The sequence below is a fragment of the Panicum virgatum genome, chromosome 3K, assembly GCF_016808335.1.
Source record: "Panicum virgatum strain AP13 chromosome 3K, P.virgatum_v5, whole genome shotgun sequence".
In the NCBI taxonomy this organism is placed as follows: domain Eukaryota; kingdom Viridiplantae; phylum Streptophyta; class Magnoliopsida; order Poales; family Poaceae; genus Panicum; species Panicum virgatum.
Window position 1 is genome coordinate 11,030,024 of NC_053138.1, and position 136,062 is coordinate 11,166,085.

At 47.5% G+C, this 136,062-nt stretch overlaps 15 protein-coding genes, 4 long non-coding RNA genes and 2 pseudogenes across 30 annotated transcripts; 7 read left to right on the plus strand and 14 right to left on the minus strand.

Annotated features, from left to right (window-relative positions):
• Positions 1-4,340: 4,340 nt before the first annotated feature.
• Positions 4,341-5,178, minus strand: LOC120701217 (protein REVEILLE 8-like). Its single transcript, XM_039985353.1, has 3 exons — positions 4,873-5,178; positions 4,677-4,734; positions 4,341-4,563 (listed from the first exon to the last, which is right to left on the minus strand). Exons 1-3 carry the CDS (start codon positions 5,013-5,015, stop codon positions 4,453-4,455), a joined length of 312 nt encoding a protein of 103 aa, XP_039841287.1. The 5' UTR covers positions 5,016-5,178; the 3' UTR covers positions 4,341-4,452.
• Positions 5,179-7,010: 1,832 nt separating this feature from the next.
• On the plus strand, positions 7,011-13,439 carry LOC120697526 (arginine--tRNA ligase, cytoplasmic-like). 2 transcript variants are annotated; one of them, XM_039980789.1, is made up of 18 exons: positions 7,011-7,193; positions 7,738-7,850; positions 7,944-8,065; positions 8,185-8,260; positions 8,425-8,526; positions 8,617-8,832; positions 9,375-9,455; positions 10,226-10,309; positions 10,385-10,489; positions 10,821-10,999; positions 11,147-11,231; positions 11,307-11,508; positions 11,582-11,651; positions 11,759-11,828; positions 12,163-12,252; positions 12,344-12,412; positions 12,666-12,764; positions 12,868-13,217. In XM_039980789.1, the coding sequence occupies exons 1-18, from the start codon at positions 7,097-7,099 to the stop codon at positions 12,976-12,978; spliced, it is 1,971 nt and encodes a 656-aa protein (XP_039836723.1). In that variant the 5' UTR covers positions 7,011-7,096; the 3' UTR covers positions 12,979-13,217. The 2 variants fall into 2 exon arrangements, 1 of the variants encoding a protein (XP_039836723.1); XR_005684520.1 differs by adding an exon at positions 13,369-13,439 and having other exon boundaries at positions 7,036-7,193; positions 12,344-12,764; positions 12,868-13,338.
• A 204-nt stretch (positions 13,440-13,643) lies between these two features.
• Positions 13,644-17,943, minus strand: LOC120697529 (PHD finger protein ALFIN-LIKE 1-like). 2 transcript variants are annotated; one of them, XM_039980791.1, is made up of 5 exons: positions 17,719-17,943; positions 17,607-17,639; positions 17,280-17,502; positions 14,354-14,483; positions 13,644-14,284 (listed from the first exon to the last, which is right to left on the minus strand). In XM_039980791.1, the coding sequence occupies exons 1-5, from the start codon at positions 17,834-17,836 to the stop codon at positions 14,024-14,026; spliced, it is 765 nt and encodes a 254-aa protein (XP_039836725.1). In that variant the 5' UTR covers positions 17,837-17,943; the 3' UTR covers positions 13,644-14,023. The 2 variants fall into 2 exon arrangements, with proteins under 2 accessions (XP_039836725.1, XP_039836726.1); XM_039980792.1 differs by having other exon boundaries at positions 13,644-14,275; positions 17,719-17,935.
• Positions 17,944-18,673: 730 nt separating this feature from the next.
• Positions 18,674-19,858, minus strand: LOC120697527 (fasciclin-like arabinogalactan protein 11). Its single transcript, XM_039980790.1, has one exon. The coding sequence runs from the start codon at positions 19,706-19,708 to the stop codon at positions 18,929-18,931; it is 780 nt and encodes a 259-aa protein (XP_039836724.1). The 5' UTR covers positions 19,709-19,858; the 3' UTR covers positions 18,674-18,928.
• Positions 19,859-23,497: 3,639 nt separating this feature from the next.
• Positions 23,498-30,118, minus strand: LOC120697530 (annotated as a pseudogene). The gene is made up of 7 exons (XR_005684521.1): positions 28,444-30,118; positions 25,632-28,350; positions 24,852-25,550; positions 24,174-24,631; positions 23,987-24,085; positions 23,748-23,900; positions 23,498-23,642 (listed from the first exon to the last, which is right to left on the minus strand). The product of XR_005684521.1 is annotated as an E3 ubiquitin-protein ligase MBR1-like (transcript).
• A 2,683-nt stretch (positions 30,119-32,801) lies between these two features.
• On the plus strand, positions 32,802-34,857 carry LOC120700593 (serine/threonine-protein phosphatase 6 regulatory ankyrin repeat subunit C-like). Its single transcript, XM_039984843.1, has 3 exons — positions 32,802-32,979; positions 33,091-33,270; positions 34,685-34,857. The coding sequence occupies exons 1-3, from the start codon at positions 32,802-32,804 to the stop codon at positions 34,855-34,857; spliced, it is 531 nt and encodes a 176-aa protein (XP_039840777.1).
• A 279-nt stretch (positions 34,858-35,136) lies between these two features.
• On the plus strand, positions 35,137-39,187 carry LOC120697531. The gene is made up of 6 exons (XR_005684522.1): positions 35,137-35,713; positions 35,863-35,985; positions 38,014-38,148; positions 38,310-38,399; positions 38,554-38,727; positions 38,886-39,187. It is a non-coding gene; the product is annotated as an uncharacterized LOC120697531 (long non-coding RNA).
• Positions 39,188-40,482: 1,295 nt separating this feature from the next.
• Positions 40,483-41,326, minus strand: LOC120697533 (RING-H2 finger protein ATL39-like). Its single transcript, XM_039980796.1, has one exon. The coding sequence runs from the start codon at positions 41,197-41,199 to the stop codon at positions 40,645-40,647; it is 555 nt and encodes a 184-aa protein (XP_039836730.1). The 5' UTR covers positions 41,200-41,326; the 3' UTR covers positions 40,483-40,644.
• Positions 41,327-41,985: 659 nt separating this feature from the next.
• LOC120697532 (6-phosphofructo-2-kinase/fructose-2,6-bisphosphatase-like) lies at positions 41,986-50,237 on the minus strand. Of its 3 annotated transcripts, none has more exons than XM_039980794.1 (23): positions 49,810-50,211; positions 49,642-49,705; positions 48,953-49,251; positions 48,298-48,534; positions 47,714-47,920; positions 47,411-47,503; positions 46,761-46,859; positions 46,626-46,655; positions 45,889-45,942; positions 45,122-45,175; positions 44,959-45,036; positions 44,642-44,733; positions 44,371-44,428; positions 44,211-44,285; positions 43,865-43,912; positions 43,601-43,698; positions 43,304-43,397; positions 43,146-43,208; positions 42,971-43,062; positions 42,719-42,787; positions 42,558-42,621; positions 42,420-42,485; positions 42,043-42,310 (listed from the first exon to the last, which is right to left on the minus strand). In XM_039980794.1, exons 1-23 carry the CDS (start codon positions 50,041-50,043, stop codon positions 42,233-42,235), a joined length of 2,346 nt encoding a protein of 781 aa, XP_039836728.1. In that variant the 5' UTR covers positions 50,044-50,211; the 3' UTR covers positions 42,043-42,232. The 3 variants fall into 3 exon arrangements, 2 of the variants coding, with proteins under 2 accessions (XP_039836728.1, XP_039836729.1); XM_039980795.1 differs by having other exon boundaries at positions 43,304-43,379; positions 49,810-50,043; XR_005684523.1 differs by lacking the exons at positions 43,146-43,208; positions 43,304-43,397 and having other exon boundaries at positions 41,986-42,310; positions 49,810-50,237.
• A 4,318-nt stretch (positions 50,238-54,555) lies between these two features.
• Positions 54,556-56,080, minus strand: LOC120701218 (transcription factor bHLH51-like). The gene is made up of 2 exons (XM_039985354.1): positions 55,540-56,080; positions 54,556-55,150 (listed from the first exon to the last, which is right to left on the minus strand). Exons 1-2 carry the CDS (start codon positions 55,900-55,902, stop codon positions 54,650-54,652), a joined length of 864 nt encoding a protein of 287 aa, XP_039841288.1. The 5' UTR covers positions 55,903-56,080; the 3' UTR covers positions 54,556-54,649.
• Positions 56,081-56,181: 101 nt separating this feature from the next.
• LOC120700595 lies at positions 56,182-66,466 on the plus strand (annotated as a pseudogene).
• Positions 66,467-66,977: 511 nt separating this feature from the next.
• Positions 66,978-67,611, minus strand: LOC120700596 (uncharacterized mitochondrial protein AtMg00810-like). Its single transcript, XM_039984845.1, has 2 exons — positions 67,118-67,611; positions 66,978-67,020 (listed from the first exon to the last, which is right to left on the minus strand). The coding sequence occupies exons 1-2, from the start codon at positions 67,609-67,611 to the stop codon at positions 66,978-66,980; spliced, it is 537 nt and encodes a 178-aa protein (XP_039840779.1).
• A 7,132-nt stretch (positions 67,612-74,743) lies between these two features.
• LOC120700597 lies at positions 74,744-75,520 on the minus strand. Its single transcript, XM_039984846.1, has one exon. It carries the CDS (start codon positions 75,518-75,520, stop codon positions 74,744-74,746), a length of 777 nt encoding a protein of 258 aa, XP_039840780.1.
• Positions 75,405-78,262, minus strand: LOC120701219. The gene is made up of 10 exons (XM_039985355.1): positions 77,607-78,262; positions 77,172-77,426; positions 76,648-76,755; positions 76,515-76,556; positions 76,338-76,433; positions 76,173-76,265; positions 75,960-76,070; positions 75,831-75,863; positions 75,695-75,745; positions 75,405-75,617 (listed from the first exon to the last, which is right to left on the minus strand). The coding sequence occupies exons 1-10, from the start codon at positions 78,108-78,110 to the stop codon at positions 75,528-75,530; spliced, it is 1,383 nt and encodes a 460-aa protein (XP_039841289.1). The 5' UTR covers positions 78,111-78,262; the 3' UTR covers positions 75,405-75,527.
• Positions 78,263-81,212: 2,950 nt separating this feature from the next.
• On the minus strand, positions 81,213-84,225 carry LOC120697534. Of its 3 annotated transcripts, XR_005684526.1 has the most exons (4): positions 83,626-84,225; positions 82,892-83,007; positions 81,689-82,342; positions 81,213-81,440 (listed from the first exon to the last, which is right to left on the minus strand). It is a non-coding gene; the product is annotated as an uncharacterized LOC120697534 (long non-coding RNA). The 3 variants fall into 3 exon arrangements; XR_005684524.1 differs by lacking the exon at positions 82,892-83,007; XR_005684525.1 differs by having other exon boundaries at positions 82,892-84,225.
• Positions 84,226-85,385: 1,160 nt separating this feature from the next.
• Positions 85,386-89,389, plus strand: LOC120697535 (acyl-coenzyme A oxidase 4, peroxisomal-like). Of its 2 annotated transcripts, XM_039980797.1 has the most exons (13): positions 85,392-85,550; positions 85,670-85,771; positions 86,686-86,792; positions 86,977-87,054; positions 87,144-87,267; positions 87,356-87,429; positions 87,559-87,618; positions 87,729-87,838; positions 87,977-88,136; positions 88,229-88,305; positions 88,394-88,565; positions 88,686-88,778; positions 88,985-89,389. In XM_039980797.1, exons 1-13 carry the CDS (start codon positions 85,535-85,537, stop codon positions 89,111-89,113), a joined length of 1,302 nt encoding a protein of 433 aa, XP_039836731.1. In that variant the 5' UTR covers positions 85,392-85,534; the 3' UTR covers positions 89,114-89,389. The 2 variants fall into 2 exon arrangements, with proteins under 2 accessions (XP_039836732.1, XP_039836731.1); XM_039980798.1 differs by lacking the exon at positions 86,686-86,792 and having other exon boundaries at positions 85,386-85,550; positions 88,985-89,252.
• A 1,802-nt stretch (positions 89,390-91,191) lies between these two features.
• On the plus strand, positions 91,192-95,247 carry LOC120697536 (B3 domain-containing protein Os03g0620400-like). 2 transcript variants are annotated; one of them, XM_039980799.1, is made up of 7 exons: positions 91,192-91,328; positions 92,033-92,209; positions 92,783-93,110; positions 93,177-93,367; positions 93,471-93,972; positions 94,054-94,304; positions 94,688-95,247. In XM_039980799.1, exons 2-7 carry the CDS (start codon positions 92,033-92,035, stop codon positions 94,952-94,954), a joined length of 1,716 nt encoding a protein of 571 aa, XP_039836733.1. In that variant the 5' UTR covers positions 91,192-91,328; the 3' UTR covers positions 94,955-95,247. The 2 variants fall into 2 exon arrangements, with proteins under 2 accessions (XP_039836733.1, XP_039836734.1); XM_039980800.1 differs by having other exon boundaries at positions 91,198-91,328; positions 91,963-92,209.
• A 6,808-nt stretch (positions 95,248-102,055) lies between these two features.
• LOC120701220 lies at positions 102,056-102,518 on the plus strand. The gene is made up of 3 exons (XR_005686002.1): positions 102,056-102,250; positions 102,324-102,380; positions 102,466-102,518. It is a non-coding gene; the product is annotated as an uncharacterized LOC120701220 (long non-coding RNA).
• A 17,363-nt stretch (positions 102,519-119,881) lies between these two features.
• LOC120697537 lies at positions 119,882-121,487 on the minus strand. 3 transcript variants are annotated; one of them, XR_005684530.1, is made up of 5 exons: positions 121,439-121,487; positions 121,039-121,217; positions 120,781-120,870; positions 120,635-120,689; positions 119,882-120,377 (listed from the first exon to the last, which is right to left on the minus strand). It is a non-coding gene; the product is annotated as an uncharacterized LOC120697537 (long non-coding RNA). The 3 variants fall into 3 exon arrangements; XR_005684529.1 differs by having other exon boundaries at positions 121,353-121,442; XR_005684528.1 differs by lacking the exon at positions 121,439-121,487 and having other exon boundaries at positions 121,039-121,429.
• A 1,478-nt stretch (positions 121,488-122,965) lies between these two features.
• On the minus strand, positions 122,966-126,698 carry LOC120697538 (pentatricopeptide repeat-containing protein At5g16860-like). Its single transcript, XM_039980801.1, has 2 exons — positions 126,311-126,698; positions 122,966-125,912 (listed from the first exon to the last, which is right to left on the minus strand). Exon 2 carries the CDS (start codon positions 125,846-125,848, stop codon positions 123,188-123,190), a length of 2,661 nt encoding a protein of 886 aa, XP_039836735.1. The 5' UTR covers positions 125,849-125,912; positions 126,311-126,698; the 3' UTR covers positions 122,966-123,187.
• A 419-nt stretch (positions 126,699-127,117) lies between these two features.
• Positions 127,118-135,956, minus strand: LOC120697539 (zinc transporter 6-like). The gene is made up of 2 exons (XM_039980802.1): positions 134,914-135,956; positions 127,118-127,741 (listed from the first exon to the last, which is right to left on the minus strand). Exons 1-2 carry the CDS (start codon positions 135,823-135,825, stop codon positions 127,427-127,429), a joined length of 1,227 nt encoding a protein of 408 aa, XP_039836736.1. The 5' UTR covers positions 135,826-135,956; the 3' UTR covers positions 127,118-127,426.
• Positions 135,957-136,062: the final 106 nt, after the last annotated feature.

Here is a 136,062-nt window from a genome sequence, read left to right on the forward strand (position 1 = left end):
ACACAAGATATAAGCTACAAGTTACAACCGACCACTAATACAAATTCAAATAACACACGAAGCAACTATCAGAACGTGCACGCTCCCTTGTCCTTCTCTCTCAGCCACGACGTCTTCGCTCATGTACTCTTCCAACCATAACATCTCTCCCTCCCTCGGGAAACAGCTCGTCCTCGAGCTGGAAATCCGGAAGTGATGTACGGAAGTCGTTGACCGGTTTCCACGTTGATTCCGCATTCGAGAGTCCATTCCATTGGACGAGGATGTGCCAGAGCAAGCGATCTGTGGATGGGATGTCCCATCTTATAGAGTCAATTCCCTTCCAAAGGACACGCCTGCCTTGATGCCAAAAGGCCATGCACAAATCATCAAAGTCCCAAAGGATTGACCCCAATGTGCGAAGGAATGACACCCCTAGGACCATGTCATAGCAGTGTAAGGGTATTGTGTAGTAATCAACCGTGAAGTACTCCACTCCAATGCGTAACGCGACATCTTTTGCAAGGCCACGGCAAGGAACACGGTGACCATTGGCCACAGTAAGATAGGCGCCACGGCTGTCGTGGAAGCATAATCCAACATGTTGAGCTGCTGGCCTGCTGATAAAGTTGTGAGTGGACCCTGAGTCAAGCAAGGCAGTGAACTGATGATTGCCTATACCCACTTTGATTTGCATTGTATCTGTTGTGCGGATGCCAGTAATGGCATGAAGGGAGAGGAGTGGAGGAAGGTCATTAGCACTGTTGTCCTCTTTTTCATGTGACTGAACTGACTCATCAAAGTCTGACACTTCCACAGGCAATGATTCTGAGCTGATGGAATGAAGTCGACCAGTGGGTTTAATATCCCACCGCGTAGACCCAATGCCCTTCCAAAGAATTCGCTGGCCGTGATGCCAAAAGGCCATGCAGAGATCATCAAAGTCCCACAAGATGGAACCTAGAGTGCGCAAGAATGGTACTCCTAGGACCATATCGTAGCAGTCCAGTGGGATTGTGAAAGAATCCACCGTGAAGAATGATCCTGCAATGCAGAGTGCGACATCGCGCGCTAGGCCACGGCAGGCGACGCGATCACCATTGGCAATTACTACATTTTTACCTTTGCTATCAAGGATTGACAATCCGATATGTCGAGCTGCTTCCATACTGACAAAGTTATGAGTAGACCCTGAATCAACCAATGCTGTGAGCTCATGATTTCCAATATTGACACGAAATTGCATGGTGTCTTCTGTTCTTATTCCTGTGATAGCATGCAGAGATATCAATGGTGGTAGCTCTGAATTTTCTGGATCTTTCTCAGGGTTAAGTTCAGCTGATGCATCAAAGTCGGACACTTCCAAATAGAACAAGCGCTGACACTTGTGACCCTGAACATAAGGCTCATCACAGTTATAGCAAAGTCCTTGGCGGCAGCGTTCTGCCATCTCAGCGGATGAGAGACGACGCAACTGGCGAGGGGGTGCTGCAGGCATTGATGGTGTAGACGTGGGCGTTGCTGTTGCCGTCGGCGCCGATTGCTGTGGCAGTGGCGACTGATCCAAGAAGCGTTGCTGGTGGCCTTGTGCTGCTAGCGAGGCCGTCGCACGCCGTTCGTATGCTGTTGCCAAGGACATTGCACGCTGCAGATCAGCTGGCGCTTGGAGCTCGACATCTGTCCGAAGCGGATCAGGGAGGCCACCGGTGAACAACTGGACTTGTTGAGCGGGCGAAAGGTAGCCAGCATGCGCCATCCGAGCCTGGAGCATTTCTTGTTATTCTTGCACGGAGCCACGGAAAGGTAGGCGAGCCAGACCGGCTAGGTGGTTGGTGCCCAATGGTGGCCCGAAGCGCTGTTGGCAGAGTGAGCGGAACAAGGGCCACGAGATGGCGTTGATGTCGCCGGTGTCGCGCTCAAGCATGTAGAACCAATGTTGGGCCACACCAATCATGTGGAAGGAGGCAAGGCCGACTTTCTGGTGTTCGCGGGTGCGCTGGGCACGGAAGAAGTGCTCACAGTGGTTTAGCCAGCCCAATGGGTCCTCTTTTCCGTCGTAAGTCGGAAAAGAGAGTTTGTAGTAGTGTGGAACACCGAGATCATCATCGTGATCGTCGGTATGGTCATGGGGGTTGAATTGTGGAATGGGTGATGGCGAATGGGGAAAAGGGATGTGTGTGATTGGAACAGAGTGGGATGGTGTTGTGGCGGATGTAGTAGCCGGCGCAACAAATTGGCCATACAGGCCATGGAAATTGGGCATACCTGTGGGTGGTGCCGGCGGAGGAGGAAAGGAAGGTCCGGCGGGGATGAGTGTTGAGGACGGCGGCGCCCCATGGAGGAGCAGCAGGGGCGGAACGCCGAGCCCCAGGGTGGGGTACGTTGCGGCGGCAAGGGCTCCGGCGGCGGTCCCCAGGGTGGGGTACGGCGCGGCGGCAGGGGCTCCGGCGGCGGTCCCCAGGGTGGGGTACGACGCGGCGGCAGGTGCTCCGGCGGCGGTCCCCAGGGTGGGGTACGGTGCGGCGGCAGGTGCTCCAGCGGCGGTGACAACTACAGATGTCGGTGGCGGTGCCGGAGGTATGCCACCAAAGCCCGGCATCCCATATGGAAAGGCCTGCAGTTGTGGCGACGAGGGCCTGGCGGACGATGGTCCGGCGTGACCTGGCTAGGGAAGCGATGTCGTGGGCGCGGCGCCGATGGCCAGAGAGGGAATCGACGAGGAATGAGCGCCGCCCGTGGAGGGGGCCGCGCGAGCTTCGACATCGGCGAGCCGCGAGGAGAACTGGGTCATCTGGTGCTGCAGTCCATAGATCGCGGTGGTGAGAGTATCCAAGGCGGCGGTGGAAGAGGGGGGATGGGTGGGCGGTGGGAGCGTAGGCGTAGGCGGAGGAAGCGGCGGAGCGGTGTTGACGGTTGGAGCGGCGGCGGCAGTGGTGGTGGCGTTGGTCCCAGACATCGGAGATGTCTCTGATACCAGATTGTCAGGATTCAAGCACCTGAGAGCGTAATCGTGGTGGACGGGTGGCCGGGGACTCGGCTCCCGGTGACGGTGAGGTCGCGACGCCGTCCTGACGGCCGACATTGAGCTTGAGCAGAGCAGGAACGGAGGGGCTAGGACAAGTAGACGCAAGTGCCCAGAGATCTAAACTTATCTCTAAACGTAACTTCCATTAGATGTCCAGTACACAAGATATAAGCTACAAGTTACAACCGGCCACTAATACAAATTCAAATAACACACGAAGCAACTATCAGAACGTGCACGCTCCCTTGTCCTTCTCTCTCAGCCACGACGTCTTCGCTCATGTACTCTTCCGACCATAACACCATCTATATGCCATATTAAATTTGATGTTACGTTCAGTCATTTAAAAAAAACAAAATAGGAGAGCTGTCAATTATATTAAAAAGTAGACAACACTGGACACCAAAACAACCAACAACGACATCATCATCAGTCATGATTGCATAACTCCTTTCAAACTCGACTCAAACAAGAACGGAAGTTACATTTCATTATGTACTTCATAGGTTCGCATATTACATCACGTGCCACAGATCACTCCGTTTTGATTCGTCTCAACTCACAAGCCACCTATACACACCATCTCGATAACGTGTGGGTGTGGCACAAAAAATTTGAATTTGCACCAAGAGTTACATACCCTTCCACTAATTTTTTCAAGAAACCAACTCGATCTCCCGCCTTTGTTCTAAAATATAACAATTTTTTATTTTTTAAAATCAAATATTTTCATCTTTGACCAATAATATTTCAAAAAATAATTACTTTTAAATAGAAAAGAATACACTTTACGATAGTTGGATTCACTACAAATAAACTAATATCACTTTTATGTTGTCAGTCTTTATACTTTTTCTTACCATCTACGGTCAAAGATGAAAATGTTTGACTTTGAAAAATCAAAAGTTGTTATATTTTCGGATGGAGGTAGTACAAGCTGGGTTCAATAAACAAGCAAGAAATGCAGTTCAAGAATCCTCTGTACATCCACCGAATTAGCTTCGAATTCGACACCTGAACACGTGATTCACCCAACCGATGGCACAATGAGCGAATCACCTAATCGAATTAGCTCCTGTGGGTACATTCTCGAGGGAAAAAAATCCTGTGTATCTCGTACGGCCGCTGTGTTTAACATGTCAGCACATCACCTAATCTTATTAAGTCCTAAGCAAATAGGTTGTCCTCGAGGTTCCTTAGCACCAGCAAGATCTGCTCATCGGAAGAACACGGAGAACGTACGTGTGAGATTAAGTCGCTACAGAGGATTGCAGGCTGCATTGCTTGGCCAGTGACGCGCCCCAGCCGAGGCGCGCGCCCAGCCGGCGCCCTGAGGCGCGGCGCCGGATGAAGCCACGAAGTCCATGCGGCTCATCGATGGCGGACTGGCGGCCGCCGTCGGCCACCACATCTGCGCTGCCGCCGTGCCCGCCACGGTATTATTGTCATCAGGGTGAACGCGGCTGGGAGAGTGGGCAGCAAGGACGGCGCGGCGGCAGCGCCGCGCCCAGACCCAGCTTCTGGGCCTTGAGGTAGTGCTTCTGCGCGTGGCTGCGTACCTGAAACACGCGCGCGTATCGGTCGAATTTGAATTTGAACTCGGGATTTCAGATGAACAGCCGAGGATCAACCAAACTCGATGGATCGGTTAGTAGTTAATTAGTTATTATACCTGCGTGGCCGTCTTGGTGCCGACGAACTGCGCGACGGGCTTCCAGTCGCGGCCGAATCTGCAAAACCAACACGAGACACGGCTGCTCCGTCAGTGATCTCAGCTGAATTCTGGAAGATATTTGTGGAGCATGTCAGTCAGCTACGGTGAATTGGTGATCCAAAAAGCGGGGCCAAAGAAGGGGCGGTGTGCTCACAGCAGCAGGGCGTGGAGGAAGCGGCCGTGCTCGTCGGCGGCCCACTTCTCCGGAGGTCTTGTAATCTTATACGGCTTCCGGGGCTTCTTCCCCGCCGCCGCCGCCGTCCCGGCCGAGCTGTTGTTCCTCCTCGCCGCCGCCATCGCCAGCTTCTTCTTCGTCCTCTCGCTCCCGCACGCAGACTGTGAATCTGTGATAAGCTCCGCAAAGCAAGCACACACGGACACGGTGACGATCTCTATTCTCTTCTCTCTCGCGCAGCGGATCGATCGAGCACGCACAGTTCACGGATTCGCGGCCGTGCCTTGCGACTTCTTGCGAGAGTGTGTGGCGCAGCACTCCTATACACTTATATGTAGTGCCGGCGGCGGCGGCGGCGACGCGCGGCAGAACCGAGGTCGATCGAGCCATCGAGGCCGCGTTTGGCATGGAGAAGAAACACATGGTCCGCGTGGCGCGTGCTCAACGTTTGGGCGCGGGCACGAATTTGCGCGCGTGCGCCCGCGTTTGGTGATGTACGCGGCGGCCGGCGGCCTTGGAGCTGGGGATCTGGCTCACGTTGCTGCTGTCTCCTATCACTTCAGTGAAGTGCTGGAGCGCCAGCTCCTGCCTGCCCTGCCGCGCGAGGCGTGTTGCGTTTAGGCAGGGCCGATGGAGGAGGGAGGCTGGAAGCCGAGTTAGGCGCGGCATGGCCCATGGGCCGGAGGGGCGTAAAATGTCTGCAGTGACCTTGCTTACGTCGTGGGCTGGAAGAATTGCAGGTGTGTGAACCGCCAAACGAAATTAGCAAAAGGACAAATAATTGAGCAGGGCTAGGTCCTCTTGATCATCAAACACCAATAACCAGCAATCGAGAAATGGAACGATTTTGTTTCCAATCGGCGCTCCAGAGTCCAGAATCAATTCTGGGTCAAGCTTGTTTTTTCTTCCGATCGGTGACGTCATAAGCAAGGGAGTAATTCTGGTATACGGGAACGGTTTTAACTAATTAAGACACATGAAAAAAAAGTGTTCCTGAACTCTTTCCGGCAATTCCAAAATGATAAGATGCCTCATACGGGAACAATTGGCAACAAAAAAAAGATTAAACTTAAAAACCAGATTTAATTTTGGCACATACTCTTTCATGTGCAGAAGGCTGAAGTTTTGACAGCCACCCACTTGTAACTAATTTGTTGTAAAAAGTATTTCCGCAATATAGTAATTTACAAAATTTAATTAACATTTCACATAAAAATTCGTTGTCAAGATTACACAAGTATGTTAATGTCCAAAATGTCACACATTTGGTCCGGTCCAACAAATCCTATCTGGGCTTTAATTCCCACTCTTATGCCTTTTCTACTAATTATGTTAATGTGAAAGGACCTGTAGCCTTTTGGTTATAAGAGTCTCGGTAGCACCCCAGATGCTAGGTTCAATATCTCTTGGGAGTGAATTTTCTATAATTTAACGGCGTTATGTATTCAATAATAGGTGATATTCCCGCGACAGCGAGTCACCTATGGTCACTTTGCCAATATTGAGAATTTGCCGGCTTGGTTTTTGAAGATGTTCATAGTAATAGGGTTTGTGCTCGTGCGTTCATAAGAGTGAGTGTGCATACGTTGTGAGTTTTTGAGTGTACTATGTAATCTCAAAAGAATTAATAATAATATCTTTATAATTCATATAAACATGTACACATTGTACATGCAAATCATATCGAATATAATCGTAATAACTTCCAAAGTAATCGATACACATACCTTTCCAAGCTTAAGGAATTTCACCTGCGGTATTAGTTGTTGCTTCTATATTTGTTTAGAGATGTGCTTTACTTTTCTACCCAAACAAATTTAGTTCGGTTGCCATAAAGAACAGTAAAACATGATGCCAAATCCACACTGTTTTGTCTCCTAGTAGTATATTTTTCCGCCACCCTGAATTTCATTTGGCCGTGATGCCAACACTTCTTTTCTTGCCCGTGTTTGGCCTTGCCTGAATTTGTCGTTGCCAAAATTTGGTTTGGCGTGCGCGTGCTCAAACGATGCGGCTGGAATCGACGGTGGAGGCTGGAGCGCACTCTGGGCCCAACCCAAAACCCGCCGCGGCCCGATAAGGAAATGCGAAGGCAAAACCCTCGCGACGCGCTCGCCACGCTACCTGGCTGCTGCGGTCGCCTCCCACGCCACCTGACCAACGGTGAGGTGGGGGAGTATTTAACCGACGGGGCGAGGCGAGGATGCGAGCTCTCGCGGCAGCAGCAACTGCAGTGGCGGCGCCTACTCCCGCGCGCCTCCGTCTCCGCCTCCCGCTCGCGCCCCGCGCCCCGCGCTCCGGTGAGCCCGCCCTCCGTTTCCTCCCGCCTTCCCTCCCCGAATCCGCTGCTCCCACCGTGGCCGCGGTCGCTAGGCCCCGATTTCGCCGCGGAGAAACGGGGGGGATTTTAGGGTCGGTCTCGGCGGCGACGCGGCTTTGGGTTTAGGGTTTGGTGGTCCGCGCGGTGTTAGAATCTGGTAGGAGCAGTGGGTGGGTTAGTTCCCTGTGGATTTTCGAGTGAGGCTCGGGGTTTGAATGCTCGTAGACTTGCTCAGGTAAGCTGGGTCTCGCGCTCTGCAATCCGTTTCGCATCAGCTGCGCTTAGTGTGACGTGAGTGTTCACGTGCGATTTTCGGTGGAAAAGAAATAATGGTCGAGAGTTTATCGCCAATTTCGCTTCAAATTAACCAAGGGTCACACTAGGTTTGGATTGGCTTGTATCAGCGGATTGGGATACCCTGTCAGGAACATTGCACTTGTTACGCTTTCAATTTGCCTACTTATTATTATTTCATTGCTTAATGTGGACTTGTTTTGTCACTCTGATGTTGACTACCTGGCCAGGTCATTGTAGAGCAGCTTCTTCCTCCAGGCTTCTGCGGATCTCCTGCAGCGCCACCACCATGGGAGACGAGACCTCGACCTCCGTTCCTGCCCAGGAGCAGGGACCTGCTGTGGTGAGTGTTGATCTGCTGGCTCGTCAGAGTTCAGACGATTGAATACCTTACCTTTTATGCTTTCCCCTGCTTAATTTTGGTTTGACTGTGCAGGGTGCTGGGAGTGTCAAGCAACAGCTCTCCAAGCTGGTCATTTCATCCCTCCGGGCTACGGTGCCTGAAGTGGAGGTAGAACCGATGGTTGAAGTTTCAGCAAAGTTTGCTGACTACCAGTGGTATGTTGTTGGAGTATTGCTTTACCTGATGCATCAATAACACAAACAATCTTTGGTCATTTAGCTGTCAATGTTGCTTCAACATGCTTGTCAATTGATTCTTCCTAAACCATGTGCAGCAACAATGCTATGGGATTATGGTCAAAGATTAAAGGATCTGGAACCAGTTTCAAAAACCCTAATGCTATTGGACAGGTATGTGTATCTCTGTCCACCTTTTCTCTTTACAGATTTGGAGTAGGAGAGTTTTTCCATATGATCTGGAACAAATGTTTCCTTGCTCATCCACTTCACCTTTTCATTCACGCTCAATCTCTTTTACACTATTATAACATATTGTTCTCATCACATTTTCCCAGGCCATTGCAAAGAACTTGCCTTCCTCTGACATTATTGAGTCCACATCTGTCGCTGGACCTGGTTTTGTGAATATTACTTTATCGAACCGCTGGGTTGCTAAGGTTTGACCCATACTCTAAGATATAAAATATGCCTGTATTACAGGTGCTACTATTTATCCTGCAAAGTATCAATGATCTACATTATTGCAGAGAATACAAGATATGCTTGTCGACGGTATTAATACTTGGGCACCTATTCTGCCAGTAAAGAGGGCAGTGATTGATTTTTCGTCACCTAACATTGCAAAGGAAATGCATGTTGGACATTTAAGGTCTACCATAATTGGAGATACATTAGCACGCATGTTTGAGTTCTCAAATGTTGATGTTCTGAGGCGAAACCATGTGGGAGATTGGGGTACACAGGTAACAAGCCTTGTATTGTAATCTAAATATTTTATTATTTGCCTTGTGTGAAATAAAAAGAATTTACATACTACAGTTGAACTGCTTCAGTACTTGGTTTTGGTGAAAAAATACTCACTCTCTCCTGGTTCACCCTTTTTCTATGCCTACTTCTGTAGCCTATCATTCGTTTGAGGGATTCTGTAGCCTATTATTGCTTCATACATATGCAATTTTGTATGTCTTCATTGGCCAAAAGGTTCAGTTAGTGCTGTACTGCTGTTCTTTGTGCCACCAAATCGGCAGGTTCTGCCAGTGTTATTTTACACGAGTTATATGCCTACTACCTTGAACAACCTGCATAATCGTTTGCTGCTCTGCGCTTTCTGTTTTGTAGCCTGATACCTGGAATTTGTTTCCACCTATTTTTTGTGATCTGATTTTTTATGCACCTTTGTTTGCCTTAACCGTATGACTGTTTTTACATATGTGTAACTCTCTGTATCTAGGCTTTCCTGTCTAGAGCCACATACTAACTACCATGTTTCTGTTTGTTCATGCAGTTTGGGATGCTCATAGAATATCTGTTTGAAAAATTTCCAAATTGGCAGGAAATAGGTAGCCAGGCCATTGGTGACCTCCAGGTAAGGTGTTATTCAATGCAATGATGCAACTTTTTGTAACCTATTTACCTATCTCTCCTGCATTGGAAACATGCATGATTTGGTCAAGATGGTTGAATTTGGTCCTAGTTGTTCATGTAAAAGCTACATGATTGGAAGAATATTGAAGTACTTCCTCGAGTTAAGGAACAGAGAATTTTTGTGCTTTCCTAAGTCAACTATGATGCCAAATTGACCGCTACATTTTGTTATCATATATTAAAAATATTATTTTGGATAATAGCGATAATTTCTATGAAATATTAACTCGAACCATATATTCGAACACCACACAATGTCTTTGGTCAATAACTCGATATAAATATGGTTTGACTGTATTCAAATGATCGTGCCACTAATTCAGTGTCTTAAATTTATGCACAATATTATTGCTGCAGTGGTCTATGCCTTGTCCCTAAATAGTGAAGCATGTGATGGCGTTGTGGCGTTGTGCTGAATTCTACTACAATGCCTCTTATATTTGCCCTCAATGCATGTCTCATTGTTTGTGAAGGGGCCAGTTCAATGATTTTACTTTTTTTGTTGGTGCCTTCGTGTTCCCAGTTGAGCAGTATCCTGCTTCCTAGTTGGTTTTCTGTTTACCTTTTTCATAGTCTATCAGAAGATCAGTGTGTTTCAAAATCAATGGATCCCTTGAAATATTTTCCCAGAGTTTGCACTTTTGGCATATGACAAAATGCCTTGTTCCTGCCATTTGGAGTGACATATTTCAATTTGGTTATATGACACAGATTTTCTATAAAGCATCCAAGCATAGGTTTGACAATGATCAAGAGTTTAAAGAGAGGGCTCAACAAGGAGTTGTTCGGCTACAGGTGAGTGGATATCTTGGATGTCAACTTGTCAAGTCTGGGAAGGTGTTCTCATCCGAGCAATGTATTTATCTGTAGGGAGGGGAGGAGAAATACCGAGAAGCATGGAAAAAGATTTGTGACATCAGTAGGAGCGAATTTGACTTGGTGTACAAGCGCCTAAACGTGGAGCTTGAAGAAAAGGTATGAGTATGATACTTCCTAGTGGGTGAAACCTATTTTTGAGAAGGTTTATCCTCAACAGAATTTAGGTGCAAGCTGAAATTAATGTATGAAGTTTCTGGACTTTACATTAACATTCCTATGCATCTTTTGTAATAAAAATGTTGCAATATTTTCTGCTTTAGCTTCTGCCACGTCCAATTTATTCATAAAGAACTTGCATGATCTATCGTTATTGTTAAATGCTAATGTTCATGTTGTCTGCCACTCTACTGAAGCAGCCGACTAGGCCACTAATTTATGCTTTGATGTGCTGAAGAGCAAGGCAGCTAATTAGTGCATCATCTTTCAGGGGGAGAGTTTCTACAATCCTTATATACCTCAGGTGTTGGCGGAGTTGAGTAGCAAAGGATTGATCCAGGAGAGTGAGGGTGCTCAAGTAATATTTATCGAAGGTTATCAGATCCCTTTGATAGTGGTTAAAAGAGATGGTGGCTTCAACTATGCCTCGACAGACTTAGCTGCTCTTTGGTAAGTGCTAAATATTGATTGACATGTGTTGTGCTTTTGAGGTTGCATTCAGTGTCGTCTATGGAAGCAAACTGAATGCATGTTTGTGGGCAATGCATTCCACTGTAATATGGTGGATTTAACATTTTTGTTTCTGGTTTTATGGAGGTATCGGCTCAATGTTGAGAAGGCAGAATGGATAATATACGTGACAGATGTTGGTCAGCAGCAGCACTTCGAAATGTTTTTCAATGTAAGCACATAGTAGTACAAAGTGGAGGTTTTCCATTTACAGTGCTTTTATTGAATCTTTTGATGTCTTGTGTAGGCTGCAAAGATGGCTGGTTGGCTCCCAGATCCAAAGGAAAAGAAGTATCCAAAAACGAGTCATGTTGGATTTGGCCTTGTTCTTGGGTCAGATGGCAAGCGCTTCCGCACTCGTAGTACTGAGGTTGTTCGATTGGTAGAGCTGCTTGATGAGGCTAAATCTCGGAGTAAAACAGAACTACTGCAGCGGCTCACTGAAAATGGTAAATTGCAGTACTTTGGAACCTTGCTTTGTTTAATTATCCTTCAGCTAAATATGATCCATATTTTATTAAGGTAAAATTGTTGACTGGACGGATGAGGAATTAGAACAAACTTCAGAGGCAGTTGGATATGGTGCTGTGAAGTATGTACTGATATATCTTATTTCTGAAAGATACATCATGTCTTGAATTGCAATATGAATAACTAACTATTTAAGTGATATAATGTGTTTGTAAAACTTTACTGCAGGTATGCTGATCTGAAGAACAATAGACTGACCAATTACACATTTAGTTTTGAACAGATGCTTAGCGATAAGGTACGATTAGGCTCCAATATTCATATGCTTGGCTATGTAGGAGTCTTGTTATCCTGATGATTTATCTAGTTTCTTGGCATATTTTTTTTTGACTATTAAGTATGGTCCTTCTGTGTGAACATTGCTCCTAATGATCATTTTAAAGTTGCTATTCTCTTACCTAGTGTTTGCTTTGCATATATTTTGAGCTCAGTTCATCTTCATGCAAACACTTATTTAAAGTCAGTCTATCTTTTATCTAGTCTTGGCTTTGCACATATTTTGAGCTCAGTTCATCTTCGTGCAAACTTCTGTTACTGGTCATTATGCTTAGATATTCATTTTCTCTGAACAGGGAAACACTGCTGTGTACCTTCAGTACGCTCATGCTCGCATTTGTTCCATTATTCGGAAATCAAACAAGGATCTGGAAGAGCTGAAAATGGTAAGTCTTGTCAAACTTTTGCAGATTTTTTCATTGGTTTGGTGCAGGTCAATCAGTCATGAGCTGAGAATTTCTTACTGCTTTCTTTCAGAGCGGAGCCATTTCTCTTGACCATCCAGATGAGCGTGTCTTGGGGCTGTATCTGATCCGATTTGCAGAGGTACCTTTCATTACTATTATTGAATTTTATTTTATAAGGTTCTGGAAGTCAGATACCTCATGCCAGCGATGAGTTATTAGTTAATTAGAAGGACATTTTGGGTGTGTCTTGATTTTTATCCGTATGTTTTTCCCTTGCACTCCAATATGTTTTTTCTGTAGCTTTGGGGTGTCGGTCTAACTTAACTGAGATGACTTGATATCTAAGGAGGTGCATCAGTTTGCTTTTTTTATCACACCGTAATCTGTTTCAGGTTGTTGAAGAGGCTTGCACAAATCTCCTTCCAAATGTTGTGTGTGAATACTTGTACAATCTATCAGAAATGTTCACAAAATTCTATACCAACTGTCAGGTATACGTCTTTCCATTTGCCTCCCTCTTTATCCTTTTAGCAGTGCCCCACTGAAAATCTGATGCTATCAAACCGCTCTTATTTTCACTGTCTAACATAACAGGTGGTTGGGTCACCGGAGGAGACGAGCCGGCTACTGCTTTGCCAAGCGACTGCTGTTGTCATGCGTCAGTGCTTTCAGCTGCTCGGGATTACACCGGTCTACAAGCTGTGAGCAGCGGTGCTCTCAATTCATCTTCACCAATCAGTTCACGTAGAAACCTTATTCACCATGGTTGCAGTTTTGGTCTTGTAACCTAGTCGAGGCAGCTAACATACTCTTATCCACTGCCCCGTTCGAAAGCAGAAGGGACACAAGCTGTAGCTAAATTGATCTCGTGCATTATTTATTACGTCTGTCGCGTGGTTGGCAGCTTATTTGTCGATGATGTAAGTGTGATGGGGAGCTGAGTAGCCGAACCTGCGGTTCTTACGTTTTGGTGGTGGAGCGATTGGCTACCAGGTAAGGGTTTGGTGGAGTAACCGCATCAATTGATACTGTAACTTTTTTATTTTCACGTCCGAAGCATGTAAGGTTGCGTATTCTTGAATAGAAGCATGTAAGGTTGCGTATTCTTGAATAGACAATCCTCAGATCCAGGCCGAACTTATCTAGATGCGAAACAGTCAGCACAATGTTGCTTGTACTATCACTGTCTGATACTTGGTCTGTTCTAAAATGTAAGTCGATTTGGCTTTCCTAAATACATTGTGTTTTCTATGTATCTAGATATAATATATATCTAGATGCATAGCAAATTGAATGTATCTAGAAAATTCAAAAGGACCTACATTTTGAAACGGAGGGAGTAGTTTACTTAATAATCTGACATGGCTGGGGAAGCAAAACATCATGTCCGAGTAAAATATTAACACAACCCTCTCGGATTATTGTTGCATAAGCTGCTCGATTCACCTTTAGGAACATTACAAAGGCTTCCTTACTGCCCCTATTTCCTTTTACGGCAACATACAGACTACCGTAAACTCTCTCCAGGGCATGGACAAACCACAATAAAGGCTATAATCAATACGTGTGATCTTACCTCACATTAGCATCACCATCGTCAGTCATATGTAAGCTAAATCGAAAAGATACAGTAAACATCGCAAGACGGTATTGACCTTGCATAAAGAGTGACGCTCAGGGCCTCCTGCTTGTTCAGGTTTCCGACGCCACCGCCCACCGCCAAACCCGTCCTCCAGCGCGAAGGATGGTGCTACAGTGGCCTAGGTCTCTTTGAGCAGCTCGGGCACTTGTACTGCTTTATGCTCTCTGCCTTTGCTGGGGTGATCTTCACGCACTTGCCGTGGTACCACTTCTCGCAAATGTCGCACCCGATCCAGAACTCGTCTGCGCTGTATATCCCGCCGCAAGTCCCACACAGCGTTTCGCTGTGGTCGCCGTCGTCTTCGTCGTAGCCCTCGTCGGGCTCCCTGGCGTCATTTTCTATGCGTGGCTCGCTTGTTTGCTGGAGAGGCAGGAGAAAGGTCAACATCATAACATGAGACACAAAGAGGTGGTAAGAACAGTGAGAAATTCTTGTTACCTTCAATAACAGTTTATTTCTACCACTGTTGTCAGAAGCGGATCTGTCCCTCTCCCTAGTCTGTTTCCCGCCACCAGAGACAACTTCAAAAACAGTGGGCAGCTCGTTCATCATGCTAAACAAACGCTTCCTGTTGGATTGACAGAGAAAGCGATTAAAAAGAGGACAAAACCATTACTACAAGAGCATTTATTTATCTGTTCTAGTTAACAAAATGCTACTATGCTACAGCAACTTCCTTTATACTTGTGTCACTGGTTACTGGATTATGACTACTTCAACAGGTAAAAATTGCATAGGGTGGAATATGAAATGCTTGGCTTCTATTGTAACTCAAGTCAGAATTGCATCGGTTAGTATGATTGACTAGCCAAAGTTAACTGTATCAATGTGTTACAAGGACAAGAGCTATAGGATTGCAAGGCTGTTTTTAGTGGCCTGCTAACTAAAAGTAAATTTACTTGGCGAATAGGATTCCAAGACTCATTGTATAAAAGAAATAAGAAATCAATTTAGTCACTGATTACTCTAAAAATATCCAGCGTCTATGAAAGAGTTCGTTCAAATGAGGCATGTATTGTCTGAAAAGAACAAATCAAATGCTAGGAATATCAAAACACACACTACGTTTTTCAAATCATGAATGTAGCTGAAACATACATTCAATTTGGCAAATTGCACAAGAGTTGAGCAGAATAAGCTATGCTATTTATGAAAGCACTGCAGAACTGCACACAGCATTATCCGAAAGTCCACAAATATATAAGCTAGTTATATCACTCAAACTAGCTTGCACACATGAAGATGAAAAAACTTAATAAAACTGACCAAAAAGTTGTGTCGAACAAATTAAAAATATTTTTTCGAGTAAAGAGAGAGCTTTATTAGTTAGTCAACAATGTTTACAATTTTGTGCAACTAAAGGCTCATTACAGACCAGCAGTCAATCGCAGAGCGCGCTGAGCTAGCTCCTGACAGTTTAACACCACAGAATGGGCAAAGTTTAAACAAAGTAATTGCAACTCGATTACAAAATAGAAATAACAGACGTTTAAAATCGGAAGTAATGAACAAAGGGCTTTAAGAATGAACAGCTTGGTCCGAAAAACTTCATACAGTTACCAACTCTCACAGTTAACACAAGTCACCACTGTTTCAGATTTTAACCAGCAATCGGCCGCATAATAAACTGCAAAAATTCAGTATAAGAACCTTTGCATTTAAAACAAAACAGGCAAACAAAATTTGATACACAAAAATGGAACTTATTTGAAACAACCTGCATGAGGATGTATTATTCTACATAAGGTTCAAATAAGTTCCACACAGTATCCATGTCCTTTATGCAACATGAAGTTTGGGTTTAAGTTTTACAGAAAGGTGGTGACTACATGTGTATTACGTTGACTGCAATAAGTAAGAATCTATGGGAGAATACACATTATTAGTAGGACTTAACACAATTATACGAAAAATACCCCACTCTCCTCTATTCATCATTGTTCTTTTTTTTTCATTGTTGAAGACTAATAAATGAATTTAACAAACCAGTAATAAAGACAGTATTCTTGCATGTGATCTTGTCAAACCGAATTAGTTAGCAGTTAATAGTTAGAACAGTTTTGACCTATGCCTCTTACCACTACCTCTTTTTTATGCTCTTTCCTGTGGCTGGGTTTCATCATCTAGCCTGCCCCAATTTGCTTGGAACTAAAAGGCCCTGTTATTGTTGGTAGTACAGATTTGGCCATGGTCATCAACAGATACTTATGCAGAAAGATTAGTAAACAATTACTAAAGTAGAGTACTGAAGAAAACCCCCATAATCAGAAATGCATCCACCAAATCCAAATGTAGCTTCTTAGCAAAAACTGGCTACTGACAGCAGCAAAAGGCATGATGAGCTTAAATGTGGTGAGGATCTGTATTTAATATTAAGTAACAAGAAGTGAAAGTCAAATGACAACATATATTCACACTTGTGTGCTTTTTTCAACAAAAATGTTTGTAGCTAAGACAAGTTTCAATCCCCTCAAGATCAGGGTAAAAGGTCTTTCAAGAAACATGGTGTTGCCTACATATCTTTATGCTGCAATAAACTAAATACACAATGGAAGAAATTCATTCCCCAAAATGGCAACTTTAAACCCCATACCAAATGAACACCAGTATATGATTCAATTAAACATTTAGTTCATTCGGGTTTGGTTACATAGTTCTATATTTGGGATTTTGTTTATCATTGGATAATTGCATAACACATATTGACCCCAGGAAAAAAACTGTGGGTATGCTTCATCTTAACATTTCTGAGGCATATGTAGCTCAGCAGCAGATGAACATTCTGAAGACCATGATTAGGAGGTGCCTACATATCTTTCCATAGGAACAAACAACAGTACTTCAGCATTATGCTTAGGGAAGAATGAAACTTCAAACACACATGCAAGCTCAGAACTTCAGCATTATGCTTACTACAACACGTATAAACACAGCCGCTCCTTGATATTTGCCAAAATGTCACTCTGTACATTACAACTTAATTCACATAACTAAATTAAACAATTGAACATCACAGGCAAACAAGTATAACTCATATTGCTGTACGAGATAAACTCAAACGGAAATCGGAAAAATAATGTATATTCCACAAATTTCGCAGAAGGCCCAAATCTGAACCGGTACTTATCAAAGTAAGTATTGAATCCAAACGCACACCAATGACATGTAAACAGAGGACACAGCACATCATGTGTATCATCAGACATCCACTTCCAACTCACAGAATACTCCTGAAAATGCCTTGGAACATCTATGTCCCAATCAACAGAGACAACACACTGACAAGGAAAAAGTAACCGCAACAACAAAAGCATCGGACCTGGAGAAACAGAGTCGGAATTGCGGGTGAGATCGTAAATCGTACCGTTCGTTGCGGTTGAGCCGCGCGGCGTAGTAGAACGCGACGGAGACGAGCCACGAGTCGGAGTGGACGGCGACGAGCGCGAGCCAGTCGCGGCGGTTCATTCCGTCGCGCGCGAAGTTGATCCCGAGCGCCGGCTCCGGCAGCTCCGTGGGCACCTCCTCCGCCGGCAGCGCCACCCCCCACGCCTCGTTCGCGTACCCGTACAGGCACAGGTTCTCCTTCTCTACCCAAGCCGAATCCCAGGCCGCATCAGCTCGCCGTACCCAAATCGAAATCGCGGGCCGCAACGCGGAGAGATCGCGCGGGCAAGGGAGGGAGGGGGCTCACCTGGATCGCACTGCGCGTAGAACTCCTCGACGTCTGCGAAGCGAGGCGAGGGGCTAGGGTTAGATCTCGGCGCTCAGGGGCGTGGCGGGAAGCAGGAACGGCGGGAGCGTACCGTGGGTGAGGGCGCGCTGGATGGCGGAGCGGCGGGCGCGGTAGTCCTTGAAGATGTCCTCGACGGAGCGCGGCGCAGAGCCGCCCCCGGAGCCGGCGCGGCGGTAGGAGGCGTCCATCTCCCGGCGGCGCCTCGTCTGATCTCCGGCGAGGCGTAGAGGAGGAGGTGACTGATCGCGATGCGGTCGGGAGCGAAGCGACGAGTAGTACACGAGGACACGAGTGATGCGGGGTAAAAAGGTGAGGCGTGTAAGATCTTGTGGTTTTGTGTGTGGGTCCCTGCAAACGTGAGGATTTGTGAAATAAGCCCTTGTCTTCTCTATAGACTCAAATTCAGGACAAATTTATAAGAGACGGTTCATTTTCTTGATTTGAAATGGGGGGGGGGGAGTAACTGTTTTGTGTCTCCGTGTTTATTGTTTTTTTTTTCAAATAAGAGTACCAGATATGCAAGAATTATGTATACGTTTAATGTGAACATTGCTGTACATGAAGCTTTAATTTTGAGCAACTCGTCGAATAATAAATATGGAAATAAAAAAGATCACGGAAATAAGAAAATGACAAGTAAAAAGAAACAATTTAAAGTAGATATTAGAGGAAAGGAATTTATTTGCTTTAACTCAATAATAAGAACAGCCCATTCAGACTAACACTGGAAAAGGCTACATAGAACAACCGGATTATCTTAAGGCAAATAGATGTTTTATTTTGAAAAAATATATCCAAGCGTATGCACTATCAAATTCCGTATTAAACAATATAAACATCACCAATAAATGGAGGTTAGCATCGTGTCTTCTGATATATTTTTTTTAATCTCGCTGATTTCTCCCCATAAATTAACTTATTCTTATGTCCTTTTAGATTCACTTTCTATTTCTAGAAATCAACTGCTACCTTTTAGGTTGTGAGTCTTGTTGACGATAGATGACTATAAAATACAACCCCATGCGTTCATTGTAAAGTCTGTTAAACCAGTAAATTTGATTTGAAAGTAACAATGTTCAGAACAATAAGATAAACAATACAGACGCACACAATATCATGTACAATTTGAAAGTGCAACATAAACATTATCGAAGGCAAATACATTCACAATACAAAATGTAATCAAAAGAACTGATGAATTCGAACCACATCTCAGGGAGACTTTCAAAAGAGCAACCACGACAGCACCCACGCGGCCACGCATAGCATTCTTACTGTGGTCACATGGCCCACCACATAGCCGCTGCCACGGCGACAGCCACGCAGGATCCAGGTCCGACGCCCCGGACCCTCCGCGCGGCCTCCGACGCCGTCGTCCCCGCCGCGGAGTCCGCCGCCGGCGCATCCGCCGCCGCGTCCGGCGCGGCCTTCTTCTTCTTCTTGCTCTCCGCCGGCGCCGGCGCCGGCGCGGGCGGCAGCGCCGGCCCGTAGAGCGCCCAGGGCAGCAGCACCTTGTTGACCTGGTACACGACGAGCCTGTCCCCGGCGTAGAGCGGCGTGCCGTCGAGCGTGGCGTTGACGACCCCGGTGGAGACGTTGACGTTGGTGCCGTCCGCCGTGATGTTGAGCGGGTACTTGCCGGGGCCGGTGTCCCCGGCCTGCGTCCGCAGCGGGTTGCTGACGGTCTCGAGCTGCGAGGCCGGCATCACCATGGACACGACGTGGAACTGCACCAGCGACGTCTTCTGCTGGTCGGAGAGGGAGTTGAGCGTGCCGACGGGGAGCGCCGTGAAGGCGTTGTCCGGCGGCGCGAACACCGTGAGCCCGCCGCTCGACGACTTTCCCTTGAGCTGGTTGGTGATCTGCTCTGCCTCCCGCGTCGACTGCAACAGCTGGAGGAACTTGGTGAACTGCCCGGCCTTGCTCAGGATGGCCGTGATCGTCTTCGGCGCCGCAGGGGCCGGCGCCGGCACCGACGCCGCCTGGCCGCGCGCCACCGGGGCGCCGGACAGGACGGCGGCGGCGAGGATCAGAAGCGCTGCGAGGTGCGACGCCGCCATGGGTTAGTTGTATCTATCCGCGTCGCCTGATTTTTGCTAGCTACCAGCTTGATGCTTCTGTTGGCTGGATTCTTGATGTGCATACTGCAGTGGAGGAGGCCAGTAGGTTATATAAGGAACGAAGGAGGCTGACTGGCCTGAGGAGGGAGAGGGATGAAGGGGAGATGTGAAAAGAGATCGAGGCCCAAAAAGGAGGATAGTTAAATTGGGATTTTTTTGAATTTCTATCAAATTCTTAATCTAAACTAGTATTATCCAATCTATAAATTTGAGACCTATCAACTAGAGCACACTAGCTTGAGGTCCTTAGGTAGGTAAACACACTAACATGATCATCTTTGTCTAGATAAACGCACACTAGCAAGATCAAAATCCTAAACAAAGATTCACACTACCATGCAACATTGTGCCCACTCAACACTACTCCACCTTTCTGCTATTGTGTGCCTGGCAACTTTGGAAGCATAGGCACGATGTTGTCTTTAGAAGCCAGGAGCCATCCCTCCTGCGTCTGCTACTCAGTTGCAAAGAAGAAGCACGCCTTTGGTCATACAGACTGCCGCGACAAAACAAAGAAGTTGCCGATGCCTGGTGTCATGTGTTTTGTTCCAATATATAAACCCTAAGATCATAGTATTGTTTTTTCACATGTAAACTGTTGCTGAACCCTTCTAATTTAATGAGCCTACAAGAGGCCCTGGCAATATATGGTGGGGACTCTCTCTCCCCGTTCACATCAAAAAAAAATCCTAGTCAAACTACAAGCAAACTAGAGCAAGAGCAATAACTCAAGAATTTAATTGCTTGAAGTAAATGCAAAGGACACGAGACAACCGGATTTTTTTTCCCGTGGTATCGAGGAGTTGACGCTCCCCCCTAATCCACGTTGGAGTACCCACACAAGAGTATCGCTCCCTTGCTTCACCAAAGAGCAAGTGATCACTAAGAATGCTCATTCTCCATCTCCGGAACGGCGAGCTTCACACCATGTACAAGCTTCTTGTCTTGGGGCTCCCACAAACTCTAAGAGCTCACCAAAAACCTCCCGGTCACCAAGACCGTCTAGGTACCGTCAAGCACTAAGAGTAACAAGCTCCTAAGTCTTCACTTGACATACACTCAGTTGGCCCTAGCTCAAGCACACTTGCTACACTTGCAAAGGTTGATTTCTTCAAGGTTGGAACACAATTAATACTCTAGATCTTCATCTCATTACTCAAAGCACTCTTTTAACTTCTCAAGGGTGGCCTCAGGTATTCAATGCGTCAAAGGCAGCTTAAATGAGCAAGGGGGTGCCCTTATATAGAGTGGAGAGGGTCACATAGCCGTTGGAAGTCCAATGCAGAAAAATCGTGACCATCAGAAGAACCGACGGGGTTAGAGTTGATGGCGTCGATTCAACCGGTCTCTCTGTGTCCAAATAGTAGCCGTTGGGGGTTCTGACACAGTATCTAGGTTTGCGTCATTGCACCGGTGCAAGCTCCGAACGGGCGTCGGTTCAACCGGTGCTGAAGAAGTTCTTACGTCTACTCAAACAAGCTCTCTGAAACATAGTATATCCAATGCACCGATGATTATTTCTAAAGCGTCGGTTCAACCGGTGCTGAAGGCGAGTTGAGGTCCACCAAACATGCTCTCTGAAACAAAGTACATCTATTACACCGGTGCTTTGCTTGTGACCATCGGTTCAACCGATGCTCTAGAGTATGTTGACTTGATCTCTGCTTGCATCCAAAAGAGATAGACCGACAGGGCGTCGGTTCTTCCGCCAAGCGTCGGATGCACCGATGCTAAGGCATCGGTTAAACCGGTGCTACTGTTTTTTTTTCGTTTTCAGCTGAATTGACTTGGAGTTGAATGTAACTTCGATTGTTTCTTCTTCCAAGTGTTTTGTTGACTATTTTGAGCTATTTTTGAGTGAGTGTGCAAGATTTCTAAGGCCAACTCAATCTTTGATCAAGCTACTAACTGAAGAACCCTTCTTAATAGTATGGTTAAGAACTAAAAACTATAAATCCTAATTAAATCAAGTGTACTTCATCTCCTTGTGACACTTGAGACTAGAAAGGTTCTTAATCTTTGAAATTTAGTCCTTGGCGCACATGATTGTTTCGAATTGAGGGGTCTCTTTTCACATTTCATATGAGACTAATCCAATCATTGATTTTTCCTTTAAAACACACGTTAGTCACATAAAGTTGTTATTAATCACCGAAACTTATCATTAGCATCTATCGGCCTAGATGCGCTTCAAGATGGCGTGGTGGTGCCATATGCTGCTGCCATGGGCGAGACGTCGAGCTGGAAGGGTGATGGCACGTTGATTCGGTGCGCGCGCGGTTTGCTTCACGGAGCAGCAACTCCGCGCACACTGGCGTGGGGCTTTTGTTTGTTAAGGGTTGGGATCTCCCCATCTCGGCATCTCCTGTGAGAAATGTAATTAGGTGGCGATGGACGTCGTAAAGACGGCTTAACTAATTAAACCGGGGCACCGTGATCGGGTAAAGAGTTGCTGAAGATAACAACGCAGCTCGCATAGTTGGAGCTTTCCGAGCTGGATCGAGCTGCGTATGGTTAATCGAGATGTGGCTGCATCTGCATGTCTGGATCCAGTGAAGTGAGAGATGCATGAAATGAGCTAGCAATGGAGGATATGGAGCCTACAGAGAGGGGAAGATTTCCTGTCCCTGTGTGTATGGTGCCGCGCGTACGTGATGATGCTCGCCGTGATCTCGATCGCGACGGGACAATTCTCGAGCACGACCTGAGACCGAATCCCAAGGAATAGAGGAAGAGAATGGACGATAAAAATCGGGAGCTAATGGTAACAATCTTTGGAATTTTCCTTTCAGAGTACTGCTACACGTATAGCCATTTAATGACTTAAAAAAAAATAAGCAGGAGCCTTGCTATGTTATTTGAGGAAGAGAAGAAAGGGAAGCCGTATTACAGCATTTGAGACTCAAGACCAAGTTTGGTGAAATCACCTAGATATGAAGTTCGTATTGTGCATTGTATAATTTGAATGTATGGTCATAGTTGTTACCAAAGGGTGTCATAAATGATTGTTCCATACGTGTCCTGCATCCGATTCAGAAACATGCTGAAAGCCTTAAAGAAAATAGGTGTTTGCAACTGCCTGTCTTGTGTCCAACAGGTTTGTTATTGTAAAACTTTCTTCTATAATGACACATAATAATGAATGGTAGAGTTCCCGCCATATTTTCTGGTGGAACAAAGAAGTGTCTACCCAAGTACCTAGACAACAATTTGCGATTGACATGCCTAGAATCTTCGGAGCTGCTAGTTACTGTCCAGCAAGCAAGATGCAGATGCTAACATTGGACCCAACCATCCGGATCAGAAGGGTGGTACATCGTATCCATTGGCAGCAAATAAACTGTCAATCCAGCATGGGACAACTCGAATTCGAGGCAACCAACTTACAAGATGGCACGTATTATCACTGATTTGAACACCGAACCATCCATGGAGGATGGAGCAGAGGCGAAGCTGGCAAGAGAACAACCCCTTAACGTCACTCCCACCATCAAGAATCTCCAGGAAGGAAGGAACGATACCGGCATGTGAATCACTGAACAATGCAACCCTGCCATCGATTAGCAACTAACTTGAGGAATAAGATTTACATCGGATAAGATGTCAGAGTTCAAACCGTGCTCACAAATAATTCCGTTTCAGGACCACCACTTATTTACACAGCGAAAATGGATCAGTGAATAGATACAGTTGGGCCTGTTCTAGGACGAATGGAGTGGAAGCCACGCTTCATTCGGTCCCTCCGCTGTCGTCTGCCACAGAAGCTTTGCAGATTGGGCAGACGCTCTTCACCTGCAGCCATTTCTTGATGCAGGGCGTGATAGTCATGACCACATTTCAGCTTCCCCATGGAATCCTTGAATTTGTATTCCTCCTGCAATGCCCACCAGTTAAGGTCTTAAGGATCACCGAAATTATTGAAGACAGCAATTTGTAGGTCTTGCGTGAAACCTGCTATTCTACATGGGTATGATCTTACCAGGCAAATCACGCATCTTGCGTTCTCCTTGCCAATGCCATCCTGGGCTCGAGCAGAGCTGCAGCATGTTACCTCCATCACACAGCTTGAAATTTTTTCATCAGCCAAACCAGTGCTGACGCTGCCTATACGCTCCTCCAGAGCGAGCAGTTCCTGCATACAACAACATAGAAAGTTACATTCATGACAGAACATTTTGATGCTGGTTTGTGATTACATGTATCTAGATTCTTCCTAACCTCATAACTCATGTCATCAATGTCCAATCTCATGTCCCAGTGAGGATCAGAATCTTCTCTTGATTCATGGATAACTAACTGGTCCAGCATCATAAACCTCTGCGCACAGTGCATCTAAATCAGTCATGGCTCTGAATTGATATCATTAGCATAATCATGAATTCATGGGGAAAAAATTAACTTCTACCTCAGCTGCTGATCCTCTCAAATTATTTTCCTCAAAGATCAACGGATGGAAAGCATGGTAGGCATCCCTCAGCCTTCTACTCCAAGCACTACCACCAGGTCCTGGAGCCACATGCCCCAGATGTCTTGAAGATGCAGCAGCTTCCGCATGAAATGGTGGTGCACTTGATGTTGCTGCAAAGGTAGCAGGTGGGTAGCTAGGGGCAGCAGGTGGATAGCTAGGGATACCAGGCTCATGGGAGACCGCAGCAGAGTTGGAGGAAGTCCCAAATCCTGGGGCAGGATAAGAGCGGATGGTGTTAAGAGGAATTGCTCGGGGTACATATCCACCATGCACAAAGGCCATGCTATCAGAAGAACCAGAAAGTGCTGGGACAGGGGGGGCATTTATGTTGGTCCTCTGTGGAGCAGGATAGTATGGTCTCTCTCTGAATGTGATGCTAGAGTTTCCATCAGCCCCTGCAGAGCCACAATAAAGTTAGTGAAACATAATAAATTGAAGAAAACTGGTATTCTCCGCCATCCAAATTTCATTTAGAACAGTACTAGACTGAAATTAACTGAAAAAAACTATACTGCGATTATGGCACATATAATATAAATGTTAAAGTTTACAGCAAGAGAAGACCTTAACTCTAACATGAAAGCTACAGTTAGAAGAGCAGGGATCAAAATTAACCTGGGGGGACAAGTCTTGGAGGTACAGACAAAGGAGCTCTATCTTGTGGCACTGCTGTAGTTAGAGAAGGACCAATTGCATTACCATGGTGTGGTGGCCCATGAGTGCTGCTTGATGAGCAAGCTACAGCTGGACTGTGTCCCAAATGGATAGAATTGTGATCATGTCGCCCTCTTACATTCCTCTGAGATGCTCCATGATTACCAAAGCGATGATCACTCCAATAGCTTGAACCCATATTTGAGGGCATTCGAGGAGGGCAGGGTTCAGTAACAGGAATAGGATTTGGAGGCATGTACTGGGGGAATTGAGGATTAGACGAACTAGAAGCATAACAGCTCCAAACACTGGATCCATCCATTGGATGAAAAATTGGGTTCTTCCGCTTCTGTGCAACCCTTCTGTCATCCATATGGGAACTTGGAGTGAAGCTATCCTCAGATCTATGTGGATAACTCAAAGCAGGCGGATGCTGAGTATTATGTGGTGCTGGTGCATAGATGCTACTGGAGCTTCCAGCATGAGGATAGCCAGCGTAGGGTGCAAGCATGGTTCCAGGGGCTTCAATCGGCTGGGTATGAGGTTGGCCAATGTGGCTTGAGGATGGAAGGTCATTTGATCTTATTGTCGCTCCCCCATAACCTGGTGATAGAGGTCCATTTACCGCATCACTTCTAGGATGCATAAATATCTTTGGACCTGAAATAACAGGGTGTAAGTAAATAATTTATTGATAATGGAGATGTATAGTAAGGTGGTATACTGGTGAAGTTCGTATACCAAAAGGCAGTGGTTCATTCTGGAACCGGTTCACATGATCCATCCTGGACATATGTGTGTTGTTATTATGATGTCCCGCCATAGTAAGTGAACAGTGATATTAGATTTTCTTTAACCTGGAAAATTATAAAGGCTCCGTATTAGTATTCCAGAAAAATAAATTGCAGCTGCACACAGAGATGTAGCTGTTAATTAAAAGGAAAAGAAAATATACATAGTCACAAATGCTTAGGCTTCTGGAATATAAGGATAATTCAAGCCTTGGAACCACAAGATGTGATATTACAGTCACACATGTTAGATGCCAAAAGTCCAATAATTCATCATATCCAGTGTCTAACTTTAGCAAAAAAACTCAACACAAATGGAGTTCCCATCATATCCAAGAAGACTATGCAAACATTTGAACATCACGCTGATGTAATTAAGAAGCCAAATACAGAGCATTTTGACTAAAGTATATGGTTTACAGAAATATAAACTAGAGATGGCAATATCATTGTACATGTATAAAGGTGGAAACCCAAGATTCACCCTCAAAGTAGCAGATTTTCTTTTTTCCTACAGCTTTCGGAATTGTAAATGTAAGTTGAGAAGAAACTCTGTAAATGGCATATCATTATCATCTCAAAGTCTACCAAAAATATATACTTCAGCTAAGTCGCACTATGTAAATAATGAAAGACGAAAGAAACTAAAATGTCAATAAAAATGCAGCATTGTTTTATCTCGAACAATAGAAAAATCACTAGATAAGCAGCTATACGATTTATGGATATTTGGATCAAATAAAATATCGCAATGGTTCAGTACTAAGTATGAAAATCCTAACCTAACTTATAAAGACAGCCTCACAACATTGGTAGAGTAAAGTAGTACAAACATACACCAGAACTCTGATCAACACCAAGTGAATGGACCAATCTTAATTGGCAAAACCATAAAGAAAGCATCTGTACAAATGGTAATACAGCAGCAGTCAAAGAAGTTCAAACAATGTACAACTAAATTATATGGCATCACTTCTGAAACAGTACAGTTCATATTACATTCTATTAAACATAAACAGATCGGCCAGAATCTTCTATCTTTACATGGCATGAAAAAAAAACCATCTGAATGAACTAAGTCACAGGGAGAGAAATTTATAAATATACAAAATTCTATAAAATGGGAGGGAAAATGGATATGTAAGGCAGAAAGTATAGTGCTAGCTATCAGCTTCAGAAGCCCCAGGGAATGTGAAGACAGGTAGACATTGGATTAACATGTCAGGTACAAACATGCTGATGTAAATAAACACCAGAGGCACAAGATTGCTATGGTTCTGCCTTGAAATTGTGGTATCCTTTTGTTCTGCTTAGAATAAATGCATCTTGTTTCCAACATCATCAATTGACCTATTTCAACTAGCCACTTTTTCCGTTCAATGACAATGGCTATCTGCAAATGGCATTCTCCCAGTGATCAAAAGAAACCGGCACTTCATGGGCCCAGCTACCATTGCTGCAGCCAGTTCTACGTGATAAGCTGTTTTTTACTTGGGAAAGGATCTTCGGATCAACTAATTTGATATGAAACAACCTTTTAAAGTTCTTTTCCAAAATTTACACCAATCTATCCGTAAATCTATCACCCAAATCAGTACTACTGGGTGATCATGCTGCTCTGGCCAATACTTCCACGGGTCACGATATCCCTCTTCAGCTCTCCTATAAGTTAACAGACGGTCATGAGACTACGCTTCTCGCCTTTATACTTGATCAATGTATTTCACCATACAAAGCAACCAATGGGCTAAAGTTCTAGGTGGTAGGTGCTAAGAGTGGCACTAGTCCACCTTTTCCAGTCCTCAGAATGATATGAAGTTAGCAGCAACAGCTCTTCCAAAAATCACATTAGAGGAGCCCTCTTCTGCAGTTAAAAAAGCTGTTACAATCTTATAAGAGAAGTTGCCATCTCTCACTCTAAGGGCAACAAAAGTCCAACAGTGATGTTGAACATATGCTCTTACTGAGGACAATGTCCTCAGAAGGCCTAGACCAACTGGATCACTCCCATTTGCCACAGCAGTATTCACCACTTAACACTGCAAAAAACTAATCAAGGAGCCCCAAATTTTGCCCATTTGTTTGACCTTTCATGAGAGCTTGATTTTGGTCAATCAAGATGTCAAACAAGAAAAGGAACTCCATTTTTTGTGCAGCGTTCAACTAGTACCTGCAATGTCATTAGTAGCACAATTCAAATTATCGAATTAATAATACACTATTAGTACCTGAAAAGACTGAAAGCTAGATAATTCTGCAGATGAAGCACATTCCATGGTTCAAGATTTATTTGGACCATGGAAGAGCAACAAACTGTGGGGGCTAGAGAGAAGAGAATGCTCACATCAGGCATGTATTTCTCCTGAATAAAAGAGTGAATGTGGTTCGCAATGAATTAACATTCTCACCAGGTCTTGATATCTTACTCACCAGCACAAATATGCAACTACAATATTCTGAAACTATTCACTAACCTGAGTACCTGACCATCATATAAATCGTTGAAATGACAGTTCCTCACCCAACCTAAAGCCCGGATATGCCCCAAATTGAAGTCAAACAAATAACAGAATCAATTTGTGTCCCCAAAGACTGAACTCCAACTCTAATAAGCCTTATACATCTGCTTTCAAGAAGGTGGGCTATTGTGGGGGCCAGATCTCACTAACCTGCATTCCCATAAGGCCATAAGAGAGACAGATTTTTGTGCCATTTCTGATAAAATAGAACTGTATATATATAGTCTTATAAATAAGGAATACCTGAAGATGCAGAAGACATGTTGGCGCTAGTAACTTCAAATTTCATGCATTACCATCAAAGCAAAGGACAACAGTGTTGTACCTTTAAAAGATACAATACTTCTGCTTCTAAAGAAAAACTGACTGAAGAACTTATATGTTCTTTTGTCCGATGGAACTTATAGAGTTCCAACATGTATTGAACCATCAAAGTGTGCCTTCAATAATTTAATGGCTGTAGAAGAGTCACAGGAAGAAGGTACATTCGAAGTCTGAGACATAGCATGAGTCATACATATGATTTTTATCTTGCAATCAAATATGTGTTAAGAGATGCATGAACTATATTCCTAGTGCATAGCTTAACAATTATGACTGTTCCTGTTGTTTATGCTTACACATACAAGAAACTGTTACCAAAATATCGACGTAATTGTCATCACAGATAGATAAGTGGATATACATGACATTCAGATTTAGAGTAAATATATTTTCTGGCTTCTGTTACCAAAGATGCCTTGCTAATAAACAGGAAGGCAGATTGAGAAAAGAATTTCAAAACTATAATCTATAGAGGTCAAAAGCGTCGCTCATGAATGCGCTTCAAGGTTGATTGGAAGTAGATATCGAAACACTTTCCCTGGTATGCCAAATATGTGTGGAGTTCCAAAACTTAAGAGTAAGTAAACCTGGGACAGGGAAACTGATTCCTAAAACAGCTAGACGCCAATTAGTCATCCATGCAGTCAGACAGCTTCAATTGGAAAATTACAGGTACAAGCTGAACCATAGTGACATAGTGTTAAAAGTGGAGAGGGGTCAATTCAACAGAAGGGTTATAAAAAGAAGCAATGGGTCAAAACAGATTGATCGATAGCTGAGACATAGTGATGCAAATATCGCCTGACAATAAGGATTGTTTGATATCAACCCACCATGGCCATATAACAAAACAAGCTTCAGAACTGAGACGGGCAGTGATCAGGAGCATTCCCCATTTGCCGAGACTGTGCTTCCATCCTAAATAACATGACCTCATGATACCAGTCCAATCAGAGACCAACCATACCAAGACATACCCACGTTCTATCTGTAGAAGCTTAAGTTAGTGATAGATTGGGGGGGACTAGAAATTCACTACAAAGGTATAGGAGGCACAACTGTGGGATTTGAATTATTTAAGAAGCGTGGTAGGATTAGATGATAGAGAGGAAGCAAACAGCTAGAATACATAAGGATCAACGAGCGATCAACTATGATTGCAGCACGCCTTTCTTCCGGAACCATTGCAGAAAGAGGAAAGCGGAGTCAGGACAGAATTTTAAAAAAAAATGTAGTGAAGGGACCACTACGGATTAGGAGATCCGGGGCACTCTCACAGCAGCCACTACGCTTTCCCGCGCAGAATCGATGCACCGTGCCGCTCAATCGCACTAATCCAGCCGAGGTAACTATGACCGCGCCGAGCGGTCAGCGACCCCAAATCCCCCATTACTATTGTTTTGACCGCGACGCAGCAGCTAAGGGAACCCCCGACCTCGCGCCCCGACCCTCGAATTCCTCCTAAATCCCCGAGCATCAACGCACCCGCGAGGCTGGACTGCACCCCCAGAAAAACCCCGATCAAACCGCACAGCGCCCCCTTACCAAATCGAATGCACACGAGTAGCACGCGGATTAAGCGGGGGGCTGGGGGGGAGACCGAATCGGAGGGGTATACCTTCGCGGACGGCCGATCGGCGGGTCGAATCGGCGCGGCGCCGCCTCCCTCCCGGCGGGGCGAGAGGGCTCACCCGGGCCGCCTTCTCGCGAGCACGCAACCGCCCTGTTGCTTTCTCCAGAGAGCGGAGGAATTGTTCCTGTTGCTGTGGCTTCTTCCGGGGGGAAAGGGGTGAGGCGAGGCAGGGGCTATTTATAGGTCGGAGGCGGAGCGGGAGGTGCGGAGGTGGGGGCGCCGGGGGAAAGGGACCGGGCCCACGGATCTGTGGCACGTGGGTGCATTTTCGGTGGTCTTCGGAGAGATTAGGCGGCGGGCGCTGAGTTGGGGTCCGGCGCGGCCGGCCCACGTGTCAGTGTGGGACGGGTGGGGCCGCGAGCTGGCTCGGCCTCGAGCGGACCAGTAGATGGGCCATGGGTGGAACCGTGGCGCGACGGACACGGCCAGCGTGGCCTCGGCGGACGGCGGCATGGCTCAGTGGCTTTCACGTTTCTCTCTGTGATGACCGGTGAGATACATGAAAGGTTATCCGCATGCCGTGGTGTATCTGGTAGACCGGGACTCATAGTCTCGCACCACATCAGCTCAACAAAATTTTGGTGTTTCAGACAAAATAAGTAAGCTGTTACGTGTGGACTGTGGACAGCATCATTTTCCTCCATCCTAAACTTTGATGAAATCATGCATTTGACTCGAGCTGTCGAGCAAATAAATTTGTGGCATTTCCCTTTCTTTTTCGTTACGGATATCTCATCACAGACGTTTGGGGGTGTCAAAATGAGAAAGGGAGAGAAAATAACCAAACTATAGGGGAGTTTGGATCCAACTAGTCTATCTAAACAGGAGTGTTAATGGGATGAGATTAACTTTAAACAAGACTCAAAAAATTTAACAGATGTAGAATGCTAGTACTCTCTCCGTTCCAAAATATAGATTTGACCACTCGTCTTATTCAAAAATTTATATAAATATAGTCAAATTTAAGTCATTTTTGAACAACTTGTATTGATAAAGCAAGCCACAAACAAAGAAGTAATATTTAGCACAAATTTTTAAATAAGACGAGTGATCAAATTTGGAGTTGAAAAAGTCAAACGACCTATAATTTAAAATGTAAGGAGTATATGCTAAAGTTTAATAGCATCTAACTTTAGCCAATCGAAATAGGGCCTATGCCTACTTAATTGCCTAGGAAGCATTTGAGAGATTAAAAAGTCCACAGAGGTGACAAAAGAAGTTACTGTCTCTATTAGCTTGGTGTCTCGTACAATTTCAATGCGGAAGTCATCCCTCTCTCTCTCCTATGTGTAATGGGTCTTTCTCAGCCCATGGTGCTGGCGACCTCTTCTCACACAATGGGACACTTTCTCTTGATTCACAAGTATAGTCATCAATAATTGGCAAAAACAAATTTGGAATCTAGATATCTCTGTTATACTGTGAGAGCTCTTTGTGGAACTCATGGATTACTCTGCATGGATTCGGAGAAATTAAAAGCCAACAGACCGTGTTTACACTTGAGTGATTGGTTGAGTAATCTTCTCCTATTCGTACTTAGGCCTCCTCCAAAGGATAGCTTAAAGCTAGCAAAAATAGTTTTTTACTCCATAATTAAACAGTAGCAAAAGTGAATAGTTAGCGAAAAGTTAGTAGTCTGTCTATAATGTTTTTCAACGTGCTTTTCTCTTACTGCACGACATTCAATACTGGTTTAGACCTAGCTACTAGCTCTAAATTTATTTGCTTAGGCCATCTCCAACGGAGTAGACGAAATCGCCGATCGAGCAGGAGCCGTTAAACAATAAAAAACTGAAAAGATGTCCTTCTCGGTCCTCGTTTTGTGTTTCTACTCTCACGTATCTTCGGCAAACATGCTATAAGCTAGCGGTGAGATAAGAGCTGGTGCAGCAATTTTTATGATTCCTCTCTCCTTCAACTCAGCTCAAGCCAACGATATCTCCCCTTGTTGGAGGAGGCCTTATAGATACCTGCTAACTCTTACCATTGGAGAAGGTCTCGGAACCGAATGCCACATGTTTTTTTCGAGCCGCCACATCGAATTCGAATCACCCTCAGCTGCTAGTGGCATGCCGCGAGAGTTTGTATCCGGGCAGTTAGGCTGACGGTGGTTGCGCTGATCCTTCCACCATCTCTACAGTAGTAATTGTTTCGATCTTTAATGTGAAAAAAATTAGAATTGGATTGAATTAAACAAGTTTTCGGATGAGTTTCAGCTAAAAACCGTAGTACTGTTAGCATGAGTTTTGAGAAAAAAAATGTTTTCGGCTCCTATTGCTAGGTCGTGTACTCGTGTTTGACTGGGTGAAAAGATCAAATCTGTGCTCAGTTTTCTCGCTCCAATATTCCTCACCTTGAGGCCCAGTACATTCTCAATTCAAATTCCTGGTTTTACGGGCCTTCTTTTAAATTACTCAATTGTTGGAGTTCCCGCTTAAGGCGAGATTTGTGGAAACTGATTTTGAGAAAACGGAGCGTTCCCGCTCCTTGGCATTCCTCCCTGGACCATCTCGCCTTGCCTCGATTCTAGGCAATCATCGCGCGCCTAACCTTCTATATGGAGTAACACGATCATCGGTGAGAAACAATCTAGTACGTGCATTCGACGCGCCGCTTATTGGTACTCTCCTGGAGCTCGATCGCCATGGCCTCACCCGCCGCCACCTCCGACGACCTCTCCACCTTCGGCAAGTCCTCCCTCCGCCTGAGGCTGGACCTCCAGCCGCCGCAAGTACTACCCGAGAGCTCCGACAGCGGCGTTGATCGGGCGGTGGCGGATCTCCTCGCCGCGGCGTTCGCCGGCGACATCCCCCGCTCGAGGAGTGAGTAATCGCAACGCCTTCCGATCCATTTCTAGTTTTGTACAGCGGATGTCGCGAGTGTTTAGTTTGACGGATCGACCACGCGGTGGTGGGGGTACCTTCGGATCGCAGAGTCGGCGAGGAAGCTGGCCAAGGCCGGGAAGGGCGTGGACGAGGCGGTGGCGGCCGTCGGCGACCCGGAGAGCAAGCGCCACGGGGCGCTCCACCTGGGCGCAGCGGCTGGTAAGGTGGAGATGTGCAAGCTGCTGATCGAAGATTTCCAAGCCAACGTCGACGCCACCGACGTCGAAGGTAATTTAATCTGATCTGTCGGATGGATCTGGCGCAATCGGTTGCGCGATCGTCTCGTTCCGAGAGTTCGTTGTTGGTCGCTGCGAGAAGCCACCGCCGTACGTCATGGCTAGCTGGGGATCGTGGATCAAGCGCCGAGGCCGGTGGTGAGTTGTAGTCTGATGGAGGGCTGGGGTTGCCCGGGACTGTGGGAGAAGCCGAGAAGGTGATGCCGTGCTGCTGCTCCGGCGGCAGGAGGAATACAAGTCGTCTTTTGCACACGATCGCCCGCTTCGCTTGCCATCTGTTGAAGGCCCAAATGTAGGAATAGGGAATAGGTTAGCAGCCCAATGGCCGATTCCCATTCCTGATTCGATCCAAAAACGGCCAGCCCAAAGCCCACCTGTGATCCAGCATCGCCTCTGCGTCGGGGAGGTTCCAATTCTCTCATCAGTGACGGTGGCGGCAGCCAGCCGGCGGCGGCGCAGGCGCGCGGGCGCGGCCCTGCCGGTAGTCGAACGGCGGGAAGTCGGCGATGTGGGATGACAAGTGCGGACCCGATAATTCATTTTGATTTGCGAATTTCGAGTTGTGAGTTTGTGTCTACTGTCTAGTACCTTGTGATTTTTAACGATGGCATATTTGATGATGAATGCCACCGCCGCAGCCAATTTCCACCGATCCTAGAAACTGGAGAGATCTACTGACGGATCATATAAGGCAGTAGCATATCTTGTTTCTTATTCGGTTGCAGATGGTTGATTCATGTGACATGCTTGCCGAGTCATTGAGCAGCTAAGTAGTATAATTTTGGCGATCTAGGTGGAAGTTTCCACTTAATTTTTGAATGTAGGACGTGGTTCATCTATACACTACATACTTGTACATGTTCTGATATGCTTTTGGTAGGTGGATTCATGGTCATATATCATTTCGTTAGTTAAGAGGCTAGAAATATTCTTATTTCTTATGAAGTGCTTGCCATTCATTCTTTTGTTAGGTGCGACCCCCCTAGTTTTTGCAGTACAGGGTACAGGATCTACAGCTGTTGTGAGCCTTCTTCTCAGTCATGGAGCTGATGCAAACAAAGCGGACAATGGTGGAATTTCTCCGCTCCATATTGCAGCAGCAGAACGAGGTTCTCTATGCCCCTGCATGAATGTGTTCCGGACTTCTTTACATGTTTGCTGAATTCTGTTTGACATATCCTGCCAAATCCATATTCTTGTCTTTCAAATATGATCATTTGTCTCCATTTTTTTTGTTGGACAAATGAGGTGATATGAATGCTTTAACTAGTGCGATACACTCATCTTGCATATAGATATGCTTTAGCGATTAATTCTTAAAACAATTGAGCTTAGCGATGTTGAGTTATGAAACACATTTTTTAATATATCCTAGATGTTGAATCATTTTTATATGTTGTATCCAGGATTCTATGAAGTAGCAGAGTTGTTAATGTCCAAAGGAGCTGATGTTGACCCCATCTGCGAGAATGGTGGAGCACCAGTACACATTGCTGCTAAAAACGGGCATGCAAAAGTGTTGAAGTTATTGTTGCGGAATAAAGCAGATGTGATTATTCCTTTCCTTTCGCATTCTTAGTTGTCCTTTTTTTCATCAATATGTATGTGTTGGAGTTCAGACTTGGCTGGTAATCTTTGTCTTTGCCCACTCTTATCTTGAGGGTCCTTCCAAGTTTTCCCAACCCTGGAAATTTGGTGTACTAGGTGTCTAGGTTCAACCATGTGATGGGTATAATGCTAGCTTTACTTGCTTTGAGAGGATCAACTTGGGGGGGGGGGGGGGGGGGGTTTGCCACCTCCATTTCATTGCTTTTGTCAAATAACATCATTATTTGGCTATTTGGCTCATACCCACAATGTGTCAGTTTATGGATGCCTTTGCGCAAGATTACAGTATTGTAAGTTCAGTTGTCTTTTCTTGAACGAAATTATTGTTCTTGCTTGATGTACTTGCTGCCATGGACAGTTCGTATGTGACTTTTCATCATGCATGAGAGGTTGGTGACAATAATGGCTAAATACCTTGAAGTATCCTTATTTTCCTGCTACATTCTTGGAGCCCTCGTTTGCCTTATGCAGAGGAAGCAATTCTTGAAGCTTAATTGATAATGCTAGATTTTTTTATTTGAAAAATGTGTATTGCCTTGTCCAATTATTTATCCGGAAAAGAAGATGATATTTCATCATGGGTTCCCAAAGACCAAATTACATACTTCTCATTGTAATATATATAATTTTAAAGGAAAGTGGAAAAAGTGATCAATTACTGATTTTGCACTTATACTAACAATTGCTTGTTGCACTAATCTTTTTATCTACGATAATTGTATTATTTTCCTTTTTCCCAGAGTGAAAGACTTTCCACTTCATTCAATACACCACTGGTGGCGTCACTCTTTGGCTCTTCAGTGGAGTGCTTGGAAGTACTTATTGAGGTGCTGTGATTATTCCTTTAGATCCACAATGCAACCCCGAGAGTTCTAGCCCTTGGAGCAGAACAAGTTTGATAAGATGAGCATAAATTTCTCCATGTTTTTGGAAAAGCTGTCTCCAACACTGTGTGTGTACATATTCCGTTCTGCAGGCTGGTGTTGATGTCAATGCTGGTAGTCCTGCAACTCCGTTAACATTAGCTGCTGATAAAGGCTTAACTGAGTTCATCAATTGTCTGCTGGAAGCTGGTGCTGATGCAAATATTCCTGATGAAGTGAGTTTTATCCTCATATTTAGCCTATTGTTTGTTGCCTTGTTGCTGTTGTTTGACTTCTGGATTTCTCCCGTCATAAAAAAAACTCTGGATTTCTGTCCATTGTGATGTTAATTAGTTTTATGTAGCTTGGCAAGATCTATATAACTCTTCTGTATTGTATTAAAAAACGCCCTTGGTTACGCAAGTACATTTAGGCTAATAACAAAGATTATTAGTTGATGAATAGGCAGTCACTGCCTTCTTGCATGGCCCAAGGTATGTCGGTCGCGGGAACTTGGGGGGCTAGGAATTTCAGACCTGAAATCTCTCGGTTTTGCATTAAGAGTTCGATGGCCAATTGGCCATGGCTCAAGAAGTCTGAACCAAACAAACCATGGGCCAGTCTGCCTCTACAAATCAGCAAGGAAATGGAGTGCTTTCTCTCTATGGCTGTGATTACTGAGGTTGGGGATGGCGCCAATACACTTTTTTGGAAGGATAAATGGCTCGCAGGAAAAAATATCCAAGATATCGCGCCTCACGTCTATGCCTTGGTCTCAAGAAGAACAGCTGCTAGACGTTCTGTTCTTGAGGCCCTGATCAATGAAAAATGGATAGAGGATATTCAGGGGTCAATTTCTCCAGAAGCCCTGATGGAGTATCTAGTCTTATGGGATGTGATATTAGAGGTAGACTTACATGTGGGGGTTCAGGACAAACATATTTGGAGGCTTTCCACCTCAGGACAATATACAGCACGGTCGGCTTATGATGCTTTATTTCAGGGGGGCATTTATTTCAGACCACATGAAAGGATTTGGAAGTCCTGGGCTCCATCCAAATGCCGTTTTTTCATGTGGTTAGTCGCTCATAATCGGTGCTGGACTGCTAATCGCTTGGCTCGTCGATGCCTTCAACATCCAGATAAGTGTCTTTTGTGTGATCAGGAGGACGAGAACATACAACATTTGTTCATTGGGTGTGTGGTCGCCAGGCAGTTTTGGTACTCCCTCCTTCATAGCGTTGGCCTCTCTCAGCTGTCTCCGGCGGTTAACGACTCTCCTTTCGACGCATGGTGGGAAAGGGTGGCAGCAGCAGTTACTGGAGATGTGCAAAGAGGGCTAAACTCGCTTATCATCCTTGGTGCTTGGTGTATATGGAAGCATAGGAATAACTGCGTTTTTAATGGGGCTTCCCCAAGTGTTGCCAGCATGCTAAGCATGGCTAGAGATGAGGCTCATTTGTGGACCCTGGCAGGTGCCAAGGGTCTTGCCTCTCTCTCGGTCAGGGTTGTTGGCTAGGATGTTCTTGTCCAGGGTCTTGGGTCAATCTTACATGTAACAGGCGATTTATTCCCCCTCTAGTTTGGGTGTGTGTGGGTGTGTGTGGGGGTCTTTCTGTATGACTCCAACCTTCTTCTATTAATACAATGATACGCAGCTCTCCTGTGTGTTCGAGAAAAAAAAAAGAATAATGTTGACACATGAACATTTGTTGACTTTTGTGTACATTGAACTGTTACAAACTCAATTTATTAAGTGGATTTCTTGAGCAATTATGGAAATATAGCCACCAACAAGATAAGTTTTACGATGTCGTAGTTGTCTCAAGAATGCTCTATGTTTCGCAAATATTGAAGTGGACATGGTCCTTCATTTGACATGGGAAAGAAAAGAACAAAGAACAAACGGGATCATTCTAAATGCTCTGCACCTGTTCATTCATTCACTTGTTCTCTAACTCTTCACCATTAGAATGGCATTCTAATGTGACCGCTTTATTTCTTTATTTATACATTGTCAAGTGTTCTCCTAGGGACAATAAGAATTCGCACACCCTCACTACCATATTCTACTATACAGTAGTACAGTAGTGGATTGCCCCATGGTCTATAATTCCTTTCACTCCTTTTTTTAAGTGGCATGCCTAGCGTAGATCTTTTTTTTACCACGTTACTGATTGTGCAACAGATGGCCTAGTTGTGATATGGCTCTATTCTTTTTCTTTTATATAAGAAAACTTATTCTTATTGTGGATGCTTAACAGAATGGTAAAATGCCCGTAGAAATTGTGGCACTGAAAGGATGGGAGGAATGCGTTAAGCTCCTTTTCCCTGTCACAACCCCTTTGCTTGAATATGCAGACTGGAGCATTGATGGAATAATTCAGCATGGGAAAACTGTGAGTGTCAATGCCACAACTAGCCTTGTTATCTACCTTTTTTCTTTCTACTGAATCACAGTTGGAATCATGTTGGTAGCCGAGATCCTTTGGAAGATTATGTTGTCATTTCCATGCATTTATGGATTCTGTATCAACTTCCACTTGTGCATATGATTTAGGTACGCCTGCGCCAAGCATATAAGATTAAAGCATAAGGCGATGCTGCATTCCGGAAGAAGGATTATCTCGCATCATCTCGCTATACTCTTGTAAGTTCTTGCACATCTCATTAGATTCAACCCGCACGTCCATTAGTCAGTAGCAATAGGCAAAAGCAGCACATTGCCTAAACAGCTTTTAAGACGAGAAGTTGTCAAAGAGACGCTGTCGACGAACTAACTGCATACCTGGCATGAGCTTCAGGCCCTGGAAATGGACCCCAACGATTGCACCATGTACGCAAAGAGGAGCCTCTGCTTCCAGCGCATGAACGACAAAGGGAGCGCCATGGCTGACGCCAAGGCCTACAGAGACATGCGACAGGACCTGCCGGAACCTTGCTCCGAGGAGGAAGGAGCTGCTCTGAAGCTGGTTGAGGTGAGGTGTGTTGTGTTATGTTGTGCTGTATGTATCACTCTGTTTGACGTGCATTCTTTCACTCTGGTTCTTTTATTTTTGTTTTCGAAAACACACAGTACAGATTCTGTCTGATTCCTTGACCGTGCTCACGTTTCCGTCTGTCCGTTTGTCTTCAGGAGTACTGCAGGGGAATCGAAGCGCTCATGTCTGGCCTCAACTTGGGCCCTGAAAGTGGCCCGGCTGACAAGGGTTCTAGCACCAAAGCAGCAGCAGGAGCTGGGCCACGGTTACGCAGGTCAACCAGAGAGAAGAAGCCCAACACGCGCTTCAGTGGGCCTGAATGGGCTACCTGAGCCTTGTGCCTCAAATGGCTCCGGTTTTTCCCTGAAGAGCCGCGAAAGCTGCAGGATGGAGATGCGTGTTGCGTACCATATACAAACTTTCCTTTGTCATTATTATCTCAAAAAAAAAAACTTCCTTCGTCATCAACATAAGACGATGGTTTGTTAATGTTAATGGGATTTTGATGAACTGATTGGTCGACGTGACTTGTCGCTATTTAACTTTGTTTGGTTCTGCATTCTGTCCTTAGCTTATTTTGACGAATTGCCGTTTTTCACTGTCGGCCATATGGAGGTCACTAGGACAGCAGCGCGCTCCGTCGCGCCCGGTTTGCTTTTTAGTCTCCAGCGAGTCGCGCCGCCGCAAGCCCAGCGCGCGTGCGGGCGTCCGCACCTCCACCTGCGCGCGGGGCAGCCGCGGCCCCTCTCCGCCGGCTCCTCCGACGGGGTCAAGGCGGTGGAGGCCACTGCCCCTCTCAAGTGCGGCCACGGCCCCCTCGTCGACGGCGGCCCTGGCGCGCGGGCCGCGGCGGGGTGGCCACGGCAGCAAGGCGGCGCTCCGTGCGCGGGCGTCCGGCCGGCCACCTGTCCCGGCCCAGGCGGGCCGCCGGTGGCCCCTGCCTGCCCCGGTGCACGCGGGCGGGCCGTGGCGAGCCGGCGGCCGTGCGCGGCGTGGCGAGCCGGGCCAGCCGGGCGCGACGTGCCTCGCGGGGGGCATGGCGAGCAGGGGAAGGTGGCGGGGAGGGCGCCACGGCCACGGTGGAGGTGTGCGGAGCTGCGGCGGCGAACGGAGCTGCGACGGGGCGGGTCGGTACGCGTCGAGCCTCGCTCCACAGCGTGGATCTGCGGCGGCGGCGGGCGTCCCCTTCCTTCCCTCCCTCTTCCCCTGCGGGCGGGGCTCGGGCGGCACAGCGCAGCGGGCGGTGGCGACGGGGGAGCAACGAAGGCGCGGGCGGAGCTCTCCCTCCCTCCCTCTCTCCCTCTCTCTCTCTCGCTCTCGCGGCGCAGCAGACTGGCGGCAGCGGCTCCTCGCACGGCGCAGCGCTCGGCGGGGCGGCGTCCTCGTGAGGCCGTGACCCATCCCCGACGCAACGATGCGCCCTCCTCCCCAGTCTTCTCCATGGCCGCATCCGCCTCTCCGCCGCCCCAAACTGCCACTTCAACCCCGCAATCCGCAGCGCCGCCACCCCAATCCGCCACTCTGGCACCCAACCGGGGCCACGATGGCCCTCATCCGCCGCCCTATGCCGCGTGGGCCCCATAGGGAGCGAAGGCGGCGCGGCACCTCAGGGTATGCGGGGCCTGGGAATCGATGGCCCGCGTCGGTTTGCCCCCACCCGTGCACGGGTCGACCGCGGGAGGGTGGGGGCGCTGAGGAGCCTTCCTCCCAGGGTGTATAGTAACTAGAGTATGTGTAGAAAGAAAACTGTAGTTAATAATTTAGGATGAAGAAAGTACATATAGCTTATAGCAAGATAAGAATTGAGCTATTACATTGGACGAAGAATAAACATTAAGATATATTATCACACAATAAATAATTTAAGTCGACCATCTACTATCATCTAACCACTTTTACCATGTACGTATGTTACTAGCACTCGGCGCCTCGGGGCTCTACCTCACCGTGTCCGGGTGCCACGTCCGCGTCCGGAGCCGCCGCCGCCGCCGCCGCGACCGTCCGGCAAACTGGGCACGTCGAGCTCACCCCGAGCCACGTGTCGATGCACTCCACGTGGAACACGTGGCGGCACGCCGGGAGCAGCCTCCCCAGCTCGCCGTCCTCCATCTCCCCCAGGCACACCGCGCACTGCCCGTCGAGCTCCACCGCTGCGACGCCGCCCTCCGCCCCCACCCTGGCCGATTCCCACATGAACACCGGCAGCGCGCGCAGCGCCTTGGCGTCCAGCCCGGCGGCGCCCTGGCCGCACGCGCCGGCGCTGACGACCTCCAGCTCGTAGCCGTCCGGCGGCGGCGGGCGCCGCAGCACGAGCACGCGGGGGTTGCCCTCTGCGAGGGCGGCGCGCCGCTGCAGGAAGCACCGCGCGTAGAGGTGGAGCGCCGCGACGAAGGCGACCGCCGCCGAGAGCGCGGCCACCGCCGCCAGCAGGACGTTGGCGTCGTAGCGAGCAAGTGACGACGACGACATGGCCGGCGCAGACGGTGCGATCTCCGGCTTCGATCACGCACACATGACGCCGGTCTGGTGACGAGGCCAGCGGCGACCAAGCTATATATATTTGCAGCCGAGCTGGGACAAGTGAGGGCGTCCATGGATGCCGCATGGAATCGAGGGAGGTTTTGGCGCTCTGCTGAATGCCCAGCCAGCATTTGAGCAGAGTTTCTGGAGCAAGAAAACTGCCTGACCTTGTGTCCTCACATGGGCACAGGAGGGACATGACAGTTCAGAGTTTGGCAGGTCGTGCACAAGTCTGATAGGACAACCAAGGCAAGCACTGATGAGTTTGGTCATGACATCAGCCAATAGGAGTACACAGGGCCAGCTAATTTGGCTGGTCATACATCTTATGAACATGTCTGCATTCCTTATTTGTGGCAGTAAGCGTGTTATTTTTTAAAAACTTGACCTGCGGGGTAAGATCGCCCCCACAGCATTGTTTGAGAGGTAGAATGACCTTCTCACAGCAGGCCAAGAAAACCCCCGAACCCCTGCCCCACCCGTACACGGGAGCGTGTTATTTTTTAAAAACTTGACCTGCGGGGTAAGATCGCCCCCACGGCATTGTTTGAGAGGTAGAATGACCTTCTCACAGCAGGCCAAGAAAACCCCTGAACCCCTGCCCCACCCGTACACGGGGGCCCGTCGCCTTGTGAGTTAGGCCGGACTCCACAGTGCTTTGGACATGTGGCAGGCGAGGGGTTTTTTTTACCCGCACGCGGAAATTTGTCCCGACCAGGGATCGAACCCACAACCTGCGGAGTGCCGCCGGACTGCCGTGACCAACTGGTCCGACATCCTTTGGCAAGCGTGTTATTTTTACAGTTCCTTATTAGTAACAACTTTTCCTTTACAATGATCAAATAATTATTTCAGTAAATTTACAGCGGAGTTGGTTTGCATCTTCCGGTGGAACATAAGAATCGGTATGTGTAGTCGTGTATTTGTGGTATTTGTATTTGCTGTATGATTATCCGAAGCAGCCAGCCTGCTGCCTGTGTATTCAGTCCATGAGCTTGTACCTCTTCTCTTCAACACCGGTGACTCCCATTTGTATCTCGATTATGGTATGTAGTGGCATCTGCCAACGGACAGATGGTATTAGTTCAAATTGGCACCATTTAGCATGATTGTTAGTACACTGTCAATACATCATTGATGGAGGAGGAGAACACCAAAAATGCTGTCACCTCTATGTCTGGAACTTCTCTCAGAGGCCTGTCGGCGAAATATGCGTACAGTGCTCGCAAGACAGCCTATCAAGGAAAGATAGTTCACAAATCACCATCTCTGCGCACTGTTTTTCATCATCAATCGTGGCAATTTACCTGGTGGGATATGACGACCACTGGTGCCCGCTGGCGTTCTAGCTCTATGATGACAGGTTCCAACCTGAGGATCATCACGACATCAGCATTTAGGCTTTAGTAGAAAATTCAAGTAAACCTATAGATAGTCTGGCTGAATGATTATGCATTATAGTTTTAACCTCTGTATTACGTCGAGGTAAGACTCTCCACGGGGGTAGCGATATCTAAGCTTGTCCTTCCTGCGTGACCTGGTTGCAACAAGGGTACACAGTGGCAACTTCAGATCCAAATATTTGGTACTGTACCATAATGCAACTTTTGCAACACGTCGTGTAAAAAATACAAGAAAAAAAATACATAGGTCTGACACCTCAGATGAACAACTACTGAGGGATGCACATGATACCAATGAAAAGAATTATTATACGTACTCAAACTCCTCGGGCATCGTTTTCTTTATCTCTTCATACGTCATCCCATCACAAACTCCAGAATTGATCTCATCAAGAGCACGCCATTGTATCTACAAACACCAAAGTGAAGCAATGTGACTAATTAACTTGCAGGAGTTTTGAAGGATGACTCCTAGACTGACTAATGAAATACCTTTGGGAATCCAAGTATTGGACTTGCTGTCAAAATTGTTCTCTGAAGGGTGCTGGTCCATATCTAAATAGTTGGATAATACAAATTTTAAACATTTCCCTCTGTCAGCCCATGTTCTGATGATTAAATCCATTATTCAATTATGGGAAATTACTTACAGTTGCCGTTTTCTCAGATTTGAGACGCTTTTTTATAAAGTTTGCTAATTTCTTTGCATAAAGCTCTCCTGCTTCACTGAGTGCCATTGTCAGGCAGTTAAAAGTGGAATTTATTAGCTCAATACAGCAAGATATTTCCTATAAGATCAACACATTTACATGCTACTTTCTTTATGGTGTAATAACTGAACATTACAATGAATTTTAATATTTTACGCGCCAAACTCAAAATGACACACTAAGTGCGGAAAGTATCATATGAAGGAATCAGGTTGAAACTTAGGCAAAGCAAAATACCTTAGGACAGTATCACCACCAACTCTTCCTCTAACATTATGTAAACTCTCACCATGCCTGGTAAGCAAAATAGGCCGTGGTGTAAGATGAGAGTTCACCTGCAGTTGCATAATATGAGCAGATGTGTCACCAATTAATTTTGAATGCGCTCATGGAAATGAACTTGAATAGAAAATAAATATGTGCATTTTTAGAACATGCAGATATTATGCCTACTCAGAAAGTGCAAGCAAATATTTATTGTATGAGCTTAGAAGTACATACCAAGAAAAAGACAATCCGCCCTGGAAGATAACCACTGATATTATTTACCTGGGTACAAGATCAGAAAAGTACGAACTTTCAAATGAAGAATCAGTAAAGAAAACATAGCATCTCAAGTTTCAAAAATCGAAACATATTACGACAAAAATCGCCTCGTTTAGTGTAAATAACTTATCTAAATAAGTGCTCATTCTACACAACATCCTTGCATGTTCAAGAATTTCAAGAGGTATTTTCAATTAGAAAAATTGTACCTATACCATTGATCCTTCTGCCACTTAGGGATGTAAAAAATTCCTAGGGTTGATATGTGCTGTCGAATATGCAAAGGCATGGAAGAGCATACCTGTAACTGACCATCCTGCCCCTTTACCATGTCAATCATTTTGATGTAAGAACCTTCCCCCACTGGCTCATAGACCTATGAAAGGAATGCTACTTCATTCAATACTAAATAGTTCACAGAACTCAAGAATTTTACTGTTGACAGTATAAATAGTTGAAACCTTCTCATAATTCATCAAACGTTCCTTGAAGTCCTGCAGTCCAGTTTCATAATCTGGCCTGCAAAATTTCCACAGTATTCAGGGGTGTGTGTGTGTGTGTGTGTGTGTGTGTGTGTGTGTGTTAGGCTTGAGTTTGTCTCTGAGTCTGGGCATGTAGGTTGTAACTTGTAAATGCGTTTCTTTCCTCTTAAGAAATGACACACAGTACTCTTGCGTGTTCGAGGTGTTTTTTTACTTCTATCTAGGAAAGGGTAAATTTTGGGAAACTTACTGGTCCGCATAGTCAGGACTTTGTTGTATCTTCAGCCGTATATTTCTTTCGATTATGCTGGGATCATTACATATTGTCTCCAAAAATATAATCTACAGAAAATGACTTCAATCAGGAAGAGAAGATCAAAATCACAAATGCAAGGTGGCAATGTACCAAATGCGTCAATGCAAATGATTAAATTATTCAAAAAACTTCCACATTACAGAAGTATATTCTGCTGACTTTCATAGATGTGAGCTAATTTTAGCTCAAGATTTATTAAGTAAGAAAATATAAAAGACTCAGTTGATGTGAATACGAAAGCTATCAATTACCTTACAATTACCTTCAGCCATTTCCATTAGCATACATCTTCGTTTTCTTGTGCTGTTGGTTGCATCAAATATACCAACCTAGAGACAATTTGATATAGTCAAATTGAGTATTGCATTTCATTATTCCAAGCAGGCTATATACGAGTATGCAACACCAACTTACCTGACCTCCACCATGCATCCAGTCTATCATGTCCTCCATTGCTAAAGCAGCCACCTGGCAACATGTATGCCAGAAGAATAATGTACCAAGTTGCAAGTAATATACTGAAACAAATATACAGTTAAGTTTTAAAATTCTCCTAGGGGTTGGCTGTCACAAATTCACATCAGACTTCTGCAAATGGAAGGATGCTAATTTGATATTCTGTCCTTGGTGGTAGAACATTCATGAGAAGAATCTAGGAGCAAAAACTAAGTTCAGAACTATAGCTAATGGCAAAGTGTACTTATATCGAAAAAGAGGTAAGGGACATATTGTACTGAATATAAATTACAGATTTGAAGCATTTAAACCCTACACTATGTTTTTATAAAAACCAATAATAAAATTCTACTCTTACTCCATTGATTCATGGCTCAAAATTATCAGGGCAACTAACAATATCCAGTTTAGAACAAAGAAGGTTTTGAGAAATTTCACAGCACTTTCAGAGGATACAGTTCAGTTCTAGCAGGAATATTGAAAAACTCGTGTTCCAGATAGGGCCTGATATCTTAATCCTTAAGTAAGGTAGGTAGCTATAATTACCAAGGTGCAGTTCAAAGGGGGCCAATGAAAAGATTGCAATACATCTCTATTGAAAACATAGAAGAGCATATACCGGTAAATCAGAAGATGATCCGTGATGACACCTATTTTGAGTGGTGGTAATAGTATTTTGAAATACTAAGTAGGGAAATGCACAGTAGTCAATAAAGCGTGCTAACCTCATTACGTGCCTCAATACCTTCAGGATTATCATCACGGAAAAAATCTGCAGCCTGAACCAATAAGAACACAAAACTGTTAGATAACACTAGTACAGGACAGTACTTTTATTGACATAGGCTCAAGTAACAGCATTGAAAAATTCCAGTGAGATGTATAAGTACGTGCATGCATATGAGTCTTATAAAAAAACTGAAAAAAGGACAATAATTCAGAGCCAAAGATGTAGCAGAACATACGATGATGATTGTAGAAAGCATAATGACTAAAATAAGGTGGTTTTTATGATTTGCCACTCCCCTAAGAAAGTGTAAAGAACTAAAGATATACCACTGCTTTGCCAATGGCATGAGGTTCTTGGAACCACACATCCATAAGACACAGCGGTGGCATGTCCTGAAACTTAGCTCAGAGGAGTGGCTATGCCCTAAAAAAATCCATAAAATGAAAAGTCCATGCATTAACTGGGCCAACCAATATGAGAACAACATTAATCATGGTGATGTTAAATATGAACATGGTGGCTTCCACCCCTATAAGCATCCCTGACTCATGCTGAAGGCATGTTAAAGTTATTCCTCTAAAGTGAACCTAAGATAGCCGCAATATGACCTGACCAGCTTTAATACACTTCAGTAATGTAGCTAAAAAAACTTGACATTTTTTTATGATAACACTGAAAAGCATAGATCGTATATATTCCACTAATAGAACTGCAACAAATCATAGTTGTTACCAAATTTGCTCCATGCTTCAGACGGCGATACTGCACATACATTTTCAAGAAAAGAAAGGTCAGTTAAGTTTGAAACCAACAAAAGTATACATATTAACTATGCAAGCCAGTCTATCGGAATAAGAATATGGTTACCTTCCCAACATTGAAATGTCTAGTTTCATGACCTAACCAACGAAGGTATCTTGTAAGCTTAACCGCAGTGAAGGTTTTACCACGAGCTGGCAGGCCAACCTGATTTGGGAGTAAATATATTCAGAAGGAGATCCAACTTGAACAAGCATTCAATAAAATTTTTGGAATATGTTCAAGCGGATAAAGGTTTTGACCACAAAGGTGATTACGCTCAGCAGCAAGACAAATATACTTTGTCAACAGGGCTGGCAACTGCTGTTTCTGTTTTCAAAAAAAAAAACTGCTGCTCCGGGATCGCAACTAAAGGATATTTAGATTCTTACTTCCTTGAATACTCTGTTAAAAAGTACTGCATACATAAGATTCCTAATTATTTTTTTCACTTATATGCTTAAAAGGGCAATGTTTCAGTCCTGGACAAAATTCATAGCTCAAGATTCAATTTAGTGTTGCATAGAAAACCGCTCGGTTTTTTCTATACCTTAAAACCGCTCTGTTCAAATCCATCCAAACACTAAAAAGGACATGGTAGGTACCAAAAATGCAACAAGCCGCTTATCTTGTTGATGAAAAGATCACAAAGAAACACTAAACACTCAAATCATATACGAGATGAAGAACGCTTAAATATCATGCAATCAACTATTTACCAAAACAATGGCAAGCTTCCGGTCCTCCTTTGACCCATGCAAGCGATCAGCTACAGCTGCAGCTGCAACAGCTCCTGCTGCTTCTGGCATGGTCTGTGGAAATGTCAACAATAGTCAAGAAGAAAAATACAAACTTCATTCTGAAATATTTCTTCACATCAAGAACCATTTAATCAGTTCAACTTGAGAGTTATGTGGATTTACACCTAAATATTATCTCTGTGTCCAATATCATTATGTATATGCAGATTCATGCCTATTATCTATTCCTTTTACCTACTATTAGTAAGGGAGAATGCTGACCTTTTCTGATCCAAAACTAAGCCCAGATGCCAGGGAGCCTGCGCTGGTTGATTTTGGAAGCTTAGGAGAGCCAACACCCCTATCAATGAGCAGGCCCTTTTGACCATGTGGCTTTTGCAGCGGTGTAAAGGTGCCAACTGATTTTGACTCAATGAGGCCAGAAGTTTGTATTTTCTTAGAAGAATCTGTTGCCCAGGCCCCAATATTCTATAAAAGAAATATGTTAATTTTCAATACTGTTTTGATTTATAGAAATTCAGAATATAGTTATACCAAAAAAGAGAAACATGTGATAGAACCATACAGGTATTAAATGTATGTAAGCCAGAACAACTTATAACTCATTGTATGAAAATATACCAACTAAGACCAGACTAGTTCCATGATGGTAGGAGGATAAGTTTCAGGTATAGAGCTTAAAAACTGTCCAGATAAGAGAATGGAAAAGAAAAGAAATTCAAGATAAATATATGGTCCTCAGTAATTGATGTACCGGACTGAAATGTATGGACTTTATTTATATCAAAAAAATATATCAATAGAAGACCAATATTATACACCGACTTCTCCAGAAAACAGCCGACCTTTTTGTGGTTACTATGACCATCAAAATCCGCAGAAACACTACTTGGACCTGCAGAAACACTACGTGGACTCTGAATCCCATCACTAAGAAGCATATCATTTTTCCACGATGCTCCAGTTTGAATCAAGGAAGCTGGAGTTGCAGCAAGGTTTGCAGCATATTCATTTGGCGGTGCAGTTGGGGTTGGAACAACATAATGCTCCAGGTCAAGTTCCAAAGTAGCCGCTGATCCTTCCTGTAGAAAGACAGGAAAGAGAAACCTGAGAGAAACCACAGCCTGGCATCTGCATGTAATTACAGAGATGAGCGTGTGGATAATTAGTAGAGAAGGACGTGAAAATATAAAGGAGATATTCTGTTTGTAGGTCTCAGCCTATAAGCAAAGTACCAAGAGGGTTGGCACTTGGCAAAATACATGGGAGAAAAAACAAGTGATATAAAAAGGACCTGCTAGCATTCTTGCTATCAAATAACATGCCATTTGGACAAGCAGATATACCCTTCTAGAGTTCTAGTTGTATGGCTTTAGAGAATTAGGATATTGATAAAGCTGCTTACGCATGATGTACGAAGATCACACAGAACTTCGCAGCCAAATGCATCCACCAGAGCACCACAGGGAAGCATGAAGTATCAATAACAAATGGTCTCACCTCAGTTCCATGAGTGGGCGCAACATTGATACTGACGTCAGGGATTCCCCGGACTCTGGAAGGCTGAAAGTTCTCCTTGTACACCCTCCAGCTCGCAGCGAGTTCGAGCGGTGACACGATGTCCGCTTTGTTGAGCACCCTGAACTCGAGCACCTCGTCATCCCCATTGAGCTTGAAAAGTGCTCCCCTCACATCACCCTCGAGCATGCCTCCAGTGAGGAGGCGTGTTGGCCCTTCCTCAATGATGCACGGGGTTGCTGCGTCTTTGGGCTTCAGCAAGAATTTGAAGTCCAACGTTTCTACAGCAACGCCCACAGGTTGAAATATTCAGATCAGTGCATGGAGCAGTTTGCATCAGAGCTTGACAGTTCCGTTTCCAATTGAATAAAAAACTCTGTTCAGTGTTTCTACAGTAGCATCCACAGGTTGAAATATTCAGAGCAACGCATGCAGCGCGATTCATATCTCGACATTTCAGTTCCTAGTCGAATCAAACAGCTCATTCCCAATGTGCGAACAAATGGGATTCAGCATGATAGTCGACAATATCAAAATCTAATAGCCCACGGAGAACTCAAAAGGTCAAACAAAACTACAGAGTGTAAGGAAACAATCAAACGAACACTAATACCCAATTGAAACCATAATGATAACTCCATAGAACAGGGCATCCACGAGAGGCAACGTACCATGATCCGGCGGCACGACGAAGCTGAGCTGCCACATGGACGCTAGCTCCCTCTCCATCGCGAGCTGCATCAAAACCAAACGGCAGCAACTGCATCATTCCCGCGGCAGGAAAACAGAGGCGCGGCAAACAGAGCAGAGGCACTCGGGGGCCGTGCGTGCGTGCGTACGGCGCGGGCGGGGTCCCAGGAGCCGATGATGGGCTCGGAGCCGAAGACGTGCGGGACGAGGTCGCCACTGATCCGCGCGTTCTCCATCTTGAGCGACACGTAGAGCTGCGCCCCGCCGTGCCACGCCTCCGCGGCGGCGCCGCCCTCGCCCGCCTCCCCGCCGCCGCCCGCCGCCCCGCCGCCCGCCGCCTCGGCGCCGAGGCCGTCGATGCTCTTGGACCCCGACGTCCCCATGGCTACCAGCACAAGCGGGGCAGCAGCACACTAGCGCAAGCACCAGGCGTGCGGGTGTGGAATTGGGGGTGGTGGTGCTGGTGGAGGAGGAGGTTTTAATGGAGGGAGGCCGTTCGGATTGGGGTGAATGCAACCGGGAGAGCGATGGGAGTGGTGCCGTGGAGCCAGGGGCCTCGGAGTCCGCAAGGAGCGGCAGCGGGCGGGGCCCGGCGCGGAGGGGATAAGCAGGTGGGGCCCGCCTGCCAGCGTCGGCCTCCGCGGTGCTGCGGCGGCGGGTCCGCCGCGTCTGCGCGGCGTCCCGACCGGCTGCCCCCGGCTCCCTGCTTTTCTTTTTTCCTTTTTTTTGAGAGGCTCCTGTTCTCGTAAATTTCTTGCAGGGTTTTCCAAAAGAAAGAAAGTACCATTTATCATGCTACTCTATGAAAGTGATAGTGGAGCTTTGTAGTTGATTCTGCGAGAAAGACATGTCTCGAAAAGTACTTTGCTTTTTTGAAAAAGGATACTTTACTTATTTAGAAAATGTATTTCTATTTTTTTCTCATCCGTTTTAGGCCCTGTTTGTTTCTGCTTTTCTGGATCTCGCTTTTCTGAGAAGCAAGATTCTGACATAAGTCTGCTGTCTGAAGAATCGGTTATCTAAATAAGCCGAGTGTTTGGCAACTCTGATTATTCTAAGTCGATTATCTGAGTTGAGTGGTAAAATGTCTGAAATGCTCTTGAGGCTGATGATATTATTTTGTACGGAATACAAACATAATTCAATACTTTTTATATTTTTTAAATATTTTGACCATATAATTATATTACAAATTATAAATCACACCGTTAGAAATGAAAAAGGAAACATCCTGTCCAAATTTTCATGAATTACAGTAGAACCAAGGCAAGCACCGAACTACTAGAACTAGAGATGGCAGCGGATCGGGTTCGGTGCGGGTATCCGCGGGTTTCGGTTTTTCGGATTTCGGGTTTGGTGTTGGTTTTTCACCCACGGTTTTCAGATTCGGGTTTGGGTTTGGTTTCGGGTTCGGTTTCGGGTTTTGGTTTCCACTCGTGGATATCCAATGGATATCCGAAATAAATTATTTGGAATTAAAACTCATGTTTTATAATATTTTAATGATAATTTGTTTACTTAGACTATTAAATTTATTGAAAGTTGAGTCATGAAAATATTTATTATTTGTTGCCTCTTGTTTATACATGTGAATATGTGTATATTTATCCGCGGGTTTCGGGTATCCATTCGGGTTTCGGGTATCCGCGGGTTTGGTTTTGGTGATGGATTTCCACCCGAATCGGTTTCGGGTTCGGGTTTCGATTTCGGGTTTCGGTTTTGGGTGCACGGAGACTCCACCCGATCCGAACCCGACCCGTTGCCATTCTTAACTAGAACAGAGGCAACAAGACAAGAAGCAACGAGCACAAATTAAACACGGCACCCGCAGACAAGCAACAAGACAAGCATTCACCGAGCTTGAAGCTTGCTTGCTTGGTTGGGGGACGGAAGGGCCGGCGGCGGTACTGCTCCACATCGGAGAGGATAGGGGCGGGAGTCAGGGGCCGGCGGTGTTGCTCCAGTCAGGGGAAAAAGGGCGACGGCGTAGCTCTGCTCAGGGACGGCGGCGCAGCTCTGCTCGGCGGCGTCGCAGATCCAAAGTCATGGGCAGGGGCACGGAGTAGGCACCGGAGCTTGAGCAGAGGTGGCGTAGGGAGAGGGGCGGCGGAGAAGGAGAGGGGCGGCGGAGAAGTAGTGCACGGCAGTGGCGTCGAGAGGAGAGGGCTGAGGGTGAGAGGGGGTAGTGAGGGAAAAATCGCTCGCTTACCAGGCACGCGAGGTCCGGGACGCTTCGGGGGGAATCGAGACTTCAGTTGTTTTGACGATTTCCTGGGAAGCGGCGGCCGGTAGAAGCAAAAATTAATCGAGGCGTTTGGGTGGGCTTTTGACTTATTTTCATCTAGAATCCGCTTATAAGCGGAAACAAACGGGCCTTAGGATCTTCTATGTGACCTCTTTTCTCCATGCATTCTGTTATGGGTGCTATGGTCATTGTCCTTTGCATTTGCCCTAATCTTATATTTTTGCACCAACTTAATCTCTCTATACGCCTTAAAAGAGATGGGGCAAAATACCACGCAGCGTTTTAAACACCAAAAATGTAATTAAAAATTATATTTATTTTTCTAGCAAAAATTATATTTACTTTCAAATCACTAATTGTATTTGATCCTAGAAAACCTGACAAGATGAACTGCCTTTAATATGTTTGGATTCCGTGATGAGGATCCTGTAAGGTTCACATCGAGGTATAGAACAATTTGTCTTTCAAAAAGAGGTATAGAACAATTTGTTATAGTCAACCTGAAGTGTATGGTCTTTTGATCATTTGGACCCAAAATGGAATGGTCTGGGGGAATATTTTTTCTTGCGTAAGATCTATTTTCATGTGAAAATGAAAAAAAGAGTATTACTTTCTTTATAACCAAGAACAAAAGTGTGATTTCTCTTTTCAAATGTAAAGAAACATTTAGAAAATTGATATGTGTGGCATATCCAATAGATTCCGATATTCTATGGGGTCGTACGTGATGGTGATACATAGATTATCGAATCGATTCCTTATTCTAGAATAAATATGAATGGCACGGATAGTAGATAACAAAAGTGGATGCTGGGAATAACAAAAGAGAATAACATGTGATAATGTGAAAAACGTGGATGAAAAAAATTACCGCAACTAGTAGCCTCGGATAGAGGTAGATAGATTTTCACTCTTTCTTTTTGTAATCTTGAAGTAGCAATTGGCTTTCCATTGACCTTGTTTTGCAGAGATATTTCATACGACAATCTAAGCATTGCATCTTTAAAAGACCTGGGGGGGATTTCTGAGGCTGAAATATCTCGGCCGTCGGATCGCGCGTGAATGGCTCGGATTGATCCAACATATGGGCCCCACCGAGGGCCCGTAGGACCCAACAATGTGGGTCCCACAAGTGGGCCCCACTGTGGACCCACAAGTGGTTATGGGCCCACCGTGGGCCCCATAGGACCCAACAATGTGGGTCCCACAAGTGGGCCCCACTATGGACTCACGGGACCCACAAGTGGGTTATGGGCCCCACCGTGGGCCCCGTAGGACCCAACAATGTGGGTCCCACAAGTGGGCCCCAAGTGGGCCCCACTGCGGACTCGCGAGACCCAAAAGTGGGTCCCACTGTATGTGGGGCCCACGGAACCAATTATATGTTTGGCCTACTATAGTTTAAAAAAACCTTTGAAATCTGATAAAATCAACTCGCACTCTATCTACGTCGCTCCACATAAAACCATATGAGGTTTGGTGAAATCAATTTACACTCCACGAACAACAAATCCACAGAAAACACACCAAGACTTCTACAGAACCAACCCGCTTAATGTATATCGTTGACGGATTAAATCGCCTCACATATTTACACACTGCATAATGTGCTATAACACTGCCTATAATAGAATATACCAGATAATCCCTACCTTTGGAAAAAAAAACAAAGTAACTTTGTTGTCAATTATACTCAACTCATTTATATAGTCCAGCCCACACTCAGTTAATTTCAGCCTACACTTAATTTTATAAAAAACTCCTTGAACTTTATCAAAATTAATATATAGTCCAGCCCACACTCAGTTAATTTATAAATACCATTTATTCAAGCCACCTCTTCAGCAATTTTACGAGAACTCTCTCGATCCAACTACCTCTCAGGTAACTTTATGACGATCCATGCATTTTTTACAAATCCAAGCTCTACAGCAATTAACCCATGCTCCATAGACTTTGCAAAAAAAGCTCCCAAAATCATGACGATCAACCCGCGGCCCCCTACATTCTAACTAAGTAATAATACACTAAAGTTTCTATAAATTAATCCATGGCCACGATCAACCCGCGGCCCCTACATTCTAGCTAAGTAATAGTTTCTATAAATTAATACATAGCCTAAAATTTCGCGAAAAACATTCTCAACCTTCGTACCAATCACTGGGTTACAGGTTATGGCGCGGCAACGCCGCGCCAGTCTTTCTAGTATTTAACTGTTGCTGAACTCGCTTGCTTCCTTATTAAATGCATTGGCAGTGCTCCTGCCTTAATTTAAAAAAAATGGTGGTATGCACGTACCCAAAAGATCCTTCCTCTATGAAATGGTATATATCGTGCATATTCAATCTTATTGAGCAATATCGACGTGATATGTTTTCTTGCTACACAAGCAGCAATAACAAAAATAAAGGGCTACTTTTTTATGCCACATTTTTATGCTTGCAATTAGTATGAGATCTTTGTTGCAAAAAGACAACAAGCTTCATCATATAAATCCTGTTTCTGTCCTGGATCACTTGATGGATGCGTTTCTGGTTCTTCCTAGATGTTCCGTGAGGATTTCAATGAATTTTAAGTAGGTCAGATGTTGCGGCGCTTCAGCTTTGCCCTGGGAGCCGGCATCTGTTTACTGAACTGCTTGTGCTTGTAATCGCAATGGAAATAGGAGAGCTTACCCCCTTAAACCTTTCTGCAATCATTTCTCATCAGGAACACCTCAAAAGATCACAACTTGGTCTCCAAAATTACCGGCCATGGTGATCACCTACGCCGAGTTCATGACCAAGTGCATAATGCGATTCCAAAATCCTCCGCCTCCTGCTCCTATAATTGCATCCGTACGCCGACTCCGGGTACGCAGCACTGGCCAGCGCCTGCCTGACACCGTCCTCCAGAGCCTTCACGCGGCCGGCGCTCACCACATCGCCCTCCTCCCTGCACAGCATGAACTCACACCGTGCCCTGCCTCCGAGGGAGGCCATGTCTGCTCTCATCGGCCTCAGCCTCAGACCACGGAACGCTCCGGCGAGGTCAGCGAGGAGCCCCGGCCGGTCGTCGCAGCTGACGGAGGCCCTGATGCACGTCTCCGGCCTCCCGTAGCCGCCGGCGGCGGCGCCAGTGTAGCAGTCGACAGTGATGCCGTTGGCCTCTGCAGGGATGGGCAGCGGCTGTCTGGTTTCGGCGGCTTTCCTCTTCAGGTCCTTCAGCTGGCAAACCACCCTGGCCAGCAAGGTGGCCTTGTCCATCTGTTCATGAGCAGACAGTGACATTGCTGTCAATTTTTGAAGATGAACATTGCTGTTAATCATTTGGGGTGAAGTACTGAAACCTTGTCCTGCTACAGACTTTGCGCAAACTGATCGTGTACAAAAATTTGGAGCTAAAACTGCAAACTTTAAAACTCTGAATTCAAATGTTACCAGGCAGATTCCTCTGAAATTCAGTAGCTTGCTTTGTCATGCTTTTTATTGTAGTTTGGTTGATAAATGATTGGCTTAAAGAGCTGAACTTTTATCAGCTGAAACTTCTGCTTTCTTTCCACCTTTTTAACTCAACTATGGATCAAATGCAACATTGGCTTGCTCGGCTCTAAGCTGTGAAACGGCAAGAAGTGCAGAGTTCAAGCAGACCTCACCTGCCTAGCATCAGGGACCATCCTCCTCAGCGCAGCGAGATGGGCGTTGATCCTCTCCCGCCGCCGCCTCTCGGCCTCGCTGTGGACCTTCAGGGCACGCACCTCCGTCGCACTCCTCCCCGACGACGGCGGCGGCGGCGGCTCCCGCGCGGCCGGAGGCGGCACCGAGGTGGCCTGTCGCAGAGGCAGAACCGTTCCTCTGTTCACTGGAGGAAGAGCAGAACCGCTATGGTGCAGTGGCAGGTGCTGCTTCCCTTCTTGAAACGGTTGGCATGCAGATGCAGCAGCCATCTGTTCTGAACCGCCGTGTCCTATCTCGCAAGTGAAGCCTCGAAAGCTGCGAGAAAAGGCAGTGGATCCCATCGTGATGAAACAAACAGCAAAAATCTCACGAGACTACAAGAAGATGAACACCGAAAGACGAGACAGATGGATGGGTAAATGCTGTCAGGCTGAATACGGATTACATTCTCCTCACCTATGACTATGAGAAGCTTGGGGTGTGTGTGTGTGTGTGTGTGTGTGTGTGTGTGTGTGTGTGTGTGTGTGTGTGTGTGTGTGTGTGTGTGTGTGTGTGTGTGTGTGTGTGTGTGAGGGAAGCAAGTGAAGAGGCCAAAGGCTACTTAATCTGTCTCCTCACCTATGACTACTGCAACTGCTGTGGTATGCAGCAGGAACAACAACATAGTTTCCGGGGTGGATGGATATGCTTGGGTACAGGACTGTCACCTCGACCATGATTTAATCTTGCATTGTGCATGTGTGCCGCTGTTGACCAACTACCCCCGAGAACCTCTTTTTTCCACATTTGTTCCCCACTAGGGGACGCCCCGTCCTTTTTGGATCGGCATGGATGCTTGTGATCTTGGGATGTCACGGCCACTGGAACCGTAGTTCGTCAAAAGGCACGAACCAAATTTGATGAAACATTTGGTTTCCGCAAGGAACATTTACGAAAGATGTATGACACGTACTAACCCGCTAGATAGCTCAACGCCTTCCAACAAGTGGTGCTTTGTACATGGGCGCAATCTTGAAATATGGCCACAGCCCATCTAGCTCAAATGCTGCGGATCACGAGTTTTTAACCTGAAGGAACCGTCATTATTTGGTGACAGTGACTACGTTAAGCTGAACATGAACTGCATAGATAGAATCCAATCAACAATCATCCGATCGATCCGACGGTGGGAGTGGGAGGGCCGGCAGGAGGACGGTTTGCCGGGTTTGGCGTGCCGCCGCCTTTTGCTTTCACATCACGCACACTTTGCGGCTTCACACAGGGCGCCTCTTGGACCCTTCTGCACCTGCACGCCACCACAGCCACAGGTACGGCATGTGCTTTCGCGCGCGTGCTTAGCATGCGGCATACTTGTTGGACAAATAAACAAGGCAACGGATTGGGGAAAAAAAGCAGGGCAAAATAATCCTCTTGGGATCCAGAGAAGATATGGTCTCAGGCTCTCAGCGGATGCCCAGCGCGCACGAGTGAAGTGGTTTACTGACATTAATCTTGATCTGGACGGAAGGGACTAGCACACTCCACACTTTCTTATTCCGTTCCATGAATCGGGACCTGACACGTGTAGACCGGCCAGCCGCCCAAAAACAAGGAGAACTCAGTGCTGCTTGTGGTGTACTGTACTAGGTATATAGGAGATTAAGGATGTGTTAATTTGGAAGTATTACCCAATCAGAAGCACCTTATATCTTAATAATCATTTCAGGGCTAGTATGGGTGCCCAGGACTATCTCTTGCAGCTAGTGCTATTTCAACAGCAGAAGTTGCAAGGGTTGATGCAAGATGCTCCGTAATTATTCTAATGCATGCTGCTCTTGTAATTCCTGCGATTGGTAAATCTAGCATTGTTTCGTTACCTTCCATGGGTTGCCAAGGAACAATTACTTTGTACATGCAAGCTAATAGGTAAAGCGTAGACCTTTGTGGGTCAGAGGCTCAAAAGCAGAAGTATTTACCATCTCTTGCGCAGTTTAAAACTATTGGTTGTTGGGTGAGTACTATATATTATCCAATTTATATTTTAACGCTTTGTGTTTATACTGTCAGCACTTCAGTATTGACCACTATTTGATATTTTGCCTTTCTGAGAGGATTATCTGCTTTCTGCAGGCATTGACAGAGCCAGATTATGGAAGTGATGCGAGCTCCATAAGGACTGCAGCGACCAAGGTTAAATAAGTTTGGAAGCGTAACTTTTTTCTGAAAGATCAATTTGCATATATTTGGTGATGATGACAATGTGCAATGTGGTCTTCACCCACTATCTAATAATGTTGGTTTTTATTTTGGAAGGTACCTGGTGGTTGGCATTTAGATGGCCAGAAGCGTTGGATAGGTAACAGCACTATTGCAGATATGCTCATCATTTTAGCTAGGAATACAGATACAAACCAACTAAATGGGTAATCATCTTTTCATTTTCTTTTCTTTATGTTGCCAGCACTGTTTCTTTTGTCCCTAATTGTCAATATGAAAGTCATATCTATTGCTTGTCAGTGCAAGGATTATCCTTCTAGCTGGTACTGAATTTGATACGCTTACTCTAGATTTATTGTAAAGAAAGGAGCTCCCGGTCTGAAAGCCACAAAAATTGAAAACAAAATTGGGCTCATAATGGTAAAAAAATGGAGATGTAGTTTTAAATAAAGTATTCGTCCCTGATGAAGACAGATTACCAGGCATCAACTCATTTAGGGATATAAACAAGGTGCTGGATACATCTTTTACCACCACCTCTGCTCCGTGCTTTGTTGGATGAAGATTTTTATTTGGTTGAACTTTTAACTTCTGCAACAGGTGTTTGCCATGTCTCGCATTTTGGTGCCATGGCAGCCAATAGGCATATCAATGGGAGTTTTTGACATGTGTCATAGGTGTGTGTCACATCACTACATTTTTTTTAAGGAGATAACTCTGCTTTATATTGAAAGCAATTAGGGATACAACGCAAAGCGTTTAACCAAGTCACAAATTGGGGTTACCAGTTTACAGTCTAGGCTTAAAAGGAAACAGACAAGCAACACTAAAGGAACTCAATGTCCGAAATAGATGTCATTGAAGGTCGGAAACCCATCGCCCAGGCTTTTAGAAGCTCCACCAGATCTCTTACTTTTTCTCTATTAGAAGCTTTCGATAGTGGGCTCCATCGCTGCATAAAGCCGACAAAAACATGAAAGGTTTGAATGGCATTATTAGGAAAAATATGCTCAATAGCCATTTTGTTTCGGGTAGTCCATAGCGCCCATGCTAGACTAGCAAACAAAAGCATGCCCAAGTGCTTTGGGAAATTACAATTCTTACTCCAAGTTGCCACGAGGTCCTCCCAGGACCCTGGTTGTTGCGCCAAACCTAACGCCTCTCCTACCCCAGCCCACAGGAAGCGAGCCAAAGAACATCTGAAGAAGATGTGATCAACATTCTCTGGTTTTCCACAAAGGCAACAGAGGTGGCTCCCTTTCCAGCCCCTGCGTTTCAAGGCTGTAGCCGTTTGCAATCTGTCATTACTCAGCTGCCACAAGAAGACCTTAATCTTCAGGGGGGTGCGGACCTTCCAGCAACTATTCGAATCTTTCAGCATCACACCCCTATTGGTCATGAAGGAGTAGAGTGACTTGGTGGAAAAGACCTTAGAATTCTCCAAAGCCCAAGTGATATTATCCAGTCCAACACTTAGGGAGGAAGGCTGTAACCACAAGAGGAGTTTGTCCAAGTCATCCTTTTCAGTCGTTGTCAGACTTCTCCGAAAGGGGATAATCCAATTTTCGCCATCCCAACAGTCTGCCACCCTTGCCCGAGGGTTGGCACACATTTTATACAGATCCGGGAATTGGATTTTGATTGGCGTATCTCCTTTCCAAGTATCCTCCCAGAACATAGTATTGGCTCCGTCTTTAACTTGAAAAATGGCCCCCCATTTAAATAGATGTTTCACCTTATGAAGGCTTTGCCAAAACTGGGAGGCACCCCTGGGGGAAGATGAGAAAAATGACCCATTTTGCATATATTTAGCCTGAAGGATCTTAAACCAGGTTTCATTCGAACCTTTGGCAATTCTCCAAATCCACTTGACCAAAAGACATTCATTCATCGTGCTAGTGTTGATCATCCCCAAACCTCCCTGGTTTTTGGGTCTACAGATCGTGTCCATTTTGGCCATGTGATACCTGAATTCCTCCTTAGCTCCCTGCCAGAAGAAGTTGCTCCTAATCTGATCCATCTCCATATGAACAGATTTTGGGAGTAAGTAAAATCCCATGGTATACATAGGTAAGCTAGAAAGACAAGAGTTTGTGAGAACTAATCTACCTTCCAACGATAAGTTTCTACCCTTCCAAGGATCAAGCATTTTTCTCATTTTATCCACCAAGCCCATAAAAGCACGACTCCCAACCCGATGTTCAGCGATTGGAAGGCCCAGATATTTCATCGGCCACTCCCCAAGTCGGCAATTCAGCATGTTGGCTAAAACCTCTTTACGTTCTTGATCTTCACCAAACACATAAACATCACTTTTATGGAAATTAATCTTCAGTCCAGAGAGCCACTCAAAGCAGTACAAGATCAATTTAAGACTCAGTATTGATTTTTCTAACCCATCAATCATGATTACTGTGTCATCCGCATACTGAATATGAGAAACCCCCCTGGAATCAGCCAATCTAAAGTGCCAACCAAATGACCCTTTGCCACTGCTTTATCTAGCATATTGCTTAGGGCATCAGCCACCAAGTTGAAAAGAAGGGGAGATAAAGGATCCCCCTGTCTTAGTCCCCCAAAAGTTCTAAAGTATGGTCCCCTCTGTCCATTAACATTCACACAGACACGCCCTCCTTGGACAGACCGCATGACCCAATTGATCCACTTGGTAGGGAACCCTTTTCCTACCAAAACCTCTTCGAGGAAGTCCCATCTCACCTTGTCATAGGCTTTCTCAAAGTCAATTTTTAGAATAATGCCTTTTCTCTTTGTTCGTTTTTGTGGCAGAACCGCCTAAATTATCCCGGCTCAAGTGCGCAGGCCATCACCATAAAGGCAACATTAGCTTAAACGCACTTCAAACGGAACAATTCTTGGTCTGTCGGGTAACGTCCCGATACAACCACCGATTCACGGATCGAACAAGCATACCCCGCACGAAGGCGAGTCCAGAGATATTACAACCACAAATTTTACAACACAGGCAAGTTCAGTAGTGATTACAAAACAGTTCAAACCATTATTACAAAACCAACTTAAGTAAAGCAGCTATACCAACTATAAGTGTAAGTTCAGAGTTTAAACAGCGGAAGATAAAACACGAAGGCTACAACACGTCGTAAAAAGGATACCAGGCTAGCCCAAGCATGGTATCACTCGTCATAGTTATTGCCGGTCGCAGACGTATCCCACTCTACGGACCAGCCAGGAGGCAACGAGCAAGGGTAGGTTAAGCTAGCGATCTGATCCTCAAAACTCATACCTGAAAAAGGGTTTCAACAGCAAGGCTGAGTATTCTAATACTCAGCAAGACTTAACCATCAACGGGTATAAGTAACCCACCTTAGCTAGACTATGCAAGGCTTTGTGAGGCTCTGGTTTTCTTTTGCTGAAAAACAATAAAGAGTATGTCCTTACTTTCAAGTTTTAGCTTTCAAGATTCTAGTTGATTAACCATTCTATGTAAGCAACTACTATTCAATCATGGTAGAAAACTAAGCAAACATCAAGATTGATAAATAATATTGTTGCTCTTATTACTCTGTGTGGCAAAGAGATCAAGCAGTCTCATTTCATCGTGAGAGGCGGACGATTCTGAATCGAAATTTAACCTTGCAAGGATAACCTAGCACACACGTCTGGAACACCGTCGGGTCATTCCCAAACAACCGTTGACCTTTCTTTCCGGCTTGTGGATAGGAACACTCTCCCCGACTACAGGGCTCCAAGGTCCACCCTTCTACGAGGTCCACCCTTGTCCCTTGAAGTCGCAGTGTTGCGCAACATAAAAATAAAACCTATCCCTAAGAGAGAGTGTCAGGTATATCCACTCCCTGGTCCAATCGGCTACTAGGCTTGCCGCGTACCATATTGACGGCATGTGGCTAGTACTTTCAAAGACTTAACCAACGCTACCACACACCGCGACCTTAGCAAGTTCATTAATCACAGACGGGGTCTCACATGAAGTTATGATATCGATCACAACCCCGTCCGTCGTCCTTATATTGTTAACAGAAAGTAAACAGGCAATTCCTATAAAGCTCGCGAGTGACAGGCAATCACTCGACTTTTACCGGTCCTATAAGCTTGGCAAGTAGTCGAACTCAAGTCTAGTATTCAGTACATAGGTTCCTAGGATCATGCATCTAGGGTTTCAATTCAAATCCTAAGAACTGTAAATGCACAAGTAAGTAATACAGTAAATGATATTAATTTGAAGTATAAGTTATGTCCGGGGCTTGCCTTCTCGATAGTTGCTAACTATTTCAGCCCTAGGCTCTTCCGAACTTTGGTCCGGGGTTTCAGTTAGTTCAGCAGTGTTTACTTGAGCTTCGAGATCACCTCCGTCAGACTCCGGGATCAGCTCGTACGTCCCGTCCGATAAGGCAGTCGTGTCTATATGTAATGCAAGAACAACATTAAAAACAGACATGGGCAATCGCTTATAGAGTAGTTAAATAATAAATTTAACTACACAAGGCATCATGATCAACAGCACAAGCAAGATATACTAACTTCATAAAATGAGTGGTGTTTGATTCCTATAGCACTTAACTCAAGGTTTGCTAATTAATCAACCACTCAGATCACAAACAACAATAAATTTAGCAAAAATTACCCTAAACAGACCATGAACAGACTAAGCTATCCTGAAAAAATCATGCCAAGACATGTAGCCAATTAGTCACAATAATTCTTTCATTCAGATAACACCTAGATCAAGCTTGAATTATACAGGTCAAACTAGAGCAAATTAGAAGCTCAAAATTTAAAAGCAGGTCAACACAGAAATAAACTAGCAACAGTGAATTTTTCATGATTTTATCTATATAGAAATAAATACGAGAAAATAAACAAAACAGACAATAGATTAGCAATATTTATTTTTAGCCCCTGATCTAGCTAAGAACTGAAGCTCAAACTTCCTGGACAAGCTAATATGCTCCATATGAACACTCAGAAATAAATTCAGGATTTATAAAGAACAGAAACTATTTATCATAAATAAAGTCTATTAAACAAGGATTAAATCAAATAAATAGCTACACAAGAGAACTGATCATGAAATTTTTATAGAAAAACAAGTGTTACAAGAGTGAACTACCATAAAAGTTTCACTACAAGACATTGCTTTATACAGTAGTTAAGAAAAAGATGAAAACAACTAACATTTATACACTAGAAACACAAATCAATTTCTACCGCAAAAACTTGCAACTAAAGCCTAACATATTATGGTTCTACTGCATAGAGCTCTTCAAGAGGTTTCCAAAACATCAAGATTTGATATTTTACGAATTTTCTACGAATTGATATTGAATTTCAAAGATCACAACAAACTATTACAAACAAGTCCCTGCGGGCACTATTCCTATGAGTCACTGTCTACGCAGATAACCCCCTGGGGTTTTTCAAATTCAAACACCGACATCCCTGGCCGGGTCAGAGAGGGGAGGCGGGGTTTGACCGGTCGTTTCCCGGCGAGGGGCTCACCGGCGGCGAGGGTGGAGGGGTGCGTGAGCTTCACGGGTTCACGGCGCACCTCTAGGTGGTCTAGGGTTGCGGGGAGGGGCTCGGAGGCGGCGGCTCGACGGAGCAGGGCGGCTTGGCGGCGGAGGCAAGCGACGGCGAGGTAGCTCCGGCGAGGATTGGGCGATGGGAAGCGGTCTGGGAGCTGCGCGAGGTCGAGGCGCGGCTAAAGGTGGGGGCTATTGGGGTGGAGCGGGCTTGTGGTGGCGGCTCCGCGGCGGGGTGAGCTCGCCGGGGTTCGGGTGGTGCGGCGGCGGCGTTCCGAGGCGGGGGAGCGAGGGGAGAGCAAAAGGGCGGTAGGAATTGGTTTCTGGGGTATTTGTAGGGCTCGGGCGCTCGCTAGATGAGGACGGCGGCTGCTGCAGCTGGCTCTCCACCGCGACGGCGAGGTGGCGGCCGTCGGGGCGGTTCTGGAAGCGGCGGGGCGCGTGGCACGGCCGGGGAGCTCCAGCGCGAGGCAACAGGCGGCGGAGGAGCTCCGGGGCGACGCGTGGGTGACAGCGCGAGGCGAAGTAATGGCCGGGATGGCCGGGAAAGCTTTCCCCGGCGCCGGCGGGGGCGCTGTCGGTGGGCGGCGGCGCAAAATAGAGCAAGGGGGTGGAGGTGGAAGACAAGGGTAGTTTTGCAATTTCCAAAAATTCCAGGGACCCCACTGTAAAATAGCGATAACTTTTAAACCAAAGCTCAAATGGAAAAGTGCCCAACATGAAAGTTGTTCAACTTTTCAAGATCTACAACTTTAATGTTGTGCAAAAATTTATTTGACCAAAGATTCAAGAGCTAAAATTAAAATCATTGAAGGGATTTTGAATTCTAGGAAATTTATCTTTTTCAAAGCAAATTCACTTCAAACATAGACTTAAAAGTAAATTTTGCTACCATGCATTAAATGCACTGAAATTTTGCAAAAACACCCTCCATAAAAGCTATATTCAGAAATAACTAAAGAAAGGACCTTGCATAAAATCATAATTACACATATAACCTTTCATAATTACAAAAAGATCCTTTTTAAGTAACTCAAGCACATGATGCCTAGCAAACATACACAATTACTGTGCAGACACCTATTTAATTACTGTTCAGACACCCGGGGTGTTACAGTTTTAGCTCATGAATCACTTCGTGCAAAACTACCACCCCTTCCAGGATATTTCTCCCCTTCACAAACCAGTCTGATTACTACCTATTACTGTTTGGGCCAGGACAGAGAACCTGTTGGTCAGTACCTTGGTAATCCCTTTATAATCCATATTCAGAAGACAAATTGGTCTATATTGTTTAATGTTGTTAGCATCCTGGGCCTTAGGAACCAAGGTGATAACTCCGTAATTTAACCTTCTTATGTCCAACACACCCTTGTGTAAATCTTGAAAAAGAGCCAGATAATCGTTACCAATGAGTTGCCAGAAGCTCTTGAAAAATTGCACCCCAAAACCATTAGGACCAGGAGCTGAATTATTCTTCATGCTGCACATGGCTGACTTCACCTCTTCTTCTTGAAGATCTCTAATCAGGGAAGCCCCTTCTTCCCTAGATAGGATATGACGGTCAGACCAAAAGGATGAGGAAAGCCTCAAATTTCTAGGGGGGCAGCTCCAAAAAGGCTTTTATAGAAGGTAGTGATGTGCTGCTCAATTTCAGCCTGATCAGTTAGCACCCCCTGATCCCCTTCCAAACAGCTGATGAGGTTTTTTCTCCTTCTCCCATTAGCAAATTTATGAAAAAAATCAGTATTAGAATCGCCCCTAAGGACCCAATTTTCAGAACTTCGATGTTGCCAGTGGAGCTCCTCCATTTGCAGAATCAGTTCTAATTTGTCTTCTAATTCATATCTCAAAGCCCACTCACTTGGGCTCAAAGGGTTAGAATTAGTTAAATTGTCAAGCTCCCTTAATTTGTCATATAAAGTTTCTTTCTCTTTAGCCTGCTCTCCCGAATGTTTGATATGCCACCCTTTCAAACGTTTTCTAAGAAAACAGAGGCTTCCATGCCAGGCGTTGATAGCCTCCACCCTCGGAGGACGCCTAGAGGAAGCCTGAATCCAGTTGTCACATCACTACATCTGTTTCTAGTTTATTCGATCTGGTACGTGTAAGACTTCCACTATCTCACAATCTGTCCTGACTAGGTATTTGAAAGAAAGGAAGCAATTTGGAGCTCCACTGGCAGCTTTTCAGCTCAACCAAGAAAAGCTTGTCCGGATGCTCGGCGACATTGAGGCCATGGTTCTCGTTGGCTGGCGACTGTGCAAGCTCTACGAGTCAGGCAAAATGACATCAGGCCATAGTAGTTTAGGCAAGGTTCGTAAGTTGCAATATAGCCAACAATGGTTGAACGGTTCCCTCATCTTGAGCCCCATGACGGTTTCATCATCGTTTTTTTCCCCTGCACAATCTACTGATAGCAACTGAATGCAGGCATGGACATCCAAGAAGGCCAGGGAGGTAGTTTCTCTTGGACGAGAGCTGTTGGGTGGCAACGGCATATTGGCTGATTTCCTGTTCGCAAAGGTAAGAAGCAGGAACCCAACAGGCCAAAATTACTGAGAGTATGTTCGATCTTCACGTAACATGGGAAAACAATTATAAAAACCTCTTTAAGATTTTCTACTAGCTGCTTGTTTGCCTTGGGCTCATTACACCTTGAAAAACAATGCAACTGAAATCGTTATTCCTGAAGGATATGTCCATAACAATCCTTGTCTTTGCAGGCCTTCTGTGACTTGGAGCCGATTTTCACGTACGAGGGCACCTATGACATAAATAGCCTGGTGACGGGCAGAGAAATCACTGGGCTGGCTAGCTTCAAGCCTGCCATGTTAGTGAAATCACGCCTCTGAAGTTCTTTTCTAGTGTTGAGGAGTGGCTGGAAGCCTGGAACTGTAATAGGATTGTTCGTGTGCTCGAATGCCTAGCTGCAGAATTTGGCTGAATGCCCAATTGGTGTTGTAAACGGTTTGTGCCCTGTTGCATTGCAATGCAATGAGACTGGAATGGAGTCCCCAGAACTTCAAGAAGTGTGGGAATAAGAGCAGCATAACGTTTTCTCTAAAAAATAAGAGCAGCATAACGTGTAGATTCAAGTGTGAAGGCACCCGGTGGGCATCGATGCTCAAAACCGATAATTGTTGCTTCCCTCGACTGAACAGTACCCTCCGTACTTCATCCGCGGTCATGAAATATATATATATATATATATATATATATATATATGATCGAGGAAAGAAGAATCCCTGCTACCAGCATTTTCTATCCGAGCATCGCCCTGGGCAGTGTGTAATTTGATGCTCTGTTTCTAACCAGGTGTAGAGAGATAGAGACTGGGGAAACACCACACACTCTGATTGGGGGGTGACCTTTCATATATATTACCGAGACGACTTGATGTACAAGTAAGAGTCTACAAGACTTAGAGTACAAGACAAGTCAACTATACATATCTCTAATACCCTCCCGTTGTCGAAGCGGGAGGATCCTGAACGCAAAAACTGGACCGAAAATCAGTAAATAACTGTACAGGTAAGCCTGTGGTCATGATATTCGCGAACTGATGAGAGGATGGAACATGAAGCACTCGAACCTGTCCCAAAGACACCTTGTCGCGGACAAAGTGGATGTCAATCTCCATATGCTTCGTGCGACGATGATGAACATGGTTAGCCGTCATATATACAGCACTGACGTTATCACAGTAGACCAGGGTCGCCGAAGACAAGGGCATATAAGCTCCTGACGAAGCCAGCAAGACTTAGCCACAGCATGTGCGACTGCTCGATACTCAGCCTCTGCACTCGAGCGGGAGACTGTGGTCTGGCGTTTGGAAGACCAAGACACCAGATTGTCGCCGAGGAAGACACAGTAGCCGGAAGTAGACCGTCGGGAATCAGGACAGCCGGCCCAATCCGCATCAGAGTAGGCTGTGAGGCGATCCACTGGTCCAGTGCCAATGTGAAGAACAGTAGACATTGTGCCCTTCACATAGTGCAAGATCCGATTGAGCAGCGCAAGATGAGGCTCGCGGGGATCATGCATGAAGAGACACGCCTGCTGAACAACGTAGGCGATGTCGGGTCGAGTCAGCGTGAGGTACTGAAGTGCACCGGCGAGACTCCGGTACTGCGAGGCATCCTCAACAGGATCACCATCTGTTGCAGACAGCTTGGCTCGAGTGTCAACAGGTGTAGCTGTAGAGTGACACTCGGCCATGTCAGCATGCTGAAGAAGATCCACCGCATATTGTCGCTGAGACAAAAAGAGACCATCAGTAGAACGGGTGACAGAGATCTCGAGGAAGTGATGAAGATCTCCCAAATCTGTCATGGCGAACTCCGAGTGTAGACGCTCAGTGATGCGGTGAAGTAGGGCAGTCGAGGAAGCTGTGAGGACGATGTCATCGACGTAGAGCAGCAAGTAAGCAATATGACCGCCCTCTTTGTAAACAAAGAGAGAGGTGTCCGAGACCGAAGCAGCGAAACCCAGGGTGCTGATGTAACTAGCGAAGCGCTGGTACCAAGCCCGAGGAGCCTACTTGAGTCCGTACAAGGACTTTTGCAGGAGACAGACGTGATCTGGGGCAGTCGGATCAACAAATCCAGGCGGCTGTTGGCAGTAGACTGTCTCCTCCAAATGACCATGAAGGAAGGCATTCTTCACGTCGAGCTGATGGATCGGCCAGGAGCGAGATACGGCGAGGCTGAGGACGACCCGAATCATGGCCGATTTGAAAACCGAACTGAAAGCCGATTTGAAAACCGAACTGAAAGTCTCGTCGTAATTGAGTCCATGCTGCTGTGAGAACCCGCGTGTCGTGGTGTGGAAAACCACAGCCGGGTGGCGGAATGCACCCGCCTAATCCTACACTTAGGATTAGGCGGGTGCATTCCGCCACCCGGCTGTGGTTTTCCACACCACGACATTTGGCGCGTCAGGTAGGGGGGTGCTTGGCTTTCACTTGATCATCGGCTCGGCATCACCATGTTTCAGGTGGCGAGCGCCCGGGGGCCAGAACTCGCGCGGCAAGCGCCCGCGTCAGCAGGATGGCGACAGCGTGTCATGCTCTCCCAGCTCGTCATCAAGCAGGTCTGGGGGAGCGCAGCTTCAACAAATCCCAGCTCGCAGCATACCTCACTCATGTGAGGAAGCCCGCTCCGGCGGAAAGCCGACTCCGGTCGCACCAAGCCCGCTCCGGCGGAAAGCCGACTCCGGTCGCACCAAGCCCGCTCCGGCGGAATGCCCACTCCGGTCGCACTAAGCCGACTCTGGTGGCTCTCTCCGACGTTAAGCCGACTCCGGCCGCACCCCCGACTCTACATCTCTATAAGTCCTACCTTTAGAGGTCCAGCAGGGAATAAAACATTTTCCTTTGTAACTAGGTAGTACTTCTGTGTGGTCCAGTCCGGTGAGCCTCCCCGTGGAGGGGTCCGGACCTCTGCGAACCAGGTTTAGGGAAGCGTACTCACCCTCCGGGGAAGTCCGGAGCCGTGTAGCCGCTTAGCCTGGTTCCGTACCCTAAGCCTGCATGCTCTACCTCCCTAGGGCGAGTACCGTAGTATTTAAGACTGGGGGCCCGGAGGTCCGGACAGCTCCGGCCTCATAAACCCGTGTTCTGGCTTACATCGCACATCTCATGTACATCTAATTATAAGGGAAAAGTTTATTCTCAGTTCGCCTCTAAGGATGTTACATTCCAATTTTAATCTACGCATTTTGTTTGCGCTAACCCCCACGTGGCTTCTTACTCTTGTGCGGTGATTGTGGTCCGAATTGAGTTGGCTAGCTAGTGACTTAGCTCGAGACCCCTCATGGAAGAGAGGGGTTCGGACCCCTGGGAACCTGCAGGTCTCCTAAGTGTAGGATGTGCTTGGGGGCAGTCAAGGAATGCTCGATCTAGAGGCGTAAGAACACGGAATCACACAAGAATTTAGAGTGGTTCGGGCCGCCGGAGCGTAATACCCTACGTCCACTGTGTGATGTATTGCCTGAGCTTGTGTGCAAGCTGGGGAGGAGCTATGCCAGTCTCTGCATGTGTGAAAACTTGTGGAACCTCGTGTCCGTGTGAACCTGTGTTCTAGCGGGCGTGCTCTCCCTTTTATATGTCCAAGGGGAGCACGTACACTGAGCTGGGCCCCGACAGGTGGGCCCGGCGATGTATTATAAACTACACTTTGGCCTTCAATGCCTCAGATCTGGAGATCTTGTCGTCGGCTTTCGTGCGTAGATTCTGACCAGGAATGGTCTTGAGCTGTCCTGTCGGAGTAGAGTCTAGGGTCTGGAGCCGCGCGTCGAGGTCATGATGAAGCGCCGAACTACTGACTCGGTCCGCTGTAGCAGCGTGCACTGTTGCTCCAGTTAGTAGCTGGTCATCATGACTCGTTGCCATCCGCGCGGCGCTGAGTCTTTAATGCTTGCCTTGGTAATTGACGAGCCACCTTGGAAATAGGCGGGCTTACCGTGTTGTCATGTCACGCCAGTCCAACCCGTGAGTGGGTATCCGATGCCCTGCTCTGGTAGCGCACGCCCCAACCACCAGCATTTAATGTGGCAGGAAGGCTGGCGATCCATAGTGTGGACTGACAAAAGCTACCCCGTGCCCAGCGGCAGCAGAGCACGCCTCAACCGCTCGCACTTAATGCGGGTGGGTGAGGGAGCTTCCAGTGGAAGGCTTCCGCCTGCGCCCGCGTCTGCGTGACATGTGGCGGCTCCGGACCCCTCCCGAGCAGCTAGCTGAGCCGAGAACTCACGGGGGTCCGGATAGGCACGTGGAAGTCCCGGACCCACCTGCGGGGGTCCGAGTCCGCGGCCACAGGTGCTGAGCATTTGCACCTCTGGGACACGTGGTGACACCGGACCCGTCCCCGAGCAGGAAGCGGGTCCGGGACCGTTGGTCCGGTGAGATGGAGCCGGACCCTAGGGGTCCGGCTGCTCAGCTCCTTAGGGCGTAGTTACGGATAACTACGCGAGTCTTGGCACAGTAGGAGTGGGTACCCCAGTTGCAGGGTACCGACACCGCGGACGACCCACCGGGCCTTATTGTGAGCGAGGGAGCCGTCGGAGTGGTACTTGTGCTTGAAGATCCACTTGCCTAAGACGACATTGGCACGAGGCGGGCGAGGGACAAGTCGCTAGGTGCCATTGTCGATGAGCGCCCTGTACTCGTCAACCATCGCAGCACGCCAATTGGGGTCGACGAGGGCGCTGCGATAGTTGGCCGGGAGTGGTGAGGCGTGAGTCGCGGAGAGCGTGAGGCGGTCCGGTGGCAGTGGAAGGGAGCCCGTCTGAGCCCGAGTCACCGGACGGGACGATGACGGTGCACGCGGCACGGAGACCCGCGCCGGCCCAAGGGAGGGCTGGACGCGAGGTATCGAAGAAGGAGCCGGCGCCGCCCTGTGCTGAAGAGGAGTCGGCCGCACAGGGCCCTGGACGTGCTCCGGAGGTCGTAGTTGCCGGACGTAGACGCGGAGAGGCCGGTGAGTAGCGGCCGGCTGGTGGTCGGCTGGAGAGCCGGCAGGGGCAGAGGCCTGCGTAGGCTCTGCAGGCGCCGGTGAAGGGCCGGCGGGCGCCAGTGGGGCGTGGCGGACGGGGCCATGCCAAATAATGGTAGGGTCCAGGTCGGCCAGGTCCGACTGATCGATGGAGGACCGCGTTCGCTCAACGTCCGAGGACAGAGCTGGCGCGGGAGGATGACCCTGCACAAGGAAGTCAAGTGATTCCGGTGGTGTCGAGATATGATCACTCTACGAGTGGAGAGATCCAGGCTGCGATAACCCTTCTGGGAGGAAGGGTAACCGATGAAGACGCAGGCTGATGAGCGAGGGGCCAATTTGTGAGATGTCGTGGCACTAAGGTTAGGATAGCAAAGACAACCAAAGACCCGAAGTATGGAGTAATCTGGCATCTTGTGATATAGCTGATGATAGGGAATGTCATTGTTGATGGACGTGGAGGGGCGCCGGTTGAGCAAAACTACAGCGGTAGCCAAAGCTTCCGCCCAGTAGGTGGGAGGCATGGAGGCATGGATCAGTAGGGTGCGGATGGTATTGTTCAAGGTGCGCAGCATTTGTTCAGCCTTGCCATTCTGAGCGGAGGTGTAAGGGCACGAGGAGCGAAGAAGAACGCCACATGCAGCGAGGAACGTAGCAGTGGCGTTGTTGACGAACTCGGTGCCGTTATCTGCCTGAAAGCAGCGAATAGGCAAGCTGAATTGAGTGTGAACGTAAGCAACAAAATTGACAATATGATTATGAACCTCTGATTTCTGCCTAAGAGGAAACGTCCAACAATAGTGACTGAAATCATCGACTATCACAAGATAATATCTAAAACCAGAAATTCTGAGCACTGGTGATGTCCAAACATCACAATGAACGAGTTCAAAGGGAGCTGAAGTGCTAGATGATGAACTAGTAAATGGCAACCGAAAGTGTTTGCCAAGCTGGCAAGCATGACAGAGACCACGTATGGTATGTTTACATGAAATAGCTGATAACTTATTAAGTGAAGCTATGGCGGCAGGCGTAGGATGACCAAGACGTGAATGCCACAGCAAGGCGGAGGCATCGGCGAGATGACAGGAGGCTGGGGGCGGGGTGGAGGGGATGGTGTAAAGATCCCCATCGCTATTGCAGCGAATAATCACAGTCCTGGTCTTCGGGTCCTTCACAGAAAAGCCAAGGGCGTCAAACTCAATAGAACAATTATTGTCGCGAGTAAACTGTCGAACAGATAGTAAGTTGCGTACATGTTGAGGAGCGACAAGAACATTATTGAGTTTAAAGGTGTGATCAGCTAGAGACAAGGTAGAAGTGCCACGACTACAAATTGGGATAGAAGAGCCATTGCCGACGGTAATGAAAGACGGCAAATGGGGAAGGCGGGAGAAAAGGATACCGTCATTGGAGGACATGTGCGATGTCACTCCGGTGTCAAGCACCCATGGATTGGCGCCCTGAAGTGCCATCTGGTTCAGGGCGGCAATGAGACCCGCCTGGTCCCAGCCACCTGGCGCAGGGTAGCCGGCGGGCACCGGCGCAGGAGGCGACACTTGCGACGATGAGAAGGCAGTGTGTGCCTGAGGAAGCGGCGCCATGGGAGGACGCCACTGCTGCTATGGGCCCCAGGCCCACGGGTTGAAGCAGACCCATGGGCTGTTGGGCGGGGCACCGGGTTGCGTTCCACTCTAGGAACCCTAGCCGCCGTGCTGCTGTTGGTTGCGGCCGCCGCCGCGACCACCACCGCCACCGCTGTTGCCGCCGCCGTTGCCGCCACCCTTGCTGCCCTTGCCCTTGCCCTTGCCACCGGCACGAGGCTGTAAGGACGAGGGCGTGGAGCGGCAGGAAGGCGAGGTACAGACAGCCGTAGTCGAAGCAGCAAGGGCGGAGTTGGAGGCGACCTTGTTGTCGTTGGCAAGGCGGAGTTCCTTCAGACGAAGCATATTCACCGCCGAGGTGAAAGACGGCAGCGGCCTCGTGTTGGCGATGAAATCGGCGGTGTTGGAGAGGCGCGAGTTGAGGCCGTTCAGCAGGGTGAGGACCAGCGGACGGTCCTGCATGGGGTGGCCGACGTCGCGAAGAGCGTCGGCGTTCTGCTTCAGCTCCGTGGCATAGGCCTCGATGGGGAGATCACCCTGAGTCGAGGAAGCGAGCTCCTGGTTCGCCTGGAACAGATCACGGATGGCCGTGTAGAGGTCGCGGGCGGTCTGATCCGGCACCATGGCGAGGTCAAGGACGCCATCGGAGACGGAGCCGTATATCCAGCTGCGCACACAAGCGTCGGGCTGATTCCAGGTGGGATCAGCCAAACGGGTCGCGATGGTGCCGTCGATGTGACCTAGAAGGCCAAACTTGCCGCACATGGCGGTGAAGAATGCGTTCCACTTGTTGTAGTTGGGCAGCCGGAGGTCGAGCTCGATGGGGACGTGGGTCTTGACGTTGACGGAGGCGTACGGATTGACGAAGACCGGAATGAGGGAGTCGTGCGCGGCGAGGAGGGTGCCCTGGCCGGTGCTAGGGCTGGTGGCCGACGTGGTGGAGGACGCCGACATGGCGCTAGGTTAGGGACCAGCGCGGCGGCGGCGCAAGCAGGGGGCTAGCGCGGCCTGGTGGGTGTTGGACGTGCGGGCCGGGCGGCGGCGCACGGGAGTTAGGGTTGCGGAAGGGGTGAGACCAGAAAACTAGGCCCGGACTCTTGATACCATGTAGAGAGATAGAGATTGGAGAAACACCACATACCCTGATTGGGGGGTGACCTTTCATATATATAGCCGAGACGGCTTGATGTACAAGTAAGAGTCTACAAGACTTAGAGTACAAGACAAGTCAACTATACATACCTCTAATATCAGGCATCAGTTTTTTGGCACATTGCGAGTATCGTTTTTATCTCGGAAAATGCTGCTGGCACAAACCAATGGCATGTGTGTACTTGTACGACAATGTAACCTTTCCAGTGTTCTATTCGGAGACGAGTGAATTGAAATCACTGTTAATGTGTTGATCAGTGATCACCACAAGAATGCTCATTGATGAAAGAGGATTAGCTGATCATGTTCTTTGGCACGAAATCCACGGGAAAAGCTGGACCCAAAAGAGACGCCATCCGTGCTGTCCATGACGTGTCAGCGGGCAACGGGCTTTCATTGCATTGCGCGCAACACACGCTTGCGCTTTCCGATGGCTGGCCGGCGGACATGCCACGCAAGTTTACCTTGCAAGGATGTTCGGCTGCATCTATTTTGGTTGTCCACAAATGAAAAGGATGTGAACATATCTATATAAATAAAATAAGAAAAAAACCTATTTTTGACCATCCAACTCTTGCCTCGGTTTGGTTTTGGCCATCAAACTTCAAAACCGGATATCTTTGATCATCCAACTCTTAAAACCGTTCATTTTCGACCATCGGACAGTTTTGTTACCCGGTTTCGCTGACGTGGACGCGGCATGGCGGTGGGGTCCACTTGTCAGCCACATCTCTCCTCTCCTCTATCTTTTCTCCTCTCCCTCTCCTCTCTCTTTCTTCTGTCTCCACCACCGGCAGCCGCCGGCCTCTGAGCCGCCCTCGGTGGTGCAGCCTCCCTGCGCGGCCTCTCCTCCGGTGGGGACGCGACGGACGCCGCAGCGCGCCCCCTCCCCTTCGGCGGGGACGCGAAGGACATGCATCGGCGACGACGGAAACGGCCGCGGGTTGGCCGGCGTGGGCGAATTACGACAGCGACACTCCGGCCAACGACTTGGTCACGAGCTTCCGAAGCAACTACTTAGACGTCTAGGACCAATAACTCGAACGAAAAAAGGCAGCGCATAGGTGCTCACCGTGGAGATGGCGTACTGTGGCTGGCGGACGACAATAACGGCGACACAACCTTGCCGGTGATGAGCGGTGCAATTGAGGGGGTGTGGTGAAGCTTTAGGTGCTAGCGGAGCTGTATACGGAAGGAATCGACCAACGGTGGAGTTTATCTTGCTAATTTCACCAGCGGCTCAAGCTCTGCTCTGTTTTTGCGTTGTGGCGTCTTGGCGAACTGCGGGCTCCGCAGTATCCCGGGCGACCGCTCCGAGGTGACCCTGGCGCTGGCGTGCGCCGAGGCGGAGGCGTGGGCCGGGAGCGAGGAGAGGTCGGAGGTGGAGCGGCGCGCGAGCATGAGCGACTCGAGCCGCTCGCGGGCCCCGACGTAGAGGTTGCCCGACCAGGCGCGGCGCATGGCCCCGGCGGCGGCGGGGGCGCGGAGCGGGAGTGCGACAAGGACGTAGAGGCGGCCCCGGCGGAGCGGCGCGTCGGGCGGCAGCAGGCGCGCGCGGGCGCCCTGGAGCTTGACCTCCTCCGACTCGAGCAGCTGGAAGCCCGGGTGGTCCCGCATCACGTCGGCCGCGGCGGCGGGGGGCTTGACGCGGAAGGAGGTGCCGTCCAGCTGCATCACCTTGGCGCCCTTGCGCTTTCCCCCGAGGCTATTGCCTATCTCCGGCACGGGGTGCGGTGGCACCACTGCGTTGCTGCCTGGGACTCGCGAGGAGGATGAGCAACTGAAAAGAGAGAGGAGAGGAGAGATGTGGCTGACAAGTGGACCCCACCGCCACGTGGCGTCCACGTCAGCGAAACCGGGTAACAAAACCGCCCGATGGTCGAAAATGAACGGTTTTAAGAATTGGATGATCAAAGATACCCGGTTTTGGAGTTCGGTGGCCAAAATCAAATCGAGACAAGAGTTGGATGGCCAAAAATGAACTTTTTCCATAAAATAATCAAGGTGACACTGGGGAAACGATTCCAATAGCTCTGGCAACCTCTATCTTCTTTCTGATATAGTCTGCATAGAACTTTGGCCTGGTCCACTGAAAAAACAAGGAAACGATTTTCGTTACAGCTAATACTATGAAGCATGCAGATGAAACTCTAGAAAATACCGTACCAGCTTTGTAATGGCATCTGCAATCAAGTCCTGAGCTTTCTCCTCTGTAACCTAAAGGTAGGAACAAAGGTTTCAAATATAACATAACAGATTAACAGTGGATTCCATTTTGAATTGTCACACAGACAATACTTACTTCTTCAGTAATGCCTTCTGTGCAATTGCGGAACTGAAAAAGGAAAGAGGTCAAATGGATAAGCATCAAACAGGAATACAAATCAGAAGATGGCATTAATTTTTAGCTGTGCAGGAAAAGAAAACCAACCTGCATTTCCATCTCAAAGCTATTATTATCCAGTGCATATTTCATTACATGTTCGCGTAGTGGAAACTGGTCCAATCTACAGACTTCCTCCAAAGCCTCTCTAAAACTCTTCTGAACATGTTTCGAAAGAAAAGGCATGGATTATTAGCATTTATCAACACTCCAGCATTCCGTAGTTGCTTAGCTGTGCAGAAAATAGTGCAAACTGCTAACCTTTAACTTGGCCACTCGCTTCCAAATCTCAAAGTACACGCCATCTAATTGCTTATACCAACAAAATTCCAAGTTCATGCTATCAATGCATTCCTGAAACAAAGAAGTCAGTGCCTTACATACAAACCTCCAAATTGAAACTGAAGGCTCTGCTAGAGATCCTACATAATAAGCAGCATGAGCTAATCTGGTGGTTATATTGGAAAAGCCAGTAGCGATCTTGATTGCTTGGGATTCTCCTCTTCTGCATATTCTCCCCCACTAAAAAAGATACGAGCAATTAGAGTAATACAAAACTAGAGAAACAGTGTCAATCTATGGTTTTTGTATGGTCACACTTACCTTAAGAGTTGGCCACCCAATATGAATATAGTCCCCCATCCACTGGCAAAATGTAAAAGGGTTGTGAGACCAGAACAAGAGAAAATACCGTACAAAATTTTGAGCTTTGCCCAATATATTCTATAGTGCATACCTTAAGCTTCTTCGACAACTCTTCCCAGAAATCAAGGTATTCTAGTTCAATCTCGTACTTATGAAAATACATGCGGTAATCATCCCAATGGACATACTCACAGCCACCCTACATTAAAATGGATGAAAAACTGTAGTTTAGAAATTTCTTTAATGACAACCAATAAGTAATTCCTTTTTCTCTTTAAACTAATTCATCTATGGCCAATCGTAAGTGTCTGCCATTCTGAACAAGCAAAAAAAAAAAAGCCTTCACCAATTTCATAAAAGTAATGACCAGCTGCCATAAAGTCACTTGTTTGCATATCAGATTATGAGTTGTGTTTTCAATGTTAATTAATGCTCAGCCTACATACACTCCTACTTTTCGTAAAATCATTATACACACTGATATTCCCATTTAGTTTGTAAAGTTCTAGGCTTATAGCTAGAATCATCATCAAATCTTAATTTTGGGGCCCGTGTCATCGTGACAGCTCCTAACCATACTAACACAAAGGATCAATCAAATATGAAAATACATACGCGATTTTGAGGGACCAAACGTTGGTAGTCATCCAAGGCAGCAGCTGTGAGATACTGGAAGGACCAATCAAACATGTCGTCTTTTTCAATGTACCAAATTAAACCCTCCTTGTCAAGATTGTCCAGAATGTGATCCCCATCCAGTTTAGTTTCATCTTCCACAAAGCACTTTAGCTTTTCCTTGAGGCAGCGTCGACGGTGGTAATCATATTCCAATTCAGCATCATGTGCACCCTTGCGCCCTTGTTGTGTCACCTGTTACACGATGAGATCATTGATGAGCAATGAGATAAATTAAATACGAACCGTAGGTTAGGCGAGCCAACATGTATGTTGAGTAGGACAATCGAAGCGATATTCCGACAAACAACATGAATGTGGATATGTAGAACAGCTCAGAGCATGTAATGTGATTGATGTGAATATGGATGGAACCTTGTAATATTCGATACGGCACAGAACATGGTGAACTTGAAGCTTTTTTATCTCATCGCCCAGTTCAAGATAAGTGTCAACACGAGGAGGTTCGCAGGGCAGCTGTCCATAGTAACCTTGCAACTCCTCATGGTCGATGCTCTCTCCCACACCCAATTCGTTCAGTTGCTGGATTAAGAGGTCTGCTTCTTGTACCTTTATCATCATTTCCTCTGTAAGACGTCTTTTGTCATCAGCCGTAAGTTCTTCACTGCGATGGGCAGCAGTGTTGCCACCCAAAGAGCGACCAGCTGCAGAAGCATCGTTGGAGCTTCTTCTTCTAAGCTTCTGATCAACACGCGGGGTGGTCTCCCTTGGAAAAGATGGATTGCTTTTTGACTGCTGCTTCTCTCTTGCAGCTGATCGTTCTGTGTTGTTGCCAGGCGTTCGGGTGGTGCCCAATGGCGGATGACACGACTGTCGAGAAGTCCAGGCCCTCTCCTTTCTAGAGCTTTTCGATGCCATCTTCTGTTCACTCGAGTCCCCACCCACTTTCTTCTCCTCTATGCGATGCTTCTGTTGTTGGCGCTCCACCTCGCGCCGCCGACGACGGCGAGCAGGGCGCCGCCAAACTCCGCCGGGGTCGTCGTCGAGCTCGCACCTCCGGCGATCCCCTGGACAAACCTTCGAGCGCAATGACGCTCTACATCTCCCTCTCACTCTCCAAGCCGCTAGCTTCACGAATCGGCGCTCGGACGCTACGGAATTTGGACGGCAAGTTGGGGAAGATGAACAGTAACTCAGGGAAAAAATTGCGCACGAACGCACGGTGCCGCACACCGTTCTCCAATTCACTTCACGCTGATCACAATCGGAGTACAACGGGCCTTTATAGCCCAAGGGACGCACCCACGACCCACTCGACGCCCTACTTCACCGGCACGGGCGCACCAGCTCCGCCGCGGGCGCGGACGCGCTCTGACGTGCACTCGCCACGCACCCGGAGATGCCGCGCCCAATGCGGAGCTTCAACGGCTTCAACGTCCGCATGACCAACGCGGATCACACCACGACTTCCGCCTCCTGATCACCCGTACGATCATGGCTCTGATCGCGCTCACGATCACCTTCGCGCGCGCACACACGCGCGCTTGGCTCACACCGGCGCGCTTGGCTCACACCGGCGCGCCCAACGACCAGTGCACATTACACCTCGTGCACACACACACACCAGCTCGCCGCCCGTGCACGCACGCACGCGCACGACGATCGCGCTGGGTTTACCCTAATAATCACCCCCTAAACCCAGCGCCGCCTACGCCGGATCTTCACTGGAGGGTTAGCTCGTCGTCGACGTCCGCCGTAGCCGCCTAATCGCCCGCACGATCACATTGACGGTCGGCTCACGATCGCCGCTCCACGGTCGAGCGCACGCACGCCCCGCCGCACATGATGTCCACGCGCCCGCACGCGCCCGCCATCTTCTTTCTCGTGGTAGCCACGCCTCACGTCGCCGCCGCGGGCCTCCGTCTTCTTCCTCAGCGACACACGCCGAGGTCCTTCTCGCCATGGCCGCGCCACCGCGTTGCGGACCCGCACACGCGCCCAAGATGATCGCCGCACGATCGCGCAGGGCACCCGTTCGACGGCTGCGCGCACGCACGCGCTCTCCGCGCTTAACGCCCGCACGCACACACGCGCATGGCGCAACACAGATACGGCCGCGTGCACGCACACGCTGCCGCACTTCGACGCCACGCGCGCGCAAACGCACGTTGCGCCTCATGTCGATGACCACGCGCGCACACGCGTCCAGACGGCCGGCGAGCTTCCTTCTTCTCCACCGCCGGCGACACACGCCGGTAACCACCACCAGCCGCGCCTCGGATGGACCGGCTCTGATGCCACTTGTTGGCGGTCCACCTCGCGCCGCGACGACGGCGAGCAGGGCGCCGCCAAACTCCGTCGGGGGGGGGGGGGTCGTCGTCGAGCTCGCACCTCCGGCGATCCCCCGGACAAACCTTCGAGCGCAATGACGCTCTACAGCTCCCTCTCACTCTCCAAGCCGCTAGCTTCACGAATCGGCGCTCGGACGCTACGGAATTTGGACGGCGGGTTGGGGAAGATGAACAGTAACTCAGGGAAGAAATTGCGCACGAACGCACGGTGCCGCACACCGTTCTCCAATTCACTTCACGCTGATCACAATCGGAGTACAACGGGCCTTTATAGCCCAAGGGACGCACCCACGACCCACTCGACGCCCTACTTCACCGGCACGGGCGCACCAGCTCCGCCGCGGGCGCGGACGCGCTCTGACGCACACTCGCCATGCACCCGGAGATGCCACGCCCAATGCGGAGCTTCAACGGCTTCAACGTCCGCGCGACCAACGCGGATCCCACCACAACTTCCGCCTCCTGATCGCCCGTACGATCATGGCTCTGATCGCGCTCACGATCACCTTCGCGCGCGCACACGCTCGACTCAACCACACCATGTCCGCGCGCACACACGCGCGCTTGGCTCACACTGGCGCGCCCAACGACCAGTGCACATTACACCTCGTGCGCGCACACACACACCAGCTCGCCGCCCGTGCACGCACGCACGCGCACGGCGATCGCGCTGGGTTTACCCTAACATCTGTGCGATTGCTCCATTTGAGCCTGCAACAGCCTGATGCTTCCGAGGTGTCTTTCCATTCGCGCCTGCAGCAGCCTGGTGCGTTCGTGGTGTCTCTTTGCTCAAGCCAACACCTGCCTTCACCGTCTTCACTCTCGAACCGCCACTGGAGCCCGCGCCGCCCTTCCCGCCGCGCGTCGGCTGCGCCATTGTAGCGGCTCCACTGGAGCCCGCGGCCCCCAGCAGCCCCTTCAGACGGTGCGCTCCGGCGGCGGCATCTCTCGAGTCGCCTTCCTTCCTCGGTGATTCTCGGTGGCGTCAAGGCTGGAAACCCTAACCGGATCTCGCCGTCTCGTCGCTTCCTTCCTTCTCGGGCTGGAGGGGAACACCGAGCACCACTCTCGATTCGATGGAGAGGTTTGGCGGGGGAGGGTGGGAAGGGGTTTCCCTCTCCGATGAGGGGAAACGAGTCCGAGGCGGCGGCGTGCCGAGAACGAGGAGGGCTCGATCTCTCTCTCGGGATTGGGGGTGGCCCAGGTGGGGGGATCGAGTCCGCGTCCGGTCCATGTGGATATGGTGGTTCTGGTGGGCTCGAAGGTAAAGAGGCCTCCATTTCTTAAAAGCCCAATTTATTTAGGCCTGTCGCTCGCCTTGCAAACACGCGGATCCAATTTTTTTTCTTTGGCCGTGTTTAGTTAAGAATTGATGGAATTTTTATTCATCTTTAACCACTAATTAAAAGTATTAAATAAAATCTAATTACAAAACCACCTCCACAACCCCCGTATAAATCGCGAGACGAATCTAATAAAACCTTTGACCGCACGATTAGAGGTTGGTACTGTAGCATCACTGTAGCAAATCATCAATTAATTATCGTCATTAGATTGGTCTCGAAAAATTACACCCATCCTTGAAAAGGTTTTGCAAATAGACTTCATTTAGTACTCCATGCAGACATTCGTCTTTTTGTGTAATTTTGATTTGGCGTCTAACCAAACACGGCCTTTATTCAAAACACACACACAGAGTTTTTCCTAAGAAAATAATAAAACACCCATACAATTTTTTTTGGGTCGAATGTCCTCTACGGAGTACTCCTCCAGCAGTAATTTTCTTTTTTAATAGTTGAATGCCCGTGCGTTGCTACGGGTGCCATGTTGTCAAATGGTAGCAACATTGCTTGTCTCAAAAGTGAACCTCAATTAGCTGTTGCAGTAGTCTGAAATTCTGAACTAAGAAAAAGGACTCATGCATTACCAGAATCAAGCATAAAGTTGGGAATATTATGAACAAAATCTTTCCAGCTAATTATCAAAACTACAATCAATAGCTGAGTGTTGAGATTTCAAGTGTCAAATCCTTGTCCATGTTGGCTACTTGATAGTAAACTTGTCAATTGGATTCAATGTTTCAAACTCTTAAGAGGAAACTATAAATGTTTACATGGATTAATGATGAAAACATTGCTCGTGTACCTGACATACACTTGATGCAGACAAGCGCTTCTTCTCAGTAACAAGCACTGCCAAAGAGCACTCTACATAGCATTGGCAGATTCCCATTTACTGAGGCATTCGAAAACACTGCCTTGATTATTTTTATTCAAATTTGTCAGAACTTGATTTTGTTGCTTGAACACAACAGATACAGAATCAAATGGTGTCATTCCTTTCAAAAAAAAAAGAATCAAATGATGTCAAGGTTCTCCACACAAAATTCATCGAATGCATAGCACGCATGTGACATATCACATATGGAAGCCAGAATGAACTGATGAACAAAAACGGACACGTGAGGAGTAGCAGCTGTTGATGTACCAGGAACAACCTTGAGCAGAACCAGACAAGAAGCCACCATAGCTAGAATTCAAATTTAAATCACAACAGTTTAGCTGCCAATTGAGTACAAGTATAGATTATTCTAATCCATAGGAAGTAGGAAAACCAACAGATTTTTATGTTGCATTGAAACTAAAATCTAACTAATGATCTGTGCTCACAGTTTTTTTTGGAACAGATGGCCCCTGCTTGCAGACAATGGGTGTTCCAAACCAAGGAAATGGTTGGCTGTTTGTCCTCCGAATTTATTTATAGGTTGTCCTAAGGGGAAGCTCTTAAAATGTTGTAAACCTGAAACATTTGATAGGAATGGTGACTACAAGTCAGTGTTATAATGTAGGGAGTGTTATATGAAACATAACCCAATTACTCCTAACTGTCTAATGCACTTGTACAGGTTCCTAATTACTTTGTCCTGCACCCAATTCTCAACACAAAACTAATATAATTGCTCACAGTAAAGGCCTGAGTACTGAAAACAATACAGTTAATAAGGGGAAACAATAGAGAAATGAATGAAGTGGAAACAACAGAGAAATGTATAACACACAGAAAGCAATGGCAGCAGTAAAATTGAAACACAGCGGCCCTGCATTAGTAGAGGTCCCGCCTCCTCCCAGGTGATGAGGACCACACAGAAATTTGTGAATGCGTAAGTATTAGGCCTAGGTGAGAGATTTAGCATTTTGTGCTACTTTTAAATCAGTTTAGACTGGGACATTGAAAGAAGACAGTGAAATTACAAAACTCACCCAGTAACAGATTGGCAATGCAGTTGTGAAGGATCTCCTCTACGAATTAAAATCACAACTCACCCAATCAAATAAAAAAAAACCATACCTATTGAGCTCTTCTATTGCAAGATCTGAATTTGCAGATCTAGCCACTGCCTCATGCTATTGTGATTCCTTGACTTAATATGGGATGGTTTTTATATAACAACCATTAGTACATTACTGAAGGAAACAAAAAAAAGTTGCACCAGTTAACTTGTAACCATAAACACTGTTATAGCCAAACAGTTCTTACAAAAGTAATCAAATATCCTACTTGCCCTATTTGCCAGAAATGGACTCTGTAGAATAATCCACTCACATGTACTTGCAGCAATATTAATTGGATAAGAAAAAATGAGAATACGTTAATTTACAGTTTTACACAATTGCAATAGGTATTGGTCTTTCACTTGTATGATACAAAAATGTCAGCGTTGAGGATCACATGCTGGACAACTGATGAAGACATAAGGGAGCACTTGCAATTCGCCCAATGGAAACATCGAGTATATATCAAGATTCCAGAGCCATATGGAAGCACAAACTAAACGAGACCCTAGCCCTAGAAATTCCAGTCCAAATCGTGGGAAGCAGTAGGAGTTAAGGGTGTGCGACTACGATACTTCCGCATAAAAGCAATTCCCGCACAAAGAAGCCTAGCAATCCGAACAATCCCAAGGAGCCTTGGGAAATTCTTGGGACTACGAGCATTAGAGAGATGGAAAGGGAAACGTACACCACAATGATGATTCAACAACTCTATGCTCAACATGCTCACTTGAGGAATCGGGAACCCACCTGAGGAGGCGCAGGGCGAGCGGCAGCCTACTCTGCTTGCTGGTCAGGGAGGAGGAGCGGCAGCCTGCTCTGCTTGCTAGTCAGGGTGGAGGAGGAGGCGCAGGGCGAGCGGCAAGGATGCGTCCCGCGAGGCCGGAAAGCGGAGACCGCGGCCCCTTGTTGCTGTTGCCGAGGAAGGAACCAAAGACGGCTCGGGCTCCTCGGTCTTCACGGGCACAGGTGGCGAGGCAGCGGCAGACGCACGGACCCGGGCAGGGGGCATCGCGTCCTTGAGTGGAGCCAGCGGCTGGGCACGAGTGGGGAGGCAATGCAGCGGGCGGTCGGCGCCGTCGGAGGCGAACTGTCGGCGGCGACGGAGGCGAGGAGGCCGGGTGTGGCGGCAGCGGTTTCGGATCCGTGCGGGGTGGGGGGGAGGTGAGAGCGGAGCGCGAGGGGGAGGAAGGCGCGTCGGTCGGGGCGTCAGGGCGGGGGAGCGGGGACGTGGTGGTGGAGGGCAGCGGCGCGAGCTGGCAACTGCTCTCTGCTCGAGCGGGGGAGCGACGAGCGTGGAGGGGGCGGAGGCACGGCGCGGGAGGCAGACCCACGGAAGAGGCAGACCCAGGGGAGGGTAAACAGAACTTCGTTTTTTTAGATAGTAGAAGAGAACAAAGAAGACGAACACAGTCACCACACCGCACTCGTGCCCTCCAGGCCTCCACACCCACGCACACCACACCAACATAAATCTTCGCTCTGGGCAAAATCTTCACTCTTAATGAAGTGCGCCTTCTAAGATCCTTTGAAGTTGTGTTCTTCCGAGTACTACTTGTGATCATCACATTTCAAATGGTAAAGATGAACTAGAATTTACATACCGTGATTCTGTTATCATTGCGCTAATCTTATCTATGTGCAGGAAATTGGGTACCTTATCCCAGACATGATCAGAAGACAGCTGAGTTTGACTATTTAACATCAACCGTTGGCTGAATGCTCAGTTGGTGTTTAAACTGTTTATTAAACGGTTCTGTGTCGGGCGCAATGCAATGAGACTGGGAATGAGTGCAGCAAAAATATGATGTAGGTTCAAAGCGTGAGATTCTCAGCCAATGTTCAGTGGAGTAGTAATTTTTATCTTTTGCAGAATGTTGCTATCTGAAACAAATGCCGGTTGTTCATGTACAGGACAACGTAACATTTTCAGCGACGTCAGGAGACGAGTGAACTCACGGTGTTGATGTGCTGGCTGACAAATCTACTGAAGTCTGATCGAAGACGATCAACTGATACTAATAACCTGTAGAGTACGTGTTGATCATTGTCATGACAAGAATGATGATCGATCATTCATGAAAGAGGATTAGCTGAACAAAAGAGCGACCGGAAGCACCTCCGTTTGCTATCACTTCATACATGGTCCTTCAGATTCACCTAACACGCCACGCCATCCGTGACGTGTCAACGGGCAGGCTCCGCACGCCTGCGCTTCCAGTGGCCGGCCGGGGGAGATGCCACGGAAACGGCGGCGGAATCGCAGGCCCGACCCGCAGCTCGAGGTAACCCCGCCGCTCCCACCGCCACGTGGGCCCGCGCATTCGGTCGCCCCCGTCGTCGTCGGCTGCCGGGTGGGGCCCACCTTGATGACAGGGCGTGGGAGCCCATGCCCATCCATATCGTTATCCACCAGCTACGTCACCGCCCCGCGCAGCCCGCTACCTATGACAGGTGGGCCCCGGGACGTTCCCGCACGTCAAAAGGCTCTCCCTCCGGTCGGTCCGACCCTCCAAAAATCGTCGCGTTTCGTATCGTGTCGTGCCGCTCTTCTCGCCTTCCCTCCTCCTCCTACTCTTCCTCCACCTACTGCTCCGGCTTGATCGGGGAGCTCGCCGGATCCGCTAGGGGGAATTTCGCGGGGCCCTCGAGCGCGGCGATGGGCAGCTTGGGAGGTGGGTGCCGGACCGAGCTCCCCCGACGCCGGGATCCGGCTGGGGGAATCCGGTGGTGGGTTGTGTTTTATCTCGCCGTGGCTGACCTGTTCCATCCGTTGCTCCTTCTAATGCTGCAGGTAGCGGCGGCGCCGGGGCCGGCGGCAAGGTCGGGCTTCCGGCGCTGGATGTGGCGCTCGCGTTCCCTCAGGCCACGCCGGCGTCGCTCTTCCCGCCCGCCGGTGAGATGTCCCCTCTCTACCCCTCCGCCTCCTGCTGTTACTGTCGTGCCACTAGTTTTTTGCTATTTTTGGTTCGAATTCGAGAGGTCAGAGTAGCTCGATGGAATCGACTGCGGCTGTTCGAGCTGCAAATGCTCCTTGCTTCCGCGTTGGAGAAAGAGATTGGGAGCAATGCCTTGCTCATCGCTTTTTTAGAGTGGAGGGTTGACTGTTCTGTTCATACTTTCGCAGTAATATCTCGAGTCTTGTGTTGCTTGATTGGGTGCAAATTGGCAGCGGTCTCGTGTGTACTAGCTTCCAAGAGCTGTTAGGTGGAGAATACGAGGGGTTTGTTGGGCATCCGGAGGCTGCAACCATGTTTTGTAATTTCGATTTACTTCAAGTGCCTTTATGATTTTTCACTCTTATCCACGGCCAGGATTAGTGGAGTTTGGTTCGATTCAGAGCTGTTTTTCTCAATGCTTAGAAGGACATGGTTTTCTTGTGGCGTGGTCATATAGGAAATAATAAAAGAAGTCCTTGTTATGCATTAAAAGTGGTAGCTCCAACTGATGGGCCATCGCATGGATGATAGCTTTCGATAATAGCAGTTGACTTCCCTTGCTCTTCTTTTCTTTGTGACTAGTGCTTCTGATTCGATAATAATTGGGCGGCTCTCTAGTAAGCTTGCATTTAACCACATGTGATGTGAACCTGTTTTGTTATGCTCTGTCGTTGTCAGAAAGAACTAAATTTTTGTTTTTCAATCTCTATCCCCTCTAGGCCTACTTTGTAACTAAATGCTGGTGGCAGTTTGGTTAGTTAGCAGAGAGTACTGTTACAAGCTTGGATTACTGTATCATAGCTTGCAGCAGGTGAACTGCGACTTGGGGCATTTTTTATCAACTTTTGAGCTCACCTGTTTATGGTTGCAGTGTCGGACTATTACCAGTTTGATGATTTGCTGACTGATGAAGAGAAGGCACTCAGGAAGAAGGTCCGAGGCATTATGGAAAAGGAAATTGCGCCCGTTATGACTGAAGTGCGTTTTTGCTTCTTAGTGAAACATGTCTTGTGTGCTGAATCTTGTGGTGGCCTAGTAGATACCATGCTTCTTCTCTACCATGACATTTTAATCTCCCTTGGACTGACTTGCTGATGCACTCTAAGTCTGCGATACTGCCTCATGTTGTCATAAGCTTACATGGTGTCATTTTACTCTGCAGTACTGGGAGAAGGCAGAATTCCCATTTCATGCCATTCCCAACCTTGCAACTCTTGGCTTAGCTGGTGGTACAATAAAGGTACAAACCAAACAAACCGTGCTCTGCTTCCGAATGTCAGGCCTCATCCACATGCACATTTCATTGATGTTTTGCATTCAATTGTACAGGGGTATGGGTGCCCAGGACTGTCACTTACAGCTAGTGCTATTTGCATAGCAGAAGTTGCACGTGTCGATGCGAGCTGCTCCACATTTATTTTAGTACACTCCTCTTTGGCTATGTCCACGATTGGTAAGTCTAGCATTCGATCTTGGCTAAGAAAACAACTTTGTACAACAAAGCTCAGTGTTACAGTTTTTTTTTTCTTTTTTAAGTGTAGCCCTTTGTGGTTCGGAGGCTCAAAAGCATAAATACTTGCCTTCACTTGCCCAGTTCAAGACTGTTGGTTGTTGGGTGAGTTACATTGTCCAATTTATTTTTAATCATTTGCTCTTGTACTGTCAGCACCACTACTCATCGCTTCAGTATTGTGGATGCTATTTGATATTTCACCTTCCTGAGAGAACTGTCTCCTTTCTACAGGCATTGACAGAGCCAGATTATGGAAGTGATGCAAGCTCCTTAAGGACTGCAGCAACCAAGGTTTATTTTATTTGGAAGCATGACATTTTTTCCTGAAGATAAATTTGGATATTTCTATTGATGAGATGTGGCCTTTTGACGCTAACCTTGTTGGTTTTTTCTTTTGGAAGGTACCTGGTGGTTGGCATTTGGATGGCCAAAAGCGTTGGATAGGTAACAGCACTTTTGCAGATGTGCTCATCATTTTAGCTAGGAATGCAGATACAAACCAACTAAACGGGTAATCATTTTTTTTTCTATCCTTATGTTGCTGGTACTGTTAATCGTATCTGTTCATCTCAATATGAAGCTATATCTATTGATGAACATTGCAAGGAATACATTGCTTGCTGACAATGAATGTGATACACAATTCTAGATTTATTGTGAAGAAAGGAGCTCCCGGTCTAAAAGCCACAAAAATTGAAAACAAAATTGGACTCAGAATGGTTCAAAATGGAGACATAATTCTTAATAAAGTATTTGTCCCTGAGGAAGACAGATTAACAGGTATCAATTCATTTCAGGATATAAACAAGGTACTTATACATTTTTATTACAACCTCTTATACTCTGCTTTGTCGGATAATCAGAATTGTATTTTGTTAAAGTTTTAATTTTTCTGAAACAGGTTCTCGCTATGTCTCGCATTATGGTGGCATGGCAACCGATAGGCATATCAATGGGAGTTTTTGACATGTGCCATAGGTAGGAATCATCTTACTAAATCTATTTGTAGTTTATCCAGCCTGATATGTTTAAGCTTTCCACTATATCACATTCTTTTACTGAACAGGTACTTGAAAGAAAGGAAACAATTTGGGGCCCCACTGGCAGCTTTTCAGCTCAACCAAGAGAAGCTTGTACGAATGCTTGGCAACATTCAGGCCATGCTTCTTATTGGCTGGCGACTATGCAAGTTGTATGAGTCGGGCAAAATGACGCCAGGCCATGCTAGTTTAGGCAAGGTTAGTAAACTGTAATATAGGCATATAGCTAGCGATCATTTCCTCATCTTGGGTCCCACAAAGATTGCATCATTATTTGTATCTTGTACAATCTACTGAGAAGTGATAACATTGATGCAGGCATGGACGTCCAGGAAGGCGAGGGAGGTAGTTTCTCTTGGCCGGGAGCTATTGGGCGGCAATGGCATTTTGGCTGATTTTCTGGTTGCCAAGGTAAGAGGGGCTCAACATTTATTGAGATTTACTCTTTTGGTATTCTCCAAACATGACAAAATAAGTAGAAAAATTTAAGAATGCCTTAAAGATTTTCGACTACCTGCTTGTTTGTGATAGAATCATTGCACCTTGTAAACCATGTGATTCGAGTTTCAACCTTCCGTGAAGAAAGAAGTTGTCCATAACAGTCCTTGTCTCTGCAGGCATTCTGTGATTTGGAGCCGATTTTTTCGTACGAGGGCACGTATGACATTAACAGCTTGGTGACGGGCAGAGAGATCACCGGGATCGCTAGCTTCAAACCTGCTGTGTTAACGAAATCACGCTTGTGAAATTCTCCTAGTTTTCTCTTACAGAGGAAGCCACAGTGAACATGATAGACACGCATCTTGTATAAATTCTCATGACGGGAATAAGAGCAACTGAAGATTATATCGATTGCACTGTTAGTTTTTCTGATGGTGCCTGTGGTCATTTTTCGTTTTGCGAAATGTTCCTAGCTCGAAATAATGCCATTTGTTCCTACCATAGATGCCACTGCCACAAGACAGGTAGAAAACATGTCATTATGGATCGAATTCCTGATGTAACATAATTTTTTTTAAGAATCCTCATCCTAGTGGTTCTAATACTGTATTATAAGAAAAAATTTCATCATCTGACGATGTTATACTCTTAAGCTGCATGCATTTCTATTTGATTAACCACCAAAAAATGTAGTTGTATGCTTAATCAGATAAAACAAAGTACTAAGGTAAAACTGTGGGGATCACTCCGAGGCGGAGCTAGAAATAATGGAAATGAGGAATAACTCAATCAATTTGTTTTTTTAATGAAAAATTCAAATCAATTTGTTTTTTTAATGAAAAATTCAAATCAATTTGTGTTTATGCATGTCTGGAATCCTAATTAGGATTCCTAATGACAATGATTACATTAGAAATAGCGGAGATGGAGAATTTCTAATGTAATCATATGTAATCATTGTCATTAGGAATCCTAATTAGAACTGAACAAATTAATTAAAATTCTAATTGAAATCTGAACAAATCAATTGAAATAATCAAAATCTAAACAATCAATACCTCACGTGGTCATGGCACAACCTATATATGGAGTGAACTAAGGGGGTGTGTCGGATCCATTGACTAAACTTTATCAGTCCCTAGTATATCAGATTTTTGGATGCCAATTAGGAGAATTAAACATGAGCTAACTGTAAAATTAATTACATAAATGGAGACTAATTCATGAGATGAATCTATCATTAGCACATATTTACTGCAGCACAAAATTATCAAATTATGGACTAGGCTTAGTGCCATTTATGTAATTGGGTTTATAATTAGCATATATTTGATACTTCTAACTGATGTCCAAACATATGATATGATGGACTAAAATTTTAGTGCGGGGATCACCCTTTAAAAAAGCACAAATTTGGTAGTCTCGTATACATCCGTATAATAAAATTTATTACCCATAGCAACACAAGAGCACTGTGCTAGTAATTACATATTGTAGTTGTAGGATAGTGTTCCATGGCTTAGCATGTGTTGCACCTTCTCCGGTTACAAATGAGTGACATTTTATTTTAGACATTAACAGTGACGTTGTGACACGGAAATTTTATTTTGACCAATAATTCCAAGTGCAATATAAACACAAAGTATAACTGAGTCGAAATGTGAAAAAAATATAACACTTACTTTAATTAGATTAGACAAATTGGGGTCCTGGTTTTTAACACTCTGACTACTGTTCGCAACAGTAAAGACTACCAAGGCAGGGTTAAAAAAACCGGCCGGAACCGGTCCGGTTACCGCGGTTACCGGTCTAACCGGTCCGGACCGGTTCCGGTATCGGTCGGTTAGAAACCGGCCCAAATTCAAAATTTAAATTTAAATTCAAAAGATGAAAAATTCCCAAAAAATTTCTAAAAATACTTCAAGGTGCGACGAATCTAATGGTGTCAAATTTTCTCAAAAATTCGTTCATATAGTATAGTTTGCGGGGATTTGAAGTTAAACAAAAAAACGTGCATACAAAAGTATACAAATACAATATAAAAGTAGTACAAAAGAGGGTTGGAGGGTTCATTTAGACTAAAATATGTTATACAAACATTTATTTAGTATACTTTGCGGGCATTTAAATTTAAACAAAAAAGAAAAAAATTGAATTTGACCGGTTACCAGTCAAACCGACCGGTAACTGGTCAAACCGGCCGGCTAACCGGTGCTGACCGTTTCAACGGGAATATTTGAATTCAATTTTGAGTTTGGGCGGTATAAACCAGTTACCGGTCCAACTGGTCCGGTAAACCGGAACCGGTGGCCGGCGGTTTGGGTCAATCGGTCGGGGAAAAAAAACCTTGATGAAAGGTCGCACGTTGCCTCTGGTGTGCCCATTAGTTGGGAACTTGATGCAGCGCAAAGCTTTTTAAAAGGGCAAAGCGTTGGGTTGCTGGGTTTGAGGCGCGACGAGTCGGAAGTGGAGCAAGGAAGGCGGCGAACGAGCAGCAAAGAGGCCGCTCCGTCGTAGCAGGTTAGGCTATGCTCTTTCTCTTGCTCCTCCTTCCTTGGGCCAGGGAGGTTGGTAATCTTTGCTGGGGCAATCTTGTTGGTTCCACGGCGCCGACGGGGATCGGGAATCTATCGCCGGCGGAGAGGGTGAGCCAGAGCGGCGCCGGTGTGTGCGTACTTAGTTTGATCCAGTCCCTCACTCCCTCGATCGGGCTCTAACTCGCCGGGGAGGTCAATTAATGCGGCAGTTTCCCAAAATGTGAATGTCTCACTAAAAATGTTTCTTTCCATCAGTGTTTCTGTGAATCGGGTGGCCTTCTTCTCTAGGAGTAGAAACTTTGGCAAGAATCACATTCGTTTCTCAATTTCCCCTATGAAGTTGGGACAGGCGGACAGCAGGTTTCTTCCCACAAAATGCCGAAATCCCCCTTCTCTGCTCTCTCCTCTATGCACAGATTCCTCGCCCTATGTTGTAAAACCCCACAAAATTTAGCTAAAAATTTCTTGAAAATAATGGTGGCGCAGGGTGAAAAAAAGAAGGGGAGATAGTTAAACAGAAATGTTAGGTACAATCTGTGGGCAAAGTTTAGCCAGTGGATCAAAGAATTATAAATTGTTGTTTACCCCCAATGTCTTTGATGCATTTTCATATGCAGGGCCACAGGGGCATCTCACTACAGTGCAATATTTGGGTTTTCTTACCGTCTTGTGTGGTTTCATTGATAGATGGGCAGCACTTGTGAGTGTTCCTTGAGGTGTCAGGATCACCATTACAAGAACTGCAAGGGCAATGATGAGAAGATACGATTCGATGATGTCGCTGATGAAGATTTCAACAGCTGCATGGGCAATAAGAAGATGCGATTCCATGTTGTCATCGATGAAAAATTCAGGAGCTGCATGGTGAGTTAGATCCACTGGACATTGCCACCTCATGCACCTGACATGTACCTCCTTCCGACAACTCTTTGGGACCAATGTTGCTTCCAGCACTCTTTTTTTTTTCACTTGACATCTTATGACTTGCATCTAGATGAGGGTAATGGAGGTGTTTCTAAATGTAACAGGAAATCAGAGAAGGTGTTTGGAGATTCCCATCCAATCATTCTCTTCTTAATACATAAGCCGTGTTCCGTCCTTGCACTGTCTAGATTAAAAGATTCAAAGCAGGAGAGGGCGCTTTAGTATCATAGATTCCCAGCCAAGACATTCAGTTCTTTGTACATGGCCCATACTTGGTTTCTTTCACAATGTTGCATTATTAGTTATATATGCTATGCAATACTTCATGTATCAATACTTCTTTGGAACCAAAAATGTCTTCTGAAACATTTAATGAGGTATTTTAGTACTGTTTAGCTACCAAAAAATTTATGCAACATGGTAACTGACACCTTGCAAGCAATGAGCCTTCTTGTTAATTTGTCATGTTCTTCTGAAATTTCTTACCCTAACTTTAATTTCATCCTACAACAGCGCATACCACCAGAAGTTGGAAGTCATTTTAGGAAAATCACTTCTGAGACCATCAAGATAAATGCTCCAAATGGTTGCCTATATGATATCGGGGTTTCCAGGGAGATGGGTGAGATAGTTCTACGTTCTGGTTGGGATGTTTTTTCCGCTGCACATAACTTGGAAGAGAACGACTCTCTCGTGTTCAAATTCTTTGGGAACTCGACCTTTAAAGTCCAGATATACAGTTCACATGGTGGTTCCCAGAAGATCACTTCATGTGTTAGTCCACCTTCTGAGATCCTTGAAGCTGTTCTTCCCAGTACTTGTGATCGTCACGTTTCAAATGGTAAAATGAATTAGAATTTACATACTGTGATTCTGTGATCATTACACTAATGTTATCTATGTGCAGGAAATGAGGTACCTTATCTCAGACACAATCAGGAGACAGCTGAGTTTGACTATTTAACATCAGGAGGCTCCTGTTTAACCAAGGTACAAGATGAGAAAGTATTGGAAATGGCTCACACAAACAGGTCTCAAGTTCCTCTGTATGTGGCAGTCATGAAGACAACCAATGTTGATGTGAAGAGTTGCTATATTGTAAGTTGCAGCATTTTTTTATATCATTGTTATTATGCTTAATTAAGTTACTGCAATCTGATTTTCTGGTTAAGACTTACATCTTTAAAAAAAAATCCTGCAGAGCATTCCATCTATACTCTTGAAAAATGTTACAGAGGAGGTGTTTAAGGCTACTGTTAAACTAGAAGCCCCTGATTCCAATATATACAGCGTTTCAGCTGCCCAACAAAGTGATGATGAAATAGCTCTCCAGTCTGGATGGAATGATTTTGTGGTTGCTCATAGGGTGCAAGTGGGTGACCTCGTCATTTTCAGATACAAAGGGAACTCTCGCCTTGAAGTTTTCATCCTTGACCGAAATGGTTGTCAGAAAACCTCTTCATGTTTTGGCAAGGAATATGTTCCCAATGCCCAAGAAATGTGTGATGATTCAGTTAAAATTATTGATCCACCCCATTCAAAGGTTGATATCATTGATCTGAGTAGCAGCAGTTCTGATGATGATAACAATGTGGCAGCATACACTGAGAAGTTAGCTAGGCTCCAGAAGCAGCACTTTGACCATTGTGCAAAATCTAGGAGGATAGATTCAACTTCCAGCCAATCTATTAAATTAAACCATGGTATTGTACTTATTTATTTAGTTACATATTTTGCTATTTACTCTATTCTTATATTATATGAGTTGATGGCCAAAATTTCAGATCATGAAACTCATGAGGATCTTCAGAAATATATGGTGGATGGGGTCAGTCGGAGTCGGAGCCCTCTCAATTCCAACTATTCTGAGGTTCCATCCACGCCTCTCTACATTATATCAGGCAGCATAACTCTATCTGCAGCACAGGGGAAGATGGTTCTAGAGAAAGTCCAAGCAATTGGATCTGAATTTCCTATTTTTGTGTCGGTGATGAACAGAACCAGTACTAGTGAGAATGGTTTCCCAATGTCAATGGTAAGTTGATAGTACTTGCTTATGTACACCTACTAATAGGGATATGGTTATTAACCTTTGGTTAGTGTTCTATCCATATACTGTAAATATTTTGGTTTGCTCTTGGATAGAACACTTCTCTGATAAGAAAAACTTGCAAGAAAGATCTTATCGATGAATGAAGCGCTCATTTCATCTTGGAGTTTTACTATCAACAAATATCCCATTTGAAATTTGATGATGCGAAATTTTAAAAGGATGGTGCAGACTTTGCACTCCTGCAGTACATGGTGATTGGTACACAGTAGATGAATCGATCATTTTCTTAAATTTGGGGCTTTTTTTCATACGGAAATTCTCAATTATTCAGTTATCATCTGACACCTTTTTCCACTTCTAAATAGTATTTTGCCACGGAATATGCTAGAAGATGTCTTCCATTGGCAACCCAAGATCTTATTCTTCAGCTGGAGGGCTGCCAAAGCAAGCAGTGGCACACTGTGCTGCACGTCTACAGTGTTCACAGCCGTGCTCGCAATTACGCGAGGATATACAGTGGCTGGGCTAAATTCGTTACCGTGAACCGTCTGTGTATGGGAGATATCTGCATGTTCGAGCTGGTGAAGATGACAGAGAAGCTCAAGATGATCGTGCATCTCATTCGCAAGTGAGGTGCACATATGTAGAGCTGTAGCTTGAGCAATCAGAAGGGGCTGGAGCGGAGGCATTCTTCTTTTGTGTTCACGGTCTCTACCTGTCTGGGAGATCCATATGAACTCCATCATCTTTTGTGATACCATTCAATGGGATGGTGTGCAGTTTCGCTGATATGTAGTATTTTAGATGTTAGCTGTTATCAGGTAGGCTAAATTGGATATGGTCAGAACAGAAACAGAAATATTTGTCTGCCCGCAGATCTGAATATATTTGACTCCTATATTACCATAGTACGATATTATGTGCATAGAATGCCTGGAGATTACAAAGTGTGGCGGTCGCTCCTGAAGGACAAGCACTACATTCTTATGTTGTCGTTTTTCAGTACGCAAATGGTCATGTCTTTCTACTGCGTCAGCCAGATCATCGTTGTGCCCAACCTTTGGCATGATACAGGCACAGTTCGTTCAGAACAAACGGGGCTGGCTGTTCTGTTTTTCCGGACTCACTGAACAAATGTAAATTGACATTCAGACATTCTCCAGGATCCAAAATTCCATGTCCTCAAGTTATTAATCAGACACTAACTGTATCATCCGTTGTCAGTTGTCACTCTTACAATGATCGTTGGTTTTGTAACGATCAGCTAGGTACAATCAAGTACAATGCGAGGCATTCTGTTATTCTGATCAGCGGAAGAGAAATGGCAGATACAGAGATGATTTGTATATCTTCGGAGAGACCGCATCAATGCGTATTTGCGGATAATCGCAATCCGAATATTTGCATATAGTCCCGGGTAATTTACAAATGGCACCCTACTTCGGATCACGACTAATCCGAATATTTGCGGATGGGCCCCTGATTCAGAGAAGTTCCTCTTGGGTTTGGACCGTCCACCGCCCACCGTCCCGGCCCTCCTGATCGCAGCTGCGAGCGGACCCCGGAAGCTAGGCGCACGCCATTTGCTCTCGTCCCGTGGAAGCTAGGCGCACGCTACTGAGCTCGCACGGCCATGGAAGGCGGCGCGGTCGACGCTCGGCGAGTCGGCGACTCGGCGTTCCGCTCCCATTGTCGCGGGCCCCCGGCAAGGACGCTATGGCTAGCGAGGCCGTTGGAGCTGCAGTAGCCTGAGCAGCGGCCGCGGAGGTGAGGGTGGTGTCTGTCTTGGGTTGTGCGGCGGTGGTGTTTTCTTGTCCAGGTGAACGATGCGGATCTGCTCCTGTTTCTGCAATCTGCAATTTTTTTCTCACTTGTTCGTGGTGGCGAGTTCAAACTCATTTACTAGTTATTAGATTCAGATCTCCTTTTCTCTTCTTCGTTCCTTCTCTTAAATCATGACTGGTTTGCGTTTTTAAGAGGGAAGTCTGATTTAAGGGAATTTTTAATTTCCAGGGCTTCAAAGCTTGGACCAGGTACAGATTGCTTTGCTGTATATGGGCTAAAGAAGACATCAACTTGTGCTTACTCAATTAGAACAAGATTATTGACCAAGGATATTAGAGAGATTTCTCACCTATCAAACTTATGCAAGAAGTAGAATCACGATCGACCTATATAAATGAAGAGTTATGATATGCTCTCTCCATTTAGTTTTGATTGATATATTTCCATATGACACCATCAACCTAATAAATGCAGTCCTCCAATGAAATTCCACATCAAATTTTTTATGGCATGGCACCCAATTAAATGCTATAGACACTGGCTGAGGTAGAGGGTTGGGACTGCTCTAAGAAAAGCAGTAGAGCAGTCATCAATAGTCAATGCCAGTCTGAACCAAATCCATGAAATTCAGTGTTAAATTAAATTACCGAAGCTTGAATTTGCTCTTGGATACATCACTTTTCTTACAAGAAAAAAATTGCAAGAAAGATGGTACGTATTGATGAATGAAGCACTCATTCATCTTGGAGTTTAACTATCAACAGTAAGCCCATTTTTTAAAATTTGATGATGCAAAATTCTAAATGGAAGGTATAGACTCTGCAGTCTGCACTCCTGCAGTAAGTGAGAGTTTCGTGATGAGTCATAGAGTAGCACACGGATTTCCTGGTGTGTATGATCTCAACACATTTGGTTCATGCCCTGTTCCGTTGGCAATGCTGAATCAACACAAGCCAGATTGGGTGGTACCCTAACTGGGGGAACGAATGGCCGAGCAACATCGTCTCCCAATGCCTCACAGGCCTATCTGTACCTCCCATGGAGAACTGATGAAATGAAACTAATTAGGAGAGATTTTAGAAGTATGTGAGCGTGTACGTGTGAGGAATGTTGAGTACTCTATCCTGTCTGTGATGAGTGAATTGTTAACCGTGCGGTGTGATCGTGCGCTTGGTCTTTGGATTGCAGGAACACGGGCGTCGAGTGTCGACGGAGAGCTGTCGTGGAGGAGCTCAGGCCGGGTGGCAGCTGTGGCGTCCACTCCTGGATCGAGGACGCAAGCGGCGAGGAAGGCGGGTTTCTTGGTTCGCACCACAAAACCAAGGAGGCGGACGGTGGTTGAAGACGCCAAGTCGTGGAGGCACGGGCGTCGGTCTCGGGACTGACGGAGGCGACGGGCGTCGACGTCGTCTAGGGCCTCGCTGCGGGCGAGGAGGTGACGGGCGTCGGGCGGCGTCTAGGGCCGTCAGGAGGCCGAGGCGGGAACGGCGTCTAGGGCCACGGCGTGGAGGCGGGAATCTTCCCGCGCGTGAAGTTTTGACGGTTTTTTCAAAACCGGCCACCTACCCTGGTTTCGCGGACCCTCCAAAACCGCGGACCGGAACTTCGTCGACGTGGCGGCATCGCAGCAAAGACTTCGAGTCGAAGAAAGAAGCTCCGCCGTCAATCGAGGCTGTACAGCGGGCTGCTGCAGACCCGACCGGTCTGACCGCAGCAGCTGGGTATAAATACCCCCACCAGCCCGTGGCTGGTCGAGTCTCTTGAGTCTTTTGTTTTCTCTTCGTTTTTCCTTCTCCCTGCCCCTGCTCTAGGTTAGGGCCAAGAACTCCAATGCAAAGAGAGTTTAGATTATAATTATTCTCTTCAATCTAGTGGGTGGATGATGGGCGGATGGCTCTAGCTGTTGTATAGGTGAATTCCTCTGAGAATTAGTGGATGAAATTTGTTTGCGATTCACTTGTGTGTGCTGAGCATCTCGTCCTCCCCTTCTCTCTTACGTTTTGGGTTCAATTCTCCTCTTTTGGTGTGTTTCTTGTTTGGAGGAGACTAACCCTTGATTTTGTGGTTTGATGAACTCTTTGAAACGATTCCTATGCTTATAGCCTAGTGCTAAACCCCCTGGAATCATGGGTTCTCACGAATTGGCGATTTTGTGTTCTTGAGAAAACTCCAATCCTCTTTGATCTTTCCTCGATTTCTCTCGATCCGTAAATCTTTTGAGTGAGATCTTTTGGGGATATGTTCACGGGGTAGTTACGAAGCTTTCCTCCAAGTTTGGTTGGATTTGGACTTCGTTTTCTCGAGATTCATGATTTGAAGGTTTGTTTGCGGATTTTCTGGACGACACCGGTCAGACCGGTGGGCGAGAACGGTCAGTCTGGGTTTGAACTATCCGACCGGTCAGACCGGTCCAGTGCACCGGTCAGACCGGTCTGTGTGTGCTGTGCTGCGATTTGAGAAGTTTCTCTCGCCCTTACTTCCGTGCTGTGACCTAGGTCTTCTGCTTCGAGATAGCTTGTCCATAGCTATTCTCGCTGACCTAGGTTCGAGGGTTTGCGGTGATTTTGGGACATAGGTCGACGAATCAAACTTCGAGAGAAATTTTGATCGGCTCCCATTCAACTCCTCTGGTCGCCAGTTTCGGTCCCTCAACGTGGCTAGTCGCCAAACGACTTTTGAGTAGCCTTCCTCAAGTGAGAACCGAGTGTGATGAAATGCGAAGGTAAACCCTTGCGAGTTGCGACTCAAGAGTTGTAGACTTGGCTTGGCTTTTATGGGCGCACGGTTTCCATGGGAGCGAGTTGGTGCCAAGAGCCCGGAGGAGCAGGAGTAGCAGTGGCATCCCCCAAAATGGCCAGCCAACCACACAACTCATTGCAGTATCCTTGCTTGATTGCTCACACGATTGCATTGGGCGCTACAGCTCATTCAGTACCCATGTTCTATATTGATTCTGCGCAGTAATGTGCTTGCAGTGCACGAGAACGATAGTTCGACATGCACATGTTCCCTAGCAGTTACAGACATCATTCACTTTTGGGTAAAGTCTAAATTACAACCTTATACTTGTCATGGTAGTCTAAATTACAATCTAAAACCACAAAACCAGGCAAAACACACCCCTGTACTCTTAAATCCGTCTAAAACACGACCTTTGAGTGGTTTTGTGGCCGGTTTTCGCTGACGTGGCACTATGGGGCCCACAAGTCAGTGGCCCCGTTTGGTTTTGATGGCCGGTAATGAATAGTAAATTTTGACCGCTTATTACGGTGTCAAACAAAGTCAGTTTATAAAACCAACTCCAGAACTCCCGCACTAGTGACCCTGAAGAATCTAATGAGGCCTTTGACTGCGCGATTAGAGGATGGTACTGTAGCATCACTGTAGCAAATCATCGATTAATTACCGTCATTAGATTCGTCGCGAAAAGTTACACCCATCCCTAAAAAGGTTTTGCAAATAGACTTAATTTAGTGCTTCATGCATGCGAGATTCTTTTTTCGGGAAGTGTGCGTGCTAGTTTTCTAGCACAACCAAACAAGACCAGTGAGTGATGATGCGTGGGCCCCACAGTGCCACGTCAGCGAAAACCGGCCACAAAACCACTCAAGGTTGTGTTTTAGACAGATTTAAGAGTACAGGGGTGTGTTTTGCCTGGTTTTGTAGTTTTAGGTTGTAATTTAGACTACCATGACAAGTATAAGGTTGTAATTTAGACTTTACCCTTCACTTTTTGGTACGCAAATCCCCCCCCCCCCCCCCCCCACAGAAGCTAGTAGGAACATACCCTCAGCAGGAGCATGGAATTGCAGACATTTTTGCAAAGACATGTCTGGACCATCAAACCAGAAAATTCGAGCAATCAAGCTGCAAGCTTCGATCACTAGAAGCAGTCGGCTCAAGATGAACGCCATCACCACACCCCCAAAAGTCAGAATGCATGTGTAGAGCTGAAAGCTGGAGGAATCAGAAGGGGTTGCAGTGGACGCAGAGGAGCTGACCGCCGACGGCCCGGTAGAGCTTTGTGCGCGCTCCGTCCCGCCGCTCCCTGCCGGCACCCACCGTCCGTCGCCTTCGTCTCCATAGCTCTAGGCCGGCCTGAGTTCAGCGCCGCTCCGGCGCGCCGTGGCCAAGCAGGAAGGAGGCTCGCGTGGGTTGCCTGGCGGCCCTGGTGGACGCGGTCACCGGAGCCGGGGCGCGGCCTAACCTGCTGCCGTGCGCCCGTGCGTGAAACCAGCAAAATTTTGCAAACTTGGTTCCTTCAAGCAGTCTGATCACACTCAAGTGTCTAACACGATCATCAAGAAATGTTTTTTTTATGCAAATCATCAAGAAATGTGAAAGTAAAATGACAAGCATATGAATTCTGGGACAGCACAGCAGATCATTTCGATTTTAGAGTGAAAATCTCACAAGCAAAAACTTCTTGTTTCTCTCATTTTTCCGGAGTTTTTTCGTTCCAAACAGAGCCGTCCTTCAGGGACGCTGAGCATCTTTCCATTCTTTTCGATATGCATTATAGGAACGCTTGTGACTTGTGTATCATCTCCGGTGGCAACTCTAAATCCATGCAAGGTGCACTGTCCACTAGGATACCAGTATTAGCGAATCGTTCGACAACATCAACATGGTCCCTGATACCTCGCAAGCCTATGTCTATCCCTGCAGAAGAAATTGGATGCAACAAAGGAGGAATTTCCTATGTCTATCACTGAGAGTGGCTGAGAAGGTAACACTAGTGACATCTGAGAGTCGTAGGCTTTGTGCTGCTCTTCATAGGTGCGCATGTTTCATGGGAGTAAAACTTGCTGTGCCAAGCTGCCAAGAGGCCGGAGGAACATGGGTAGCATCGGCATTCAGAAACCAGAGGGTACATTCATTTAGCGCGACATATTCATGCTCAATTATTACAGACACGGTTGGGCGCTGCAATTCATCGGAGGAATTTTGATTAGGCGGATTGTTGTGATTGTACCGTAGTGTACTTACACCATAATAAGAAGTGTTATTTTTATTTCTCCACGTACAAATTGAGTTTAAGTTCAAATTCTGTGGGATGACAAGCACTACTACAGAATACATCATCGCAAACGCCCCATCACCACCGGTTTGTTTCGAACCGGCGGTGATAGTCTATCACCGCCGGTTCTAAATGGACCCGGCGGTGATGTGTTCTCCACCTATTTTTTTTCATTCTCCCCTCCCTCTCTCTCTCCGGTATTTTTTTCCTCCTCCCCCTGGCATCCGCCCACAGCCCTCCCTCCCTCGTGGCGCCGCCCTCCTCCCCATTCCCCTTCCTCCTCCCGCGCCGTCCCATGGCGGCGGCGCCGGCCCTCCGCCCCGTCCTCCTCCCTCGCCCCGCGCCCTCCCATGGCAGAGGCGGCTAGCCCTCCGCTTAATCCTCCCTCCTCCCACGCCCTCCCATGGCGGCAGCGCCCGGCCCTCCGCCCCCTCCTCCTCCCCCACCCTCCTCCCGCCCCCTCCCGTAGCGGCGGCGGTGGCGGAGGCCTGCGCGGCGGCCATGGCGGCCGGATCCGTGCAGGGCATGGCGGATCTGCCGCGGCCGGCCCTCCGCCCCCTCGTCCTCCCTCCTCCCATGCCCTCCCATGGTGGCAGTGGTGGTGGAGGCCTGCGCGGCGGCCATGGCGACCGGATCCGCGCAGGGCATGGTGGATCTGCTGCGGCCGGCCCTTTGCCCCCTCGTCCTCCCTCTTCCCGCCGTGGCGCTCCGAGATCAGGCCGGCGCACTCCTCCCTGAGCTCAGGCCGGAGCCGCCTAGAAGCCAGGAGCCTTCCCCCGCCCGTTTCCTCCTCCACCATCACATTAGCCAATCTCGCTGCTCCATCCATCTGATTCATCAGATTCAGCTTCTCTGCTGCAGGTGGCTCTACCAGATCAAGCCATCAGTGACCCACGAGCCCTTCCACCCACGAGCTACTAAGGTAATGATTCTATAGCAGAATTGGATCTTTTTTTTCAAGCAATAAAATTAAAACAGCAAAAGTATTTCTATATATGAAAGGGACATCTTGATCTGTTCTTGGAGCCTTAGAGGGGAGAGAGGAGCTGGAGTCTGTTGAGGAGTGGTGCTGGGAGGTAGCAGACGAGCACCATGCCCTCATCCAACAACCTTAGGGAAGGAGGTGGGGATAGCTCCCATGCTAAATTTGGCAGATGGATCTACCTAATGCTCACACCATTCGATTCTATGGTCAGATAAGGTGTTGCTGGAGAGTGGAGAGGAGGGATTGCAGCACTCTCTATTCCACCCAGGTTCAGAACCATATCGGCTCCTTCCTACTGTTGATCTTTCCTCTTTGTATTAAGTTATTGAACATGGTCTTCCTTTTTTTAACAGGTCTTGCAAAAGCACCTTGGGAGGTACTACTCCCATGCTGTTCAAGACATTGTATACTATGAGCTACTTTCTTCAAACTTTATTAATTATATGAGCTCTAGGCCCAGATTTGGTTGATGAAGGCATGCAACTATTATTCATTTTATACTTGAAAAATAAAATGAACTGTGTTATAAGACATAGATATTCTTTCGCATATATATGCATGATTATTATTCAGTTTAGGAAATGCTGTGTTATAAGACATAGATATTCTTTCGCATATATGTGCATGATTACTATTAAGTTTAGGAAGTGCTATGTTGGTCTAGAATTTCTACTGATATAAACAAATATTCCTTTTTCATATATGGTGAATGACTATTGTCTATTGTACAAACACAAGTATGGTTGTATTAATAGTTCCCTGCATGTTTGGACATTTGTATTAATAGTATACTCTGCAATTTTACAGCAAAACACAAACTCAAATTATTCTATGCCATTTGCATTCCTCGATAGCCGAGAGAATGGCCATCAAGCAAATATTTGTGGTTGGTATTGTTAAACATGCACTTCTAAGATTTTTTGAATTCTGAATGCATGATTGCTTGCAGAGAACAAGTCAAGCCAGAAAGGAGCCATCATAGAGGCATTCTGGGAGGGGTAGCCTTCCTGTTTCTTGTGGGAGAGGTAAATGTTCTAAAGTTTAACATTTATCAGACTCAGTATATCAACCGTTTGTCATGAAATTCTCTTATGGGGTAATCAAGTAAACTATCACATGCCAAATGTTCCTTTCATGAGAACACTTCCCAATACTATGCCCCTATTGCTCTGTGTTGCATGCAGCATGTTTAGCTTTATCGCAATGATTGTCAATTATAGTATCGCAATGTTTGGTATATTACTCAAACCTATGATTCTCAGTGATTTAATGCTTGGTATTTTATTTTCTTAGATTTTCAGATCACTTGATGACATGATGAGAAAATTGTTTTTACTGATGCATCTGTTACTGCCTATTTTATTATGCTTGACGGTTACATTAGTTTTAGCTAAATCCACTCATGTTCTCGTGTCTATTTTGAGAATTGCTTTGCTGATAGGCCTCTATATGTGTGAGCAGACCAGTTTCTGGTACCGAGCTAGAAGGCATGAGGGATAGCGATGCTCATCTACTATATATGTTGTACAAATGATGCAATATTATTATATGAAAATATTTTTTTTGATGGGAAAAAAGTCTTCACCGCCGGTTCCTGTCTTCAACCGGCGGTGTTGATGTCTCCATCACCAACGGTTCTGGAACCGGCGGTGATGGTCCCGCTATCACCAACGACTTAAATCCAACGGTACCCAAAACCGTTGGTGATGTACTTTTAGAACCGGCGGTGATAGGGGTGGCTGTAGTAGTGAAGTGACTTGACGTCCTATGACAAATCAATAGATTAAAATTTTCCATGGTCGTTTGCATAGTTTGGGACACATCTAATACTAAATTGACCCCCGAGATACAAATAAAGTTGCATGAAAAGAATATTGATACATTTTTCTATACATAACGATATTGGACTTAGAACTCAACTTATATATATACGGCAAAAAAAAGACATGTCATTATTATGAGTTGGTTGGACCAACCATAATAATTTGGGGCAGTAAATCGAGACTAAATTTCAAGCTTGTAAGTAGAAAAGATGGATTGTTCAAGAGAGTAGAATTAATTTCTTTCATCAAATTACAATAGTAATCCTTGTCACACATCTATTCGCATCTACATGTGCCCACATTGGTATTTAATAATTATTAACATTAGTCATATTAAAAGTAATATTGTTAGTCAGAATAATGTAGAACCCTTAACCAGTTCAAGCCTCCAAAACTCCCAACGCGCAGGACTGCAAATCCATCTTCTGATTTTCGCTAGGAGAACCTGAGTGACTGAGTCAAAGCACATCATCGTGTGCCCGGTGCAAATGTGTATGATCTTATGCTCTGATCTTATGATCTTATGCTATGAGTACAACAGTTCCATTCCAAACGCTGCCTGACATCAACAAAATGAAGGAACAAAGTTCCTCCAAAATTCCTGTGAAAACACTCCAATTCAAACAGGGCCCAAGATGTGGGTAGTAGTTGTCAAGGTCGGCTCCTGATGCCTCCCAGGCCTATGTGTATTTGGGACGGAGGAAATGGATGAAATCAAGAAGGAATTTGCAAAAGATACAAGTGGAGAAGATCACGATACAACTTCACCTAAACAAGAAGGTAACCCACCCTTGTGACTTAGAATATTTCTCTTATATGTTCATGAGACCTAATTAATATTTGGTGTGAGAGAAAAACACTGCTGGTTGCCAACAGAACAGAGTGATAGTAGCATCCCGTGATAAATGACTAACCGTACCAGACATAAGACATCAGGTGCATTAATTCAGAGGGTACTATTGGTTTAATTAGCTCGATGTATTCATTCTCAGTTAATTACACACATGACTGGTGGGCGCTGCAATTCATTTAGTAGTTTCATATCGAATTTTGATTCTGCCGATTATTTGATTGTACCATATTGTATGACATGATGACTCCGCATTTTATAGTGCAGTTATACAATGCTCTGGTGCTTGAGAACCAAAATACAAATTCTCTAAGTTTTTAATTTTGCTGATTTAATTATATGAGATTGAATTTGGTTGAGTTGCTATCCCATTGTTTTCGATGCATGTTATTCTCCTTACAAGCAGTATTATTTCCTGTTATGGAATGAGAGTAATCATCGTACACATGTTTTGACATCTTTCTCCTCCTTTTTCCCCTACATACGCATACATCTCTTGGCATCTAGTTATTCTTTTTTTCTCCTTCTCCTTCCCCTTCCCCCTACCCAGCCCCCGTCTAACGGTCTAAGATTAGGTTATCTTCCACTGCCTTCTCTTTTCTAACCCGACCCAAAACTGATTTGAGATGCCTACCCCGTGCTAGACTTGTCCACCTGCTAGCAGCCCCTGTAATAATCCATGGCCTACTGCTCCTCGTAACAGCAGGAATGATGGGATATATGTCTGAAACTCTGAAGAACTGCATTGAGTATCCTAGCTTGGAAAGCATTTTGAGTAGTAGGAAAGTCATCTACATAATGTTCTGTTTGTTGATAATAATAATTGTATACTCCTAGTCTTGGCCAGTTCATCATATGAATTGAAACAAACGCACAGAATGCATCTTTTCATCCTTTATTTTTGAAAGGACATCTTTTCATCCTTATCCGACTGAAACTATCGTTGCAGACACATGTCAAGATTGCAACCTGTTACTGCAAGCACCATTCAGTGCTTGAAGCTGCCATATGTATTTGTTCCCTCAACCCTTGAGAAGTTTCTGGACATGTGCTCAACTGACTGAACTCTGAACATTGTGTTGTATGTACCAGCAGTCCAGTACTGCAGGGCACAGTTCACTTGCAATTTGGTCTGCCCAGCTCGTGAAAAACTAATGAAACTTCTGAATTGGCCGGTAATGTCATGCCTACTTCCTGCTCCCTGCCAATGACGGCCGCACCTAGGAAAGGGCAATGAGCCAATACTTCGGCACGGCGCGTGGAGGAGGAGGCTGTCCCTCGCTTCCCAGCGCCGACAGTCTCGACGCTTCTCCGTAACCGTATTCCGGCACGCCGCGTGCTGCCCTGCCTCCACCAAGCGCGCAGCTTAGGCCTGATGGCCGGGCGCCGTCGTCCAGAAGGGTGGGCTGCCCGTGACGCCGGCAGCATGCCCACGGAATCACGGGCCTGCCTGATCGCGATCGCGCCACCACTGGCCGCCGTCGCCGGCGAAGTGAGCGAGTTGCCGCTTCTCCCGAGCGGCCGAACCACCGCGGCCACCGGCTGCCGGGCCGCGCGCGCCTGCGCGGCGGGGAAGACGCTCCTGAGAATGAGATGCCTCCTAACCCGCAAATCTGAACCGCACATGTCCAATCGGACGGCTTTTAGGTACCCAGGGGCGGACGGTATTTGAAATACCGTCCCCCCAGTCGGTATCTGGAATACCGTCCCCCGTCCGCGCCTTGGGGTCCCTGCCGTCCCACGGCGAGCCGGGGCGGCGCCGAACTCAGGCTGTTCCTAGCCTCCGCCCCCTACCTCGTAGGCACCTGGGCGCCTTCCCATCTCGCATCTGACCAGCCATGGAGATGGAGACGACGGAACGGATGTGGCAGACACAGGGCACGGACAAGACAATGCTCTGCCGAGACGCCGGCGTCGGCGGGCGGCTCAGCCGAGACCCAGATCCTCTTCGATCCCGTGCCCCGCCATAAAGACTCACAGCCATCTGGCGAGTGACGACCAATCAACCATCGCTGGCCGCCTTGGCGGTTTTTTTTTCTCGGAGTCGCCGCGCGCTCGGCCAGGTGCGGCGCGACGCGGCTCTGTGCCTGGCCCGTTGAAGACGTGGTCGCAGGTGGCGGAAACAGATCGACGCCGCACGGCGAGGACGCGCCGATGGTGGATATCACAGTGTCACAGGCAGGCAGTAACAAAGTCTCCGCCATGTTGGGCGGTGGCGATGATGGCGCCATCGTAAGCAGCTGGGCCGCGGCCGCCGTGGTGGCCAGGCGCCGTTAGTTATCAGTTGCTGCAAATAAGCATTGCTCTAAGCCATGGTCGCCCCCCATCCAGGCAGGCGGTCGCATCACTGCCTGGAACGCGATGACGATGCCCACGAAGAACAGGAAACGACGGAGGCTAAGACAGATGTTCAGACGGCTGTGACTCTCTCCTGCAGGGGCACGGCGACGCGGAGCGGAGGAGCCGACCGCCGGCGTCTCGGCAGTTCGTCCGCGCGCTGTCTGCCACACTCCCGCCGAACCCAGCACGTGAAAACCGCCCAATTTAATACTATTTTAAGCGAACCGCCAGTCATTATTTTTAAGATGAGAGTTAACACGTGTCTAACAGAGAGCGTGCCAAGTGTTACCTCACATCTAGAGACACGAATAACCGACAAATCATTCGCCTAAAATAATATTAAATCTAGTAGTCCCGATATGTGCTCCAACATACGCCCAGAATCAGCATATACACATATCGTTTACAATCGAATACATCGCTAATGAACCACAAAGAGCAGTTTTACATTACCTGAGTTCAAAACTTAATATTACAAGTTCAACATAGGAAGGTTCAAACTAATCTCCATTACGCCGGGCAAGGGGTACTCACGTCAACCGTTCCCAACAAGACTCGATCATTGAACCTCACACCTAACTTACGAGTAGAGACTTAGTTCCACCAGGGACACCTCTAAACTTTTCTACACATAGGTCCACCTGGGGACACACTATGCCTCTCTGCATAGCTCGTAGCCACGTATCTAGGACTGCACATCAATGATCAAGTCAAAGAAGGTAAGGCTTATCCGTACCATTATATTGGATATGTGGTAGCACGGAAAGGTGCTCAAGGCCGATGGCATCCACTCGGTCCTTAATCGATCCAAGCGGACTATGCCCATGTGACTTCATTCTCTAGGCCCTACCATTCCGCTCGAACCTCGATACTACCAGACGATACAACCAAGCCGGACCAGTGCGATCAAGGGTAACCGATAAATGTGATCCTCCAAACTATTCCTGTCTAGCGAGCGATATAAATATTCTAAGCAGGGCTAAGCATCTAGTCAAGTTAAGTGATTAACTGACTAACTAGTGCCAAGAACAAGGATAACAAATCAAGGAAGGATAATGCACGCAGATAGGTGCAAGAATGAAATACATACATGATATATAACCCAACATTACCCGGTGAGATAACTAATCAAATCAGGTTAAATAGGAGCAAGGATTCATGCTTAGCAGCTTGCCTCGGCTAGCTTCGGGCTCGACCACGAACGGGACTCCGGGTTTAGGCTTGACGGACTCGGTGGGTTCCACGGGTTCGACTTCCGACGATTCGTTCACTATAATGCATGAATGAAATGCATGAGTTAGTGCAATGTTACGATTGTGCATAAAATAAACTGCATGAAATGATGTGCGTAAAAAGATATACATGAGATAACATTTTGGATATGCAACCCTGACAAAACCGGAGGTTCCAGAATTTCAAACCGGAGGTTCCGGTTTTAGGCACTTGTCAAGCCAAAACCAAAAGTTCCAGTTTCTAAAACCAGCGGTTCCGATTTCAGCCGGTCTTTGCCTTGGCATGCGCGCGACGCCCGAAATGGAAGAAGAAATGGCTGGAGAGGTCGGGGGGATGCCGTGATGCTTACCCCGAGCTCATGTCGTGCGGAGAAAGGCCGGAGAATGGAGCTCGACACGTGAGGCAGAGTTTCAACCGGTGGCGGCCGTGGGGAATCGATTTCGGTCGGGGAACAGCTCAAATGGGCTCGTGGATGGGTGGAGGACGAGGCTCGGTAGATGCTGGTGGGAGGAATCGACGAACGGCAGCCGAAGATGGCCGGAGCGGCGACGGGGCGGCTCAGCTCGGCTTGAGCTCGAGGAAGAAGAGAATGAAAAGGAGAACACAGCAGCTCCACAGGAAATAAGGACGTGCACGAAATGAGGATGGCCAACGCGTGGCACGAGGGTGGCCGGTGGCGGCGGCGACGTGCGGCGCGCCGCGATTCGTGCTCTGCCCACCGGAGCAGAGTAAAACCGGAGGTTCCGATTTTTGAACCCGGAGCTTCCGGAATTTCAATTTTTTCCAAAACCCGGGATTTTACAATCTACCCCCCTTAAAGAAACCTCGTCTCGAGATTTAGATAGATAGAGATAAAGGGATAAAACTCTAACCTAGACGAGATAAACATCTAGGAGATGATGTACTAATGCATGGGTGTGGTAGAGAGAGAACTTACTAATCGAAAAAGAATTCCGGATATTCTTGACGTAATCGATCTTCACGCTCCCAAGTGGCTTCATCTTCGGAGTGATTGCTCCATTGAATCTTTACAAACTTCACCATACTACGCTTCACCTTTCTTTCATCACGATCAAGAATGGCAATTGGGTGTTCTTCGTAGGTAAGACCCGGTTGAAGGTCAAGTGACTCAAGGTCGATGGCGTCAGTTGGAACACGATAACACTGCTTCAATTGAGAGATATGGAAGACGTTGTGCACGACGGAAAGTAATTGAGGAAGTTCCAATTGATAAGCCACGGCTCCAACTTTCTTGATAATCCGAAAAGGTCCCACATAGCGTGGTGCTAATTTTCCTCTTACTTGGAAATGTCGAGTACCTTTGAATGGAGAAACCTTGAGATAGACATAATCGCCAATCTTAAGATGGAGTTCTCGGCGGCGACGATCAGCATAAATCTTTTGACGAGATTGAGCAATGCGAAGATTCTTAGGTGAGATCAGTTCTCATGGCTTCATGAAGACTTCTCCAAAAGTGAGCGACAAATTGAGGGCCGCGATCCGAGACAATTTTCTTAGGAACACCATGAAGACAGACAATGCGAGTGAGATACAACTCCGCATATTGCTTGGCTGAAGGGTACCGGCAGGTTTGAGATGTTCGGCCTTAACCCTTTGGCAAACATCACACTCAGAGACGTACCGAGCAATTTCTCGCTTCATGCGAGTCCACCAAAATCTTTACTTGAGATCTTGATACATTTTAGTACTACCTGGGTGAATAGAAAATTGAGAACTGTGGGCTTCATCAAAGATAATTCGCCTGAGGTTATGATCCTTTGGCACCACAATTCGCTTCTCAAAGAATAGAACTCCTTGATCATCCGTAGAGAAACACCGAGCTTTGCCCTCCTTCATTAATTCCTGAATTCGAGCCATACCCTTATTCTTCTTTTGGGCTTCCTTAATTTGATCATAAAGGTCGGATTTAATCATGAGAGTAGCAAGATAGCCTTTCTTTACCATAGAAATTCCGAGTTTTCGGAGACCATCACAGAGAGTATGCAAAGAAGGGGCTATGGTCAAGCAATTACATTGAGCCTTCCGGTTTAGTGCATCAGCGATGATATTTGCCTTACCAGGATGATAATGCACTTCAAATTCATAGTCCTTGATCAGTTCAAGCCATCGACGTTGCCTCATGTTGAGATCAGATTGAGTGAAAATATACTTGAGGATCTTGTGATCAGTATAGATATTGCAATGATTGCCAAGCAGATAGTGATGCCATATTTTGAGAGCATGGATAACAGCCGCAAGCTCTAAATCATGGGTAGGATAATTTTCTTCATGTCACTTGAGTTGTCGAGAAGCATAAGCCACTACTCGGTCTTCTTGCATAAGGACACAACCTAGACCGATGCGAGAAGCATCGCAATAAACATCAAAGCTTTTGAAAATATTTGGCTGAGCAAGAACAGGAGCGGTAGTGAGACGATCCTTAAGGGTTTGAAAGGCTTCTTCGCAGGCTGGGGACCACTCAAACTGGACCCCATTCTTCAGTAACTCGGTCATAGGCTTCGCAATTTTAGAAAAATTCTCTATGAACCGGCGGTAATATCCCGCAAGTCCAAGAAAACTCCAGATCTCATGGACATTCTGAGGTTGCTTCCAATCGAGGACATCTTGCACCTTGCCAGGATCCACAGCAATACCATCCTTAGAAAGAATATGACCGAGAAAGGATATTTTTTCAAGCCAAAACTCACATTTGCTGAACTTGGCATAAAGACGATGCTCTCTAAGCTTTTGGAGGACAATATGAATGTGACGAGCATGATCTTCCTGGGCCTTGGAATAAATGAGAATATCATCAATGAAGATGATCACAAAAACATCAAGTTCTTCCATGAAGATGCTATTCATCAGATACATGAAATAAGCCGGCGCATTGGTGAGGCCGAAGGACATGACAGTGAATTCATAGAGACCATATCTAGTAGAGAAAGCCGTTTTTGGAATATCTTTCTTCCGGATCTTAATTTGATGATATCCTAATCTTAGATCAATCTTGGAGAAATAACGAGCTCCCGAGAGTTGATCAAATAAAATATCAATCCGAGGTAAATGATATTTGTTCTTGATGGTAACTTCGTTTAACGGATGGTAATCAACACACATCCGCAAACTATCATCTTTCTTCTTTACAAAGAGAGACGGGCATCCCCATGGAGAGGAGCTCGGACGAATAAAACCATTGTCCAACAAAGTCTGGAGTTGTTTTGTTCAATTCCTTCAACTCATTGGGAGGCATTCGGTAAGGCTGTTTAGAGATAGGAGCAGTCCCGGGCATGAGCTCTATAATGAATTCCACCTCACGATCAGGAGGCATACCCGGTAATTCTTCCGGAAAGACATCTGGATACTCACACACCACGGGAATATCTTCCAAAGCAGTAACTTTAGTACTCGGCAAAGCATATAAACAAGATTCCATCTTGGCAAAAGAGAGTAGAACTCTATTCCCTAAAGAATGCAAAAGATCGATGGTGTGGGGCCCACATTTGATAACTCCATCATGCTTACCCAACCAATTCATCCCAAGAATCACATCTAACCCCAGCTTGTCTAGAATGAGAGAATTGGCTCGAAAAGTAACTCCCTCAATGAGAATTGGAACCTCATTAACAAAGTGTCTGGCAATGATTTCCCCACCCGGTGATTCTATATGGTATGGCACTTGTAGGTTTTGCATCTCAAGCTTACTATGCAGTATAAATTTCTTGTTGATGAATGAAAAAGTTTCTCCAAAATCAAAAAGAACCATCGCAGGGTGAGAATAGATTAGGAGCGTACCCATGAGGACTTTGGCATTCTTCGGAATTTCCTCAGCGGTGGTGTAGTTGAGACGGCCACGCTTAGGAGCTTGTCCTTGAGGAGGTTGAGGATTACGCACAATCCACATAGGATGGGGAGGTTGAGCTCCCGGTGCCCGAGGTGAAAGAGGAGAAGGCCCCAAACGTGGACGTGAGGAGCTACCGCCCGCAGAGGTAGGAGCAGGACACTTGTTCTTTGCTTCAAGATTCTTCATCTTGTGCTCGGCTTTGATGGCAATATTCACCAAGTCATTGAAATCTTCAAACTTGGTAGTGGAAAGCTTGTCTTGTAACTCCTCAGAGAACCCATCATACAAACATTCTTGTTTCTTGGCATCTGTGGCCACTTCTTCAGGTGCATACTGGGAAAGGGTATTAAAGGCATTGACATATGCCATCACACTACGACTTCTTTGAGTAAGATTCAGAAATTTCTTCTTCTTAATGTCCATTATACCCTTGGGAATATGGAAGGTGTGAAAAGCTGTGCGGAACTCTTCCCATGTGAATCGGTGATCTGCAGGGTGAGAAGCCTTAAAGTTCCGCCACCAAGCCCCAGGGGCATCATGTAGTTGATGAGCAGCAAATAAAACATTCTCATATGGCTCACACTCAATAAGACCCAGTTTCTCTTCAATGACATTGAGCCAGAAATCCGCATCAAGAGGATCCTTAGAGCCACGAAAGATGGGCGGGTTGGTGCGAAAGAAATCTCCGAACCTGTTCACTTGAGGCTCAGCCCTTGGGCCATGGTTACCGGCATTGCCCATTTGATTGACTATGGTCGCCATAAGTTCAGTTTGTCGAGCCAGGACATCCGCAAGGGTTGGGTGAATGGGAGGGTTGGGAAGAGGGGCCTCGTTGTTGTTGTTGTTGTTGTTGCCACCGGATCCACTAGCACCATCCATATCCGTTCCCGAACGCAACACCATCCTGTTAATAAACAAAATAGTTAGCGATCAGAAATGAAGGATAGAGAATGATACACCAGGAAAAGTGACAAGATAATATGTAGATAGAAATTTAACATATGATCGATCACGAGATAGTAGTTTTAAGCGGAAAGACAGATTTGGTCTACTAAGATCAACCAGAACGAGATGGGCAAACATCTGATCAACCGCACGGGAGATGGATTGGATGCAGATTTGGGGACCAAAAGAGTATATGCATGCATGAATGTGTGCATGCAAGGTATGAATGCAACATGTCGTCTCCTCACATCGTGAGCACGCCCTAACGTGAACCACATTGACCCAAAAATGCTACAACCCTCCTACTAGCACTTTGGAACAATGGTTAACTCGACTCATAAGATTTTATTGGATCCTCTCACCAAATGATAAGTGTCAAGCATATTTTAATTAAACAAGTGGAGCAATAGGAAGAAAATAGCTCTAAGACAAAAGAAGAAAGGTAGCATTTTACCTTAAGTTCAAAGTTTTAACAAAAATAAATCTTAATGGAAGTAATCAAATTTTATTTTACTCTTAACCCACTAACAAATTTTTAGATTCACTTCATGGAACCTTAGCTCTGATACCCGTTGTGAGAACCGCCCAATTTAACACTATTTTAAGCGAACCGCTAGTCATTATCTTCCAGATGAGAGTTAACACGTGCCTGCCAGAGAGCGTGCCACGTGTTACCTCACATCTAGAGACACGAATAACCGACACGTCATTCGACTAAAATAATATTAAATCCGGTAGTCCCGGTATGTGCTCCAACATACGCCCAGAATCAGCATATACACATACCATTTACAAATCGAATACATCGCCAATGAACCACAACGAGCTGTTTTACATTACCTGAGTTCAAAACTTAATATTACAAGTTCAACATAGGAAGGTTCAAACTAATCTCCATTACAAGCCTTGGGCCCACGGAAACCATATTATACAGAAACTTAAAGATTATTATATTTACATGCTCTCACGGAGTTCTACTGCAAGAAAAACTAAAAGATAATGGTGCTTTGCTCAAGGACACCATCACAGCCTCAACGACCTACTCCTCCCCCGCACCTGGATCGGCGGGGTAGAAGTGGCCGAACACCACTTCTGGTTCACCTGCAACTAAGGTTAGAAGCACCCTGAGTACAAAGGTACTCGCAAGACTTACGCGATTAAATAAACAAGGATCCTGCAAAGGCTCAAGTAAAAGCTTTAGAGTTAAGTAATTATTGCATAAGCATGAGCTGTCTAGACTATCACCTAGCAAACTTAATTAATCTTGCCCAACCCCCAAATAATTTTAGTTGATTAAGAGAGTAACATAATATATAATAGATCCTCGATATGACATGAATCCAAAGCCAACAATATCAAAACTCTCTATGAAGAATTCGACGAACCAAGAGCTTGCTCATATCCGAGAGCGCGGCAATTCGAATTGATTATAACCTTACAAGGGTATACTACTTTACCCACACGACGCGAGGACCATGCGACTCACCCAACCAATCACGCCGGGCAAGGGGGTACTCACGTCAACCGTTCCCAACAAGGCTCGATCATTGAACCTCACACCTAGCTTACGAGTAGAGACTTTGTTCCACCAGGGACATCTCTAAACTTTTCTACACATAGGTCCACCTGGGGACACACTAAGCCTCTCTGCATAGCCCGTAGCCACGTATCTAGGACTGCACATCAATGATCAAGTCAAAGAAGGTAATTGGCTCATCCGTACCATTATATTGGATATGTGGTAGCACGGAAAGGTGCTCAACGCCGATGGCATCCACTCGGTCCTTAATCGATCCAAGCGGACTATGCCCATGTGACTTCATTCTCTAGGCCCTACCATTCCGCTCGAACCTCGATACTACCAGACGATACAACCAAGCCGGACCAGTGCGATCAAGGGTAATCGGTAAATGTGATCCTCCAAACTATTCCTGTCTAGCGAGCGATATAAATATTCTAAGCACGGCTAAGCATCTAGTCAAGTTAAATGATTAACTGACTAACTAGTGCCAAGAACAAGAATAACAAATTAAGGAATGATAATGCACGCAGATAGGTGCAAGAATGCAATACATACATGATATATATAACCCAACATTACCCGGTGAGATAACTAATCAAATCAGGTTAAATAGGAGCAAGGATTCATGCTTAGCTGCTTGCCTCGGCTAGCTTCGGGCTCGACCGCGAACGGGACTCCGGGTTCAGGCTCGACGGACTCGGTGGGTTCCACGGTTCGACTTCCGACGATTCGGTCACTATAATGCATGAATGAAATGCATGCGTTAGTGTAATGCTACGATTGTGCATAAAATAAATTGCATGAAATGATATGCGTAAAAAGATATACATGAGATAACATTTTGGATATGCAACCCTGACAAAACCGGAGGTTCCGGAATTTCAAACCGGAGGTTCCGGTTTTAGGCACTTGTCAGACCAAAACCGGAAGTTCCGGTTTCTAAAACCAGCGGTTTCGGTTTCAGCCGGTCTTTGCCATGGCATGCGCGCGACGCTCGGAATGGAAGAAGAAATGGCTGGAGAGGTCGAGGGGGATGCCGTGATGCTTACCCCGAGCTCATGTCGTGCGGAGAAAGGCCGGAGAATGGAGCTCGACGCGTGAGGCAGAGTTTCAAGTGGTGGCGGCCGTGGGGAATCGATTTCTGTCGGAGAACAGCTCAAATGAGCTCGTGGATGGGTGGAGGACGAGGCTCGGCAGATGCTGGTGGGAGGAATCGACGAACGGCAGCCGGAGATGGCCGGAGCGGCGACGGGGCGGCTCAGCTCGACTTGAGCTCGAGGAAGAAGAGAATGAAAAGATGAACACGACAGCTTCATAGGGGATAAGGACGTGCATGAAATGAGGATGGCCGGCGCGTGGCACGAGGATGGCCGGCGGCGGTGGCGACGTGCGGCGCGCCAGATTCATGCTCTGTCCACCGGAATAGAGTAAAACCGGAGGTTTTGGTTTTTAAACCCGGAGCTTCCGAAATTTCAATTTTTTTCAAAACCCGGGACTTTACACAGCACACCGTCGATCTCTTAGCGTGTCGGTGGCTAGATGCAAAGACGCATGGCTCCGAGGAGACCTGCAGAGTTCTGCGCCTCTACGGCGAGCCGCGGGCCGCGGCGTGTAGGCGCGCGGGCGCTTCCTTGGACACCGAGGGTGGACGGTATTTCAAATACGAAATACCGTCCACCCCTGGGCACCTACCAGCCGTCGGATCGATATTGTACGGTCCAGATCGGCGCATCGAAGGAGTCTCTCTTCCTTGTCTGGCGCAACGGTGCTCTGCTGCCTCAGGACTTGCGAAAACTCTTCACCGATCGCTTTGCCGGCGACGGTGGCCAGCCGTGGCGCGAGCCCGACTAGCGATCAGGCAGACGTCCCGGTGCCGCCCGCACTGTACGCGCCGCCTCGACCGGAGGCGACCGGAAGCTGCTCGCGTGGAATTGGTGCGCCAGCCGGCAACGCGGAGGCGCCGCGGCGGTGCTCCGGCGGACGTCGAGATGAGCCCGGCGACACTTCACTTTTAGGTCTGGCCGTGCGCCGTGCTGGCGAACCAAAATTGCAGCCAGGAGGCCACTCGCTCAGTCGCCCTCGTTTCCGTGCCGTAGCTCCGCGGCGCGCGGCGGGCGGCGGCATCAGCAGCCGCCTGAAGCCATGCGTGGTGGGCTGGCTGCTGCCGTCTCAGAACTCTGAAGAGGAGGGTTGGATGCGCGGGCTGGATCCCTTGGCCGTCGGCGAGCGGCGCGACCCGAGACGCGCGCTTGTGCAGACTGGAGACATGGTGGGGCTTCGGGGCTGCACCGACGCCGCCCACGCCGCGGCCTGGGCGCCGCCCAATCCAGATTCCAGACTCCGTGCCTGTGTGGTTACTTCAGTCTATATTTCTCATGCTTTATTGTGCAAAATGTCATGTTGAAGATGAATCGGGCCGGAATTAATATTGCTAGGTACAAGTAATAGGAAATGGCAGAGAGGAACGATTTGTATCTTCAAAGAAACAGCATGAATGCGTACGGTATGAGAGACAAGGGCATATTAGTCAATTCCTAGTGTCTTACAGGATACTACCATGATTGAGTAGTGCCTTTTAGCAATTACAACAATTTTTAGTGATCTATGGCTAAAGCCACGTTCTAATAGTAGTATCCACCAACCAATTTTGTCCATTTTTTCCTTCTTCCGTCTCCAAATGTTAGCAGGATACTATGCTTCACAGTAGACATGTGTAAACATGAAACCTGAAAGAAAAGCATAGCATTAGGAAGATGCAGAAGAGACAACATACATTCGTTATCATGCATGGCATATTGACGCCAGGCCTTAATGTCTCAACCTACATGGATGAACATAACCTCCTATTAGGTCTATGTCAACTATACAAGCAGCAGCGCGAACAATCTCACAGCAAAAGCTAAGACAGTGGTTCCCATAGGGTTCATGGAAGTCAATTTTTGGGGGGCAAAAAACATTTCTGAACTACCAAGCTAGAAAGTATGCTTAATCCAGATTTCTACATCAATCAGATCAAAGCTATGCCTAACCCAGATTTAAAATTGCACAGTTAGTTCAGTACAAACGGGCTGGATGGGCAGGTGAAATTCGATATTTTGGTCTTGGAAATGCACAACCGTACCCAAGTAGAATAGAACTTGGCACTTCGTATCTGAATTTCATATCAGAAACTTGATTCCCAACAAACGTGAAATTACAAGTATATAAGCTCTGGAAGAGCATAGCAGAGCATTTCGTTTTTTGGATGAAGAACGAAACTACGAGAGGATGTACATGTTCATTTGATCATTTCTTCTCACTTTAGGTCACATACGTCCTTACCTCCAACAGAACCATCTAACTGCCAATTTCGCTCGCTGATGTTTTAGACCAAAGACCAGGTTTGGCCCTGCTTTATATTGAAAGCAAAGATAAGTCTGCTGGGGTTGCCAGCTTACAGAGGATCAGTACCCAGAGTTTCGCTCGCTGATGTAGAGCACCCTCACTAGTAGAAGCAGTGGTGGAGGACGAATTGAAATTTAGGTACGGCGGAACTGGACTGAGGAAGCAAAAGGTATAGCACTAGTGAGGCTTAATTGCATCTAAAAACAACTCAGTCCAAAGCTGTGTATGCATTCCCAACAAATCTTGAGGTACGGTTGCTGCCATACCTTGTCCTACTGAGCCCTCCGCCATTGACTAGAAGAAACCGTGTGCCATAGCCGGTGTGTACGATCAGAGCACAAATGACTCAGCGCCTCCACCAGTGGCAACACTGGATCCATACGAAGCAATCGCTGCTCCAACAGAACTAGATGTAGGTATTGGTTGACAAGGTCATCTCCTGATGCCTCACAGACCTATGTGTGTCTGGGATGCAGAAAATGGATGAAATGGAGTAACTAGGTCAACAGCGCGCTACGCCGCACCTGGCAGCGGGCTGCAGTTTCATATTTTGTCTGAATTGGAATAGCGTTGTGGACTGGGTTCTTTTGAGGTCGCTTGTGGGTTGGGCTTTGTGTATGCTTGTGTACTGGGCCGCTTCTACATGTTGCCTTTGCTGTTTCTGCTATGTAACACGAAGGAGTTCGGTTCCCTGCCGGCGATGAGACAGGGGGCGGTGTGGAGCAGGGCGGTTACCGTCTATGATTTCGCTGGTGCCAAGGCAGGGCTTGTGCTTTAATAGAGAGTGCCCTCCAGTTTGCAGGACAGAAGAGAGTGCTTCTTTTTTGAGGCCCAGCCATTGGAATTGTCTCTGAAGATAGGGTGTGCATTTTTGTGTTGAGGCCATGGCGTTAGCCGGCGGTGTGTACACTGAACTTATCCTTTTCCAATTCGAAGTCGAGACGATATTATGCTATGTTAGTTGTTGTTTTGGAAGTGACGCGTTCTTGTATTCTTTTAGGAGTTCTCGATTCTCATGTTTGCTGCCGTTGTATTTTGAATGATGTGGTCAAGGCTTTAGAGGGTTCGAGTCCTTTCTATTCATTCAGCAGAGTTCACAGTTTCTATGTGGCCACGGGTTTTGTGATCGTTCCATTACCTGATGAGTTTGATGAATTTACTTTTCTGGAGGCAACAGGCCACACATCAACGACGAAGGATGGAGCAGAGGAGGTCGCTGCGAGTGCATTGATTACTGCAGCAAAGCATGATTTCGGTATTGTGGTGAATAATCCTTCTATGAATGCTGCAGAGCTTCTGGCGAAGGAGAATGAAAATCTTCGCAGGAACAACCTCCTGCTCAAGTCTGGTTGGGTTCGCTCAGTGGATCACCTGGCCGTGGTTCAAAAGACGCTCGAACAGATCACCGTCGATGTCATTGGCGGTTCTTCGAGAACGTCTATTGGAATACTTGCTCATGGAGTTGCGGTTTGGGCCGAAGAGAATGTTTGGACTGCCACTGCTGCGATGGAAGAGCTGTCCCTGGACGTCATGGATGAAAACTAATATGGTTCTTTTTGTTTGTGTGCCATTCAGTTTCTGTAGGTGTTTGTTTGATCATCCAGAATGTTTAGCAACGTTTTGTTTGCCCTGGAATGGGTAATCGAGTTGATCTGGCTGTATGGTCGTATGGATATAAAGATTTGAATTTCTATGTCAGTAGATTATTTTTGACGCAATGCATACCAATCTGTAGTTTATGACACAGAACGAAATACCTATCCACAAAACGAAAGGTTATACAAAATGAAAGAAAACTGGCCACAGTACTCAAGCATAGCACTTGGCATAAACAACAGCAGAGATGATCATTATATTTCAAAAGGAATACCTGTGCATATATGATTCGGGTTTAGTTTACAGGATCATATGCACCATGCAGTTCGGTGACTACAATACATTTTCATTCAGAAGTTCCTAGCCACATCCAATAAGCATAGCTGCTATGATGAGGCCAGATGTGGTACCACAGAACAGACATATTGTGAATTGCAGGTGCAATACCAATTTTGGTCAACTAAACACACACAAAGCTAATGTTTTTCTGCAGCGGTATCCTCAGTTGAGAAATTGTGTAACACAGGCAGTTTGCTGCAGCGTTATGATTCAGGTTTTGTTGCCAAAATAAACAACCAAAAAGATCTGGAAGCTGGTTTCTAAGTCTTTGTGTGTGAAGTTGCTGCAGAGCTGTTCTCCGAACCATGTTTCGGATCATTGTTCTGAGTGGTGCTTCATTATGCAACACCCTCACAAAATAGTGTTGTAGGCCTTGTAGGTCCTGCCACCTGTTAAAGGCAAGTGCCAAACTGTAATGGACAATGCATGCTAACCCTTTACCAATCTACCATATTTTTTTGCTGGGAACGGCAAGAACAGATCAAGCACAAGGGTCACAAGGGGCCAAACCAAACAGACCTCACAGCAGGGAAACAAAGAATAGGCAGAGCAGTCTGAAGGACCGGGAACATTGCAATGACAGGCATACTGAGCACATATCTGCAGGTTGCACACTCGAGACCTGAACAATGGAAAGAGCACACACCTTATAACCTGCAGCAGAAGTTCGGCACGGGCAAGGCGTCCCACAAGCAGACCACCTAGATATAGCACGCGCACCATTAGGAACAAACACCAAATAAGCAGAAAATAAGAAACGAAGAACAGAGCAGGCAGAGCAAGAGGCCCAACCAAATCCAGACAGGAGGAGCAGTCAGACAACGGCGACCGAACCAGCGGGAGCAGCACGACGAACCCGCTCTTGAGACCGAAGCGAAGCAGCTAACGGCAGCGGAAGCATTTCAGGCGTACCGACCACAAGATTGCAGAGTTAATTAAAAAAGAAAGTGATTTCAGAACCATAGAAATAGGTAGATGAACATATTTGTATCATGTTGTAATAAGATATGCAACATTGGCAAAAGCGATGAAATAGATGTAGGTTATCACCTTTCCTTTTGCTATTCAATGTATTCATCTCAGTGATGAAATAGATGTAGGTTATCATCTATCCTTTTGCTATTCAATGTATTCATCACCCACAGAGATGCCTCATTGGGAATCGCTGGAGATGCCTCATTGGGAATCGCTGCATGCAGCATGCTCTCTATCACATATGCTTGACAGACCTGTAGCAAATCATGAGCTCACAAAATGCTACAGTTAGGAATTGCAGATCAATTTGGGGAAACAAAAGAGTATACAAAAAGGATTTCAATCAACTACTGAACTACTACACCATTTGTGGAGAGAGAGAGGGCTACCTGTACCCAGAATTGGCACTGAACTCGTGATGAGCAAATGTGATAAAGGTGGTTTAGGCCTTATTAGATGAATTGAGGAAGATAACCTTGGCTAGCACGACTGGAGACGTAAGCTGCAGCAGGAGGTTGCTGCCGAGGCAAGTACGTCTGTAGGTTCCACTCCACAGATGCGTGGTGGTGCTGGATAGGTGTCAACCCAAACCCACCGCCCGGCACCTCTGCCTCTAGCCGCCGCCCCCGTGCCTCCACCTCGCCGCCGCCGCAAGAACTCACTGCCTCCAGGGACTAAATAGAAATCCAGCACAGGTCCACCAGATGCCGCCACTAACGGCTGGATCCGCGGCCCGCGCGCCTCCTCCTCCTCCACGTTGCTGGCCAGATCCGCCACCGGTCGGATCCCCCGCCTCTACGCCGTGATCCACCAAGGCCGAGGCCGGTGGCGACTGGGATGGAGTGGGAGGGGGAAGGGGGCGTGGACCTCGGTGGACGACGATCGGGATGGAGCAAGATGGGGATGGCGGCGACGGAGCAGACCAATCCTCCACTGGGACGCCGCCAATCGGATCCCCCACCGGCGGCGGGGCGGAGCGAACGAGGAGTCAAAGGGGCGGCGGTGCGCGGGGACCCATGCGTAGGCAAGGTGGTGCGGCAGGTCGGCGCGCGCGCGGAGATGGGTTTGGGGGACCCCAGCGGCCCCAACGCGCAGCCGAGGCGCTGCGGGTGCGGCAGGTCGGCGTGGCGAATCCATGGCCCACGTCGGGCGTCTCTCTCTCCGTGGCTGGTCTCAGCTTTCCCTCCCCAAAGCCACATGTCGCTCTGGGAGCACCCGGTTGCTCCCAGCCTTCCCTCTCCACGCCGTATAGTAGTAAGAGTATTTCCAACGGGTGTAAGTGGAGAAGCTCACTATACAACTGTGAGTAGCTAAACGAGAAGGTAACCCACCCTTGTGGCTTGAGAGTTGTAAGCTTAGAATTGCTCTTATAGGAGCAGTCTTTGATGGGAGCTAACTTTCTGTGCCGAGAGGCCAGAAGAACATGAGCAGCATCCCGTGAAATGACCAACCTGACACAAGACATCAAGTGCATAAATTAAGAGGGGATACGATTCATTTGGCTCGACATATTCATGCTCAATTACATGCGACCGGGCGCTGCATGCAATCCATTCAGTTTCACATCGAATTTTGATTCTGTGGATTATTGTGATTGTACCATATCGTACTGCACGATGACTCGGCATTTTATAATGCATTTATACAATATTCAAGAGCTTGAGAACGAACATTATACTAATTCTCAGTGTTTTACATTTCGATGCTTTTATTAGAATGTATACGGAATATATGTACTTTGCACAGAAATTAAAATGCAAACACGATCACATAAATTGAGTTTCCCAAGATGAGGCTAAACCTATGCAGGAATTGCACTTGAGAGCAATGCAGAGCAAGAGTTAACATGAGTACATGACGATTGAACGTATAGGAATTTGAGGTTATAATTGATTTAAAAGATAAATAGTATCAGTAATCTAAAATCTGATTCTAGGACTGAATATCATCAGAAGATGAGAAACCTGCACTGAAAAGGAACAAAAATAAAAAAAAATCAGCATAAGACATGAAAGAAAGACAAATACATAAACACCGGTGCAGGTGATATCTCACAGAACCACAGCAAAACAATGGTAGAATTCTGTGATTTTCTGGAGCGGTGAATCAGTATGACAAAATCATGAATCATTAATCCTTTTGAGAACAGTCATCATCACATTAGTATTTCTTTCTATGGGAAATAATTAGTATTTCTTCCTCACCAACTTCTTTCGCAGTACTATCACCAATAGTTACCACAGGAGCATGAGCCATTCTTGAAATGATGGAAGCGACTGGAATCACGCACTATGATTTCATGGTCAACAATCTTCGATATGTAAGTGAATGCACTGTGACAATCACCACAGACACGCAGGTTCTTTGTGATTTGTATGGGACAACCAGGGGAAGTCGTGAGGAGGCCATATGCGAGAGCAAGCTTCTCACTGTGTTCAGCAAGAAGGTTATTTTTCTCCTCATCATCGACATCGTGCAATGCGAAGTCTGTCTCTGGGACATAACCCATACCCTTGATGCGATCTATTAGTCTCCCTAAAAGAGCATATATCTCTGGAGATAGAGGGTGTGAACGATCTCCAACAAAGAAAGACGCGGTGCCTTTCTTACTCTGGACCCAGCTGCATCCTGGCCTCTTCTTAATCCCTGATTTCTTCATCAGTTGTCTGATTCTTGCTACATCTTTCCACCGCCTTGCAGTGGCATATATGTTGGAGATCAGTGTGTAGGATCCATCGTTCTCTGCTTTCATATCAACTAGTCTGTTCAGAGCATATTCAGCAAGTTCCACATTTGAATGTACTCTGCAGGCACTAAGTAATGCGACCCAGATTACTGCAGTAGGCTCCATTGGCATTTCCTGAACTGTTTTCCATGCCTTATCTAATTTCCCAGAGCGAGCCAGCAAGTCGATAACACAAGCATAATGCTCTGCGCTCACAACTACACCATAATCTTTATGCATGCTATCGAAGTAATCCAAGCCCTGATCAACCATGCCTGAATGGCTGCAAGCATAAAGAAGAACCAGGAAGCAAATATCATCAGGAACAAAGCCTGCCTTTTGCATTTTCTCAAATATATCCACGACCTCAGTACCACGACCATGCATTCCATATCCTGACATCATTGAAGTCCAAGATACTTCATTCCTTTTAGGCATGTTATCAAATACATTTCTAGCAGTATCAACATCACCACACTTTGAGTACATATCAATAAGGCAGTTTGCCACGAAGTACATAGATGCTTCATACTGATGGTGGCGGGTGACATAAGCATGAATCTGCTTACCCACACGAAGTGCAGCCAAATGTGCACAGGCCATCAAAATGCAGGAAATTGTGTAAGCATTTGGGGCAACTGCATATGGTTTTAAAATCATCTCCGAGAAAAGCTTCAGTGCATCATTTGAGTCCCCGTATTGCGCATACCCACCAATCATGACAGTCCAAGTCACCACATTGCGTTCCTTTCGAGGTATGTAATCAAATATCAAGCATGCAGCTTTGAAGCTTCTGCACTTTGAGTACATATCTATCAATGCATTGTGCACCATTAGATCCTCACCATCTCCATCGCCACAAAAATGATTATCCAAGAGTAGAAGGCATTTCTTCAGAGAATATGCATGAGTTTCCATACCCTGAGACAATGCTCCCAAGGAAGCGCAGGCAGACAACAGAGAGATGATTGTGATAGAGTTTGGCTCTGATCCATAAATAAGCATTTGCCGGAAAGCGTCAAGGGCCTCTTGGCCGCATCCCCTCTGAGCATACCCTGAAATTACAGCACTCCATGTTATCACATCTAGTGGGATATTTTCTTTGCGCATATTCTTGAAAATCTTAAAGGCTGCCTCAAAGTCCCCATTTTGAGAGTACCCAGTAACCATTGCATTCCAAGAAACCACATCTTTGAATTCCATTGCATTGAAAATCTTTACTGCATCCTCCATTGACCCGCACTTTGCGTAGGTATCGATCAGGGAATTGCATACAAAAGCATCTGGAAATGTGCCATTCCGAATGGCATAGCCATGAATTTCTTTAGTTTGAAGCAATGCCTTTAGAGAAGCACATGCAGGAAGAATGTTGACAATGCTAATGATATCTGATCTATCATTTGTAGCTTTCTCATGGACAATCATTGCCATCTTTGAAAAAAGGTCTAATGCAGTCCATGGATTATTACCCTTAACATGGGCAGCAACAATCGAATTCCATGAGATAACATCATCAATTCCCCTCCAAGTTATTTCATCAAACACCAGACTGGCATCATCCAAAGAACCACAGCGTGCATACATTGCCACCAAAGCATTGCATACATAGACATTTGACTCAAATCCATTGCAACATATGAGTCCATGGAATGTGCTACCACAACGGTATGAAGGTAGCTCTCCACATGCTTTTAGTGTATATGGCAGAGTAAAATGGTCTGGCCGAGTTCCAGCCCGCAACATGCGAGAAGATACACCAATTGCCTTGTCAAGGTGGCCTTCCTTGATATGTTCTCGTATGAGTAGATTCCACCATACGGCTGGTGATGGTGTGACACGCTCCAACATTGAAAGAGCATCGCTTGTAGCACCACAAGCAAGATAAGAAGCTACAACACCAGTACCCAAAGATTTTGGTGATACATATGAATGTGATGGAAGCGGTGGAAGTGACACTGACAGCAACGATGCTGGACAAGAAAGAATACCCGAAGCAATTATCTTCTGGTGAATTTGACGAACTGTATTCACTGACCTGCATTCCTTTAACAGGGATGCAAAATGCATCAGGGAGATATCTTGACCAAAGCATTCTGCACTTGCAACTGATAGGAACTTCACTCCAATTCGTTTTGCTGCTTTCGGCAAGTTGAAGAGCATAATGCTAGCAGAATATCATTATCATTGTGAACTCGAAATCCTCAAAAGAGAAGTCATGACATCACTGTATCATAAAAAAAACATACTTAGAAAGAAGTATCATACACACTATGATTCAAATAAGGCAGAAGGGGTAAGAAAAATATCGATAAAAATACGAATGCACAAGAGCTCCATTAAAGAAACAGAATCGTGGTCAGGTTGTAGTACGCTGGGCGGGCCAAGGATTTGAGGTATGGGTATTCAAAAAATTTTAAAGGTTGTTTTTTACAGCCCATAGCACATAATTGCCATGACGGATTTTCAAAAAACATGAACAAATTACAATTACAATCACATGTATTGGCAAAATGCTATGACCGATTTTCAAAAAACATGAACAAATTACAATCACAAGTATTTGCAAATTGATATGACGACAGATTTTTTAAAAAAAACACTAATAAATTCCCAATTCCTCACCTTGGTGGTGGTTCACAGTTCACTGGCTCGGTAGCTCCTCGCCCGTCTTGCCCGTCGGCCGTCGCAGCGTCGCCGGAGCCGCGCCTGCCGCCGCGGGGCCCCTAGCGCTCGGCAGCTCCTCGGTCGTCCTCCCCGGAGCGCCTGCGGGAGTGCGGGCCGCGGTGCTGCGGGCCGCTCGCAGCTCACTCGTTACTGCCTCGACGAGTCGCCGGCAGCCTGGCCGCACCGCCTAGGGTTCGGTCGGGCTGAGGAGGACCGAGGATGACTGGGAGCACGAGAGCGCTCGGGCTCGGCTAGTCGTGGTCGCGCCGTCGAGGCCTTTCAGTTTGGACGGGTAGTGGCGCCGGTTGCGGCGGCGGCGACCTTCTCCTTGAGGCCGTCCACCTCGGCCTGCTTGCACTGGAGGTCGTAGAGCGCGGCGGCCTCGTACGGAGGGGTTGGGGCGCGGGATGTGGCCCGCGGCGGAGGCGCGCGAGGTGGGCCTGGGCCTAGGCGAAGTGGGCCGAAAAGCCCAAGAGCCACTGCCGCTAGCCATTATCGTGTGCGACATGTACCTGTTTTTTTTTTTTTTTTTGTCTAAGGAAGCTTAAGAACAGACGAAGTAAACACGAAATCTAAGAGAAACCCAGAGCATCAGGAAAATCAAAAATACATACAGAAGAGATAAGGCACATCTTTAATACGCAAGGATTTGCAAATTACCGAAAGTAACCAAGAGATCTAAAAAGAAATCGAGAGCATAAGGAAAGATATAGAAGAGCCAAGGCACATTCTTCAATACGCAAGATCTGACAAAAACTTTGCAAATTACCGAATGGCTCCTTCCCAAAAACTTTGCATTCCTTCCTAGAGTTTCAGATCTGACAACAATACAAGCGGAAGGGCCAACCTCATGGCTGAAAACATGTTCCTACCACAGTTGCAGTATTCAGCATGCAACAATTCACAATCAGCAGTCGTGAATTTCCGGTTTCTATTGTGTCAAAATTTACATGAGGTGAGAATGGTAGCCCCCAGAGTATTATCCATTCCTGCCTACACAAGATATCACAGGAACAGTAAACCGTTTCTCTGTGAACCTCGTACATAAGGTTCTTTTGAGAATTTGATTACGACCTATGCCCAGAGAGCTAATATTGACATAGAAGCAGATCCAAGCACCAATGCGATGTAACATGCCTTCTTCAATTTTATAGATGATGACATCATCTTGTCATGGAAAAAATCAAGAGAAATGAGATCCACAAGCGCCATATAGATAAGGACTCCTGCAGAAAGTGAACCAAGAATCCCTTCCATTATTAAGGCATTTGGATTGCTATCATCATAGCCAGTCATATGGAAGACAAACATTCCAAGAAGAATTCCCAATGGTGTTGTCACTGAGAACATTATGCACATATAGCCCACTGTTGCCATCCCAAAACCAGCCTGAGAGAAAGACAAATGCATCCATATTCAGTCATCAAAGAAGTATTTAAGCGCCTCGATATGGAATTCATACAGTAGTACAAATTATAGACAAAGTATGAAGAAGCAAATCTTGATGTGTTTCTATGAAGAGATGATTCAATACTATGCAGACCTAGAGTGGCAATGTATGCAGCTGGAAATTACTCATATCTAGTTATGAATTATGAATGAATATCAAAACATGACTGCTTTACAAAGGTGCATGCTAATTGGAATCGCAGCTGGCATCTCTACTAATGACGGGAATAATTAGTGTATTCCTCCAACCCTAGATGGGTGGGTATATATAGATCCTATACATGGGCCTCTAGATGGGTCTCTATACACATGGGCTCAATATACTCCAACACCCCCCTCGCAGTCTGAACTACCGGCGCAGCGGTGTTCAAGACTGGACAACAAGAAAGCTAACACCCCCCGCAGTCTGAACAACCGACGCAGCGGTGTTCAAGACTAGACAAGATGAGAGTACAAGTAGAGCACAAAAGGGCTAAGACCCCCCCCCCCCCCCCCCCCCCCCCCCCCGCAGCCACAACTAGCCATCGGCTACGTTGAGGCTGGATCGAAACTCCGAGAAGGTCGACGAGGGCAGCCCCTTCGTGAAGATGTCAGCAAACTGGGAGTTAGTCGGGACATGGAGTACCCGAACATCGCCGATGGCGACTCTGTCGCGCACGAAGTGTAGGTCGATCTCCATGTGCTTCGTCCGCTGATGCTGGACGGGGTTGGTGGAGAGATACACGGCGCTGACGTTGTCGCAGTAGACGAGCGTGCTCTTGGCGAGCGGGTTGTGGAGCTCCGCCAAGAGCTGTCGCAGCCAGGACGCCTCTGCCACGCCGTTAGCGACAGTCCGGTACTCCGCCTCAGCACTGGAGCGGGAGACAACCGGCTGCCGCTTGGACGACCAGGAGACCAGGTTGCCGCCCAGGAAGACGGCGTAGCCGGAGGTGGAGCGACGAGTGTTCGGGCAGCCAGCCCAGTCAGCGTCGGTGTAGACCACCAGCTCAGCAGTGGACGAGCAGTGAAGTACCAGGCCGAGGTCCACAGTGCCACGGACGTACCGGAGGAGACGCTTCAGCGCAGCAAGGTGTGACTCCCGGGGATCATGCATGTGGAGACAGACCTGCTGAACAGCGTAGGTGAGGTCCGGCCTGGTGAAGGTGAGGTACTGCAAAGCGCCGGCCAGACTCCGGTACGCTGTAGGGTCAGCCACCGGATCACCCAGATCAGCAGACAGCTTCGCCTGAGTGTCGACTGGAGTGGAGCAGGGCTTGCATTCAGTCATCCCAGCCCGTTCCAGAATATCGAGGGCGTACTGCCGCTGGTGCAGAAGAAGACCAGACAGGCGAGGCTCAACAGTGACGCCCAAGAAGTGGTGGAGCTGACCAAGATCCTTCATAGCGAACTCCTGCTGCAGAGAGGAGATGACACTCTGAAGCAACTGCTGACTGGAAGCTGTGAGCACAATGTCATCGACATATAGCAGCAGATATGCCGTCTCATCCCCACGGCGGTAGATGAAGAGAGACGTGTCAGACTTGTCCTCGGTGAACCCCAGTGTCAGCAAGAACGTGGCGAACCGAGAGTACCAAGCCCGTGGAGCCTGCTTCAGTCCATAGAGAGACTTGTTGAGCCGGCAGACCATATCTGGACGACTCGAGTCCACAAATCCCGCAGGCTGAGAGCAGTAAACAGTCTCTGACAAGGTGCCGTGAAGAAAAGCATTCTTCAAGTACAGCTGGTGCACAGGCCAAGTGCGCGAGAGCGCAAGCGAGAGGACCGTGCGCACCGTAGCGGGCTTCACGACCGGGCTAAAAGTCTCATCATAGTCCACACCAGGCCGCTGAGTGAACCCCCGGAGAACCCAGCAAGCCTTGTAGCGCTCCAGTGTGCCGTCAGCCCGACGCTTATGCGTACAGATCCACTTGCCAGTCACCACATTGCAACCAGACGGACGCGGCACGAGGTCCCACGTCTGGTTGGCAAGAAGAGCCGCGTACTCCTCCTCCATCGCGTGACGCCAGTGAGGATCCGCCAAGGCGTCGCGGACAGAGGAGGGTACCGGAGAGACCCGCGGCTCTCCCTCGGTGGCGGAGAGAGTCGCAGCCTGGGACGCCATCAGCCGAGTCACCATGGGATGGATATGTCGAGGATCCCGATGGATGACCGGCGGGTGGTACACCTCCGGCTCTGCTCGAGAGGGAGCCGGAGGAGGCGGCGACGGCTCCGGTGTCGGCGTCGCAGGAGCCTCCGGAGCAGGAGGCGGCGCCGGTGTCGACGCGGAACGACGCCGGTACACCTGCACCGGCTCAGCGTACCGCTGCGGCGCTGGGTTCGGCGCCGGACGACGCCGGTACACCTGCACCGGCTGAGCGTACCGCTCAGGTGCAGGGGAAGGCACCGGGGCCGCGCGTGGCGCAGCAGAAGACACCGGTTCCGTGCGCGGCACGACCGGAGGTCCGAGGGCCGCGCGTGGCGCGACCGCGGGCACCGGGGCCGCGCTCGGCGCAGCAGGGATCACCGGAAGCGGTGCCGGTGCTCCGGGAAAACATGCAGGAAAAGGACAGACAGGTAACGGTGGCTGAACCACCGGGTCAGTCGGAAACAGAGACGCCAGCTCGGGATCAGAAGAAGGTGTGGAGGAGGTGGAGTAGGGAAAATCCGACTCGTTGAAGACGACGTGTCGGGAGATCAGAACGCGGCGAGAGGTGAGGTCAAAGCATCGGTACCCCTTGTGGTCAGGGGAGTACCCGAGGAACACACAACCAGTCGAGCGGGGCGCCAGCTTGTGAGAAGCGGTGGCGGAGGTGTTAGGGTAACACGCACACCCGAAGACCCGAAGATGGTCGTAGCGAGGAGGGGTACCGAAAAGAGCGTGGTGTGGAGTGGGAGCAGGAGAAGCAGTGGACGGAAGGCGGTTGAGTAGATAGGTGGCGGTGTGGAGGCTCTCCGCCCAGAAGCGCGGGGGGAGAGAAGCCTGGATCAGAAGGGTGCGCACAACGTCGTTCGTCGTGCGAATCATCCGCTCGGCCTTGCCGTTCTGAGGAGAGGTATACGGACAAAGACATACGCAGCTGAACACCCCGAGACAGGAAGAAAGACCGGGTGGTGGAGTTATCGAACTCCCGTCCATTGTCACACTGGACGGCCTTAACGATGAGGCCGAACTGAGTGGACATCCAGGAAAAGTCCAAGAGTAATGAGAAAAATCATCAACAATGACCAGATAATATCTATAGCCAGACATGCTGAGTACAGGAGATGTCCACAGGTCACAGTGAATGAGATCAAAAGTCCACAGGTCACAGTGAATGAGATCAAAAGCATGCGAAGAAGAAGAAGAAAACGGAAGTCTAACATGACGACCTAACTGGCACGCATGACAGAGGTGCTCAGCAGGAGCCCTAGTACATGGAACATCGGTACTACGGCGGAGCTGAGCCAAAACGTCGCGGCCGGGGTGACCAAGCCGGCGGTGCCAGGTGGTGGAAGAAGGTGTCACGACAAAAGCAGAAGACGAAGAAGCCGAAGGCGAGGTAGCGGAAGCAGGAAGCCGAAGAGTGTAAAGGGGCCCCGGGCTGTCACATCGGAGGAGCGGACGCCGGGAAGCCGAATCCTTCACAGTAAGACCAGATGAGTCAAATTCGATAGAACATGAGTTGTCAGCAGTAAACTGGCGAATAGAAAGAAGGTTGTGAACCATTTGAGGAGCAACAAGAACATTAGGAAGACGAGGAGCGGAACCCACGGCGGTGACAGGAAGGAAAGACCCATCACCAACCATGATAGAAGAAGGACAAGAGGGGTGTGGGGGTCAGACAGAAGAGAGGATACCAGCATCGGGAGTGGTGTGGAACGAGGCACCCGAGTCGGCGATCCACTCGGTGCTGGCCGGCGGCGTCAGTCCCATGGTGCTGAAGGACTGTGCCAGTGTGGCCTAGTCCCACCCCCCAGGCCAAGTCAGCTGCTGGCTGGGCTGAGCGGGCGGGGGCCAGGACGGCGCGAAGAGTGGAGCAGCGCCAGTGAACATGGCCGCCGGCTGGAGCTGAGGACGAGGCCCCCCTCCCGGACCCTGGAACGGCCACATCGAGATGCGCCCTGACCATGGGTTGCTGAAGGATGGCCAGGGCGTACCTCCAGCGGCAGGGGCAGGAGCGGGAGCAGGAGCCGGTGTCGGCGCGCCCCGACGGCCCCCACCGGTACCGGTGTTCCCAGAAGCAGGGCCACCAGTGCCACCACCACCACCCCGTCGCCGGCGACGTCCACGGCCCCCCTCCTCCGGTCTGCCCGGCGGAAGCAGCACCAAGGAGGGAGGTGGCAGGAGCAGCGGAGGAGGCCGGTGGAGCAGCAACAAGCGCGGCGGGGGTGGGCGAGGACGATCCGGGCGCGAGACCCCTGGTGATCTCCTCGAGGGCGAGGTCGTCCCGGACCTGGAGGAAGGTGGGGAAGGGCCTCTGGCGAGCGATCCAGCCCTTCAGGTGGTCGTAGGTGCTGCTCAGTCCCCGTAGGACATTGAGCACCAAGACCCGATCGGACACCGGATCCCCGAGGTCGTGAAGAGCATCGGCCATGCTCTTCATCCGCCGGCAGTACTCACCGACGGAGAGGTCCCCCTGCTCGAAGGTGCGGAAGGTGGCGTCGAGCTGGAGGGCGCGGTACTCGGCGTTGCCGAGGAACTGGCCCTCGAGCGCCACCCAGGCCTGCCGCGCGGTGCTGCCGTGGGTCCTGACGAGGTCCTGAAGATCCAGGGAGATGGTCCCGAAGATCCAGGACATGGCGACGCTGTCGAGGCGCAGCCACGCCACGTCCCGTGCCTCGATCGGCGAGGCGACGAGTACGTGGTCGTCGAGGGCGTAGCGGCGGAGGGCAAGCAGAACCTGGTCCCGCCAGCGGCCGTAGGAGGAGGACGCGGGGTCGCGGAGGACGGAGACCAGAGCCCTGATGTTCTGGACCCCGGCGGCCTGGAGGTGGAGCTGGGCGACCATGGGGTCGGTCGGGTCGTACCGGGCTCCAGATCCAGCGGGCGGCGCCTGGCGTGAGGAAGAGGCGCCTGGCTCGGTGTCGACGGGCAGCTGGCCGGAGGAGGCGAGGAGGAAACGCTCCGCCTCGGCGAGAGCGGCGTCGGCGGCGGGCTGCATGCCCGCTGCGACAGCAGCGCGGTGGGCCACGGCGACGGCGGCGGGATCCTGCAGCACCTGCGCCGCGGCCCGCAGGACAGCCAGATCGACGGCGGCGGCGCGCTGGGCAGCAGCGCGGGCGCTCTGGGCGTCGGCCACAGCTGCATCAGCGTCGGCCGTGGGCCACTGCTGCACCTGCTGCAGGGGAGGGAACAGCTGGGCGGTGCCTGCGTCGGCGTTCAGTGGCTGCTGCAGCTGGGCGGTACTCCCCCCCCCCCCCCCCCCCCCGCGGCCTGCTGCAAGACGGTGCTCCCCCCCCCGCTGCTTGCTGCAGGGGGAGGCTGCAGCTGGGCGGCGCTCCCCCCCCCCCCCCCCCCCCCGCGCCTGGATCCGCGGCGGCGCCAGGCTGGGAGGAGACCAGGGCGGCGGGCGGCGGCTGGGAGGAGACCGGGGCGACGGCCGGTCGGGGCCCGGCACCCGCGCCCGCGCCAGCCGCTGCAGCAGCGGCGGCGACGGGCTGCAAGGCGGCCACGGGCCGGATCTGCGGCCAGGAGGCCGCGGCGCCCCAGGCAGAGGATGCGGCGGCGCCAGCAGGGCTCAGCGCCTGCTGCGCGGCAGCAGAGGAAGGTGAGGGTAGGGGAGGGAAGGAGGAAGGGGAGAAGGGCGGCGCCGGCGGCCGGCGGCGGCGACGCACCAGGGGAGCCGGTGGCGACTGGAACAGAGGAGAGAGGAGAGGTGGAAAACCTAATCTACTGATACCATAATGACGGGAATAATTAGTGTATTCCTCCAACCTTAGATGGGTGGGTATATATAGATCCTATACATGGGCCTCTAGATGGGCCTCTATACACATGGGCTCAATATACTCCAACATCTACTGCTCTAGGTACACTATGCTTTATCAACTGAGGAAAAGGATAGAAATCAGCAAATTGCACAGCACCGCTGCTAATGCTGGACACATCACTCTTTAAGGACTGTTTCGCTTTCCAGGTAGTCTGAATCTTTATAAATCCTAATGTTTGGGCATATCCTGCAAACTCTTTACTTTACTCTTTAATGACTGTTATGCTTTGCAGGTACTCTGAATCTTTATGAATCCAAGCCATTGCTTTGTGGAATTGCTGTCCAGCAAGATACCACCAAACCAAAAGGACCAAGTCCTAGTGATATTCCTCTGTCACCTCTCCTATGTGCATAACACATCAGCCTGAGCCTCTTCTATAGTGGAGTGGCAACAAAAGGTAAACATTGTGGAATATGTGGATTGAAATCAAACATGAACGAACAGAACTGGGTGGGAAAAAGGACAGATTGGCCACATGGGTTTTCATGGTGCAAAAAGTTCAGCCTTCAGGTTTTTATTGCTATAATTCAATGATCGGTACAAAAATGTCACTCTGGTTGATTGTTGTGGACAACGGGGATCCTTCCACCAAGAATCATTCTATACTCTATAAAGTTATAAGGAGGGTCCAGGGGACAAAGAAGGGCTTAAACAAATCATTACCAAACAAAGCCGTGCAGACCAGACTCCCTAGTCTGAAATTGAAAACAGTCGATGCACTTACTCCAAGGCACACAAATAAGAGGGAATAATCCTTTGTCTTGTCTATGTGCAAATTATATAACATAAGCATAGGTATCTAATAATAGTGTGATCCCCACATAAACATATGACTATCAGTTCATCATACTCCGAAAGAGAGTCAACCCGTAAAATGATATTATATCCAGCTTGGTACACTGTGAAAGAGAACACTGACATCAATGATTCAATCAAGCTACAACCTCTGAGTTCCTATGTAGTGCAACAAAATCTAAATTCAGACCAAAGGTTGCAACCTAATGATGTAACGAAACCTCAATTCCAATCAATTACAGATCATAAATTGTAGCAATACCAATGAACCATGCAAAAACGATAACAATATGAACAAATCGATCATGAGTCTTCAATTCCACACACAAACAATGCAAAATTTGAGATACGAATGTTTTAATTCTCACCTGCGCGATGCAGCCACCAAGGCCCATCCCCTCGAACACCTGGTGGAAGGAGAGCGCAACCACGAGCGGTCGGATTGCGCAGACATCCTGGGACATCCCCATGGTGACCCCGATGATGACGGAGTGGAACACTATCCCAATCTCCAGCACCTTGGAGACCATCTTCTGCTTCCTCCTCGCCTCGTCTTCCTCCCCCGCCCCGTCCCCCACCTCGACCACTTCATGCCCGACGCCATGGCACCCGCCGCCGACGACCGCGACCTCGTCGCTGCGCACCAAGGCGGCGCCCTTCTTGCCCCCGAAGAGCGCCACGTCGTCCCTGTCCGTGTCGGCGCCGTTCCTGGCAGCGTGCGGCGCCAGGTCCTCTTGGTCGTCGTCCAGGAAGGCGCGCTTCTTGGGGCTCATTTCGCCGATGAGTTCAAAGACGGGGGCTTTTTTGGGAATCGGGGCGTAGGGCGTCTCCGTCTCCTGGTCGCCGTGGCCGTGGCCGCCGCCGCCGCCGCCGCCGCCGTGTCCGTGGGCCTCGAGGTGGGAGGACGCGGAGAGGTCGACGAGGAGCGCGAGCAGCGCGCCGACGAGGGTGAAGAGCCCCGCGAAGGGGAAGTCCCGCCAGGGCCTGCGCGTGGCGACGGCGCAGTCGGCGAGGGCGGCGTGCGCGTCGGGGAGCACGTGGACGAGCGAGGTGGAGAGGATGACCCCGGCCGCGTAGCACTTGACGAGCAGCAGCCCCCGCGCGTAGTTGGGGCTCCCCCGGAACGCCCGCGTGAGCGCGATGGGGAGGCAGATGCCGACGGCGCTGGCGACGAGGATCGCCAGCAGGGACCCCGTCTTGAGCCGCGCGGCCGCGGCGCCGTCGCGGCAGGCCCGGGGGCCGCCGGGCCCGCCCGCGGGGAAGCACCCGGTGCCGGACATGGCGGCGGGACGGCGGGTGTTCGACGAAATTACCCCCGCGGAGCGCGCGCGCGCGCGACGGCGACAGGGAGGAGGCGACCGCGGCTGGACTGGGACGGACTGGTGGGGAGGAGGAAACGGAGAGGGGGGCGGAGACGGTTTAACGGCGGCTTCAATGCGGTGTCGGGCCCACGGGGCGTTGAAGTCTGCTGGCCGTGTGCGTGCGTGCTTGCTCTGGGAGCACAGGTTCTGTGGAAT

Excerpts from the sequence above, each read along its gene's own strand:
- LOC120701218 (XM_039985354.1), bottom strand. The coding sequence starts at position 55,902 with ATGGGATCCACTGCCTTTTCTCGCAGCTTTCGAGGCTTCACTTGCGAG. Across the intron at positions 55,151-55,539 it reads TGGTCCCTGATGCTAGGCAG|ATGGACAAGGCCACCTTGCT; the intron begins GTGAGGTCTGCT and ends GCTCATGAACAG.
- LOC120700593 (XM_039984843.1), top strand. The coding sequence starts at position 32,802 with ATGGCCTCACCCGCCGCCACCTCCGACGACCTCTCCACCTTCGGCAAG. Across the intron at positions 32,980-33,090 it reads CGACATCCCCCGCTCGAGGA|AGTCGGCGAGGAAGCTGGCC; the intron begins GTGAGTAATCGC and ends TTCGGATCGCAG. Across the intron at positions 33,271-34,684 it reads CGACGCCACCGACGTCGAAG|GATTCTATGAAGTAGCAGAG; the intron begins GTAATTTAATCT and ends TGTTGTATCCAG.
- LOC120697538 (XM_039980801.1), bottom strand. The coding sequence starts at position 125,848 with ATGCTCTTCAACTTGCCGAAAGCAGCAAAACGAATTGGAGTGAAGTTC.
- LOC120697535 (XM_039980797.1), top strand. Across the intron at positions 86,793-86,976 it reads TTGCGCCCGTTATGACTGAA|TACTGGGAGAAGGCAGAATT; the intron begins GTGCGTTTTTGC and ends TTTACTCTGCAG. Across the intron at positions 88,779-88,984 it reads CTGATTTTCTGGTTGCCAAG|GCATTCTGTGATTTGGAGCC; the intron begins GTAAGAGGGGCT and ends TTGTCTCTGCAG.
- LOC120697529 (XM_039980791.1), bottom strand. The coding sequence starts at position 17,836 with ATGGACGCCTCCTACCGCCGCGCCGGCTCCGGGGGCGGCTCTGCGCCG. Across the intron at positions 17,640-17,718 it reads CCAGCGCGCCCTCACCCACG|ACGTCGAGGAGTTCTACGCG; the intron begins GTACGCTCCCGC and ends CTCGCTTCGCAG. Across the intron at positions 14,285-14,353 it reads GAAATAAACTGTTATTGAAG|CCTCTCCAGCAAACAAGCGA; the intron begins GTAACAAGAATT and ends ACCTTTCTCCTG.
- LOC120697527 (XM_039980790.1), bottom strand. The coding sequence starts at position 19,708 with ATGGCGGCGTCGCACCTCGCAGCGCTTCTGATCCTCGCCGCCGCCGTC.
- LOC120697532 (XM_039980794.1), bottom strand. The coding sequence starts at position 50,043 with ATGGGGACGTCGGGGTCCAAGAGCATCGACGGCCTCGGCGCCGAGGCG. Across the intron at positions 48,535-48,952 it reads CGCCCACTCATGGAACTGAG|GAAGGATCAGCGGCTACTTT; the intron begins GTGAGACCATTT and ends GTCTTTCTACAG. Across the intron at positions 45,176-45,888 it reads GTATTGAGGCACGTAATGAG|GTGGCTGCTTTAGCAATGGA; the intron begins GTTAGCACGCTT and ends ACATGTTGCCAG.
- LOC120697526 (XM_039980789.1), top strand. The coding sequence starts at position 7,097 with ATGCGAGCTCTCGCGGCAGCAGCAACTGCAGTGGCGGCGCCTACTCCC. Across the intron at positions 9,456-10,225 it reads AGGCCATTGGTGACCTCCAG|ATTTTCTATAAAGCATCCAA; the intron begins GTAAGGTGTTAT and ends TATATGACACAG. Across the intron at positions 12,765-12,867 it reads AATTCTATACCAACTGTCAG|GTGGTTGGGTCACCGGAGGA; the intron begins GTATACGTCTTT and ends CTAACATAACAG.
- LOC120701219 (XM_039985355.1), bottom strand. The coding sequence starts at position 78,110 with ATGGCATCGAAAAGCTCTAGAAAGGAGAGGGCCTGGACTTCTCGACAG. Across the intron at positions 77,427-77,606 it reads GCCGTATCGAATATTACAAG|GTGACACAACAAGGGCGCAA; the intron begins GTTCCATCCATA and ends ATCGTGTAACAG. Across the intron at positions 76,557-76,647 it reads AGTTGTCGAAGAAGCTTAAG|TGGATGGGGGACTATATTCA; the intron begins GTATGCACTATA and ends ACATTTTGCCAG.
- LOC120697536 (XM_039980799.1), top strand. The coding sequence starts at position 92,033 with ATGGGCAGCACTTGTGAGTGTTCCTTGAGGTGTCAGGATCACCATTAC. Across the intron at positions 93,973-94,053 it reads ATCTATTAAATTAAACCATG|ATCATGAAACTCATGAGGAT; the intron begins GTATTGTACTTA and ends CCAAAATTTCAG. Across the intron at positions 94,305-94,687 it reads ATGGTTTCCCAATGTCAATG|TATTTTGCCACGGAATATGC; the intron begins GTAAGTTGATAG and ends ACTTCTAAATAG.
- LOC120700597 (XM_039984846.1), bottom strand. The coding sequence starts at position 75,520 with ATGGAAAAAGTTCATTTTTGGCCATCCAACTCTTGTCTCGATTTGATT.
- LOC120701217 (XM_039985353.1), bottom strand. The coding sequence starts at position 5,015 with ATGGCGGCGGCGAGGAGGAACAACAGCTCGGCCGGGACGGCGGCGGCG. Across the intron at positions 4,735-4,872 it reads TTCCTCCACGCCCTGCTGCT|ATTCGGCCGCGACTGGAAGC; the intron begins GTGAGCACACCG and ends TTGGTTTTGCAG. Across the intron at positions 4,564-4,676 it reads GCACCAAGACGGCCACGCAG|GTACGCAGCCACGCGCAGAA; the intron begins GTATAATAACTA and ends CGCGTGTTTCAG.
- LOC120700596 (XM_039984845.1), bottom strand. The coding sequence starts at position 67,611 with ATGACAGATTTGGGAGATCTTCATCACTTCCTCGAGATCTCTGTCACC. Across the intron at positions 67,021-67,117 it reads GGCGACAATCTGGTGTCTTG|GAGCTTATATGCCCTTGTCT; the intron begins GTCTTCCAAACG and ends TGGCTTCGTCAG.
- LOC120697533 (XM_039980796.1), bottom strand. The coding sequence starts at position 41,199 with ATGTCGTCGTCGTCACTTGCTCGCTACGACGCCAACGTCCTGCTGGCG.
- LOC120697539 (XM_039980802.1), bottom strand. The coding sequence starts at position 135,825 with ATGTCCGGCACCGGGTGCTTCCCCGCGGGCGGGCCCGGCGGCCCCCGG. Across the intron at positions 127,742-134,913 it reads TTGGTGGCTGCATCGCGCAG|GCTGGTTTTGGGATGGCAAC; the intron begins GTGAGAATTAAA and ends TCTTTCTCTCAG.